The sequence below is a fragment of the Oenanthe melanoleuca genome, chromosome 1 (genome assembly GCF_029582105.1).
Source record: "Oenanthe melanoleuca isolate GR-GAL-2019-014 chromosome 1, OMel1.0, whole genome shotgun sequence".
In the NCBI taxonomy this organism is placed as follows: domain Eukaryota; kingdom Metazoa; phylum Chordata; class Aves; order Passeriformes; family Muscicapidae; genus Oenanthe; species Oenanthe melanoleuca.
In genome coordinates, this window is record NC_079333.1 from 95,268,206 (window position 1) to 95,412,384 (window position 144,179).

General features: G+C 41.2%; 4 protein-coding genes across 11 annotated transcripts; 1 reads left to right on the top strand and 3 right to left on the bottom strand.

The window, feature by feature from the left end:
• Positions 1-8,452: 8,452 nt before the first annotated feature.
• On the bottom strand, positions 8,453-33,412 carry ACE2 (angiotensin converting enzyme 2). The gene is made up of 18 exons (XM_056490584.1): positions 33,068-33,412; positions 29,992-30,150; positions 28,034-28,127; positions 27,292-27,435; positions 25,921-26,033; positions 25,319-25,427; positions 24,566-24,663; positions 22,926-23,095; positions 21,671-21,897; positions 20,724-20,868; positions 19,091-19,189; positions 18,318-18,440; positions 17,810-17,982; positions 16,865-16,923; positions 12,359-12,459; positions 11,307-11,423; positions 9,867-10,061; positions 8,453-9,251 (listed from the first exon to the last, which is right to left on the bottom strand). The coding sequence occupies exons 1-18, from the start codon at positions 33,254-33,256 to the stop codon at positions 9,134-9,136; spliced, it is 2,433 nt and encodes an 810-aa protein (XP_056346559.1). The 5' UTR covers positions 33,257-33,412; the 3' UTR covers positions 8,453-9,133.
• Positions 33,413-41,733: 8,321 nt separating this feature from the next.
• Positions 41,734-71,025, bottom strand: CLTRN (collectrin, amino acid transport regulator). Of its 2 annotated transcripts, none has more exons than XM_056506156.1 (6): positions 70,910-71,025; positions 63,821-63,879; positions 58,186-58,271; positions 51,010-51,126; positions 47,800-47,994; positions 41,734-43,790 (listed from the first exon to the last, which is right to left on the bottom strand). In XM_056506156.1, the coding sequence occupies exons 1-6, from the start codon at positions 71,019-71,021 to the stop codon at positions 43,640-43,642; spliced, it is 720 nt and encodes a 239-aa protein (XP_056362131.1). In that variant the 5' UTR covers positions 71,022-71,025; the 3' UTR covers positions 41,734-43,639. The 2 variants fall into 2 exon arrangements, with proteins under 2 accessions (XP_056362131.1, XP_056362219.1); XM_056506244.1 differs by lacking the exon at positions 70,910-71,025 and adding an exon at positions 64,233-64,901.
• A 75-nt stretch (positions 71,026-71,100) lies between these two features.
• ZRSR2 (zinc finger CCCH-type, RNA binding motif and serine/arginine rich 2) lies at positions 71,101-89,792 on the top strand. 2 transcript variants are annotated; one of them, XM_056506357.1, is made up of 11 exons: positions 71,101-71,183; positions 72,883-72,962; positions 73,092-73,188; positions 73,486-73,594; positions 73,901-73,987; positions 76,218-76,256; positions 78,381-78,496; positions 81,320-81,533; positions 83,841-83,896; positions 84,077-84,186; positions 84,833-89,792. In XM_056506357.1, the coding sequence occupies exons 1-11, from the start codon at positions 71,137-71,139 to the stop codon at positions 85,306-85,308; spliced, it is 1,431 nt and encodes a 476-aa protein (XP_056362332.1). In that variant the 5' UTR covers positions 71,101-71,136; the 3' UTR covers positions 85,309-89,792. The 2 variants fall into 2 exon arrangements, with proteins under 2 accessions (XP_056362332.1, XP_056362420.1); XM_056506445.1 differs by having other exon boundaries at positions 73,095-73,188.
• A 102-nt stretch (positions 89,793-89,894) lies between these two features.
• Positions 89,895-120,813, bottom strand: AP1S2 (adaptor related protein complex 1 subunit sigma 2). 6 transcript variants are annotated; one of them, XR_008841900.1, is made up of 7 exons: positions 120,616-120,813; positions 119,466-119,644; positions 112,213-112,321; positions 111,184-111,321; positions 103,291-103,384; positions 102,752-102,967; positions 94,088-95,538 (listed from the first exon to the last, which is right to left on the bottom strand). XR_008841900.1 is itself a non-coding variant. In XM_056506719.1 (6 exons), the coding sequence occupies exons 2-5, from the start codon at positions 119,642-119,644 to the stop codon at positions 103,340-103,342; spliced, it is 471 nt and encodes a 156-aa protein (XP_056362694.1). In that variant the 5' UTR covers positions 120,616-120,813; the 3' UTR covers positions 91,747-91,835; positions 103,291-103,339. The 6 variants fall into 6 exon arrangements, 5 of the variants coding, with proteins under 5 accessions (XP_056362547.1, XP_056362616.1, XP_056362694.1 ...); XM_056506719.1 differs by lacking the exons at positions 94,088-95,538; positions 102,752-102,967 and adding an exon at positions 91,747-91,835; XM_056506795.1 differs by lacking the exon at positions 102,752-102,967.
• Between the last annotated feature and the right edge of the window lie 23,366 nt (positions 120,814-144,179).

The following is a 144,179-nucleotide window of genomic DNA, read 5'->3' on the forward strand; positions in this document are numbered from 1 at the left end:
AGTGGAGCTGGCCATCTACAGCCCTGCACGCTGTGCTGCCTGCCCTTGTGGGCTCTAGGAATTAATCAGGAATTAATGCACCACTTCACACCACTGACATCCAACACACTTCCAGAAAGGTAAAGGGTGGGAAGGGCCCTTCCCAGGACTCCCTCTGTAGCTGACCAAACAGCCATTAAACAAGTATACAGTCAATAAATAGATGAAATATAATTCTGAGCAAACACTGTACAACACAAGACGTTTGGAATTATTAAGTTCACACCCTCCCCCCAAAAGAAAAAACAACCAAAAACCAAAGAATAAATAGAAATAATTGTACATCTCTCTAAGTTTTGTTCTTCAAATATCAATACAATTTACTGAAAGGAATTGTTGAAACTGGATACAGTCCCATCTCAGACTTCAAATACTCCATTTCAAAAAGGATTGAGTGCCCTTCTGCTCATTACTTTGAGACTTGGTATTGATAACAATCAAAAGAAGACTCAGTATTAAAGAAATTACACTCTTATAACCAAAACCTGAAACAGGATTTAGCAGCACAAAAGTGTGGCCTTAAAGGTGGGAACCCCCCACATTTACTGACCAGTTTGCAAGTAAATGTTTCAAGTTGCTTTTGATGAGGGGATCAGTCCTTTCAAGGATTTATACATAAAGTTTATGGAAAACTTTGCTTTTAAAAATGCTGTACTTCTTGGGGGAAATAAGCTGTTATTTTATTTACTTCATTATAGTGAATGCAACCAAATTTCTGGTGCATTACACCTCAGTCTGTAGCAGTATTTTGCCTTCTAACTTTAGACAAAAACATGCTGCAAGATTTTTGGCAATTTATGTTCCAGACTTGTTCATTTTTCAATAGGGGTGCAGTCCCTCCAGGTAGCATTTTAGTTGTGTTGTTGATGCTTTCAAAGAATTGTCTTTCTGTGTAAACAAAGTTGTTGAATCCTTACTTCACCAGTTTTCACAAACTGATTCAGAAATCAGGAATATCAGACAACTTAAGTAGCAGAATTCAAGATGTAAATATACAGTCAGTTTCCTAAAAACTGGCTGTGCACCATGGGAAAGCAGAAACAAAACTTGAGCTTGATTTCAGATTGGAAACTGTGGATGCAAACAGTATCCCATAAGTTAGTGAGCATGTACTCAGAATACAGCCCTAGATAAATGTTCTCAGGTGATTGTTTGCTTCTATTGAACTTTGCATAAATCAAGCTGTTTAAATTGCTTTTCACTCTGTTTGTAGTGTATTGCAAATAATCCAGTCAATGCTTTTCACTTTTTGGTGCCTTGGTAAATTCTGAGACTACTGAAAAGGTCCTGGAGTAGGAAACCTTTTAAGACAGGGTTTAGTTTCTTGCTCTGTTGCTGTTTTTCTAGATGAATATGGGTTTCTCACCTCTGTTTCTCATCCTTCAATTTCCATTTTTTTAAAGCTGGGAAAATGGTACAGAATGTTCATTCAACAGTCAAGAAGTGAAACAAGACAGCAACAGTTTCAAACTTAATTGCATCAAAGATGTCATTATTCACTGAAATGCTAGAGGACACTAATTATTAGCAAACACCTGATATTATTTGGTCCTCTGTGTCCTTTCCACTCAACTATTTTCGTTTCTCACCTAAAGGCTGCTAAGAACCATTTGATTGACATCAAACTTATCTGACCTTGGGATGACAAGTTAGGTGAAAGAATTGGGAGCCTAACAATTAGAAGCTCTGATGTTGGTGTATATGCAGTCTGCTGGCATTGATCAGCTGCAGCTGGCTGTCAGGGAACTTGAGATACAGGGTGTGATACAGCACTTTGTGTTTTCTTTCCATTAATGACCATAAGTCAAAATAAAAAATAGAGAATAGAGTCAACAGCTGTCTCAAAAAGTTAAGGCTTAAAGGCAAATCACAGCTAAGAGATTTCACTAGTCATGTTTCTAAAAAAATCCCCAAGTTTTCTTTGAGCACAAGGTTTGCACATGATTTGGGGACCAAGCATCTTAATCAGTGGCCTCAAAGAAGAGAAGTTGGAGAGGATGAGCAGCCTGTGGAGCATGTCCTCTGAGAAGGGGCTGAGAGCTGCTTAGCTTGGAGAAGTGGGCCATAAAAGGGATCTAAAAGCTGCCTATAGCCATTTACAGTTAGAAAGCTAATGGAGCCAAGGAAGTCTTATCTGTGCCAGGTCATTGGCCACAGGCTGCAACGTGGGGAGTTTAAGCTGGATAGTAAGAGAAGTTGTTTCTCCAGGAGGGTGGTGGAACTGTGAACCATGCTGTTCAGGGACAGGGCAGCCTTTAGGGGCCTTTAAGACTTAACAACACAGAGCCTGACCTGCTCTGATGTTGGGAGTAACCCCACTCAAGCAGAAAGCTGGGCTAGATGGGCCTGACAACAGCTGTTCCTGTGATTCTGCATTTTTTCCCTGGTCAGCTGATAGCAATGATCTGTTCTAGATTACAGGTAATGCCTCTCTCAGGTATCTTTGGAAATCTGAGATTCTGTCTAGGCTTTCCTTAGGAACCTTATGATGCTCAAGGAAGAAGCAGTGAATAGTATTTCACTGTAATTTGGTCACAACCAAGTCTGGTTTGTGCTTTTTAGGTGTGTTCTGGATAACCTGTGCATAAACTCTCTAGGAACCAAGTTTCCAGTGAAGTGCTCAGCACCAGGAGTTTTCCATCACACCAAACTTGGCAGCAAGTCAGATCCATGAGCCTTTGGTATGTATGGAATTGGACACATGAGTTTGCATGTATATATGCCATTACATTTGGATTTCATCAGCTTGTTGAGCAGAAATGTTAGGGAGTTAACAAACTGAAGGGCTATAAATAGCAGTTATAATTTGTGATCTTGATCAATATCTCTATGCAAACAAGATCTATCATAGTTGGATTTTTTAGCCCTAGGATTCTTCTTTTAGGCAAACAGAAACTCTGCCCACTCCACATTTGCTACATTTGTACTTAATATGGTAAACTTTGGCAGTGGAGATCAAGTTGACTCTTTAGTCTGTCTAGACCATAAATCAGTGTTGCCCAGCTGTGGAAGAGTCTCTGTGAGCTGGGACTGTATTCAGCAAAAAGTGTATTTGTTTGCAGATCACTTTCCACCAGGAATTTCAAACATTTGAACTTCTGCTTCAGTGGTTTCAAGCTGTGATTTCCAAATCCCTGGAGTCTGTTCAGTGTTTCTAAAAGTCTGCAAAAGGTGTCAAAGGAAAGGGAACCTTTTGTGAACAGGCTTGAATTCCACTTATCTGTGTCTGCTCCTCCAGCAGGAAAATTTTGGCAGCTGTCAAATTGATGAAAGATTGGCAACCCACTGTTCTTGGCATTGAATCACAGTGAATAAAGGAGATAAAAGTGTTTCTGAATGTTGGGCTGCTTCTTATCTTTAACCTCAGCTAGTCTCCCAGGGTTAGCCACTCTGGCACAAAAACAGCTCATTCATGCCCTTTACAAGTTGTTTATAATATATACAATTAAATCAGAAGTTGGATTTTGTGGTGATACTTTTCTTTTTGCTCCTATTGATTAAATCCTGGCCCCAGGCTTTACTGTCATTAACTTCAATATTGGCATTAACTTCAATGAGAAATTTTATTTTTCCTTAGAAGATGTTTTTCTCATTTTAACACTATCCATTGATGCAGTGGAAGCAAAGGGAGATGGGATCAGTCAGTTCTTGTTTGATTGCTTTTAACCAATGAGCCTTTAAAGAGCTAAAGAACAGAACTGATGTATTCATATCCCAAAAGCAGACATCAGAGAACAAAGAATCCTGGTTTTTTTAATGTTCTCATCAAGGAAATCTGGGATTTGGATGCCATTTTAGTGTCACTGTGACACTACAATGCTCCAGTCTTCAAGCTGGAGTGAAATCAAAGATCCCATAAATTTCTTTAAAAAAAAATTACAGCCAATATTATATATCATTGTGAAATAACTATTTCCCAATTATTTTTTTACTTTGGGGTAGGCAAATTTATCACATATATTCAGTTACAAGCAAAATTGTTTCTTGCAAGGCTATAATTATGAACTAGTGATTATGATGCTATTCAGTGTGTCTATTGCTCCTGTGTACTCCAGTTTTTAAAGGTATGTATACAGCTGACACTTTAAAATATTTGGGACTCTTTCTGATACCAAAGAAGTGTATCTTCCACTCACAAAAATCAGTAATCTTTTTCTTATTATTTTATAAATACATAGATACTTATAGTTGTCATTTTGTTTTTCCTTCCCTCTGTGTACACACATACATTAGAGGTTGTTTGCACGTATTCTGCAGAAAATTCAGCCCAACATTGTCCCCATTAAATATATTTTGTAACTAACTTTATCACCTAAATTAATCTTCTTATGCAGTAGGAGTTGTCTTACATTCAGGTACAGAATAGACTTGTCAGTCTGTTTTTTCAGACAATATTCTCATACTCTGATAATTTTTATGTTGCATGTGTACCTTGTTCCATGAAAAAGGACTTACCTTGTATTTCTTGAGTTTGGTTTCATGTCTTAATGTGGGATGTGTTCACTTTGGGAAAGCAGCCCTATGAGTTTCATGATGACTGAAGAAAGTTTCTCAAGGATACTTTACAGACCACAGCAGGTTTCAAGCATCACCTACCAGATAACAGACAACTGCTGGTATGAGCTATGTATGTACATCTCCACATGCAAACTGGAGAAAATAAAATAATAGGAGTCACTTAGAGTCCCTGCTGATAGCTAAACTAATGCTCATAATGAAAATATCCTTTAATAAAGCCATTGCTTGTGAGTAATGCATTTTATATTATCTAGTTCAGGACATGGTTAATACAGGAAATGAGGCACAAAGGCAGTTTGGCTCTTTTCAGAAGCATGTATTTAAGCATAACACCTTTCAACATCAACAAATACAGGATGACATTCCTCTCATCTGATTTTAACAGTTTATGCTGAGCTAAACTAACTGTCTAAATTTCTTCCAAGACTACAGGACCATCACTGGTATCTCCCCACGGTCATTTGCCCTTTCTTCTTAGAGCCACAGAATGAAAGATATTTGCCTTCCTGTACAGAGATTTTAAACAGCAGACATAGAGGAGACCTCCAGTTTTATAGACAGTTAAATCTGTGTGAAATAACCCTGCCCTTACAACAGAAAGATATGTTACCCCATCCATGAGTCTTGCTATAAGTCAGATGCTTCTCATGCTCATTTTCTTTTGAGATCTGCATCATCTGTGCAGAAAATTTTATCAAATTTACCAAAAAAAATCCTGATTTATTGTTCCTCTTCACCTAAATTTTGACCAGCTCTCTGTAGACCAGGACTTGTTTCTCACCAGCAACCAAGAACTGTTTTTGCATGTTATCCTTGACACCATGGAATGACTGTGATGTTCTTTTTAATATAATTGCCAGGAAAATGAGTATGAGTAAAGTAACTTATATTAGAGGACATATTAATGCAAAGAAAGAAGCTTAAACTATCAAATGTAAGATAGGTAGAAAAAAAAAGTTAAATTTTATTTACCTCCTGCAACTTTATTTTAGCATGCAGAAATTTGTAGCGACATCGCCGTCTATGAATTTCTGCATGCTAAAATCAAGAAAAACAAATGCAAATTACACTTGCTGCATTATTTTAAAACTAAATACCTATACCTATCATCTTTCCTTCATTTAGCTACCAGAACAGCCCCCTGCCTTTTATCAGCTGTTGCCATTCTTTTGAGGCATTGAGAGAAGGCAACAGAGCTTGAAAAATAAGATTCAGAAAGAGATGACTGTTCATGCTGGCTCCACATCACCTGTCTGCTATACAAGAGCCAAACCTGAAATCTGCCTGACATTAGCCACTCTTATTATTCTGTATTTTAGTGTTCTTCTCATTTAATCAGGGGGTTGACCAAGAAGCAAATGGAGAAAGTGTTTCTGACACACTGTGGGTGACAGGATTTGGAAGGATACTGTGGAAGAATATAATTAATTTTGTTAGCATTTTTTCAAGATTTTTCAGACACTGAGATATATATACCAATTATGTGCACTCCTTCAGTGCCTCCAAACTGTCATTATTTGGCCTTAACTGGAAATGTGAACAGGGAAATATATGCTTGGTAGTTTTTCTGATTACCATAACTCATCTGAATGTGTTTTTTCTTCATTATCATTTGAGGCTGACACCTAAAGTTGAATTTAAAACTACTGCAAGTGACAGCAATGTAAATAGATATAGTCTCACTTTCAATTACTTAGAAATTACTACAGGTAAAATATTATATCTGTTTTCTCACCAGTATTATTGACTCTAGTTTTGGCCCTCAGGGTGTATATTTGATTTGGAATTCATTCTAAGCTGCATATTTAGGATATTTTCAATTTAGCAACATATGAGCCATCTAGTAGAGTGTTATTGCTTCCTGCAATAACAGGTAGAAATAAAGAAAATAATGTTTTATGCAGAATTCTACAGTCATTGCAACAGTAAGTGGTAAATTTGCTGATCTCTATAAAACTTGAGAAGCAAAAATTTGAAGATAAATGAAAATGCTAGTAATATAATTGCTTGGCCAAATATTTTACTACTGAGGCACTGAAATTTGGCATCTTCTGTGCTTAAATAGGAGCACCCAACTTTCAAATGTGCACAGCACTATAAAAATTAGTGCTAACTAAAGCAAATCTTGAGATACAGATCTGAAGCTACATAACAGGCACTAAACCTAGACACTGACAGCTGTAAAATGCTGATCTAATATGTATAAAGAGGTTTTAAAATAATTTCTGAAATAAATCCTTTTCTCTCTCCTCATATCTGAGCTAGGTCAGCATGTGATGCCCATGGGAGTCCAAGTGATGTCTGCTTGCCCTTTCCCTGATGGAGCTGGCCCAGCCCTAACAGGGACCTCTCTGCAGCTCTAGCTGGAGCTCACCTGAACCCGAGGAATAAGAAATGCAGGGTGCAGACATGTGGGGAGAGAGGAGAAAGAAATGAAGGTCTCTGGGCAGACAGAGGCTCCTCACCTGTGCTGCCAGCATTGCTTGGTCCCAGCACGGGAAGCTGGCTTGGAGAGCACATCCTTGTCTGCCTGGGGAGCTGCAGGTGTGTTTGAGGGAAAGCTGAATTTGGGTCATGCAAATCACCTTGGGGATCTGGTCCTGGGGACCGTGGAGGCTGCACAGGAGAGAGGGGTAGGGCTGGGACCAACCTGTGCCAAGGAGTGCTGCCTCAGAGAAAGGGTGAGGAAGGAATGCAGACTCTGAGAAAGGAGGAGAGGGAGGACTCCCCCAGCACAGAAGCTGTGAGCTATTGGGGAGCCTAATGCACGTAGGTGATTTTTTTTCATATAAACATTGTCTTTTTATATGTTCTTCCAACACCCTGCTACATTCTTAGAGTTGCTTTATGTGTTAACAATTCTGAATGGCATTTTTTTATTCATAGCACAGCTTTTAAAATTAATTGTATTGAAGTTAAAGTGTTGTCATAATGAAAAAGTTACTCTTACAACAGGTCTGAAGATGGCTGGCACGACTAATTGCTTTATTTGGTTGTTTTCCAGAATTGCCATTCCTTTTTATGTGTTATTGCACATAAGTAGGAAGACCAAAAATAGTTGATTTATTTATCCTGAAGTACTAAAGTCTGGGGCTTATATGGCAATGGAATATGTGGTACAGATAACCAGCTTCAAAAAAGCATTTTCATTCTTTTGCATTATTGTCTAGTTTGCAGTTAATTAGTATCCTCTGCTTGCCATTTTGAACTGCTTCATTTAAGGGTCTTGTCTCTTAAACAGGAAATGAATGTGGAGCATTATAACAGTGTTGTGAACCTGTAGAGCCCAGATGTGCTTTTCAGAGATAAGTCTGGCTGCTCTTTACAGATTGTGATCATTTTGGAGGCCCTTGATTTTTAGAGTCCATGTATCTTCTGAGCATTTTTCCTGCAGGATCATTTTTGCTAGTGGCTCTTTGTCACAATCCAGGACTGAGTATCAGAGAACCTCATGGTTTCCAGTGACTGGTTGTTTTCAGGACAAAACCACACTGGCATGGTTGCAGCTATGGTGGGGGACCTGCAAGACTCAGAAAATCTGGCTGAAAAGGTCCTCTGGAGGTCATCTAGCCAAACTTCTCAGTCAGGATGGAATTATCCCCACTGCTCCATCATCCATAGCTTCATCTACCTCATCTCTGAACAATTCCAAAGGTGGAGATCCCACAGCCTCTCCCAGAGTACAGAACAGGCAGCCTGGTCCAGTGCTGATCTAGCCTCCATGTGAACAGATTTTGTTTTTCAGGTGCAACCAGAATTTCCCAAGCCTCAATCTACTGCCCTTTGTATGTAATAGCACAATAGTATTTGTTGTATGCATCATTTGTAATGCACTATTTGTAATGGTATAGGCAATGGTCAAAGTATAGGGGAAAAATAACCAAAACCACTGTGATCATTTAGTATTAAGGAAGTTTCCATTTTTAATGTCAACATAAAATATATATATATTTTTTTAGGGAGTATGGGCTGGTTCATCTCTACAGTACTTATCAAGCAAAGAGTTAGAAAAATAACTTATAATTTTCTAATAAACCTTCAGTTCTTGTTAGTCTTCATCCAGTATCCATTTTACATTGATACAGATTTCTTGAAGGTGCAAAAAATTGCAATTATATCAAATTGAGTTCTTTATCACCAAAGTTCTTCTGATAGTCAAGGGTTTTTCATCACTGTCTTTAGAAACACTTCTGAGGTTTCCATCTGGAAAGATCAAGAAGTTCTTTAGGAATATATGAGTTATTTTCATGTATTGTATATCTTGGGGTCTGTATACAACTGTAGACTTCCAAGCCTTTGTATCTCTTTACACAGGAAACAGAAGATGGATGCAGCACACATATGAAAGCAGCACAAGTGGTGTGTAATGTTATGCACATAATTCGTACAAAAGCCATGCATGTTTTCTAGTTACCACACTGACAGCAGATTTAGTTCCTTGGCCATGAACCAGTAGATTAATGGTCAACCAGAAGCCATTGTTTGATAACATCCACAGTGTTTTTCTCCTTTTTGAGGCACTATTGTTAAAAGTGAAATGAAAAAAATCCAGAAGCCCTTAGTGTACCCACACCTTTTAAAATGATGTTTGTGTCTCTTCAGCTGACTCAAAGCCCAGGTTGCTTCTTCCCTCTTCACCATAAGGGTTCACTTCATGATTTGATCCTGCTTCAGCTCTGCTTTCTCTTGCTCTCCTGTAACAAAAATTCATTTTATATTAGAAGGTCCCTGTTCTGTTCATGTCCTTCTGGGTCCCCAGAATCCCTGACTGTAAATAATACTGTGTTTAACTGGAAATATTTATATAAAAGAAATGGAGTTATTTTTAAGAAGTACTGTAGCAAATCTGCTATGTTCTTAGAAACCCTATTAGTGGAGGGACATGGAAAACCAACCAAGCTGTACTTGTTAATGCAGTAATATTTAAGGAAAACTGTACAGCCTACAATCAGATTACAGAGAACTGCAGGTAGGTGCTATGGGCAACTCTGCTGTTGGAGAAGGCACCATGTTCCCAGCAGGACATCCCTCCTCCTTGCAGCAGGGTTGGCACCCTGCAGCTCCCCATGGCCAAGGCATTGATTAAACTGGTGGTGATGGGGAAACTGCATTAAACTGCAAAAGCTGTCATGCACTGAGAGACAGTGAGATGAACCTTTAGCCATCAGTGCTGATGGGAAAGGGATAACAGCCTTTCATTCCTTAACTTGCTTTAGGTAAACTGAAGCCTAGTTTGTAAAAATCCTGATGATTCCATTATCAGGACATCTCCCAGTATCGTGATCATTGTATCAAGAATTATTACTCACTTTTTGCGATCTCTTTGCCCAGTGATGATCAAGGCAATAATTCCAACGACAACCAGACCAATGACCACCCCAAAGACAATTAACCAGATGGTTACTGGTGGTTCATAAGGTGCAGCCAGGGTTGGCAGTATTCCCACAAACTCCAGTGTATTATCATCCAGTCTGAAAGCCTCATTGATTCGTCCTCGAGACTCGCTGCCATCAAATATAAATTCAAAGAGTTTCACACGTTTATTGGAGGGAAAGGAACAGTTTTCAGCTGTTATATAAATCTCCAGCATGCCAAGCTTCCCCTGAACTGCTCAGTTGAAAAGGCTGCAGAGGAGGTACTGCTAAACCTATATTCCTTCTGGCATATAAATGACAACCACAGAAACTTAAACACTTAACTGTTGCAGCTTAAGTGACATGTTCAGACACTGTATGGACTCAAACTCAGTCTTAACATTTACCAAATGAACCTTCCAATCTCCTTCTCTCTTTGTATTTTGCCCTTCATTCTCTTTACCATTTCTTGTCTATTGAAATTTTCTTAGTTAATCCACATAAAACCTCAGCTTTGACTTCTTACCTGTTTCCCTCCTACAATCTTACACAATTTTGATCATTATGTTTCTCACTGCCCTGGAAACCCTCTCACTGGTGTATCATCTGTGCCTTGTTTTTCCTTAAACTTCCACATCTGCTATTGAGTGCTAACCCTTTCACAGCCATATTTTTCTCCTTTAGTTCACCAATTTCTCTCACTGCTTCTTCAATCCCATCTCATGTTGATGCTGCTTTTAGATTTGTGCCCTCATCAGTTCCCACTGCACATTACCCATGATCTTCTGCAGAGTTGCAGTTTTACTTATCATTTTTATAGCAGTGACTTACAGTGGTGTCACACCATGCTATAAAAGATCTGTTCATTGACCTGTAAGAGGGAACTAGCTCCTGCTCTGACCTCTTCTATATAATCAAATACATCTGGCTGTCTTTCTAGTACACCATTATTCTGGAGTCCTTGTTAACAATAATTCTTGCACTGACTGTTCAAAAATGAGAGGAAGAACACACGTGTGCATGCACACATTATTACTGTATGCCATATTTCAGGATCTAAAATAGTTCCTGTTAAGGTTTGAGCAATTAGATCTGCTGGCAAGGTATGATACAATGAGATGTGCTTTGGCAATTTTACAAGCACCCTGAAGCATTTTACTTTGGCTGTTGTCCAGGATACCATCTGATAGATGGACTGTTTTCTTTCTGTCATAATAGTTTTCATCCTAGTATCTCTCATCCCACTATTTCCATTTTAACTGCAGAACTTACTTTTTTGTCCCTGCTTCTGCCTCAGCTGGCTTAAGCACTGCTTTCCCTTCTAGCCTTCCATCTGGTTGGTTGGTTGGTTGGTTGGTTGTGATTTTGGTTTTTTCCCCAGAGAGAAATTCTCACCTGATAGCCTTTTCCACATCAGCTTTGGGCACAATATCAGTGACATTACCCGGCATGCTGACAGTAATGTAGAAGGAGATCCTGTCTGTCAGCTGTCCAACATGAATGTCTTTAATTCTGAAGGAGAAAGAGAAGAAAAAGGATATTTTCATTGTTGAGATGACATTAGCTTTGAATTTGGGCAAATGAACAGTTGTGTTTGATTGGCATTGCCAGAGATTTAATTTACTTTGGGGGAATGCTTTCTAGTGAAATCAGCTGGGAAGTGAAATCAATTTTCCAGCCAGAATTCCTTCTTCTATGTGCTAATTTTTAACTTAGCAGGAGCTGGAGAGAGTCTTTCTCATACCTAAGTCTTGGTGTAATTTTCCACAGCACTTGCAGAACAGAGAGTGTTTGGGGTTGGTCCTCATGAATGAGGTGATGTATGAAGTACAAAATGGAAAAAAATAATTTCTTCCTTATTAGCTTCTAGATATTACATAGCTGATGTTCTATAAAGTAGTATCTAATATCTTGAGTAGATAGTTTTGGAACATTATTGAAGATACCTAATCAAAAGGGTTGTTTTTCTTACCAAAATCACTTTCAGGTGAAAGATTTTATGCTTGTAACTGAACTTAGATAAGATTAGTAAGTGTGTACCAGATTCTAGTGCTTTATAGTCAACATGTTTGTCTTTCCTTGGCTCCAAACCTCAGTATGATACACATACATTGCTAGAAATGTTTATTTCTAATCAGTGTACCTTCCCTGATATACCTATATATGTGTTTGGCACAAATTGTCACGGTTCATCTCCATCACTGATAAAATGTGGAAGACAAAGCATTCTTACCTAACTTTAGCACATTATTCCTAAACTTCAGGCTCTTGAGGGGGAAGACACCATACACCCAAGCTGGCATCTTGCCTTTTACAAACAGCTGATCTTTGGCATTGTTTCTGTCACCTTACAATTGACAGGAGGCACAATTAATCCCACCACTTCATGCCATTAGCCAAACAGGAGCAATGCAGGCATAGCTGCCACAATTAGGCAATCCACTCACTCGAATTCAGCTTCCTGTTCCTTCCACTTTGCAAAGTATTTCCTCATGGCATAGGCAATGGATGACTTGAACAAGAAGAGCTCGCTGTCATCCCATTCATACTGCAGAAACAGCACAAGAGAAATTCCTCAGAGACAGCAAGAAATCAGACACATTAAGAAATCCTTCTCCAAAGAAATAGCAACCGTAATGCTTGGCATGCACTTCAGTATTATTTATCTGTGCCATGACAGCACATCAGAAAACAACCCAAACCCTTTAAATCTGTTAATCTGGGCACTGTGCAGGAGAATAACCAAGGAGGCAGCCCTGGTGCCAGACATCATGCTGTCCCTCTGCAACCTCTGGCACCTTTATATGGGACTGCTGAAGATGCTGCAGTCCCAGCACACCTCCCTGCCTTACAGAGAAAAAAGGCATCAGTAAGGCTACTTCTACTAAATATTGTGCATTCTCTTTGAAGTTTACAGATTTTGTGATTTAGATCTTGTTTTAATCACATAATTCTTTTTGCAGACTCTTGTATTTCTGGCAGCAGACCTGTTCTATTAAGGAGGAGAACCTTTGTGGTAGAGTTGCTGTGTGAAGGTGGCTAATTTATTTCCTTGATGAGCTAGGATTTTTGTTTGGTGTCTGTTTTGGTAAAAATCTCTTTGCATCAATACTTCTGCACCAAGAAGATTTTTTTTTTTTTCCCCTGAAGGATAGGTGATATAAAAAAAAATGCATTGCCTGTATGCAGGCTTCTCCTGGCCTGCCTTATGAGTCCAAAGTTATTTGCAGTGGAAGACAAAAACAGCTTCTCTGGGGCACGAACCAAGAACTGTACAGGGGGCAAAAAACACCACAGGAGGTGATAAAGCAGCCTGGTCTGTTGTGAAATAGCATGTGTGCACGAAGGGAAAATCTCCAGCTGAACTCTGTGGCAATATCTTTTTATTCCCCTCAGGCATAGATTTGATTGTGTTTATGGTACCTGGGCAGGAAGGCCTATAAATGCTGTCAGGGATAGAAAATCAGCTCCTCACTTTCTTGAGTATTATTCAGGAAGGTGTGGTAGAAGGCAGCTCTGTTTTAACAGGCTTTATAAAACCCAGCTTCATTTTTCAAATGTGTCCACCTCTTGACACTGATGTAAAATGAAAGAGATGTATTAATATCTATGTGGAAGACAGGGATAGCCAGGGATAAACTGTTTAGCTGGGTCTGTTGCAATGGGACAAGGAGTAATGGTTTTAGACCTAAAGAGAGTTGATTTAGATTAGTTATTAGGAAGAAATTCTTTACTTTGAAGGTGGTGAAGCATTGGAACAGGTTGCCCAGAGAGGTGGTGGATACTGAGTTTCTGGAAACATTCCAGACTAGGCTGGGTGAGGCTTACAGCAACTTGATCTAGCTGAAGATGTTCCTGCTCATTGCAGTGGGGTTGGGCTAGCGGATCTTTAAAGCTCCCTCACAGCCTAAAGAGCCCTGATTCTATTAATAAAGGGGAGGAAAGGGCAGAAAGGACACACTGCTGTCAGCCCATTCAGAACAGGTACCCAAAGCCACGGCAATCAGAGCAGTGCCCAGGGCATTTGGAGGGTAGGGGCTGTGGCAGCCCTGGCTGTTCCCACCAGGAAAGGCTGAGGCTGAGTTCCCTTGGCCAGGAAAATGCCCCTGGCTTTGTGCTGCTCGCACAGTCCTGCACTGAAGCACCTCCTCTTGTTACTGCTGCTACCTCCAGCAGCTGGCACTGTTCACCATCACAGCCGAGAGGCTGTTGTTGGAGTTTCTCAATTTTCTATTTATGCCCAACATCTTTAGGCTTGCCGTGCTGCTTTTTTATTATTATTATTTTTACCAGGATCCAATTGAGCTTGATTTCTCTACTGTACTTAGCATGTTAACTTTTTAATCAATTATTCGTTTGTCTTGCTTATATTTTGTCTTTTTCAGTCTAATGTATTTTAATTTCCACTGTGCCTCTCAATTGCCTTTATAAATACAATAGTATTTATTATCCACTGGCTGTGTGGATGGGAAGTACCTGGCTGGCTTCTGATATGTGTTTGAGTCATGACTACCCACAAGGCTTCCCCAGGCATCTCATGCACCCACCTTACAGAACTTTCAGAGAGAAATGAACTCTGCCAAGCAGCTCTGCTCTGTTACAGTGAGTTCACTCCAAGATCCCATATTGATTTGAAAGACAATGTAAGTGTGGCCTCTGATGCAAAAGGGATTTTTCACTGTAAAATACATCTAAATGCCTGCAGGCTGACAGCTCTCAGTTCCCTAACATTGTCTTGTGTGACAGTCCTTTACAATGTGATCACACATAAGGCATTGACCTGCTGGAGAATTTTGAATTAATATTTGGAGATGGGTCCAGTTTTCAGGTTGCAGTCAGAGGCTGGCTCTCCTGGAACCATTTATTTAACCCCAAGGATTCAGTGGGGATCTTGTAGCACTTTCCCTTGTGTGGGCACTTTTAATAAAGCCCCAGCTGAAGCAGAGCTGGGGATGTTTCAGCCTCATCAGCTGCACTGGCGATGCAGCGATGCTGCGGCTGCAGCTCTAATCTCATCAGCCTGAAAACAATTAGCAGGGTAATTGCGGCAGTGCACGCTCTGGTACAGCTGGCGTGGAGCCCATGCCAGAGTCTGGATGCTTAATTTGCCAGAGCTTGGGGCTATTGAACAGGCAGGGCTGAGTCAGGGCTGGGAGCTGCAGCTGCGCCTCCAGCACAGCTGTACCTGTACAGGAGCTGAGTCTGTCCCTGCCTGCTCTCTCCAGAGATAACAGCACCAGGGCAAAACTGTTCGCTGGCACACTCACAGTGCTTTGTGCTCTTAGGTCAGTGCAGAGCAACTCAGAATACACCTTAAACAAACAATTGCACGGGGCCCTCAGCTTCTGTGCACTTGAGTTGTGCAAAGCACCCAAGACACATTGCTCTGTGCAGCTGGGCTGAGATTCCTGCCTGAGATTCCCCCTGCCTTTCCTCTGTGCCAGCTCATGCATGTACCATTGCCTGCTGCTGCCATACCAGCATTCAGCCATGTCCCTGGGGGCTCAGCAAAAGGGAAATTTGTGGGGAGGCAGAAAGCAACCAAATAGAAAAGGTTTCTTGTAAGCTGGTGATGTGAACTGCTTTTGAGAGGAAAATGTATGGCCTGCTCTTCAGAGCTTAGGAACCTACTGTCCATACAATAATTCAAATTAAGTAATCCATATGAGATTGTTTTACAGCTGCTCAATTGCACAACAAAAGACTATGATGGCTAAAGGCAAGCATAAAAATGATATTAAGCTAAACATTAACCATAATGACTAATAAACGCCTTGTAATATGGAACCTTTTTATGCTGTTGATATCAGTTTTGAATTGTATCTAACTCGACTAGGCAGTCTAGGAAGCAATAAAATTCAGTGGGGCTTGCGTGTGAGAGAGTGATAGAAGCAAGAGCATCAATTCATATGAAAAATGAGCCCATGGTTTGTGTCCTTGCTAGTGCTATAGGCTCCAACATGCAGGTCTAAATGACCTGCCTGATGGCATACTTGGAAAATTACTAATGTCCTGCAAGGTGAAAATGGCTATTAACAGAAATGAAGTGTCTGCACTTAAACCTTCTACACTGGCTCCACGAGATTAGCATAAAGAGGAAGAGTTAGAATAAGGAGTGAATTTTCAGCCTGGGTTAAGCAGATGGGCTAAGCCAATGCTCTGTTTAAAATCGTAAAAGCCATCTTCAGCTTTGATGAGATTTTTTTCATTGCTGTAATACATTTTATTGGACCAGCTGGTATAATTGGGGAAAGCAGACTAGCTCTTGGGAATGAAAGCCCTTCTCCTCATCTGATACAGAAGCAGCTGCACTGCTCTGTCCCCTGCAATCTCAATAACAAAGCTGCCTCTGCATCAGGGTTGGAGGGCAGGGAGGCAGTTGAATATATGAGGGCATAGAAATACTACTGTAAACAGCCAAACAAAAATCTACAGAGAAATGCTAACAGATGTGTTTCAGATTGAAATCAAGAGCATTTAAGGACAGAGAGTGGGACCCACCAGCCTGCTTTTAAATGTGAAGTTAGCTGCTCTAATAACTTCTGAAAGCAGCCACCATAGCCATGATAATGGCAGTTAGAAGAAATCAGGTTTTAAGTGGACACATCAGCAAATCTGGGGAAAATACAGCCATTTTCAGGTACACAGGTTCCTCTATGTTAGCCCTCCTGTTCTGGAGGAGGGGAAAATTCATGATTGGTATCTCTGCAGAATAACTCATCTAGCTGAGATGCCTTTTCTAAAATGGGTGGGCTCACTCCCTGGAGAAGTTCTCCACTAATTCTAGAGGGAGCCTTGACCACAAACTTAGACAAGACATCTTGCATGTGATAACCCTTCACCTGAGCTGATGCACCCATTCAGACACAAAGATCAGCCATACCCTGACTCATTTTCTGAACCACCTCTGCTGCCCAAGCAATAAGAAGGGTGTCCCAGACAAACACACTCACCGCCTGGTCCCCCAGGGCTGACTTCAGGCTGATGCGCACTTTGATGGCATCACTAGAATCTGGGTTAAAAAGAAACAAGAGCAATGTTAGAGCTGCAGCAACTAAAACCTTGCTCCTGGGAAATGCTGAGGAGGCTAAAGTTTCCTTACAGGTTCCCTTGCTCCCCTTGGAGAGCTTGGTGGGACGGATTTGGTTTCCCTTCAGTCACCTCTACTGCAAACACACTCATCTGAGCTGGCAGTTCCCAAGTCTGGTTTTGCAGCAGATAGAAGGAAAATTCCTCTCTCCCACCACTGGCAATGAGCAGCTTAGATGAAGATGCTGGTGCCTCATTAGGTGAATCCCACTATCAGAGACTGGCACAGGGCTGTAAGGGTTACAGGGCTCTCCAGTACCAGCAACGATTACACAAATATAACCTGGCTGGTTCATCACTCAGTGTCACAATAAGCTGAAAAATGCATTTTTCCACAGCCTCCTCCTTTTCCTTCTCTTGAGCTCTTTGACTAACACATGTCAGCAGAAGGCATAGCAGTAATTTTTTGTACTGGTTTGCCCCTACACCTGGCTCCCAGGAGCAGTGGCTCCCAGCTCTGCAATACAGGTACACTGCTCTCAGGAAAGTGCCACACCAGACCAAGCTTCTGAATCTTTCTTCCTTCTGTAGAGCCATCCCACACTCTTGAGTGCTGCCATTATGAGAAAAATGACACCTCTGAGAATTGGGTGGGGCTCTGACAAATCCACTGCTGACTTCCCCAGCTCTGGCCATGAGGAAGCTAGTCTGTTTTCCTGTGAATAAAACTTACAGCTCAGTGTTTATTTCCCATAACCCTGCTCTTCTAGGGAAAACAGCCTCCAACAGCTACATGAGAGAGGGACTTTGCTAACCAAGGGCTGTGAAGAATAACTAGTATCCTTAAATCACCCTCAAGCCATACGTACATGGAGCCCAGTCTGTTTTCCAGCCAACGAATCTGCCAGAATTGTTTTTCTTCAGCCACTCATATAAAGGTTCAAAGTAGTGGAGCAAGGGAGTTGCATTCATGTATTTTTCTCCTGTTGCAGTTTCCAATGCTTGAGTCCAGGGATTCGATCTCCCTAATGCCAGCAATTTACTGTATATGTGGAGCAAGAAGGAATGTGTTATTGCCATGTTCCATCTAGACAACAAAAACACTCTGTGATCAATATAAAAGTGTTCTGCTTTGCTTCTGAATTCACTCCTTTCTCCCATTATTCCTATTAATAAAAATATTTTACTCCCACAAACAAATAATTAAACCTTTGATGCTTAGAATCTTAGTGTACATAAACTCAGTCAACTTGTCAAAATGAATTGAGCAGGTATAGGCTAAATTCCCAAGCTAGTTTTATTCTTGATGCAGCCTCATTTACTCTAAAAGCTTTGTTATACTCTGATTTATAGCAGGTGAGAAATTTGCTTCATTACCTGAGTTTCTCCCCAGCTGCAGTGGAGTTGGTAATGTCACATTTGTGAAGAGGGCCAGTATGGTTAGCTTCCTTGCAAAGTGCCTCCTGGAACTGGAACTGATAGATGGTACGGGTGTAATACCTAAAGGAAGGGCAAGGAAAAGGGAGGCACAGGTTTTATTATTATATTTATTATTGTCTGTCAAGGAAACCTGCAAGCCTTTGGTCTTTGGAAAGCTCTGCTGCATCAGCTGTCACTCCTGCTTGGGAGACTGCACTTCAGGGACAGAGGCCAGCTGATATTTATAGGCTACGCTAACTCAAATTTAGCAAAATGCCAAGATCAAATGGACTAGAAGAGCCCCAAATCTGTTTGTTGCCACATAAATCAGGAGAAGTGAAGTTTTTAAGGTCCAGCTCTCTGCTTTAAGCCCTCTAAAATGAGGTGGCTGGGACACAGTGGACATCCAGGACTGTATGTTCATGGCCCAAGTGACACAGGGCACAGTGATTCCCCAGGAAGCAAACACCTCACACAGAAGTGTTCCTGCTGGTTTGATGACAGCATGAAACTTTTCTGTTCAGCAAGAAGGTCAGCAGCCTCCTCAGTGCTCAGAGATTATTATGGAACACCCCCTGATGTGCAGAGAAACACTTCCATTGAAATCAGCAACCTTCTGTCCGGGCTTTAAACAAAATAAGATTTGGTCCTGAGACTTTCCAGCAAATATTTTAGGTAGTTGGGGTTGTTCTGTAGACAAAACCAAAGTAATGAATTAAACACTGCAGTACCTTATGAAGGAGTAATCATTGGCCACATGAAACAGTGAGGCAGGGTCACAATAGGTTTCATCATGAGGGATTGGTTCCACAACACCAACTATGGATCTCCTGGAGATGAAGGAAAAACACAGGGTTTCTGTTTATAGACAATAAGCAGAGGTAATCTGACTCAGCTTTTCTTCTGTTTTGTCTGGCACATATGGACACCTCTCACTTGCAAACAGAAGAACTCCTTACAGCTCCCAGTGACCCCTGTGAGTGCTGCTCCACAGCTGGAGACCACAGAGAGGAAGCTGTTTGGAAGCTCATAGTGCAAGGAAGGGATTTGTATGATAGTAGCTGTGCAGGGATCATCAGTTAGAAGACATGAGCTCCACACAAGCACCTCCTGCCCTGGGCCATCCCAAGTTTAGAGACCTGCATTTTGTTCTAGGCAAGGGCATGCAGAGACTGGGCAGCCCAAAAGGCAAATGCCTCCTGTGCCACTGGGCTGGAGATGAGCTTTCTCTTTATTTTCCTCTCCTGAAAAGTACTACAGAAACAAACCCATGCCTTGAGTTCTGAAAATGGTAATAAGCTTCCATGGAAATATTTTTCATAAACCTGCATTTCAAGCAGAGAGCTGTGCAGTGCCACTGCAACAGATGTGATAAGCCTCCCTGAACAATTTGTCATTCTCTATTTCTCTGACATCTCTGCTACTTTTGAATACATTGAAGCTGATTGATTTTTACAGTGGGTCAGGAGGCTTGCATATATCAAGTTTTATTATAGATTCTGTTTGCTGATGGAAGCTTACTGTTCATGTTCATGCTAGAGTTCAGGCTCCATTTTCAATGTGGGGCTTGTTTGGTTTCTTTGCATTTTTCTGCCCTCATATTAAAACCAACTTGGGAAATTACAAACTCCAGTCTGAATCATACTTATTTTTAATCCTGTGCACCAAGGTGCTGAAAATAAATTGATTGATGGGCATAATCTGAAAAGACACCTCTGGCTGTTACTTGCCAAGGGAACTGTATTTTCTTTACTGAGAAAAGTGATATCTTAGTGCACAAGAAAGGAAAGATTCAGTCTGAAATCTTTCAGTTTTCCTCCAAAATCACTATATGGTGGGGAGGAAACACAAAGCAGAGAAGTGTGCTCAGATACTTGGTGGATTGAGATCTGCATACTTCTCTGGTTGGCAAGTACAATGAACTTAATTTTCCACTTGTCTTTAAGGATGTGGGGAGCAAACCAGAGCACATGACAGATGAGACTTAGAGAAGGGCTGTACTTCAGCCATGAAGATGTCTTGGGGAATGTGTCAGGGGGACAGCAATGTGGATCTGGAACAAGCCATGCAAAGGCCATGGGCTGTCTTTATCAGGAAGCTGACATTAGAAACAGGGAGAAAATCTTTTGAGAGGGTGGGTAAACTGCTAGGAGCTGTACAAAGAGTTAATGGGGACACATGGCTTATAAGATACTGTCTGCACCACAGCTGGGCTTTTCTATCTGGCACTCTACTGGCATTTACAGAAACACCCAGAGACACAGATCCTGCCCTATGGGGGCACAAACACCTCAGTATGCTGAGTAACTAGAGTTGAGTTTGCAGGTTCATATAAAAAACATCCTCATTGTTTTTCAGACTTACTTCATCTCCCACCACCGTTTGGTCCATTCCTCCTTTGTAATCTCACCCCTAAACACCATCCATCTCCACTTCTCCAGCATGTAAGTAAAAGGCATTGTTCCAACTATCGTTAGTGCTTGTTTGAGCAGAAAGTTGATTTCAGTTTCTGGAGACAGAAGCATTAAGGTAATGGTTATGGTAGCAATTAGTATCTGATTAGATGGCTAAAGTTGCTTCCCTTTACATTTAAGCCAATGCTTACATCTTGTTTGAATTACAGATTTTCACTAAAGAAAAAGTGGAAGGAAGAATACTACTGAAAAAAACATGAGATAAGATCATTTAGGAATTGTAGAGTTTTGTTTTTTTCTTTCCCCCAAACTCCTAAATAACCTAGTCCTTTGGCATTCACATTTAGTTACCCATCACTGAGAACCAGTCTCCAAGGAATTTTGAGCTGAAGACATCTCAAAATGTATAAAATGTGCATCTTCACCCATCTAAGGCAGTGCTCAGAAGCCAGATTAACTGCATTATAATGAGGGCCTACCCATGTTGTCACTCAATATTCACTTAAGTGGGAGATGTAAATCTCAAGGTTCCAGTTTCATTTGTACTGCTAAATACATATCTTGATAGAGATATGTATGGATTCATGCAACAGAGACTGAAAAGAGTTTTGGAGACTCATCTAAATGAACTATGAAGATTTAAGGATGAGTTGTTCAGTACTGAAAGTAGTGAAGTGCTAGCTATTTCTTTTTAAATTATGTAACAGCATTGTAAAGCAGAGATCTTTGCTTCACAATGTGATTTGGGGAAAAAAAACAGTATTTCTGGTAAATTAGGGGAATAAGATTATCAGAAGCCTGTCAGTCGATTGCTGAGTTTGCAGGCCCAATCTTCTGCTACAAAAGAAGGCAGCAAGTGCTGCCACATGAACACATGGCATTCATGCACGGGTTTACCTTCATCATCCTGGAAAGTGGGCTCCAGGAGCCCGAGAGCTTTGAGGTGCCGCGGCGTGGCCGCAGACAGAGACATGATCTCGCCGACGGCCTCGTGGAAGCCCTCGTTGGCGCCGCCGCGCAGCAGGAAGGGCCGCGCCGCGTAGGCCATGTCGTACTCGATGTGCCCCATCTCGTGGTGCGCCGTCAGGAAGTCATCCATGCTCACCTTGGTGCACATCTTGATCCTGCACACCACAGAAAGGGTCTGTGGTGAGAGGGGCCCAGAGAAAGGCTGCCCGAGCCCTGTTTGGCACAGCCGTGGGGCTTGCAAACGCCTCCCTCGCAAAACCTGGCGGCCACATCCTGGTGTGCAGGGCAGATCCTCCTGCTGCAGCAAGGCTTCCTGGGGAACTCAGCAAAACGCCTTCAGCCACCTTGAAATTCTCCAGGGAGTAAGAGAAAACTGCTGTTTTGTCAGAACAGCTGCTCCATAAAACCTGTCAATGAACTCACTGCATGTGTGGGAGTGAGTAACCACCACCAATCTCGGGAAGATTGTAATGTATTAAACCCTGTGTGTTGGTGAATCCTGCTACTTCATCCTCGTGTAGGTACTATTTACTAAAGGAGTATTTCTCAAATAGGTTTCTTTTCCCCTTTCCCAGACTGCTGAGGTGGGACACTGATGTGTTTCACAAAGCTCTGCTGTGCACCAGCTTCTTTCCCTGGGCAACTGTGGGGACTGCAACACGGGTCAGAATTCCTGCAAGAAGTATTCATTGTGTGGGAACTTGCTGTCCCACTCCTTTCCCAAATACAGAAGAGACTGATGGATTTTCATGAAACTGGATAACTCTGCTAAAGATAGTGGATTATCAGGAGATTTTCCCTTGCTACCCAGGGACCCACTACCATTGTTGCAAAATGTGCAGCTGTCCACAAAGCTCGCCTGATTTTCTGCTTATTCCTTAAGCCCTAGAACAGAGTCATTTTTTCTCTAATTCATAAAAATATTAGTCAATTCTCAGCTAAAATTTGAGAGTAGACCTTGACTAGATCTACTAGTAAATTTGAATAGATCTTTACAGGAAAAGTTACATAGAAAGGTTTACAGTCTCACAAGATCCTTGCCCTCTTGTCTTCCTTCCCTCTCTTTTCAGCCAGAAAATAAAAAATAGGAGAAATTATAACTTAAGACAGCATGGTGCACCATTTGTGAAAATACAATTGTTCTAGGAGGTGGTGCAAAAAGTGGTCATAGCAATTTCAGTACCTGTAATCATTTTTGCCCATGTCCCATGCTGTAGGATGGCAGACAACCTTCCTGTCGTCAGTCGGCTCTATGAGCATGGAGTTGTTCCAGAAGCCCTCAGTCATGGCATAAAGGCCAATGGAAACAAAGAAGTCCTCAGCAGATTTGAATATTTTAATTGCATCCCAATTCTGAAAGAGACAATGCCTCCATCACCCTCTGCTTGTGCATGCAGCCTGTTCCCAATGCCCTCCTCAATGCAGGGCAGCTGGCTTCATATTTCATTCCCAGGAGTTTCACATCTGCACCTGGCCTGTTGAGAGCAAGTCAGTAGTGTCTGCCTTTGGCACTTCTGTGTGTTCTGCTGGGAACTGGAATTAAGTATTTTCCCTGCAAACAAAATAGGTCTCTGAGGTTCAGCAGATAGCACCTGACCCAGACCAGAGAAGCTCTCAATAAAAGATAAGTTAAGATAAAATATGCATTCCTGACAGTAGTATGTCAGATCTGTGATCCAACCCTTCAGTCAACTGGGGGGACAGCCCATTTGAGGAAGTGGAGCTGCATTCCCAGCAGATGAGCATGAGAGATTTCAACCATAACCATAAAACCTGGCAAATATATCTATTGGAGTTGCTTATCAGATTAGAACTGCATGGTTATGTTCAGGATAATTTTGCCATTCAGCAGTTTTATTATTCTACCCACCAGGAGCTCTGCATTTACTGGGCTGAGCTCTCAGAGAGACCTGGGTGGCAAACAGCTCATTTGGATGAAAATCCCAAATGGGGCAACCCACCAACAAGGATGAGCCCACCCAATGCTCAAAGGCTCTATAAATAATGCTTCCCTTCTTGCAGTGGTACTTCAACAGACACAAATTTATGACTAAAAGGGGGTCAGCAGTGTAAAAAGGAGGTGGGATTAATGCAGACTTGTGCAAACTGCTAATGAATCAAATTTAACTATTTCTTCGCTTACCAACATAACGTTTTCATGGAGTGCTGCCTATGAGAGAAGGGTAGTTTTCAGGTGAATAATTGCATTTCAGAAACCAAATTCCTATAACCCTTTAGTTTAAAAAAGGAGTCAGGCTTTGGCAGGACTAGAGGGAATTATCTTCAGCCATGTTCTTGGTCTGGTAAAGGTGCTGTCACAGCTGTTAGCTCTATAGATCTCAAGCACAGACCTTAGGGTGCTATGCAGTTATCAAAAGATAAGAGGCAGCACTGCAGTTTCTCTAGTCATATCCAAATAAACAAGACTGACAGAAATAAACTGTGATATACAAACTATTTGATTATGGTAATGGCTGGCAAAGGTCATATTTGATACCAGCCCACTCCAGGAGTCCTGAAATATTTATAAGTACAAAATATATTTCTTAATGGATAAGTGTCTCTGAGGAAAATAGATTTGGAGACAAGATTAAGGGGGTCAAAGAGGGTGGAGGAAAACAGAGAAGAGCTAAGGGGATAGTGAAAAATGCATAAGCACTTAAAGGTGAAAAGGAAAAAAGGATTCTAAAAGCAATAGTTTGTTGGCAGTGTGTATGCCTGAGGGCAGCCATGGATTTCTAGAGAGCAGCTGATATGTGGTGCATAATTTCTATGCCTTCTAGATTTGTTACATAATGCATATTGCATAAAGGCATGTCTTACCTGTTCAAGCATTGCAGAAGTTACATCAATGTTTGGTTTGTCTGGATAGGGAACAGTCAAGGCATACAGATTTGTCCAGAATCTACCCCACATATCACCTTCATAAAAAGAGAGAAACAAAAAAATACTTTAAATTATTTATTATGTATTGCTCAAAGGTGCCAGACAGGTCTATAAATTGTGCAGTGTCAAAAATAGGGACTCCTATTCATCTAACCAGGCCTGATCCAGATGTGGAGGGGAGCAGTTCTGGAAGGTCAAACTCGGGTCAAGGATCCTTTTATTACCCAATATCAGCAATTCTTGGATAATACAGTTTCAAGACTGATCACAAAAGGTGTATGAAAACTGAACATCCTTTTTGTTAGTCCACATGATTGTTGTGCCATGTTCAGGTACTCAGCAGTTATGGCAGCTTAATGTTGCATGATCTGAAAGCCAAGTCATGAAATGCGGGATCTTAGAGTAAAATTTGAAAGGAAAAACATGTCTCTCTGAAACTCTCATTTCTAAGGAAGACAAGTGCTAGAGTTTTGTGCTATGTGAGGTTTTGTGAAGATGAGAACACCTGCCTTCCTTTCCTGCCACTTGTGCCATCTCTGCTAGGAGTTCACCCATGTCTCCTCTGCCCTTCTCTTATCTGTATTATTTTGTTAATGCCCTGATTGAACAGCCAGATTAGTCTCCAGCCATGTGCCTTGAAGGTGCTGTCCTGTGTGTGAAGTCAGGCTGCACACATGGATGTTGCCATACCCAGGAGGTGAGCAGGGAGGCCTCCTGTGGGGCTGATGAGCTCAGGGCCATACACTTTCCCCAGCTGGTGTCTCACATACGCATGCAGCTGCTCGTACAGAGGTTTTATCTGGAGGCAGAGGAGGAGAAGGAAACAATTTTATTTAGTTTTTATTTTCACTTTGCTCTATTACACTCATTATTGCTGAACAGAGACCCTTGAAGCTCTCTCTGACAAAAAGCTCCTGGCAGGTAACTGCACCCCAAACCTGCAGCTGAGCTTTGCCCCCTGCCTCAGGGCTCAGGCACTGAGTCCAGATTCCAGTCCTGCTCAGCTGTGAGGCAGGGAGCATTGCTAGCTTTAGAGCTGGAGTATCAAGGATGCCATCTAGCCCATGGACCCTGCCTGGAGGAGGCACATGGACCTGCACAGCTCCCCCTTTCCCAGCCTTGGGGACCAAGGTGGTCCTTGAATGGCTTCAGAGGTAGAAATGTCATGTATGTCTCCTCACATCTGTGTCTGTTAAACCCACAATTTCATCTTCATTCATAACTCCAGCATGTGATCCCACCATTTCCAAACACAACCCTGCACCCCAGGGGAGAGATTTTCCTGCCTCTACCTGCTCAAATGTCTTCTCCACATCTTCAATCAGCTGGTCACGGCTGTATTTGTAATTTTCTGGAGACTGTGCTTCATAATTTGCTCTCCAGTAGTCTCCATAGTCAGAGTAACCTGTAAAGCATGGATGCATCACATGAGGACACCACATGTGGCACTGCTTAGGTCTGCAGCAGTGCAGCTCCCTGCAGATCCCATGCAGACCTGCAGCCTTCCCCCAAAGCAAAGCAGCAAAATGCAAGATAGTTTGGGTTTGGAAGAGAGGAAAAAGCCTCCCTGAGGGTCTGTCTCATGAACATGAAGGTATGGGAGATTTCTGAGAAATTCAGAAATTGATGTCATGGTTATCTGCTAGTTAGGGTCATTCTGTTTGGAGATGGAGGTCAAAGGAAATCAGGAATCCTGACTGGAGCTCCTGCTGCTATGAGGGACAGCAGCCTCTGCTCAGAGAAGGCATAAACTGGTGGACATTGAATACACACCCCCTCTTCCAGAAAGTAAACCACCAGGACACTGCAGACACCAGAATTGAAATTCAGCTCCCAGTTCCACTAATTCTTCCAGTGATGTACACTGAGCACTGTCAAGCCTGGAGTAAAAAAGCTCCCAGCTCAAGTCTCTTCCTTAGTGCTACAGAGGAAGGCCATAATGACCATTTCTTAGTGTTTGGCTTTTTTCCTTGTCTTACTGTTTGGGCCATAGTTTCTTATCCAGTTCCAGCTGCACAGTTTGTGCAAAACAAGGAAGATGGGAAAGCAGGTGATGCAGCTGCAGTCTGGCCAAGACACAGATGATGTAGCTACTTCAGAAGCTATCTTAGAAGATCCAAAAAAAAAAATTAGAAGGCAGATGCTACTGTTCCTTGAAAAGACAGTTCCATATGATTTGTGTGGAGATCTCAGACTGGAAGCACAGTTCCCTTAGTACAAAATCCTTTTTGAACACCCAGCTGTCCCAGGCCTACCAAATCTGATCATTCCAGCTAGAGAAAAATGCTTATAAATGTATCAGTGATTGTGGCTGCAAATTATAATGATGTGCAAATTATATATGTGTTTTGAATTCCTGGGGAAATTGTGTAAGACTGCAATATGTTTACTAGTTTCTGGAAGCCAGAAGGGAAAAGGAAAGAAGAGAGGAGAGGAGAGGAGAGGAGAGGAGAGGAGAGGAGAGGAGAGGAGAGGAGAGGAGAGGAGAGGAGAGGAGAGGAGAGGAGAGGAGAGGAGAGGAGAGGAGAGGAGAGGAGAGGAGAGGAGAGGAGAGGAGAGGAGAGGAGAGGAGAGGAGAGGAGAGGAGAGGAGAGGAGAGGAGAGGAGAGGAGAGGAGAGGAGAGGAGAGGAGAGGAGAGGAGAGGAGAGGAGAGGAGACTTACCATTAAGCCTTGCAACCTCATTTTCAAGGTCAACATACTCTTCATATAATGGTCTCATCATTTTGCCAACATCAGCTCTCCAGCCTTCCCAGGCCCACAGTCTCTCATAATAATCAGTGCTGTCAGCCATAATAGCATCCAGACCTGTCAGAACAAAAAGGCAGGTACTAGGCTTTGAAAAAGTAGAATTTTTCTTTCACAGCAGGCAAAAAAACCAAAGTGAAAGAAATGCATGAATAGAGAAGAAAACACTTTGTATTTGATATACTGAAAGATCCCATTATTTCATTGCATCCTTTCCTAATTTAAGGTTTTCTCCTTGTCTTTAGGAAGCATGGAGCACATCATGAGTCTTTTAAATGCTCTCTCCACATTAGCTTCCCTTAAATAGGTAGAATTCTCAGGACTGGCCTCAACACAACATTGAGTCCAACACTTGATGGCAGGGAATAAAAAATAGATTTTCTGTGAGACAGGCAAAGCCCAGGTGACAGGCAGGCTGCCACACAAGCTAGCAGCCCTCCTCAATTTCTTTTGCTACAAACAGGAGACAGTATGTCTCGTGGGCAGATGGAGGTCCCTGAACTGCAAGATGCAATTAAATTATGACTAAGCTTTAGATAGCAGGAAATATCTGTTGAAATTACAGCCTGTTCTTTTGCAGTCAGGAGCCACCCTTTGGCTTTCTCTTTTTGCACCCTCAGGGTGAAGAATACAGTAGGGGCAGTGGTTGGTGTCATACCTGGCTCCAGCACCAAACACTCAGATGGATTGTTGATTTTACAGACAGTCCCAGTGCTGTAGATGGTACTCATGGTATTTAGCACAGTTCCCAGCTGCAAGTTAGATGCAAGATAGCCTGTTAGAAACCCACTCTGTGCAAAATAACAGCCAATTATGCTAATTCCTTAAGAGCTAGAATCAACACTTCACCCACCAGCTTAATATTTAAGTGTATGTTTGAGCTCAAGAGATTAATGAAAGAATTTGCCTAAATGCATTACTGAACTAGACCTAGCTGGAAAAGACAGATAATCTCCCAAATATATGATACAACCTACAGGTTCTTAATATCCAGTCAGACAGAGCTCTGGATTCAGTGAGCACACGAGAGAGCTGTCAATAGACAGCAGCAATAAAAAAATAAAGTTTATCCATTTGCTTCCATAAGCATGAACCCACATAAACTTTGCAGGGAGGTTGTGGCTTTGAGTGGCAACAAAAAGGGCCCCTTTGGCAGGTGCTGCCAGCCTGACTGTTGCCTGTGGGTGTTAACATCACATCACACTGATTGCATGGATCTGCCTGGACTCCACCACAGAGAAGCTGTGACTCGTGTCTTGGGGCAGCTGAAGGCCAAAATGCACCAGAAATCATTCAGCTCTATCTCAGAACCTATGCTACATAGCTTTGTTCTAAATATTTTTTAATGTTTTCACATCTTCATGCCTCAAGGAAAACATGTACCACTTTTAGCTTTCCCTTTAGGTCTGTGCAATTTCTCACTTAGAACTTTAAATCAGAACTCTGAAGAGCTGTCAGTAGGAGGGTTAGTTTGTGAGTAGCTCTAACTTTACCTCTGTCAGCATTAAAATAAATCAGTGCCCAGGCAAATTTTTGTGTCAGTGAAGAATACTTAGATATTCCTATGGAACCCCATCAGACTGTATAAAAGTCACTTTTCAAATGATGACCCCAGAGGTCATTATCTAGGAAATTCTAAGTGTCTAAACAGGGAGGGTGCTGAAGAACATACCTCCACAACAGGAAAACATTACCATTGGTGCACTGTTGTGATCCAAAATCAATGTTTATATGAACTGCCAGCATTCCCACCAACACAATCTGTTTTTCAGAAATGTATCTTACTTGGATCAGACAAGAGATCCAGCCAGTCTGCTGCTTCCTTGCTGACCTTAGCAGAAAAATCTCAGGATTCTTCTGTAGTTAGGACTGTAGGAACCTGGTCTGCAGGTTTCCATGACTCAATGCTATGTTTCAACTTGATCTTCAGCAAAGGGAAACTAATTTAAATCTCAAGTATTCGGTTATAAATCCCTTTTGAGTCTGCATAGCTGCTCACTCCAATTTCATGTATAGTCATTATCCATATACCTGCCTCTTAGGTGAACTTGTCAGTGCAAACGTCAAGTCTCATTATGATTCCTGCCAAATCTTGCTGGCCCTCAGCAGCTTTCTGTGGAACCTTCCCCATTTTCAGGCATCCCAGGGTGCCCAGTGCAATGAAACCTTCCTTCTTTTTCACAGTGTGATAATGTACCGTATCCAGAAAAGAAAGACTTCCTCCATCTCCACCTTTTTGACTCATTGAATGGCCTTTTACCCATCTCTTTCTGCTCATTGCCCTACATCTGGACTTCATCAAGCACTTATCATGTGTCCTTTCTCAGTTTTATGGCTAATCTAGCTGTAAGTGCAAGGACTGCTCTGAGGTGTGTTTGAAATTTATTCCATGGCAAAACTGCTGACAGAAATAGCAACCAGTTTCCTAGGCCAGACTCCCCCACAGTTCTGTATTGCTGTGAACACCCAGAACAGGTGTTCAGAACACTTCCATACCAACACTGCATCGTCCCAAAACAAGCAGGGAGGTGACAGCACCACGCCCTGCCTTGAGGGTGTTGTGGGAGGCAGCTGAACTCACCCACCAAAAATGATGAGCTACTTTCAACAACTTACTCTGTTGTACTTTTCTGGTGACAGCACAGATGATCCTCTTTCCTGGAGAATCTGGATCTGGAGCTTGGTGAGGTCGTCTGTGATGCTGTCTGCTGGGAATCTGCTGGCGTTCCCAGACGCCTCCTCGTAGAACGCCGACCACCGGGTGCCAGCCTCGCTCTGCAAGGGTTCACACAGCCTGGATGAATCCCCCAGAGCACTGGGGTGGCCTGAGGCACTCACTGGGCAAAAACATCGCTCCTAGGAAGAGCTCCACTTGTGAAGAACACCCATGGATTGCGGGCTGAGCACTTGCACCGCAGTGAAATGCTAGAGAGCTTTTTGGCTTTGTTTTACTCACACATCCAGATGCCCATCTTTCTTTGGGAACAGCAAAAAGCATGGCTGTCTATTCACACCTAGCTTGTTATAATTGATCCAGCATCACTTTGCTGTGTCTCCTGCTACTCTAAATTATGTTTCTTCCCTCAGTGCTTTTCTTCACCCACCTGTGAAGAAATAAGGGCACAAAGAGATCTGTGACCCAGATGTCAATCCTCATTTCTGCTGCAATAGCAGGAACACTCACCAGGCAAGCTAGTGATAGTGAGTCTGTTTTAAAGGCAAATATCACTTTATTCTGAAATGCTGGCAAATAAAAGATTATACTTGGGAAAAGAAGGCTCTAAACAGGTCCCCAAATTGGGTGTGCAAAATCTCAACATTTTTCATGAGATTGCGTTTAACACTTCTGCAATTACAGACCATGATATGTGAAACTCCCAAATTTCAGTGCACAAAGTAGCAGCATTAGAACACAATTTGGACTTGGGACTGTCTTATTCACCTTTTTCTAATGTGTTTTTACACAGTTTGACACATCAGCACCAAATGGCAATAAAAGCAGTACTAATTAACCTGGGTCCTTGGGAGAGTTTATTTAATTGTGCTTATGCCAGAGATTCCCAACTTGTGCACAGGGCACCTGTAACACCCATCTCACCCTGCTGAGGTATCATATTTGCCTGGAGAGCTCTTTCAGGCACCTTCACCCCTGTGCAGACACTCCAGTAAGACCAGCACTTTGTGCAGGGCTGTGCCAGTTCAGCCCCATGTGTGACAGGGGTGCAGCACCCACTCCAGCAGAGAGGGGTGGGGGGCAGATATCAACCCAGATGTAATCCCATCCCCACACCTCCTCCATCCTAGCTGCAGGAGGGCAGCCATCACATTTGGGAGGCTTCCCAAACTCTCCCCTTCCTGGGAGCAAACAGTCCTGGCACTCCTCAGCAGCTGGCAGAGCTCAGTGGGCAGGAAAACCCCAGAGAAGAGCATCGCTGTGCCTGTGCTCCTGAGCAGAACAGGGAGGTGGCTCTGGAGTGGCAGGGCTGAAGAGGGGGCTCGTTGGCTACAAAAGCCAGGGAAAGCAGTTATCTTGCTGTCTGATATTTCCACAATTAGAGGAATTGGTTGACAAGTCAGAGGAACAGTTGTAGAGTTTGTGACACAATTTACAAGGAAAATGGATGTGAAGGAGCCAGAAGGGACAGCACTCATTAACTCTTCTCCAGCAGAACAGGAGGAGGGGAATCAGTGGGTTTATTACCAGCACTGCTAAAGAGATCAAGAAAGGGAAAAGTTCTCTCTGAACACTAGACTAATTGTTTTTTATTGCTGATATCTCCTCATGTATTTTATTATCACCTCATTAATGCTGAAAATACTATATAGGGCTTTCATTTTATGTGTTTGGAAACATTACAGTGTTAGTATCTGGTGCCTCGGAAAAAATTCCAGATTGACAACGATTAGTCATTAGGATTTCTTCCAGCAACCATTCTCCTTGCTTTAATTAAGAAATATGATAATTAAAACATGTTTTAATTAAGTTATATGACCACAAAGTGAAAGACCAGCCATTAGGCAAAAATAGATGTAGGATATTCAGCTTCATTTTTATGCTCTGAATTGTTTTCTCTAAGGCTGGAGTTAACTTTTAAAAGGATGCCACTTCAAAACAAAGCAAAATTCAAGGTGGTTTTGTTCATTTTGAAAGGCTTTGAGCTGACAAGATACTGAGCTGAGGCATGGCAATATCAGTAACCAGCCAGACCATGGCTGCCTGCTCTTGACAAGTTCTTGCCTAGAGATCCCCAGGGCTGGGGCAGACAGGGGCTGGTGTGGAGAGGCAGGAACTGTGCTGGAAGACAGAACAAGTAAAAATGCTTTGGTTCTTCCTGCAGATAGACATGGACTTTCAAACCAACAAACAAGACCACTGTAATAGCAACTCCACTGCTGGCATTTGCTAGTCTATGATCTCACTTCATTTTTCTTGGTCTAATTCCTCCAGGCAGTCTACCAACAGCCCTGACTGTGAGAAGAGTGATGGGGCAGGGGGAAAGGTCCACCACTGGCTGACTGCTGTGGGCCACTATAGAAATCCATCAGCAAACATTTAACAGAATGCCTGCATCCAGAAAATATTTGCATATTCACTGAGAAGTAAAACAACTGCCTGTGTCAGTAAAAAGCCCAGTGTTTGTCTGGTCTTAGGGAAAGTGGGAGACCTGAGTCATGCAGGTGCAAGATTCAAATCTTGTTTCCTTGCACCACAGACAGCACCTACCCCAGGCCCTTGGAGAGGATCTTCACCCTCAGGATGTGCCCTCTCCAAGAGGAAAGGGAAATGCTTTGCTCAGAGAAGCACTGCACCAGGAGGCACTGGAGGTGTTGGACCCAGCAGAAGGAAGCATCTCTCTCCATCCAACACAGATTTTGAGGATGAGCATGCAGTGCTGCCTTGCCTTTTCCCTCCACTCACTGCAGTGACCTGAAGTGATGGCTTGGGACAGTCCAGCTTCTGGACACCCCTGTGCAGTGCAGGCAGTGCAGGCACTAACCCAAGGCTGTAGAGGCTGCTAGTGGCCCAGCACATCCAGTGAGCATTGCTACACCAAAGCAACCTCCTCTGTCCTCCCCAGAATGAACCACAGCTACCAGAGAACTTACACTCCAATTTCAGCCAAGCCTGGGGGAACCAAAACAAACCAGGAGGTGTCAGAATCCTAAGACAACAACAGGATGGAGCACTTACCATTTTTTTGGCATTCTCCTCAGTGATGTTGGTGTTGTAGTTCCATGAGGCAATGGAGTTCTCATAGCTGATATTTTCTGCCCTCCTGTTAAACTCTTCTAAAAATATTTGGGCTTCTTGTGTGACATCCTGAGGGGTCACAACAATGCTCAGGTGGCAGAGAAGCCAGAAGTGGACCAACTTATTCATGTTCAGGATGAGAACCTCTCAACTAAGCAGGTTTCCTCAGGTAAGCTTCTCTGTTGGCCTCTGCCTCATCGGCCTTCAAGCATGGCCACTGTGAAGAAGAAAGGCTGAATCCAATTTGCTGGACCTTTTATAGGCTTTATTCATTATAGGAGAGAAAGGAAAAAGTTTTTTATAAAAAGCCAAATAAACAAAAGTCAATGATTAACTTTGGAAAAACATAATTACTCCTGCCATTTTATGGCCTTCTTATAAAAGGCTTTTACTTTTGGTTAATGTTTCCCAAATGTGCTGTCAATGATACAGCTGGACACTTTATCTATAGCCTACCCATGTCTCTGGTAGCTCAGAATCTGTCAATCCTTTAACAGGTTGGTGATAAGCTGTAAAAATATTTAGAAACTTCACTGAAACACCAAGCCAAGAGCCTTAACTCTCAGGCAGGAAGAAACCCCAGTTAGACTGAGAGAGGGTACCTGGTTGGTGTTTAGGGCCATGTTTTTAAAGACTTTGCAAAGCCCAGGTGATCTGGGGAACAGACCTCATTTTCAAAGCAATCAGGGCATATAAAACCTGAATTTTAAATGTGTTCACTGAGCCTTCAAAAAGCAGCAAGAGACTTTGTGGGATCACAGCATCTTGTGCAGAGACCTAATCTGAACTATAAATCAACTGGATTTAAGTACTAAGGTGAATAAGGCTACTAAAATGACTCCATCTTAATATTTAAATACCTTTGCTAATCTAGCTATGAACCCAGCAGTTACTGCAAATCAATGGGAAAATCAATGCATGAATTAGCTCTGGAAATGTAGCTTGGGTTGTTATAGATCAGACAATGCCTTAGTATTTTTTTAAATTAGCCCATTTTTGCTCAGGGTCACTTGGTTGGTTTTGTTTTGTTTCTTGTGGGGGTTGAGATGCAACTCTGAAGCCACATCCACAGAGCTGGTTTACATTCCTAGCAGAGTTTCTCTGAAAACACCATGAGTCTGCCTCCATGGGAGCACAGGAATTCATTGCCAAGCCCTGGGGAGGAGGTCCAGCCCCCAGGAGTCCCTGGGAACCCAGCACAGAGGGCCACCAGCACTGAGCATCTGGCAAGCACAGCCAGGAGCCAGGGACCTTGAGGAAACAAGGCTGCAGCATCCTGTGGCACCCACGTCCTGTGGACCAGGGGTGACTGATCTCTCTCACCCACATGCAATCCTTTGGAGTGAAAGTTAACAACATTCACTCAACCCCCCCCAGAGGGCATGTTCCCTAAATTTCTTGTTGCTCTTCTTGATGCCATCCAGACTTGCCATGTTTTGTGCTCCCTTGGTGATGGTGTCCATATCTGCAAACAACTGAAGCAGTGACAAGGAATCCAATCACTGGAACATTTTACATGGGGTGCCTCACTGATACACACCTTCTTTCTGGCAACATTAGCCAACATCAACTCTTATTCCAGTTGAGACCTTTCTGGTACTGCTACTTGCTCAGCTGCTCCCTTTTTTGTCTCTGTACATCTGCTTCTAGGGTGGCACCAATTACTGCATTGTAAATTTGTCTGCACTGAAGCACATAGCACTGATTTCAGTCCATTTTTCAAAATATTATGATCATTTGGAATTGTAATCCTTTGAAGGACTCCCTTGGCAGTGCTTGGCAATGCTCAAAAACCTGTTAATAGATAGATATTCTCTTCCCACATCCAGATGATATGGGATACAGTAAAGCCCAGGAGAGGTATTAAAATGACCCCTCTTCTTGACTGAGAACCACAAAGCCTGTTTTCTAAGTAATTATGTGCCTTTTGTGATTCTTGTCTTGCTCATCACTTCTCAGTTTGCCAGTGAGGCTGTCACATGGTGAAATGATGAAAGGTTTTTGTGCTGTTGTTTCAGCTGCTGTCTGTCAGAGCAGAGAATTATGCCTATTATTACCTTGATTACTTCTTCTTCAGTAGAGAGCTGGCACTAGGCTGACCCTTCACTTCAACTCTCCTATTTTCTCTTCTGTGCTGGCAAGTTAATTGCACAATCACTGAACTGGGTACTTGTTAGGGTACTGAAACAGGGCTGGCTGATTCACAACTCCCTGTTTTATAGTCAGGTGTTATTTTTCTCCCTTTACAGTGCTCTGCTTGTCCAGAGGCAGCCCTGGCAGCTGTCACCTCCCTGCTCTGGTGCAGGGGTCACTTCTGCTCCTCACTCCCAGCTGCTGCTGCTCTGTGCACAGCCTGAAACCCAAGGGCTGCATGCACGACCAGGAGCCCCCAGAGAGCTGGATACTTCTAGGGAATGCCCTAGAAATATGGCAGAGAAGGGTGTCACCTCCTTTCATACAGGGCTTGCCTCTGCACCTGCATTTAAATGTGTGTGCAAGCACTGCAGTGAGCTGGAAATGGAGCAGGTAGAGTCATGCTGAATTATTCAGCAAATTCTCAGCCCTGTTTCCAAGTTCTTTTCTATTGCATACCTAAATGCAAACCTTGATATCATATCTGAGGAATAATACAATAATCACACTCCACCTTTCCAGCCATTGCCTTTACACAAGAGAAGAAATAAGCTGTGAGATGAATTAGCATAAAACTATATTTTGGAAAACTGTGCTGGAACAGTGAAGAGTCACTGAGCCTCAAGCACATCAAACCTTCATGGATGGATTTGCTCCTATTAAGAAGACATATGGCAGACATTGGATTTGTGGAATCACAGAATCCTAGAATATCCCGAGTTGGAAGGGATTCACAAGGATCATCAAAGTCCAACTCCTGGCCCTGCACAGGACAGCTCCAAGGCCCACATCATGTGCCTGAGAGTGTTATCCAAGTATTTTTGAACTCTAAAGGGTTGGTACTGTGATAATTTCCCTGGAAAGCCTGTTCCAGTGCCCAACCACCCTCTGGGCTGATAAGGACTTGATTGTGTCAGCCTTACTAGCACAGCAGGCTTTCTGCAGGCTGGCCAGGCTCTTAGCTGGCAGTGATTTATATAGCCAGAGATGGTGATGGCCATCCATGCTTGGGTGAGGAGCGTTTCTTGTGCTGGACCTTCATGCTGGTCTGGAGAGCTGATGAGACCATGAAGTCAGTTAGACCACAGCAAAAAGGAAATAGTAAACATCTGAGAAAGGGAAGCACCTCGAGCCTTTTCAGGAAATTCAGACCAGCAGGGCAGCAAGGCAGCAGCCATGGGTTTGGGTTAGAGGAGCAGCTGGGGGTTAAACTGTGTGTCAGTGAAATCCACTGCTGTGTGCCATGGCAGCCAGCCTGCTTGGCAGGAGCAAAGGGCTGTGTCAGTTTGCCACTGCCACAGCACAAAGGCTGCCTGTAACCTGACATGCTGACACAGGCTCCTTCTCCTCCGGGTGCCAGTTCTCCCTCCACCCTCCCAGCTCCTACCTGATAGTCCCAGTCCTGTCCCCAGGGTACGAGTGCTCTGACATCTGCTGAAAGAGCTGCCCACCGATGTTCATCTGTACTCTGGCTCTGTCAGAGCAGTTTTCTGCCTCACCACTCATGTTGTTGGCTGAACTGTGCTATGAAAGTAGGACTGCAATAACAGAGAATTGCAGTTAGGACATGCCTCAATAAAAACCCTCTGTGTTGTGCATTGGACACCACACACTCTTAAAATGGCTTAAAATACCATTATCAGGACAAATTTCCACACAGGAACACTGTTTAAGCTCTCTGTTGCACTTTGTCATTCTGCCTAGTGCATAAAGGACGGACAGAAGTGTTCCTCAGTGGCCACTATGTGAAGAAGGGCTCTGAAAGGCTGTGGCTGCAGGGATGCCTGTCCTGGAGCATCCCCAGGGAGAAGGAGCCTGCACAAGGCTGTGGCTGCCCCACTGTGCCACTGCTCTGCCCTCTGCCGAAGAGCAGCTCTCTTCAGTTAAATACCTGGCAAATCCTTGCTCTGAGGGCTCCTGTAAAGTGTGGAGGCTCTGTGGAGGCAGTGAACAGCCCAGGGGTGGCTTCAGCCCCTCCACATCTCCCTGCAGTGGTACCTGCAGAGGGGCCGGGCTGCCCCTGGGCATCACTGAGGAGCATCCCCCATCCTCTCCTCTTCCTCGTGCATCAAACTGGGTGCTGGGCAAATAGTCCTTTTAATCCCCTGAGCAGCCTTTTTCCCACATGACTAACTCTTCTGCATGCGTGACATCCGCCCTTTCTCAGATGAAAGCCCTCCTGCCAAGGCTGGCACGGGGATGCTGGAAAACTGACTCCCTGATTCCCTGCCTCCCTGCCTCCCTGCCTCCCTGATTCCCTGACTACCTGACTCCCTGATTCCCTGACTCCCTGATTCCCTGCCTCCCTGATTCCCTGGCTCCCTGATTCCTTGGCTCCCTGATTCCTTGGCTCCCTGATTCCCTGGCTCCCTGGCTCCCTGAATCCCTGAATCCCCGACTCCCTGGCTCCCTGACTCCCTGGCTCCCCAGCTTCAAGCTTCATCCCATGCTATAGGTCTGGGACACATCCCTGTGACAGGAGGAGGCTTTCATGAGATCCTCGTGTCCTCTCTCTCAGGGAGACCAGAGCTGTGTGACAGAGAGGAGGGTGGGCAGCTCTCCTCCTTGTGCCTGCCCAGCTCAACATCTGAGCCACCTCAGGCACGGACCAGCACTAAATCTCAGCTCAGCATCAGCAGTTTGGGCTTAGCTTAGTTTGGGCTCTTCCTCTGCAGGAAAGAGAAAGGGCAGCTGAATGGATTAATGGGAATTAATGGATTAATTCCCTGTTGCCCAGCAGGAATGGAGGTAAAGGCAGCAAGTGCAGAGGACTCTCACCTGCTCTGCCACACTCAGGACCTCTGTCTCTGCGAGGAAGAGCCCAGGGAAGGTGCTGCCTGGACAGCACCCACCTCCTGCAGCTGGTTCTACTGCCCAGCCACTGCCCAGTGACCTCCCAGAGCACAGAGGGGTTTGTGCCCCACTGCTCCGAGCCTGGCACCAATGCCTTGGACAACTAATCCACACCTCTCCATACCCTCCTGTCCCAAGACAGGCTGATTCACTCCCTGTTTTTCTTTTTGATATCCAAACAAAGCTGTCACCTCCACAGAGCTCCATTGCACTCCAAAGTTGCCACAGGCTGTTTCCCAAGTGCTCAGCATTGCCAAGGGGACAGTGCCCCATGCACAGGGCAGCCTCAGAACTGGGGACATCAGGAGCTGTGTAAAGATGCTGTCAGTTTCCTGAAGAATCAGGAGACTAAAGTGGTTTTGCAAACTTTAGGAGAAAGCTTAGAAGCTGAATGATTTTTAGGAAGATGAGTGTACATACTGGCAGGTTAAATTAGAGTATAATAAAGTGTTACCTTGAAGGCTACAGTAAAAATCAAAACCATACACTATGAAAGCAGAGGAGAGGCAACCACTCAGGGGCACGATATTCTGCATCCCTTTCACCTTGCCCTTTACAAAAAACCATCTTGCCCTAATTATGAATGGAAAGGTACTGATCCTCCGAAACATGGCTTTGCATCCAGGCAACATGTGTTTCTCACTTAGTTTTACTAAGCGAGTTGTCCCAGCTCTTTTTACAGTGGCCACGTGCTCACACATCCACACCTGCAAAGTTGTTCAGATACTATGTCATCAAGAATGTTAGTCCAAAGTCTAAAATTCCTGTTGCTCCACAACTGATAAAAGCTACATACTGTAATTTGTAGTAATTAAAATTCAAATTATAGGAGAAAAGCACAGGTGATAGAGAAATAATGCAAGAACATTTGCAGTTTCTCCAAAATTAAATGCTTTCCATTTAACCATTGCTGTAGCTTGCAAGATGCTTTGACAGATTCAAATTGCCACTTCTAAGAGAAAGGGAAACATGGCAGGAAGGAAGAGGACAGGCTAACAAAATCAAGCTTTACTTTTTGGGTTTAGGTTAAATTCAGTTCCTACTGAACCTGCTTACTTTACTCGGAACAAAGATTAATCTGGACTATAAGGGCAAAATTGCTTTGGACTGATGCAAACATCAATGCAGACACAAAATATCCAGTTAGAACACAAGTCTTTTATGCAAAGTGCATCCACAGTGCTTAATGTTTTCACAAAACTGAACATACTGACACATTTGTGCTGGTGAGAGTGAACCACTCATCACTGTCGATGTACTTTAGCTTTATGTGGTTTGAAAAATAGCAAGTTCAGTCTATCATATTAGGCATATCTAACTGTGCAAATTTTTCATTAGCAATTGTCTGTTTGCGTAGGAAGCTGTGGTGTCACTCCATTGCACACATCCCTTCCTGCATGCCACAATAAAAGGAAACAAAAACCATGAGAGGCCAAAAGGAGCTGCTCATAGAAAGCCAAGCAAAGCTTTCTCATTGCTAATGGATTGTGGACAGCTGGGCAATGCATTTTCTATGAAAACTTGGCATATTTAAAGCAGCTCATTTCATGAGTCATGGGTTACTGCACTGATGAACTGACCACATTTCTGAGGACATCATCTGAGCCATGTTTTAAGAGTATCTAGCATCACAGACTCCCACTTTTCACTGAGTTGTTTCACATCTTTGTTGCACTTCTTCCCTGAGCTTGAAAATAATTTCTTTTGTTTTCCCATATGTGGGGGTGTACACATGAAAAACTCTTTCTATCAAGTTGTGATAACTCTCCTTGCTTGGTCAAAACTGGTATAAAGTTCTTGAAAGAAATTATCAAACCAAAAGCTCTTGTGCTAATATTGTGATTTGTATTAATTTGGGAATTATTTCATACTTACAGTGATGAAGGAACAGGACTTGAATGCTGCCCTGAGACTTCTTGAGCCCACTTCACCTATCTCTTTTGTGAACAACAGCAGAATCAATGGACTGACTTCCCTCAAAATGCAGAATAAAGTTGCTACTTTATGAAGGCTCAGCCAGGAAAGAGTTCTCCATGAAGATCAGTATGACAGGAGCAAATGTTGCACCTGGACAAACAGGAGCATATAGTGTGTATGAGGCTTGTGAGCTCATCCCTGCAGGCTCTTCAGCACTGGCAGAGCCCCAGGGGAATACCAGGTCCAGTTGTGAGTACCAGGCTGCAGGACGGGCTGATAGAGATGTTTAGGGTGAGTACCACAGACTCTTATACCGAAGTTCTTCAGCACTCCCAGTGCGTAGCTAATGACTGACAGTGTAAACAACTTACTTGTGCATGATTTGTGCTCATTCTAGTGTGGACATCAATGCTCTCTCTCAAGTACGCTGAACAGAACTGTAAATGTCCTTTCTGAAATGTTGACTTGCCAGGGATGTGGAGCTAGTGATAAACGTTGCAGATTTTCTTCAAACAGAACTTCTCTGGGTTTATTTCTTCATTTAATTGAATTTTATTTTTTCCTCTCTTTTTGTCAAATGCAGCTCTTGAGAATGAAATAGTTCAGTCTTGGGCACATCATGTACCTTTTTCAAAATTCATTGGCATAGTACAAATGTAACTGAAAGCAGAACTAACTCATTGTCTTAGGAAGCAGTTCACCATATAGTCTATATTGCTTGTTACTCACTTTCCTCTTTATTATCACCGGTTGGATGAGGGTGGTGTAGAGAAAAAAGAAGTGGAAGTTACATAAAACATCTGGGCCAGATCCTCAAGGGATATAAATTGTTGTTGTACCATTTGCAGGCTCTGGAGGACAGGGTGTACCAAATCAAAGTGTTTGTTTTCTAATATGATCCTACTGCACAGACTAGAAAAAAACGTTATTTCTTCTGCAGCACTGTGACCTTGATTAACCTCATTTGTGGTATCTATTTCAGTGAAAGAGCTAATACCTACACTGACTTCAAAGTGTTGCTAAATGTGGTATATGGCTGCTCATGTATCATTTGCTTCTCTCAAGCCATTTTCTGTCAGCAGAGAGGCAAGCTAGATGTATGCTCTGGGTGATTCCCATCATCATTAGCAGAAAATTAAGCCAAACTGCTGTAAAGTAATTATGCAGCTAAAAGGTGAGCTGTAAGGAAGACACTGATTAAATACTTACCACCAGAGAGAGCCCACATTACATAATGTCTTGTTTAGAGGATTTCAACCTGCTTTCAAATCGGTGGCCAGTGCCATGGGCTGAACTGAACCTTCACTCAGGCCTTGAGAAGTATGCTCAGATAAGCTTGGCCCTTTTTCATCTCAAGAGAATTTTATTTCAGTATCATATAGTATAATACAGGTGCTCTTGCACCACTAAGCTGTTCTCACCAGAATCTTTCACAGGTTCTTGCAAGGATGCTGCAGTCACAGCAATCCATTGTGGTCACTCTGAGGTGCAGCTATCTGTCATGCAAAGAATGGGAAAAGTGTGAATATTTAGAAATGATGGGATCTGAATTACCTCCATAAAACTTTGCCTGCATGAGAGACCTTGGAGCAACAACTGAGGCAGTAATAACACTTCCCCTCCAACACTGGTAAGCTTCATCCTCGACATTCTTGTGAGAAATACATTCACATGTTGTAAATGGTAATTTTGAAACACTGAGATATTATCACTGATAACCAATTTTATTAATCCTTTTCAGAATGGAGCAGCCCACACTGCGACACAGACATGATGCAGTCCTTGTCCGGAGGGACCCACAAGCAGGACATCAAACACAACTGTGACAAAGGAGACCACATGATGCAAATGATTAGTAGGTTCCAGAATTTTATTTTGTATTTAGCCTTCCTTTCCCCTGCCTCCCCTGCCCAGCTTTCTCCTTTCATCCTGCAGCTTTCCCTTCCCCTTCCCCTTCCCCTTCCCCTTCCCCTTCCCCTTCCCCTTCCCCTTCCCCTTCCCATTCCTCCCTTTCTGCTGACACTGGTCCTAATAGCCAGTACTAAGACAAGTCAAAGGTGCTCAATACAGCCAAAAGGCTGAAGGATTTCCACCCTGGGAACTCCTTTGTATCCTTCAGGACACTGGATGGTCCTTTACAGCAGATTTTACTCTGTTTAAGCCTGTTCCTGTTGGTGAGGAGCCTGATGAAATAACCCTAAAAAGCAAAGAGCTTTGCTAATATTGCCTCTAAACATGACACTGGAAACAGGATGGATAATGGTCAAATCCTGCCTCCAGTGATGTGGGCAGATGCTTGATGACTGCAGATATCATATTTTGCTTCAACACATTTCCATTCTGTTTTTACAGTTACCCACACACTGAACTCCCCTTTTCTGTGGACCAGTTCTTCTAAAGATAGGCTGAATTTTATCCCTTATCCAAGTTAGGTGCACCAAACCCAGAAGCTGGTGTTTCACACCTTAAATCCTTTCAAAAGTTATCCACCTATCACATGAACATGAAGGTTCATCTGACCCTAGGCTGCCTATGCTGGAAATCTACTCTAGCTTTATTATTAAAAACTGTAAGCAAGACTTTTCCAGAGAGCTGTGAAAGAGTATTTACAAGGGCATGTAGTGACCAGATAAAGGGGAACGGCTTCAAATTGAAAGAGGGCAGGTTTAGATATTTGGAAAAAATCCTTTACTGTGCAGTTGTTGAGGCACTGAAACAGAGTGCCCAGAGAAGCTGTGGGTGCCCCATCCCTGAAACTGTTCAAGGCTGGACTGGATGGGGCTCTGAGTAACTTGGTCTAGTGGAAGGTGTCCCTGCCCTTGACAGGGGGTTGAGAACTAGATGATCTTAAGACCCCTTCCAACCCAGGCTGGCCTGTGATTCTATGATTTAATGAGAGCTGGGCCACTAAACACTGACTGCACCTGTGGAAAATCTGCCCTTTGTTGCAACTTTTAATTTCAACAAATTTCAGAGTTTTGCAACTTTTAATTTCCAGCTCAAAACCTGTAACTTTGACAGTTAAATGAAAAATGCTTCTAGTACCAGATTTTTACTAACCCCAGAGCTATAGATGATCCAGGTATTTTGACCTGGTCTTACAGAGGCTGTGGATGTTTTTTTGTTTCTCAATAAATGAGAACTTTCATGCACTTATGACTGTTCCATTCAAAGGTATACTACATAGCAGCAAACAGAAGTAAGTTTACAGAGAATTTTTGCATATGGCTTGAAAGAAAACCCATCAAGAATTGACAATTATAGATTATCTCCCCAGTGACATTCAGGAATAATACAGTTTCACATTTATGTCAGAGAAAAACAAGCAATGGATGTATTAAAAATGAGATGCCTGGCACAAGGCAGGTTCCAACTGCCACACTTCTGGAAATCTTTTCTGGATATTATCTGAGGCCTTCTTCTTTGGGTTGCTCGTGAAAAAGAACTGTAGTGGAAGTTCAAGTGTATGCGTTATCAGCAAAAGGTTCTCTCAAGGGAAATTACGTGAAAGGACGTTTTTCTTGTCTTCATGTCTGACATTCAGGAGTAGTGACGAGGGAAGGCAGGCACAGGAGTCTTTCAGAAAACCACCAGAGCAGTGGCAGCATTTCATAGGGATGTGAACCGTTCATCATCTGCTGCATAGACTCCATTAACGTGGCCTGCTTTTATATCCAGTGCTTCACAAGGAATCCCATTTTCTAGTGTCACTTCCACTTTCTCTTCGAAATTTTCTCTCTCTGTTGATCCTTTATTCTTTCTAAAAACAAGAAAGAAAAGATCATCTTACTCTGTTGACCTGCAGCACCCCACCATGATTCCCCAGGAAGAAAACTGCATATTTAGTCAGAAGTTTGTCCTAGATTATGCTCCTAAAGGCACTTCCTTGCTGTAGTAAATACACCAGATGGGTGTATCTAAATACAATAGATGGGGGACCCACAGATTGGAAGACCTAGTTGAGCAGTTTGAGCTCAGAATTGGAGACCAGAAAACCTGAAGTAGACATGTTGTAAGTATGTTTTAAATATTATTTCACCTTCTTATTCTGCAACATGACTAGAAGGTGCAAAAGAAAAGCTGGCACAAAACAAAATTTGAAAAACTCTCTAAATCTAATTGGGTTTTTTAATATCAGGAAGGTCTACACTAAGCATGCAGTTTGACCCTGCAATGTATGTCATAGATCTCACCCCATGATCTCTACAAAATAAAACATATTTTTTAGAAACAAATCAGTCTATCAGACTAACCATAGCCTCCAAATGTGGAGACTCGGGTGCCCTCACATCCATGATGAAATTCTTCAGAACATTCATGATTACTTTCTTCAGTAATTTCAGTGCTGCAAATCTGCATTTTTTTTCTTCAAATTTCATTAGCAGCCAGCTTCCTACCCAGTATTTTATAGTTTTGTTTTCTAGATCAAACAATTACATCACTTTCACTTTTCCAGACTCTAGTTGTCCCAAAAACATATTTTAATATGTTGAATGAAGCAGTTGAGTGAAATTATCTACTTTTAAAAAAAACCAAACAAACTAAAAAATATTATCTAAAATACAATCACGAGAAGATGTAATAAACTAGTATCAGTCAACAGGTCAACATGATGTTCCTTTAATTCCAGATTTATTCTGACCTTGAGAACAATTAGTTCATAGTTGAAAAACCTGCTGTACTTTATGGCCTGCAGCATCAGCGGTTTCAGAGGACAAGAAACTCAAAGGTCAGCTGCACTGCTTCTTCCTATCTCACAAAATGCACTGTAACAATCTGACTCAGGACAACTGTAAAAATCTGACTCAGGGTAACTGCTAATGACAGAGATATTAACAATAATAAAATTTTATTTGCCTTTGGGAGATTCTTGACATTACAAACTTGTTAAAATAAACTTGGGGTGTAGTAGTGGAAACCTCTGACCTCTGGCTGCTCCTACACTGATAAAAAGGTGTGTTCTTTAATACAAAACTGTGGGGGCAAAACATAAAAGTTACTATGAAGGAGGTTCAAAAGAAATGAGAGGAGTAGATGTGTGAAACTCATTACCAGAGGAATTCAGTGAAGCTAAAAATTCCCATGAATCCAAGGGGTGGCTCAACAAGTTAAGGGAATAGAAAAATGTGAGTTACCCAATACAAGAAGACCAAATCCAGCTTAGGAAGGTCCACAGCTGCAAATTAATTCCTGGGAGAACTAATACCGGGAAAGACTGGTTACTCTGTTTTCACTCTTCCCAAGACAAATGTTTATGGCCCCTGCTGCAGATGGGGTTTTGGGGGATAAGGGGAGACTTTGGGCTAGTTCAGGATAGACTGTAGAGGATGATCTTGCCCTGGGCATGTGGCAAATCTATTGCTGTAGGGAGAGGTGTCCTCTTGCTGCAAGGATAGGAGAACAAACACAAGGCTGGGAGACAGTGAGTCTGACCCAGCTCACTGCAGGCACTGTATTCAGCAAATCTCTCAGTTCAATAAATGATGCATGAGTCTAACTCGATACTGACACTCCTCTGTAGGCCAGCTCCCTTTCCCTGACACCCTGAGCACATGCTTTTGGTCTTATCTGAACTGAGATATTTAAATGGTATTTTAAAGGCCTTTAAAGACAAAATGCCAGATTTATGAGAAGCCAACACCATCCTAGGGGCCAAATTTCCAACACAGCTTACTAGGCAACAGGGCTCCCATTACACAAGCTCTGGACAGACTTCTAAGAAAATTAATTATTGGACATGCTGAAGTCTTTGAAAACCTGGTCACTTACTTCACTGTCTGACAGAGATCAGTGCTTCTGAATTTTTTTTCTCTGATTTCTGGCTTTTTCTTTCCCCAAGAAGCCAAATAACCCAGACCATCCCTTTTACCTCTCCAGTCCTTGCAACAGTAGATAGAAGAAATATATGCTTGGTTTACCCTTTCTCTTACTTCCCTGCCCCTGCCTACAGATGTTATTGATGTGAAAGGAGGGTTAGAGTGCAGCCACAGATGAAACTGCTCTGAGGAAAGGTCATATGTAATGCTAGAGTAGGGAAACAGAGGGAGCAGTGAAAAAAGCATAGCAACTGAAAGGACAAGAGCACGAGACAGAGAGGGTGCCAAGTGAGCACAGGCAGGCAGCAACAACCCATATTAATGGCACTGTGATGATAAGAGCATGCAGTTTACACCATGTTCAGGGGAACTGCTCAAGCTCAGCTGAGTTATTTTGAAAATACAGGGAGAAATCCTGTCTTTCAGCATGATATGAAGCACAACTGATTATTTTAGCTAAAAGAAAATCACAGCTATTTATCATAGTTTATTTATATTACACTTACGTGAAATGTTCAAAGACCCCTTTAAAGTTAGGCACTATAAAGAAACATAGAACCATGATACCACAGAGGGCAGGTATGGGCTTCAGGTAGCAACATCATTCAGTTTTACAGAAGAGGCTGCCTATGTTTAGGGCATGAAATAATTCAGTCCAAACAACATGGTTGTGATAGGGCTTTAACTATCCACAGATTCCAAATACTTTCCCAGATTCTTTCCCCAACAGCATCTTTCATCTATTGTTTGCTGAATTTTGTGGGCTTTTTTTCTGAAAACAGAAAGGGGTTTTAGAAATTCATGTTACTCCTCTGATTGCAAAATATGACTACAGGTTCTCTATGAGAAGTCCTTAACCTTCACAAGTGTTTTTCTTCTGAGGTCTTTTAACATTCTTCAAGGTAATAAAAAGGCAGAAAGGAGAAGTCTCTGCAACATACCACTTTTTATATATTAATTCCTGATATATTTGGGGATACAATCCATTATACAGTCAATAATTTTATATTACTGGTTATCAGCAGGAATTTATGCTTTTTCAATTCTTCTGCTGTTGCTGTATGAATCTACTGCCGAAGTAATAATTTTGTGTAAACCTAAACTCTGTGGCAGCCAAAAGCAGGGTAGAAACTGAACTTCTACAGCAGAATCTCAACTCAGCTGAGAAATTTCTATTCCTTAACCTCAACTCAGAGCCAGCAGAGGTGGCAGGATCAAAACTCCACCTGCTGTCTGTGTTGCTCCCACACGCTCACACTAGGGAAGCATGAATACCCTTCTCTTTTTCACCAGCGCCACCAGGCCAGAAATTGAGAGGAAAAGAGAGTATCTCTCTCTTATCCTACCACCAGAAAAACTCCTAAGCTCATGGGGAGATCTGCCCATGACCCTGTGAAGGGCTGGGTATTTGGGCTCATCAGGTCATGAATGGCAAGTGAAACCTTGCTCTGTTCCAGTGAGCAGGCCCTCTTCAGCCCTATATTAATCATTACTGTGTGTTCTACTGAGTCTTCTCAAGCTGCAGCAGCACAGCTTTTTTAGCCCTACCAGGTCTTCACACCACTGCCCTGGAAGGGACAGCACTGCCAGCCTTCCTCCTCTTGGTAGCTATGCAGGTGGTCTGTGAGAGGAGACTCACCTGTGGCACAATAAACCTTCACAAGAATGACATCAGTCATCTTTTTAAAGCTCATCTCTAGTTAGGTGGCCTCCAGGATCATATTCTTACACTCTCCATTTCCTCATTACACCCCAAAATTACTAAGGCATCTATACTTTATAGTTAAAAATCTGAAGTGTTTTCCTCAGAAAAAGAGCCATGGGTTATCCTAACCTAGCTAGGAAAGGATGCACAGCATTAATCTGTCTAAGGCTGCTCTGAAACACAAACCAGCTCAGCTGACCTAGCTAATCAGTATTCCATTAAAACAGAAGAAAGGCTAGGCTGCTTACTTCTTGTGTTTCCGAATCCCTGAAATAATGAGGAAAACAATCCCAGCCACAATGAGACAAAGAACAACACCAAATACAATAAGCCAGACAGGCGTAGAGGGTTCAACAGGAGGTGATAAGGTTGAGGTTATCTTCAGGAACTGCAGTGTTTTGTCACTCAGTAGGAAGGCATTGTTGATTCTGTTCCGGTTCATCCTTCAGGAAAAAAAATAGAAAAACCAGAAAAAACATAATAACTATTTATAAAGGTATTTTACAAGTTAAAATATAGTAGAAAATAAAAGAACTTTTTATGAATGTGCTGCAAATTAGGCAGAGCTTAATGTCATCCAGCATGGTGAAGAAAAGGATGTTGTCTAGCTTTAGTGGGAATCATCCTCTTTTCTCAGGTAACAGGACAAGAGGACATAGCCTCAAACTGCACCAGGGGAGGACAGGTTGGTCAACAGGAAGAATATTCTTTACTGCAAGGGTGTTTAAGCATTGGAAAAGGCTGCCCAGGGAGTGGTGCAGTCACCATCCCTGGAGGTGCTCAAGACACAACTGTATGTGGCATTTAGTGCCATGGTCTGCTTGACACAGTGGTAGTGATTCAGTAATCCATACACACCCACACACTTAGAACACCATTTTGAACACCAACTTTCATATGCATTTATCTGAAAAACTGGGAAATACAGTTGAGACCTGAGTACAGTATTGTTATTTATTTATGGTTTGAACCATGTGCTGAAGACATAGCAGGTTGTAAGCTGTAAGGCTGGCTCTGTTGCTGTCCTCATGCATTCAAGATTAGCACAGGAGTGGCAGATCTACCCTTCAATGCTTGCAGGATTTACTTGCAGTTGCTTCCTAGTCCCTCAAACTGAACCATCCTGCATGTTATAGGCTGGTACATCTGCCCCTGCTGCTGTAGATTTTCTTGAACCTGTCAGGCACAGGATACAATTTGGTCTGGAAGAATCCATGCCTATTGCCAATATGTCCTGCTTCCCTGCAGGATGCAGCTGAAAGGATTTGCACTTTCCACATTTTTTCCATTTCCATACAAGAAACTGTAAGTCTGAGAAATGTGCTTCTTCACAAAAGTAGTACAACTGCTATCCTTTAGTGATTATCTTCACCCATTTCCACTGCCTGTAAGCGTTTCACTGTCTGTAATGTATTTCTGGATCTAAATCTAAGCAGGCTTAAGAGGCTTTAGAAGTATTTTCATTAGCTTTTTCAAAATATTAAAACTTTTTAAGCAAATGAATTACATATATTGGTCTTGAGAGATAATTTTTGATAGCAGTTTTAGGAATTAATGCAGCTCTTTTTTGTATACAATTCAATTTATTTACCACAGAGCAAGTATTTCCTAAGAAAAGATGCATGGGAAATACAGGTAAGATTTAACAAATTTCTCTTCTTGGAAATCATAATGTTTGGCTGTCCCATAAACAGGAAGTTCTTAGCCTTAATGGAAAGTCAGCATTCCTGGACAGGACTGAAAGCCATGGCATGTTTTAAGACTCATAATTCCATAAGCTGTCTGCCATTTAGAAAAGATTTCCTTACTGATGTGAAAGGATCATTGTGAACAGCTGAAATAAGCATTGTTTACCCTCATCTAATGGCTTGAGGTTCAGAATTATGTGCTGAAACACATGCAGGCAGCTACAAGTGCATTTCATGTTTGCATATGCATAACTGTATCTTGTGTATATTTATGCAAAATTTTGAGTATCATACAGAGCTCTGACATGGTTTACCTTCCTCTTTATTCTTACTTTGTAAGAATCTCATACAACAAAATTCTAGTCCATGACTAGTGTTATGTGCTACCCTAGCATGAAGAATTATAATAAAGGTTTTGCATGGAAGCCTGCAATCAGAAGCAATTGAACAAAAAAGCATTGCAGTTTTATAGACTATTTTGTTTCTTGTTTTTAATTTAGGTAGGAATTAAAACTTTTCATAAATAGCACAATTCTTTATCAGGTGACAGACAACAGTTAAAAACCAAACAATAACAGCATCCAATTTCTGTGCCAAACAGGGCACATTAAAGACTTAAATAAATCAGCTTATGCTACTGAATGTATCAAAGAATAACAGAAATGCAAAACCCCCACATTCCAGCAATCTTACAGAGAGGTTCAGTGAATAAATAATCTGCTTCCTCCACTAATGCTAGGAAGCTATTGTTTGATGTCTCTGTAGGAAATAGTTTAATCTGCTCATAAGCTTAAATTAATCTTTCCAAAAGAACGCACACTCATTCATCAGGAATTAGGCATTATACCTCCACAGAGATAACGCAAATTTTCAAGACAAGCACAGAATTCCTGAAAACAAAGAGATCAATTTTCCACTCCATGCCTGAGAAATACATATGCTTTGCTATATATGCATTATACTGCTTGAGAGACTCATCCCTATAAACCCCTGGTGCAGGTTTTTATGTACCACTGAAGTCAGATTATCCAATTTTTTATTTTTTCCTTGTCAGCTCCACATTATTCCTCTTACTTGCTACAGAATGTGATAGTTGAAGGCAAAGTGATTTCTAGTGCACTGTACTTTGTACAAGCAATGCTCAGCTGTGATACTGACTGGCATTGTAGAGCCAGTATGAAAAGAATGTGAGCATAAGATTGCTTAAACCAAGCTGGGACACAGCCAGCTGTGCTCATGAGGAGCTCACACGAGCTCTTCTCGTGTGAAAGCTGACTCTAAATTAAGTCAGATGAACTGTTGGTGAGAAGCACTGAAAGGGAGCCTATGGTCATTAGCTCAGGTGTAGATGTGCATGTAGCATGCAGTGAAAGCTAAATTATATTAGTCCCACCCAGAAAGTGTGCCCCTCCATCACCTGAGGAAGAAGGCTGTTTCACTGGGAAATGTAGCAACTGGATGAGAGCAGTGTGCCACACACTGGGCAGCACATCACAGGTAGGGCTCTGGAAAGGAACTAGATTTCTTCTGAGTCTACAGCATCAACAGAGACTCTTTCCAAACTTATAATTCCAAGGTTCACATGCTTTGCATTCTGTGGGACTGTTAAAATCCTCTAATCTTACATTCATTAAAGGGTCACCCTCAGTGTTTTAGCAACTTGGATTAGTTCATCCTTAAAGAGGCAGAGTGCTCATTCACACAAGGCCCAAAGAGAGAAAACATCCTCAGTAAACAAGGATGAAAACATTGCAAAAGCAGTGACTGTACCTGATGGCTGCTTCTACCTCACTTCCAGGAACAGTTGTCACATTTTTGGAAGAATCTGTGACCACAAACCAAAAGGACACCCGGTCTGTCACATTGCAGAGCAGCACATTGGAAATTCTGCAGACAGTTAAAACAAAAATAATCACTAAAGAAGTATGGAAGGAATTATTGAAATATTTTAGATCTTCTTAAAACGTTGCTCTCAACTAAGGGATAAAAATTTCTTATTTTTAAAAAAAGTTAACAGTTAATAGCCAAGAAAGAAATACCAGCATTTCCCATTTCCCATATGATTTTAAAGAAATCAAGCTTATTAAGACCAAATGAACCTTCAAACAAATTTTTACATCTATTACAGACTTGCATGGTCTTGGACATACATTTAGTGTAATCAAGCAGAAAAATACATATTTGAATAACAATCATCATTGGCTGTGACAAACGCCATGCAATGGAGCAAGTGCATTGTTGAACTAAGAATTCTGGTTTTGACAGCAAATACCACAGGAACCAGTCATGAAGAATTGCCCACATGACTGTCAAGTGAGAGAAGTTCTACATTTGTTGGAGGGAAGATCAGTGGAAGTGATGTTATTCTTTTTGACATCTTCGTTCACAGACCCAAGCACAGAGTGGAGGGAACAAGCTAAATTTAGTCATTCCACTGGCACTGGCCTCTTCCTTTTAGCTTATGCTGTATCAAATATTTATATCATCTATTTTAAAGGAAGATTTTTCAGTTTTTTGTGAAGTTAAATGTGGAGGGGCACAGGCAGGTGGTTTCTCATGGCATAGTATGTAAATAGTGCACTAAATGCCTTTTAAATGCCATTTCTTTTCAGACTCCTATTAGTAAATGGTGGGAACATCAGAAAGCCCTTCTGGAATGACACAATCACGAGCATTTAGGCGATGGAAAATGAAACCCCATCCTATCCAGGACCCTGACTCTGCTGGGCAGCGCCACCTGCCGGCCGCCGGCAGCACCGCCCCGGCCCCGGCACCGCGACGGGAACTGGGGGGACTGGGGGAATTGGGGAATTGGGGGAACTGGGGGGACTGGAGGGATTGAGGGGATTGGGGGGATTGTGGAGACTGGTGGGACTGGGGGAACTGGAGGGATTGTAGAGACTGGTGGGACTGGGGGGATTAGTGGGACGAGGGGGACGAATAGGACAGGGAGAATTTGGGGGACGGGTGGGATTAGTGGGATTTCAAGGACTAGTGGGATTGGGGGTGAGAGGGTTGGAAGGGAGCAAGAATGTCCTGGCCTGGGCATTCCCATCCAGCCAGAGATCTGCTTGTAAGGTAGATCACAGTGCCTCATTATGGATATATTATAGAAATGCTTTATTTCCCAATGAAAACTTGTTTGAGTGATGTTTTGGGTGCCTTGGGTAGTGCAATGTATCATTTTACAGGGGTATGTCTATCTATCTATCTATCTATCTATCTATCTATCTATCATCTATCTGTCTATCTATCTATCTATCTATCTATCTATCTATCTATCTATCTCATGAATCACAGAATGGCTTCGGCTGAAAAGGACCTTAGAGATTTGTTCCAACCCTCATGCCATGGGCAGTGAACCTTGCACTAGACCAGGCTGCTCAGAGCTCCATCCAGTCTGGCTTTGCACACTGCCATCCACAGCTTCTCTGGGCAACCTGTGCCAGTGAGTCACCACCAGTAAAGAATTTCTTACTAATATCTGATCTAAACCTACTCTTTCAGCTTGAAGACGTTCCCATTTGTCCCATCACTTGCCCTTATCAAAGTCTCTTTCCATCTTTCTTGAAGGCTCCCTTTAGGTGCTGGAAGGTGCTATGAGGTCATGTCAGAACTCTCTTTTCCGGGCTAAGCAAACCAAATTGTCTCATCTTTTCCTGGAAGGAGAAGTGCTCTAATCACAGAATATTCTGAGTTGGAAGGGACCCACGAGAATCATTAAGTCCAGCTCTTATGGGAGTGATCAAATCAGGGATCAAATTCACAGCCTTGGCATTATTAGCACCATGCTCCAACCAGCTGAGCTGATTTCATTTTAGTTCTTTGGAGCTTGCTCCAACAGGTTCATGTCCTTCCTGTGCTGGGCACCCCAGAGCTGTTTGCAGCACTCCAGATGGGGTCTCACCAGAGCAGAGCAGAGCAGAGCAGAGCAGAGCAGAGCAGAGCAGAGCAGAGTGCCCTCTTTTGCCCTGCTGGCCACACTGCTTTGGATGCAGCCCAGGCTACAGTTGGGTTTCTGGGCTATAAGCATCCATTCCAGAGAGATATGCAATAAAATGGAAAGCAATGATTTTGCAGAGCCAAAATTACCACTTTTACCTCTCTAGAACAGTATCCATTTTTACAGAGAAATCTCTTTTTAAAGAGAATTTTTATGGATAAAAGAGAAAAGCCATCCTCTAGAATTTGAAAAGATGTTCACATCAGTTTGCTGGCAACAGTCAGAAGATGAAAGCAGATTTATTCTTTGCTAAACAAAAAGAAAGCACAAAATTTACAGGAGAGGGGGGAAAATGCCTACTTTTGGCTGGTGGCTGACAAACTCTGCTGACTTCACAGAATATCTAAAATTATAACTGCAGAGGAAGTTTTCTGTCTGAATGTTTATAACAGTAGGACCCAAAACTTCATGTTGCCAAAGTTCCTAAAGCTGCAGTTTCAGTGGTTCAATCAAAACCAGGGCCAGGTGGAAAATCTGAGTTGGTGTTACCCTACAGATGTTCTTGCAATGGGGTAAGAAAGATTGATCCCCAAGGAGAATGATAAAGGCAGACAAGGACTGCCAGAAAACCCTGACTTTCATACCCTCATTCAAAGACTCTTCAAGCTAGGGTCTTCCCTAAAGTGTCAATTTTTTAGCAGATAAAGCTGTCAGTCACCACAGGGCTAGTATCTCTCTGTAGAACAACCAGCACTGAAACAAGGGGCAGCAAGGATTGCATTAGGATATGTAAATTTGGCTTCTTTTATTTTCACTGTTGTTTCTAAAATCCCTCTCAGTTACAAGCATCCAAACTCTGGTTTCACCGTTGCCACTTTTTCATCAGTGGATTACAAATGCTATAAACCCTTCCAGGCCCCAAAGAGAATAATCCCACTCATGACAAGTTCAAAGGGGATGAATAAATACAGACTGATTCAACAAGCACCAATGTGGCAACTTCTGTGCAGTGGTGCACATTTTTTTTCTCCCATGCCATTTGCTTGCAGGTTTGATTCACAACACAGAGAACCATTGCAATTATGCTGTCACACTGTATGAATCTGAGAAACCTGGCTTCTCCAGGCACTGACAAAGTGTATGTGTAAATATATATGTGGACATTTTTTCCTTTCCTTAGCAGTTGATAGACTTTTGACACGGGATTATAGGAGACTGTTATCATCAAAATGACAAGATCCTGGTTTGGCCTTATGGCACCATGGCAAAAGTCCAAAATTGCATTTCCTTTAATATACCTGTGAGTAGAGTGGAGGAAACCCTGGAAATGCCTTGGCCTGAAACACCATCATTGCTCCTTATAGAGATTTAAATGATTGTTTAGGGGTAAGAAAGAGCTGTCAGAGAGGAGCTGAGTGCCCACAATGGCTGTTAGCTCATGAAAGAACCACAGTTCCAAGTCCCAGGTGCCTATCTCCAGCTCTCCCAAAAGCATCATGCCTCTTTCAACACTGGACTCTGCAGCTGCTCCTGCAAAGGAACATTATTTTCTTCCCAGGAGCCATGGGATCACCTTGATTTAACAACTTTACTCCAGACTCTTATTTTGTTGTTCTAAATGGTCACAATATATTTAGCATCAAAATAGCCTGTCTTAAGATGGATAATGTTGATGAATTTTTTAATGGTCACTTCATAAGGAAAATTTCAGCTTTTTTTATCTATAAACGGGGGGAAGATGTACCAAAAGTAGATCCTGTTATTTGAATGAAAACAAATGTGTTGACATTCTTTCTGCTCTAAAGATTAACTAGTCTCAGGCCCAAAAGAGATGCATATTATTTCAAATGAGTCACAGATTAGAGAAACCAGGATTACTAACACAGGCCTCAATAACAATTTTTTAACACTGAGAGATCAAAGGTTGGCTTACGTAGTTCATGATCATATGTATTGAGAATCAATTGAAAGCCCATATATAAAGCAGGAAATAATGGGGTATTAATTCTCCACTGAAAAAGAAGTATTTATTTGTATCTATATTAATAGTTACTGAGTAATTTGATTGATTGTACCTTTCTTCTGTTTTGTGCAAACTTGAAAATTTGACAAGCCTTTCAAACATTAAACACTGCTCCATGATTTATTAAATTTCAGTTTGGAAATTAACTTTAGAGAACTTGAGATGTGAGGTGCAACCCTCCCCATTCTATGCTGGGTCACTCAGTGGTTACACAAGGGCAACAACAGCATCAACTGCTAATTGCAGCAGCACATTGAAACGCTTGTCATCACAGGCTGGCTTTTATCCAGCTTCAGAAACCTAACAAGAGGTGACTTTAAATATCAAAAATGATGGTGTAGACTGCAACAATGGTTATCTTGATCCACCAGACAAATTATTTTGGTGCCTGATACAGCTTGCTGAAGTTAATGGCATTTGTGTCTCATGTGGAAGTTAGTCGTGGCTGGGAGTTACTTCAAGGTTGTGGGTGTGCTTGAAATTAATGGGATTTTAAGGGGGAGGTCTGTCACATCCTGGCTATGGCCATGTGCATAATTTATACCCTGGTGAACCAGTACTTAGTTATGTAAAATGATAGTGATTTTTTTCATATGTTTTATTTTGACAAAAAACTGCAATTAATCAGATGCAAAATTTCCATAAGTTTAGACGCTACCAGAACGCAGTCACAGGCAATTTGTTTGTTCTTATATGACAGAATAATTGGTCATTGGTCTTTCATATCTCCTGAAGAAAATCTGTTGATATTTTCCTGCAAAAGCTCATGTAGTGAAAAGTAATTTATTTGCCAGCAGTGCAATGTAATTTATTTGCTACAAGCTCCTGCTTGTGCCTCCTTGTTCACCACAGTGAAGTCTCTTGACCAGCTCTGCCAGGGTGCTGTTCCTGTGTACAGCATGCTGCTGTTCCCTTTGGGATGCTGGCTCCTCCATGCCTGCTGCAGAGGGGATGGAGCAGGACTGCACTTCTTCCTTCCAGCTGCCAGCCATAAAGGTGGGGTGTTATTTTCAGGACATCTAACAGGATGGAGGCTTTCACAGCCTTCCTGCTCCCCTGTAACAGGCAGATTATTTGAGGTGTACTGGGAGGTTCATCTAGTCTCTCCATCACTCAGCGGGGACTGTGAGGTCCCTTGGGATTTGAGAGATCTGTGCATAGTAAATTCCTCAGCCTGTTGCCTAGGAAGTTGTGCCATATCTCAGAACTGCACAGCTCTCCTTCAGATGACATGCTGTCTATAATGACCCCAAAGGTGTCTCTAAGTCCTACATGAGTTATCAGTTATATCTCCAACATATACCCCATGAGGGGTGTACCCAAGTTATACCCCATGAGAATGTCTGATACCATCTTAAAAAGAGGTAAAGATACCCACAGCTGTCTGATTCCAAATATTATACTGACTTTTCTGACCAACTTAGTAGCAGGGAATTATTGATATGTGTAACACCACCTCCAAACTGGAGTAACACTGGCATCATCATATTTGTCCATAGGGTAAACTCTCTAGATAGGAAACTGAATTGAGTATAAATTCTATGATTGCCCATAGTGGGAACAGATAAATACCATTAAAACTTATACTCCTTCCATACTGGCTTGATTTTTTTCCCATTCCTGCAGCAATCTTATTTAATATGCAGAAAAACAAAGAGCTTGAACAGGAAAAAGATCACTTGCTTCTGACACAGGATTTTTGCTGTGTGAAAGTAGCATGACTTTGAAGGAAGAGAATAATAATTTTAAAAAAGGACCCAGAACTACAATAAGTATACAAAACTGAATCTTTATGGATCAGATGCTGAATGAAAATTCTGCTGTCTTGAAAATCTGAGAAAATGTCCTACATAATCATCTGTAATTAGCATGTATCTTGAACTCATTTTTTAAAGTGCCATTTTAATTGGGTTGAGTAGCACACTTGACTGTTTTTGTTAAGCTTGATGTAACAGCTCTTTTGCTCAAAGGAGACCACTTCTGAGGAATAAAAATGAAACAGCAGGAATCAAACACTCCTGTCACATAGAGGGGGAAATCCCTTTTGACTTAAAGAAGTACTGTAGCCACAATAATCATCATGTGACTAAAGTTAACTAATATATTTTCAAATGTGAAATATGCTTCACCTGATGCAATGACAGCCTGAAGCAGTTTTATTTTTAAGTCAATTGAAAACCCTATCTTTGTTAGCCTACCAGAACCATCAATCTTTCATTTCAGATTGAAAAACAATGAAAAAAATAACAGGCCTATGGAAATGCACTTACAAGGTTTTTCATTTAAGAAAGACAAGAACATCGTGGAAATACAGCTTGCTAAGTGCTCTGTCTAATCTGGTATCTGATTTCATAGAGTAGCAAGGATCAGCAGCCTGAAAAGAATATTCAATACCTCAGGGTAGATTTAATCCCAAAACCAATTAAAGGCTGATTTCTATCTGCACTGCAACATCTGAAACTTCTTGATGGTAGGTAACTCAACTGCTGTGATATCAGGGATAGGAACACCCAGCAGAGCACAGCACTGGCACAGCTATCCACCTCCCAGGGCTCTGAGTCAGCTCATCTTCAGCACACTGCTGAAGCTGAGCTCTATGGAAGCATGCACCAGAGCTGCTTACTCAAAGATCTGTGCTGCCTTTCCTGACCTCCCAGTGTGTCCCTTCACCTCCTCCCAGTATGGTCTCTAGGAGGTGTCAAATCTTCCTGCTGCATTCTGCTGAATGTGAACCGGCACCATCCCCTGAGATCCACAGCTGTGTCACTTCACATCCACAGGGATACTGGTTCAAAGACTGAACATTGCTTAAGATGGAGACAGTGTGATGTTGAATAAGTATCTGGGTGTCAGAAGTACACTGGAACAGCCTGCTTTCAGAATCTCTACATAATGATTTCTACAGCTCAGCACAGCAGAGGACAGGTCACTACATGCAGCACTGTTAATATGTATAAGGCAAATCCAAGCAGATGCTTACTGAGTTGTGCTCTTGCTGGAATATCTTCTCATTGCAAAAGCCACCATTGCTTTGAAGAGGTATTCTTCATTAGCATCCCAGACATACTGTAAAGGAAGATGGAAAATAATTAGTTTCAGCACCAGTGTTGGCAGTACAGAGAGGGAAAAGAGTTGCTGAACTTGAAATGCTGTTCTTGATCAAGAAAATGAATAAATTCTCTGGTTGTGCTAAGAAAACAAATTCCCATTGTTTGGTATGAACAAAGGACTTTGTCTAATGGGGGGGAAAAGTGCAATATAAACTGCAAAGAACGTTTCCAAAAATTGAATTAACTGAATATTTCTGAAAGCTGACTAAACTGGAGATGTAAAGTTTATTATACCAAAGACTAGGCATATTACTAGAATTCTCCCCACACAGCTGCACTCGTGGCCTTGCCTCTTTTGCTGGAGAAACTCAGTTAAAGTAGAAGGTTTAATCCACCTTAAAAGACTATTTGGCTCTGGCCAAAAATAATAGTAAAAAACCCTAATGTTTAAGGTGGTCTCTGGGAGTTGGACATTAGGACACCAGGAAATAAACTGAGATTGCAGCCTCATTGCTGCACACTGTCCTGATTACAAGAAGACTCAACTATACTACAAATTATTATACTGCATGTGAGACAAAAGAAAGAAAATAGCATCCTTACTATTTCAATAAGAAGAAGAATGTAGGCTCCAAAAACTGTTCTCTGTTGTCTTGATGGAAAATCATGCTTTCGTAATTTAAGTTTTCTGAGACAGCTTCACTAGGTTCCCCTGGGCTTTCATTCACATATGCAATTCTAATGACCTGTAAGAACTGCACCTATTACATTTTTATAACAGGAGCTGTGACTGAGGCATACTGATTAAATTTCTTCCCCTTTCAGCAGATTACAAAGATTATTAGTTTCTTGGAATTATATTCAGGGAGGTTAGAAACAGCTTTCTTCAGTCAGTCAGAACACAAATCTAATCTTTAACTTTCCACATTAAAAAAATCTGCCTAATCATCCAAACCAGAAACCCAGTGGTCTGGACACTTCACTTAGCTGTCAACTTGGACCTACTTTTTCAAGGTCCATTCAAAAAACAGCAATGTACCTCAAAAAAAAAAAAAAAAAAAAAGAAAAAGAGAATCCAACTTCTAGGTATCTGCAGCCCTTATGTTGTACTAGCATCCTGGGAAATCGAACAGGGAAGGGTGCAGTCATTTAAAGGACAGAAAGTGATCTTGTTTATCATCCCTAGATGAATGTTGAGTGAGATGGGCTCTCTGAGATGAGGTAGGACAGGGACAAGAAAGCTGAAGCAGCAGACAACTTGAGCAGCATTAAAGTGCAGCTGCACTGCTGAGAACCTGGGTTCTGACTCACCACTCCTGCCTCGTGAATGAAGGGGATTGTGAGCATAATATGATAATGTTTTCCAACCTGGGAACTTAAACTGAAAAAACATAAATTGAGAAACTCTGGAAAAAAAAATTGTCAAAGTTTGTGTTTATCCCGCTGCACTGATGAAAATGTGACAGTAATGAGAGCAACTAGTACTGAAAGAAAAAGAGATCGTGTAGTGAAGGTATTAATACAAATCAAAGCCATAGAACTATTTTTCATCATTTTAAAGATATCTGTATTTAAACCATGAAGCACAATTTGCAGTACTAAAAGGGAAGATCTTTTTTCTGTGTGTGGCACTATTGACTGAATCCCTTCATGACATGTGTAGTCTTTAAGAACAGGTCCAAAAGGACAGAAAAAATGTAATTTGTCAGCCAGTGGATTAAACCAGCTGTATAGATAATTTAATCAGTTGTGTTGAAAATGGATAATGGTGAAGCACAATCCATTTCATGCTCACATGGACACAAATACAATGCAGCACTACCAAGTACATGTACTCAGTATGTTTATGTTTAGTGCAATGCATCTATATATGCAGGATTTGTCACAGCTCTCATAAATAATGCAGTAGCCTAGCACATCTTTAAGTCAGCGTAACAAAAGGGTATCTCAAATCAGGGAAGATAACTTGTTCTGAGGAATTCCAGGCCCAGTTGAAAGAGTAGACACTTGAAAAGAGACAGAATAAACAGAAAACTGTGAGGAAGAGAGGGAGGAGACTGGCGGAGAAAGCTCAGCAGAAATCAGGTGTCTGCCTGAGTCAGGAGAAGATATTGCAGACAACATTCTGGGCAGAAGGGCAAGAAGCCCCAAGGAAATGGAGAGAAACAGGAAGTAAAGGAGATGGAGATGGCTGTGGGCTCCAGGTGAACATGACTGCATACAGGAATATACAAGGGGGAAGCAACATAATGAGGATGAAAAGTAAGGCAAGAACAAGTTTTAGCTAACAAACTGTATGAACTCAGGACAGGTGGGCATGAATTTCCAGAAAACAGTTTCTAATGAGCAGCTTTCTCTAATTAGAGGTGCAAAGAAATCTTGAATGATTTGGATTGGAAGGGACTCTAAAGATCATCTAATTCAAACTCTCCTGCCATAGGCACCCTCCACTAGACCTGATTCGTTCTAGTATGGGGTTTTATCATCATCTTTATCCTCCAAATGCATCAGAGGGAGTGCAGCTGATGACTGAGGATGTCATTGCAGTGCAGTTATCGATGCACACTTTCTGCTACTCTATGGGAATCTTTAAGTATCATTTGCAACCACATTTAAATATCATTTTCAACCACATGCTGTAAACATAACTGTTATCAATTAAACACTACATGATGGTATCAGTACTGTTAAATTTACCATCTTCATCTTCAGGTTGCTGATGGGGTGAAAAAGACAAATTTTAAGATATGAGAATATATTATCAGAAGGTTGCTCTGACCAACCTGACCTGATTTCAGTGTTGAGCTGGCTTTGAGCAGGAGAGGACTAGGGACCATCCAAAAGCTCTCCCCTCCTGAATGGTTCGGTGCTTAACTACACAGCCATTCAGACTGCAGAGTGGCTACAGACACAAAAACACACTTCTGGATCCTGTTTGGTGACAAAACACGAGGTGCTTTGTCTCCTCTTCATCCTCTACCCTGGAAGCAGCCTGAATACATGAGCCAGAAGGGAAGTGCACTGTCTACTTCAGCTAGCTGCGGTCCCTGAGGTGCCAACTCTGTGACTCTTATGGCTAAAATGAGTGGTGACACCAAGTTACACAGACTTGTCAGTGCCCATCACTTCTTCTCACTCTCTAGTTGCCTCTGTCCCTTCTGAATTAACTCTCTATCCCTCTACTGGCCCCATGAACAGAAAGAAACTAGTGACTAGCAGCTATTCCAGAAGCCACTCATAAAGTCAAAATCATCCTCAGGGAGACTCATAAATCACCTTCCATTTCAGCCTACAGGCACTGTGTTTCCTCCCATGGATTAGCAAACATTATCTCTATCAAGTACACCCATTATTTGCAAATCAAATGGTAATGGCTAAACACCTACTGCATCAGAGCTGCTCTTTTCAGCTCCATTGTGATAAGAACTAAATAAATACACTAAATGGAACTTCTTGCCTCAGAGTACAGCTTACCCAGTAAACAAGTTAAAAAATGATGCCCTGTTTGCATCACCTCACATATAGGGGATGACATGCACCATGTGAAAAGCTGCACCAACCTATTTCCCCTGAATGTGCACTGGAATTATCCTGCCATTCCTAGAGAAGGGCTTTCTGTTATCATGGAGCTTGAAGTGACATGGAAATGAACTAAGTTGAGTGTGTCCTACTGTGACAATGACAATATTACACTTTTCTTTGCTAAAATAAATAAATAACCCAAAGAAGTAAAGTGCCCCAAATTCAGTAATGAAAATGAATTTCAGTTTCATACTAGTTTCAGTTTTCATTTTCCGTCATTCACAGAGAAAACTGCAATGGCTGTGAATAGGAACTACTACTACCTGTGTACTTAATAAATTGTTTATAATTTGTGGATGATTTTCTGAAATTGGCATCATACCAATTTCAGCAAGCTGTTGTTCTAAAATGCTGTTCTTGATTGTCCCATTCTTTGAGCTTTCACACACTTTGTTATATGACATAAACTACTACAAAAAAACAATAGAATCCTCAGTTTTTGCTTTTCTTCTAGCAATACAAAGTGCCTTAGAGGGTAATGATTTGTCTCATACCTTTTTGAATAAAAAACAAACAGAAAAAAAAAAGATCAAACAACCTCTCCTTATTTTACTACAGCTGGAAAAGGAAAGGTAGTAAAAAACAGCATTACTGGGAAGTGCAATTTTTGTTCTTTGCTACTATGTTGAACCAAGATTATATCTAAATATTAGCAGTTATCATCAAGAGGAGTTTTAATAATTATATTGACATATGTTCAGCAATAATATTACACTATTTTTAATAATAATTAAAAAGAAAAAAAACCCAGGCTTACTGTTTAATTAAAGTCTTTCACCCAAGAGAATTGACTACACTATGAATTTTGAGACATTTACTTTAGCAGGTATCTTGAATACTTCTTCGTACTTTGTCTGGTTTATGAAATTACCAGTGAAAGGTAGGTCCCTGCTAATGTTAAATTACCTGATCTTTCAGGGTAATTTTAGAACAGCTTCTACAGTCACAGAGAGTTTCTTGTACCACTAGTCTTTTAAAACAAGTAACCTACTGCTTTTTCTTTCCCAGGGCTCATAACGTCATCAGACACCAGACTTACAGTGGATGTGACTGTCCAGGATGTTTCATACCTAATTATCTGCTGAGCCCTGTTAGCAAGCTGCAGATTTCCTCTAAGTATTCAAAAGTACTAACAAAATACTGGGCTCTTGACATATTATATAGTGCCTTAGATCAGACAGTACCTGATCTAGTGTCCCATTTTTTTATGTAATGTCCCATTCTTTGAGCTTTCATACACTTTGTTGTATGACATAAACAATTACAAAAAAACCAACTGACTACTCAGTCATTGCTTTTTTCTAGCAATACAAAGTGCCTTCTAATCTAATGTCATCTAATGTCCCAATCTCTTATGTATCTCTCATTGTTCACACCAGTATTTCTACATTAAGCCCAAAGATCTGAATTAAGCCAAAGCCTTTCAGTCCTCATGAGACAGCCTGTGCATCACAGGCAGAGAAGAATGGCCACTATCTGATGCCCTCCATTAGCAGGGAATTGATGAGACATGGTTGAATGATCTCTACAGTTAATGCTTGTCTGAGAGCCTAATATAAAGTCCCATTTCATAAAGACCTAAAAATCTTTTCCTGCTTCCCTTCCTAGACACGCTTGACTTTACAATTAGGACTCTTGAGCAGAAGTGCTTTTCCCAAAATACAAACTTACATTTATGCAGCACTTCTCATGCATAAAGTGTAACATCCTTACCACTTTTCCAAGTGGAAAAAAAATAAAACTTCGACAGAAAATTTTCTTTATGAACAAGAAAGCTTTATATTTCTCTTAAAGGATGCCATTTTAAGGAGTGGGCCAGCCAAATGTCAAGAAATGGATGCCTGGATCAGGACTTCAGCAAACTGTTACAATTAACACTGCAGAACAAATCGCTTGTGTGGCATGCAGAAATTTTATAGTATATATTACTTCTATTTTGGCAGATATTGAATTAGGAAGAATATGTGAAAACATTTTACTTACTGCATTATCTCCCAAAGCTGTTTTGATACTAATCCGTACTTTGAAAGCATTCTGTGCATCTGACACAAAGAGAAAAAAGCAAACATACATTGATAGTCACTCAAAATTGGATTTTAAATCATTTATTTCACAAATGTTTCTAAATCGGACTTAAGAAATCACCCACTTAGGAGAACAGAAGCTACTTGCATGAAAAAAATGCCCTACAGAGTCTCAATGAGGTCTACCTCTTTAAGTGAGACCAACTTCCATACTTAATTTGCAAACTCATAAAAGAACTGAATGCTCAGCATTTCAATCTTCAAACTGAAGACAACCAGTTAAAATAAAAATCTTAGAATCTGGCAGCTTTGTAGTCTAAACTAATAGCTACTTTACCTTAAGAGGGATGGGAATCAGCTCCAAATCTTACCTGGCTTGCAGAGCTCAGCATGAGCAATGGCAACTACAGAGAATATAAGCAGCAAAGCCCGTAACATCCCGTCAGCATGGAAAGGTTGAGGCAAAAAGAAGTGAGTCTCCCTTGTAAAGCACTCTTAAACTTTGTGTGACCCAGGATTAAAGCATCAGCAGCACAAGTGAGCGACCAAGTAAAAGGTTTAATAATTAACCCCCGTTATTTTAGCTAAAAACAGGCACTAGAAACAACTGTCTTCTGTTAGTTATTTACTACCTTTCTCTGTAGTAAAAAAAAAAAAAAAAAAAAAAAAAAGCTGCAACAAGTATTTAATTTTCCTTCTTCCTTTTTAGAAAAACATAACATTTTACAGAGTGCTCCAGGCCAACCTTTTTTTCTCACAGGTGAGGTGTCAGACACACGAAGTGTCTGTGGGATGTCACACCAGAGCAGCTGCCAACTGTTATGCTCAGCAGGCAAATCAGAAGCTTGGCTGCAACTAGATCCCAAAGGAAGCTGCCACCTGTCTTCCATGGGAAACTGTCTGGCCCCTCTGAGAGTCCTTAAGGATAAAGTAAGACTGGGCACGCTTTTCACCCCACCAAAAGAAATGTGTGATGAATACAGAGTACCTGAACCCAAAAAACAGGGCTCAGGCATTGCCTCTGACTTGCCTTTGAACTCACAGCACTTGGGAAGGGCTACCCTGATGGGCACAGCGCCGTGTTCCCCCAGCCCCACCCCAGCCCCACTCCTGAGTCTTGCCTCACACCCAGCAGAGCAAATCCCATATCTGAGGCATTGCTTTGTATGAAAAGAACTGTTACATGTAGGGAGAAATACTTTTTTCCTGTCAGAGGTTGCTTGTTATGGAAGCAACTAGGATAAGCAGAGGTGCAATGAAGAACTGAGTAGGAAGCATGTTGAAAAGGAACATATTCTTGTTTGGTAGACATAGCCCACTGTGTATTTGTGTACACACACATATGGAAATATTTTAATGTACTCTGCACTATTAATAAAATGTTCACCAAGACAAATAAATAAATGTGGAGGAAAAACAATTCAGAAACTGAAATGTCATGCAGGTATTTGAACAGTCTCTGCAATCTAGGCAGCAAGACAGGATTAATTTATTTCATTCTGTTGCTGTACTCATCCTGTAGCCATTCTGATTAATGGTTAGTTCCTAGCTTGAAGATCGCTCCAGAATTACTTTCAGTTGTTCCTTTAGCACCAAGAAGTGCATCTTGAGATTGCAAACCTAAAGAGCTTCACACAAATGACAAACAGTGAGAAAATCTGACTTAACTGTGGGGCTGAACTTATGAAGAACAATAACCAATATTTACTGCATTAGATACTTGGACTCTGTGGTAACAGAGAACTTCCTGTTTCAGAACGTTAAACTATTTTCAGAAGCCACTGTTAAAGGACTTATTATCCCATCTTTAAAAGGCATTCACCAAGCTGATTCCCAGGCACCTCTTTACTCTCACTAGGCAACCCAGTCTGGGTACAAAACTACTGGATACATTATCTGCTTAGATGTTCAATCTGTGCCTATGAAAACAAAAAAGTGATGCATTCATTTCTAATGACAGCTTAAATTAACAGGCTATATATGCACATCAAAAGAAGCACACTGAAAATGTACAGATGTATGAAGGACTATCAGGTTTCTGTAGGATTTGTAACTTTAAAAAAATCTTAAAAGAATGTGAATGCAGTCAGTTTCATGGTAAATTCATGTGCATTGCTTCAATAGCAAACGCATGAACCTTTCTGCACCTTTGTGGGAAACACTGAAGAACTTGGGAAGAGAGAAGAAACGTGAAGCACTCTTTCCCTGCTGCCAGAAGGCAGATGGAACTGAGTGTGATACACAGCATAACCACTTCTCCCTGCTGCAGAACACCACAAATCAGTTCCTCCCCTCAGAATTGCACACAGCTGGTGTCAAAGTACTGCGAAGGCACACGACACCCAGCAGGAACACACTCAGAGGACATGACTGGATTCCCTGATCAGAGCTGCTGAATTCCAGCCAGGATGGCTGATTTTCCCCTATTTGTTTTGCTGGCAAGATGCAAGATAAATGACTTTTTTCCAGCAGAGAGGGGAGGAGGCCAGGAGAAACAGCAGTGTGATAAGCACCCCAGCTCAGAGCTCACAGGGAGAGCATCGTGCAGTTGCTATATCTGTGCACAGCAACGTGGATGTGTGCCAAATGTATCCAGCTGAAGGCCCATGTGAGTATCCAGTTGTACATGCAGAGTGCTGCATGCAAGCAACCAATTGCTACACATCTATAAATCTTCTCCCAAAGCCAGGATGTTTTTTAAATAAGCCAGGTGGGCATGCAAGACTACACCAGGCATTACTAGGAAGAGAACTGCTTCAAATTACTGGTGTTTTTAAATACTGCCTTAAAAAACACTGCAACTTTTCAGTTCACAAATTGAGTATATCTGTATAACCTAAAAAGACAGACAGACAGACATTCTGCCACTTTGTATCTTTGTAATAAATCTACATGCATGGATAACTTTCTGCCCAGCCTCTCTGCTCCCACTGTGGTCAGGTACACAGCACTGTTTAAGTATATCTGCATTTGTTTGCCAATGATCAATCAGTCAGGCATCAGTTTGCTCGAATAAATTACAATCATGCAAGGTATGTCATGCAAGGTATGTTCTTAACTGACTACTTTTTGAGGTGTTAGATTTCTAAGGAGTTCCTCTTTTATATTATCTTTATTTTTCTTAACTACTGTGGAGCTACAGGTCATAGCCATGAAGAATTTCATGCAAAATCTGCATTCCAGAAATATCACTCAACTAGTGCAAAGCATTATTTCTCTTCTTGTACCAAATTAATTTGTCTGCCTGGTTGAAATAAGAGTATCTTTTTTCAATGCTTTTGATCTACAGAAGTTCATGCATAATCTGTATGTACATATTTAAAAACACATTAAAATTTGGACTACCAAACAAATCAGGAGTGCAATTTCAAGAAAGCATATGACTTGATAAAACAAACGAACCCCCTCCATATTCTCCATGTGATTAGCAATGTACCTTTTCTGCTCTTTTCAATGCCTTTGAAATGGAAAATCCCAGGGAAGTAAAATATTGATAGCTATTGTAGAAGTTAATTAACAGCTATGACTAAACTTAAACTCAGTTTTCAAATCTGACAAATTAACAGTTTTAAACTCTGAGGAAGTTAATCTTTAGTCTCAAATAGTTGTGTCCAACTCTTAGGAGGAAAGAGTCAATGTGTGACTGTCAGCATTAGCCATTCATGGAAATGTACCTGGTGAACTACAGACCCAAACTGCAGTTGTGCACAGTGCTGTGCAGTTCCCTGGGTGCAGTGGAAATGGCAAACACTGCATGTCTCTTCCAGAAGACTTGGGGGAACAGAGTGTTGAATGAGAACTGCCACCACTGTCATCACTGTAAAGTGCAGAAGTGACTTGGCTGTCACCAAGTTTTTATCAGTGCTCACAGAAGCAGTGTGTGAGAAATCATTCAGCTCTCGAGACAGTCGTGCAGGTGTGGGAAAGATGCACTCCCCAGCATTCCCATATATCACCTTGGAATGGGTGGGAAGCACCAAGGACAACCCACAGCAGGGCAGGCACTGAGAGCGAGCAGTGACTTCCAGCACGGAGGGAGTGGGAGAATGATGCTGCTGCCACCACTTCAGCATCACATTTATTATACAAACAACATGCCAAGAAGTGTCAATGAAAACTGACCCATCCTAAACCCACACTTCCTGGATGTCTCCTACTTAGAACGCATTTTCTGGGTCCAACAAATCTAAGCTAGTGATCTGAGTCCCATTTCCCTTGTGTTCTCTTATTTCCATTTGCATCATCCGGTGGGAAAAAGAAGAGCTGTACGATTCCATGAGGAAAGGTACCACTCTTCTCCTGGAGCATGTAGCAAATATTATGGTAAGGAAAACTTTTACATAATCTGTATGCTTATTAAATGTATCTTTCTTTTTTCCACATAGGGCTTGGGCATACAAGCAGCATATCTGCTTATGTTAGTCTACAATGGCAGAAAATACAAGAAATGGAAACCAGAAGAGCCACAGGGAAAGGAAGTTCTAATGTGTGCCAAAGTCATTGCACAAAGTCAATGCAGAGCTGCTCTACAGTGCGTGCACAATTCTGTGCATACATTTTGAAAGACACACAGAGATTTACAGTGCAATGTGGAACATGCATGGTAGTTACTGCATGGTACATAACTACATGTTATAAGATAAAAGTTTCTCTGTCCTGGGCTATTCCATATAGTACAATCTGTGCATCCAATATTGACCTCATAATGGGGTTCACATGGTACTGGACCATGAAGGAGTATTTTTATTTTTCTTTAGAAAATATAGAAGAGTGAGTTCCACAACCTGAAGGCTGCCACAAAAATAAACTATGCTTGTGAAGGCCTGTGGTCTATAATTCCAGTGTACAGAATAGCAGCTACTGACTGGAATGCAGTATTACCTTGAGTATGTGAATGGCTCTTGCTTGGAATTGCTGTATCTTTTTCTTTCTGACACTGTATCAATTAAATGGTATGGAAGTCTGCACCTGGACTTGAAGATCAAGCTGCTATATTTGTATAAATTAATAAAAACAAACAAAATGGAGAAAATGTAACTATTGTACTCCCGTTTTGAAGAGAATGACAGATTTTTCCAGAATCATTATGAATATCTGTAATAGCTGTTATGTTTTTTATGAGATCCTACTTTAAATTGCTGAAATATACAAGCTTAAGATGGTGCCTTTCCCAAGAACATTGGAAAAATGCCATGTTGAAATGTAGCATACCAAAGAAAGAAATTATAGAATTTCTCAATTTAGACTCATAAATTGTTCAAAGGAAGGTAATTATGGCACTTCCTCTGTTGATGGGAGGGTTAAAGTTACAGTTATAATTTCCTAATGAAGTAAGATTATGAAACACATTTGGTTGTTTTTTTCAAAACTTTCATGGGTGTCAATAGTTCATCAGTTGTTAAATGCACAATACTGCCATCTTCTGTATACAAGAAACAGTAAATTATGTGTCATTTTACATGTATGTTCTGCACAAGGAACAGTGAAAGTACTACTGATGACAACTCCTTCATTTTAAGAGAGTCTAGGATCTGCCACACGGTTAAGCAGAGAGCTCATGGGCTGAATATTCATTGGTCAAATGGCAAATGTAACTGCTGACTATAGCAGTCACATGCTTGCTTTGAATAACTTCACTGAGCTTCAGAGTAAGAAAGAGGATACTCATTATGCTGCTAATGAACAGCACAGTCAATTAGTCAGATTTTGAGAGCCTGCTGTGGTGTGCTTCACCATCAGCAGCCCTGGCTGTTTCTGCAGTGTACTACCTCCAGGATACAGGAAATAAGCTCTACATTGTGGTTTAGGAGGATAATTTAGACCTTAATCAACAACGTACATTATTAATAGCTATGCAAAACATGCCCAAATGAAAGCTACAAACACACTGCCTCTGAAGGCTGCAATCTATCATTCCTGTCACAGAGGAATTGATTACTGGCAACTTGCACATTTCCACCCATCATACCCATGAGGGTTTGTGAGGAGTAGTTTCCTGCCATGAAATGCGTTTATAATCAGATCAGGTACTATGCCTCAGAGACGATGATGGGAGTACACCAGCAGTGTGAGCTAAATTGATCAATGTACTACACTGGTGTGGTGCTGCTGCTGGAACTGTGACTGGAACTGTGATTCCCCTCAGCTCCGAGAGGCTGTGGGGCAGGGCAGCCACACTCCCAGCAGCCAAGGAACACAATGGAAGTTCACCTCATGCAGGCACCGAACACCCCGCTCCCACACACAATTCCTGACACAACCAGGGCAGCTCATACAGAGCACAGGCTGTGGGCAGCAGTCACTGCCCGGAGCGTCACTCGGTACTGACATGTCCCCAGGCAAGCTCAGACACCACTGCACGGGCACCCAGCAGGGCTGAGGACTTCACAGTCAGGAAAGGCTGAGGGAATTTGGCCTGTCCAGCCTCGAGGAGACAGCTCAGAGGAGACCTCAACACATACTAACATCAAAAGGGAGTGTCCGAGGATGGATCCAGCGATGGATCGTATTCTTGGTGGTGCCGAGCAATAGAACAAGAGGCAACGGGCAGAAACTAATGCACAGGAAATTCCACCTAAACATGAGCAAGAACTTCTTTACTGTGTGTGACCAAGCAGCGGAAGAGATTGCCCAGAAAGGGTGTGCAGTCTCCTCACTGGAGATACTCAGGAAGCGTCGGGACACAGCCCTGCGCCCTGCGGTGGGCCTGTTTGAGCAGGGAGGTCGGAGCACTGATCCACTGCGGTCCCTTCCAACCTGACCCGCTGTGAATCTGTGACAAGGGAAGGTTCTGTGCACCCAACCTGACCCGCTGTGAATCTGTGGCAAGGGAAGGTTCTGTGCACCCAACCCGACCCATTCTGTGAATCTGTGGCAAGGGAAGGCTCTGTGCACTCCAACCTGACCCATTCTGTGAATCTGCGGCAAGGGAAGGTTCTGTGCACCCAACCTGACCCATTCTGTGAATCTGTGGCAAGGGAAGGTTCTGTGCACTCCAACCTGACCCATTCTGTGAATCTGTGGCAAGGGAAGGCTCTGTGCACCCAACCTGACCCATTCTGTGAATCTGTGGCTAAGGAAGGTTCTGTGCAGTCCCTCGCTCGCGGTCTTTGGGAGAGTTTGGTGAGTCGGGCCTGCCGGTGCCGCCGGTGCCGCGCCATCCCCGCCGCCCCTCAGCCCCGCACAGGGCGCGCTCCCCGCCCCGCGCGCGCCCGCCGGAACCGATTGCGCGCCCTTCCGCCGCGGGGTCACGTGACGTCCCGTCGGTACCGCAAGATGGCGGCGCCCATATTGGTGCCCGAGCCCCCCCTGGGGAAGCCGAGGTGAGGCTGCGGCCGGGCCGGGGCGGGGACCCCCCGGGGCAAGGGGAAGGGCCCGCGGGTCCCTGCGGAGAGTCGCGGCCCCGTCCCGGCCGGGACCGCCCGAGCGCACGGCGGCCGTGGCTGAGGCCGCCCCGTGGCCGGGCCCGGCAGTGGCGCAGCTCCGCGCGGCCGTGCCCCGGCGGGACGGGGGGAGTGGGCTCGGCGGGTCGCGGGGCGGGAGCGCGGCCGCGCTGGGGGCGGCGAGCGGGCCCGGGGGCAGCGAGGCCGCCGTGCCCGCCCGCCCGAGCTGTGGCGGGGCGGGACAGCGGCCGCTCGGGTGCTGTGAGGAGCGGCGGAGGCCGCGGCGCGGGCAGGCGGCGGTGTGGGGGTGTGCGTGCCCGGGCTGAGCCCGTCCAGCCCCCGCGGAGGCTGCGGCCGGGCAGCCGTGCTCGCAGCGGGATTCCCGGTCGGGGTCTCCAGGTACTGCCGAGGCATTGCTCCGGTGCCGGCGGCTGGAGGGAGAGGCGAGCCCGCTGCTCCTCGCTGTGCGCCCACCTCCTCGTGTACTACCGTCCTGAGAGTAAGCGGAGCGCCTCCGTTCCTTCCTTGGGTTCCAAGAAACAGAAGTTCCCAGGGAACTGGGAAGGAGCTGCTCGCCTGTCAGCCGCAGGCACCCGCTGAGGGATGCGGCCCGTTTCGGGCAGGGCTGGAGGTGGGGAGCGGCCAGGCTGGCGGCTCAGAGGCACAGGGCCCGGGTGGGACACGGGTCTGTGCGGGCACGCACCGTGGGGTCACCTCGGCACACGCGGGTGGGCAGGTGCTGAGGATGTGAGCAGTGCTGGACAGGACTGGAAATGTGGGTGAAGTTCTGGCTGGCTGAGTTACACTTGTGGAATCTTTTAAAATTACACACTCCAAAAGGGGAAGGTTTTAATGTCCCATCAGCATTTGGTCTGGCACAATGACAAGAGCTGAAGATTGTCCCTCCTTCCTACTTCTCCATTATGACCTGGCTAGGAAGAAGAAAGATAGAATGAAACTTGACAGAAAAGAGCTTGATGTGAAAAGGCTTTTAGACATTAGAGGCATTTTAACCATAGAGAAAATATGATGCTGCTTGTAGGCAGCTGTTCAAAGCTGTCAGACAAGCAAGGAAGAGTCTGGCCGAGCTTGTGTAGCAGAAGAGCAGTGCTGAGCATTGTCTGTGGGGGCTGTGAGTGTGTTTTGTTAGCTGTACATTGAGACTGCTGCCTGTGGAGAATATCAAAGGACAAAAGAAAGGACCTGAAATTTCATGTCCTGTAAAAGAAAGACTGGAATGTGCTGAAAGGTGTACCAAAATTGTAGGGTAGGAGATCCCAAATTTGTTCTCTCATATCTTATTTCGTGACCAAGTTTCAGGAGCTGATTTCATGGTGATGATGTTGAATACTGCAGAGCTCAGAAAAGACAAGACCCCCGTGTGTGGTGTCTTCTTGCTGCTGCCCAGCAAGTCTGAATAGCACAGCCACAGATTTACAGATTTCATTGTCACGTCAGATGCTGCTGTGGAGTTACTGTTTCATATAATTGCCTGTTAATTTTGCAGTTCGTGGAATTTTGCACTGCTGAAGGAAATTTAGTGCATGTATAATTTACATTACAGTAAATTATTATTTGTTTGATAATAAAAATTATTTGTTTGGTGGTTTTAACATAAGTAATGTTCTCTAATCTTCAGCCATCAAAAGTACAGAGCTATTCTGAAAAAGGAGAAGAGGAAAAAAAAGCGACAGGCACTTGCCAAGCTAAGGGATTCAGGTAACTGAAGTATTTGATTCTGTCAGTGGAACTAGAAGTGATTTGGTTTGGGTTTTTATTTATTTTTAAAGATAGCATTTTGTGTATCTGTGTTGGCTGTAGCATGCAGTTATTGTGTTTTTTTCCCAGAAGCTGCAGAAAAAGATGAATCTGTGTCTGAGGAGGAAGAGGAGGAAGTGGAAGAAGAGGAGGAAGAAGAGGAAGAAAAAAAACTTGAGGCAGAAAGGTGAGAAATCTAGAAAATGGCATATATGCAATAAACACTTTTGTAATCAATTTAATGTTAATACTTTGAAAAGTTTGAATATATTCTGTGAAATACAATTCTTGTTGAAGATGTCAGGCTACACAGTCCTTTCCTTTAAAGCTTAAGTGATTCCTGTGGAATTTTCTCTTTTAAATAAGGTTAGATAAGTTGCAGTTATTACTGTAGTAATAAATTTTAATTGTATTTATGACAGTTGTATCAGTCATGGGTAGTCCTTAAGCTGGTGGCCTAAGTGGTGTCTGGTTTCTTTGGTAGACAAAAACTACATGAGCAGTGGTTGCTGAGAGAAGAAAAGGCCCAAGAAGAGTTCAAGCTAAAGAAAGAAAAAGAAGAGGCTGCAAGAAAGCGTCAGGAAGAAGAAGAGGTATAAAGATGTAAAACCTTACAGTTGTGTTTGGCAACAAGGTAGACTTAGTGTAATAACTGTTATTGTTTTGTGGTGGACCCATTGTTCTTGATACTGGTGTGTTTGAAAGGATAGATTCTCCACTCTTGTATAGGAAAGCAAATTGAAAAGAGAAGAAAACAACTCTTAAAAGGGTTTTTATCAGAGATTTAGTTGCTTCTGACTGGATGAAAATTTAATGGTCAAGGAGTTGTAATGCAACATGGTAGTGTTGACTTTGATTGTAAAGCATTGTTGTTGTTTTTGTTTTTTTTTATTATAAAGAGGAAGATCAAAGAAGAATGGGAAGAGCAGCAAAGAAAAGAGAGAGAAGTGGCACAGCAGAAGCAACAAGAGAAGAGAGAGAGAGAGGTGATTCTTGGTGGTGGGAGTATATGCATGTTCTATATCCTGTGACATGATCAGATGCAACAGTTATGCACGTTGAAGAGGGATTTTGTTATAGTTAGCAAATGCATTAGTTAACCCATTCTAAGTTCCTAAACCATTATTCAGTGTTAAAGAGCATCCAGGGGATTTATGTACTGAAGTGTAATTCTTGTTAATGCATCTGGTTGTTCACAGTATGTAATTGTTTACATCTGGTAAATAAGAAGGTACTGTGCTAATATAGGTTCTGATAAGTGCACTTTTTGCATCATGTGTTAATGTCCTAGTTGAACACAGTCAGTGCTGAAGAAAATGCCCAAAGAGGATATGGAATATGGAAGTGCATTGCTGCTGTTCCTTAACACAGTTCTTAAGCAAAAGATGTGTCACTGCTTTTCTTTACTTGACTCATCCAACAGGACGTATCTTTTTTCAGAGCTCCTTGGGTGGAATAAAAAATGATATTGAAGATACAAGTCATTGATAACATTTCTGTTAATTATACATTCTTCTTAAGTTTTAGAAGTTCAGTGACCTGAATGTAAAATGTCCTATACAGTAATCCAGTGTGAGGACTGGCCTCTTACTGCCACTGAAGAGTGACTGCAGCTTTCTAGGGTCTGATCATTTTAGATTCTCCACAACCACAAAGTTGCCAGTCATTTCACTGGGAGGTGTCTTGCAGCTGTGTCTGATAACCACAGCAGAGAAGAGTCATGAGCACACAGTTCTGGCTCTGCAGTTAACAGTTGGTTGTGCCACTGGTTATGTAACACTTAAATGAGGGATGCCAAAGAACAGCAGTTATTGTATTTCCTGTCTTACTTCCTCTGGTGTTCAAGTGTCCATTTGTTTCTTGTAGAATAGGGAGAGAAAACAATGCTCATCCCGTTTATTTAGGGTTGAGATACAGTTTGGAGAGAGTTGAACCATGATAACAGCAGGATTTTATTCCTCCCCTCTGTCCTTGAGTCTGGGTTTGCCTAAGCCCTCAGTGAGATAACTGGTGTCCCTGAACTGGTGTCCCTGGAAGCAGCTTTCTTTTTTGTTTGGTTATTGGATTCCTTGCTTTGTGTTTTTCTGGGTTATTATTTATGGGGATAGTGAGTTAAATTGGCTCATAGAGGGCAATGACTGGCACCCAGAGGGAAACTGATTACCAGCTAGGAGCAGAGCCACCCATTTCAGCAGCAGAAAGTTGTTTAATTGGTTCTGGCTGTGACTTGAAAGAGCAGTTTATTCAAACAGTGATACAAAAACCCCCTAATTTCCCTTTCTAAAATGAAGAAATAGATTTTTCTAGTTTGATGGGTGATGGTGGTTTGAGGCTTTTTTGGAAGGTGTAGTTTTGACTTCGGGTTTTTTGTTGTTTCTCTTTGTGTGGTTCAGGGAGTTTTGTTTGTTTTTTTCTGTTTTGTTTTTGTATATTTTCTTTTTATATGATATCCTTGCAGATCAGTACCAGATGCTGTCTAGATCTTCATCTTGAATTGCATTTTTAAATTTTTGTTTGTTCTTTTTTAATTTAATTAATTATTTTCCAAATTAAACCAATCCTAGCATATTTTCTTGTATTGATTATGTTTAAATGTCTTTTTTCTGGGAACTTTATAGAACAATTTATTAGAAGTAGTGTCCAGCCAGTTTTGGAGAATGGTATTGTTTTCCTCAGCCCACTTAGAAAAAGGAAGAGAAAGAATATCCTCATAGCTTTCCTGTATTTGGAAGGCTAGATGTGGTTAACTTACGACATTTAAGTTTCTTACCAATTACATCTCTTGCTGTAACAGAGGCTCACTAAGCATTCCATTTTTCTGTGTGTTCCATAAAATGTGTAAGTTAAAGTATTTCATGCAACTAAACAATTTTATGGACTTACCTGTAACCAGGCTGTGTACTAGAGCAGGAGATAGAATTTAAGCATCAATAGTTAAATGATAGTTTTAAAAAAGAAAATTAAACTTTTATGTTGTCTGTTATTTAGTTTAGAAAATCATCTATAGTTTGGTCTTGTCTGATGTATCCTTTAACAGCTTTGTAGTACATGAATTGCAACAGAGCCAAAGTAAATCTCCTGTTTTTAAAGCAAACCTCATCGCACTTTCATTATGCATAATCACTAAGCATTGTAAATTAGATTCTTAACTAAAGAAACCAGATGTTTTGTGTGTCCTCAGGGTTTTCACTAGTCCTGTGTTTACACCATTTATAGGCAGCTGTGCAGAGGATGCTGGATCAAGCTGAAAGCCAGGTATGCTCAGAGACTTTCTGAAAAAAGAACTGGAAAGTAATTTAATTTCCATCCGGTGTTTGCCTTCTAGCATGCTGTCCATCTGCTCTTGAGAACCTAATGGCCTGAATAAATTTAATATATAGTGGCTTGCATGAGCTGTAAACAATTATTTACTGGGTGGAACATAATTAAGCATATTTCTGGCTGGTTGGTGGCAGTGCAGTTGTGCATGCTGATGACTGTTCAGGAGGTCTGAGTCAAAATGAACCTGGAAATACTGCTGTGTGCTGTTAAAAAACGCTGTGCATGATGGTTTGTTTGTGAATTGTAATTCTAAATAAATCTGTCAGTCCTGGGTGGCAAGACAAACCTGTCTTTTTAAGCAGATGTCAGGCTCTAAATAAGAGGATTCAGTGGTGGAGGAGGGCACAGATCCTTAAGGAAAAGAAAAAAAGGTGGGAGAGGGAGAAGCTTGACTGCTTGGATGCCTCGAAGAGCATGGATCTTGAGCTGGTAGTGTGTAGAAAACTGCAGTTTTCATTTGAATCTTAGAGATTGCCTTAAAGAATAATTTGGCTTTTTATCTCTGTCACACGGTTAAACTTTTAAGATTCTTGCTTTGAAGATTCTTGCTTTGTTTACACCATTGCATGAATTTGAAAAATAAGTTTTAACCTAGTTATCCACTGTTTATTGATTGCCATAGCTATACTGGAGTTATATTTGATTCCAAATCATGTTTAAACAGTTTTTAGGTAGGAAATCTGTTTCATAAAATGGGTAGGAAACTGCTTTGAACTGCTGCCTGCTCAGAGCTCAAGATGCATTAGCACTCATGTTTGCAAAGGAATAGTCAGAAATGTGGTATGTTAGAGGCTGAATTAGAGCATCAGTTCAGGGTTCAGTTACTGCTGACATAACAGGGCTGTTCTGGTGATAGAAAATTATGGCTGCAAGTCATGAACAGAATTAGTAGCTGGGTCAAATGTTGCTGGTGAATAAAAAGAATTTTCAGTTGATTTAAAATGAGAACTTAGGCATTCAGCTTTACAGATTGTTTGGTTAGAATGAAAACTGCTTTTTAAATATGTGTCTTGGTTGTAGTCATTCAAGACTTACAACTTGGTCAGGCCATTTTGAAGTATAAAAATCTTAATGACCCAAGATGATCAGTATGGGCACTTTTACTTCCATTGCTAACTATAATTTTTTTAAATTCTGGCCTTTGGCAGGTTACTTTTTATTTTAGCCTTTTCTAGATGCACATAACAGTGATAATAATGAGCTTGCTGAGCTTTAGGCTGTTGCAGAGAAAAATAAATAAATAGTCCTAGCTTTCTCTGCCAGGTTGTAGTGGTTTTGACTGGGATAGTTATTTTTTTCATGGTGGCTGGTATGGGGCTTCATTTTGCATTTACACTTAAAGTAGGGTTGAAAATGTGGAGACGCTTTTGTTATTGCTGAGCAGGGCCTACACAGACCCAAGGCCTTTTCTGCTTCTCATACTGCCACCCTGCTGAAGAGGCAGAGGGTGCATGGTTTGTCAGGAGGAGACACAGCGGGGACAGGTGACCCCAGCTGACCAAAGGAATATGCCAGACCATCTGACATCATGCTCAGTATATAAAGTGCAGGGGAAGAAGGAAAGGGGAGATATTTGGAGTGATGGAGTTTGTCTTCCCTAGTCACCATGATACGTGGTGGGGCCTTGCTGGAGATGGCTGAACACCTGCCCGCCCCTGGGAAACAGTGAATCAATTCCTGGTTTTGCTTTGCTTGTGTGCCTGGCTTTTGCTTTCCTTCTTAAACTGTCTTTATATCAACACATTAATTTTGTATCTTTTACCCTTTCTTTCTCTCCCTGATCTTGCTTGGTGGGACTGTGAGCAAGTGGCTCTGTGGGGCTTGGCTGCTGGCTGGGGTTAAACCATGGCACAGGTCTATAAAGTGAGACCCAAGGCACAGGGCAACTTTGAAAAACAGTGCTTTCAATAGGTTCAGCTTGCCTTGTAGAAACACAGTGCTCATAACTGCATGTGAATTCAGTTGTTATTTTTTTGCATGTTATTCAGTTGTTAAGTTTTAACACTTCGTTTTTTTACTGTTTTCTAACTTTTGTCTATTTTACTGTTTCTTTTACAGCTGGAGAATGGTGTGAGTTGGCATAACCCAGAGCCCCCAGAGAACCTGGGAACAGAGAAGGATAGAGCGAATTGCCCATTTTATATTAAAACAGGTTCCTGCCGATTTGGAGACAGGTAATCCATTGAGTATTTACCAGGATAGAAATGTGCTGGGGAGGTAAAATGGAGGCAACTTAATTAGGTCATAAGCTAACTGAGTAAGAATTGCTGCATAAAATACTTCTGTGTATTTGGATGTGGATTGAGAGCAGAGCATTGCCTTGCTGGAATTGAGCTATTTATTGATGGTGCATTCTGTTTACATTGATCAGACTTGAGGTTTCCTTAGCTTAGACTCATGCATAGATATATTCTGACAGAATGTGTATGATCTGCTGTTAATACAGGTCTGGTATGTCAGATGCTAGTTTTTTATATTTTCTAATTTGCATATGTTCAAATTCCAAATGGACTAAAGTAAATTAAGGTAAATCTGCACATTTGGGAAAATTGTCAGATAGCTTCCAGAGTTCTCACTATTTAAATGTGTGATACATTCAGTTGTGATTCTGGTATGCTGACAGGGTGCCCCTGTCTCAGGAGGGAAGTGTTTTAAAAGGCAAAAACAGAAAAGCTCAACACCTCTGTAGAAGTGGCTGGCAAGTCCAGACTCTGCTTTCAAAGAGGAGCATGGAAGATGCCGTGGTAGATGAGCAGCATCTTAGGAGTAGGGTTGGAATGATTATTTGTAGTTTAATCAGGTGTCTCAGAATGTTTACCAGCTTTGAAAAAGAAAATATTTTATCATATGAAACAAATGGCAAACTTGTTCCCAGAGGATGTAGAGGAAGCCAGAAGTATAAATGAGTTTATGTTCACTGGTGACCATGAACAATGATGACCCAAATGCAGCTTCTGGCTTGAAAATTCTGGATTTTTTTTTTTTTTTTTTTTTTTTGTGCTAAGGAGAAACAACAGTTTAGCAGGGAAGGACTCTGATATTTATTATATGAATCTTCAGCAAAAACTTATGATATTATTTTACTAACTTGTCACTGAAACATGTGGTCTAACTATTGTAGTTTTCTTTGTCCTGGGAGTAATTTGTTCCAGTGTGATGTATACCGTGGATAATTATAAGATAACTCAACTATATGAAAGCTTCAAGTTCACATCTTTTTTTTTTTCTATTCTGAAATACGTGTTGAATTCCATAGTAAAAATTTCACCAGTTATGCCACTTCACACAGCATTTTTTTCAAATGCCTGTGTCTTTGTAATCTTTGCAGTATTTTTGTCTCAGTGGTCTTTAATGGAGATAACCTCTATGGATTGCATAAAATCCACTTTTGCTTTGAACTTTGCATTTGAACTATTAATAACCCTTGGAAAATAAATACTGAGAAACATCATATTCTGCCCTTCCTCTTTTTCACCCTTGTTGATCTCAGCTACCTCTCTTTCATCTTCCTTCTTTTTCCTCACATACCTGCTTCCTTCATAATCTGGTCATTTCTATGTCTGGTCCTGTCTGTAAGTAGGACTGGTACAGCTAGGGTAGGACTGGAAGGATGGGTTGGAAGGAGCTGTGCAAAACTAAGAGCCAGTGTTATAAACAAATAACTGTTGAATCTTGTCAAAGATCACTATGTCTTGAAGAGGCTAAAACTGACGGAGTTTGCTACTACCAATTTCCCTGGTAATTCAAACCCTAACATTTTGCAGTAATCTGGGATTCCTGGGTCATGCATTTTCCTTGGGGTTCCTTTTTTTCTGTCTGTGACTATATAATTTTGTGTACAGATGATATTAGGTGAATATTACTGAAATTGAACAGCAAAAGGAGGAAGTTTCTAAAATGTAAAAAAATATAATCATCAAATTAATTGTTTCATGGTTTAATTTTGGGTTTGGAAATTGGATTTTTTTTGTTGTTGTTTGCTTTTTGAAGTCTAAGGGGTCAGCCAGAAGGTGAGAGTCCATTTCTGACTGACTGGGTACAGAAAAACTTCCTAGCTGAAGTCTGGGTTATAATTGTCCATTTTGAGACCTGACCTCCCTGCAGTTTGTCTGTGCTGTCCAGTGACATAGAGACTAGACTAGTCTGGATGTTTTTTTCATCATTTCATTTGAAAAGGAGAAATGTGTTGAAGAGTGCATGACCCAGTTGCTTGGGGATGTATTGAATGGGAATCATAAAGCACATGAAATAAAGATGGGGAACATCTGTGTTCTTACTAAATCTGAAGATGTCTAGGGGAGAACTGTATTTCAGCATGTTAGTAAGGTAGCCTGAATATGATGGATGGTGAGAGACATCTAAACACTTTTATGGCTGCCAAGAAGATGCAGATTACAGTTCAACTGATTTAGAAGAATCTTTTTTGGGTTTTTTTTTTAGTTTTTTGGGGTTTTTTTTTGTTTGTCTTGGTTTGGGATTTTTTTGTTAGAAATGGAAAAATATCAGTCTCATACTCATCCAGGTGCAGGTCTAAATGTGCTGTTCTTTCCTCATTCCTGCTTTCCACCCCCATATGATGAGACCAACTTCAGTAAAAGTTGTTCAGTTTGTTAAAAGAGTGGGTACATACTTTAAAATGTCTTTATAGAAAGACTCCTGACAATCTATTAAGCCCTTCAGAAAATGGGAATGCATTAACCCCAGTAGCCTAAAAGAAATGACTTGCTCTCATTGTGACACTTGTATCTATACCTTTTGTAGTTCTGCTTTCTTCAGCAAGAATGTGTTTGTTAATGGCATTAAGGAAGCATTAAGGTTATGTACAAACTCACTCAGAACGATTTGGTTTAGTAATTGAAATATCTTGATCTTCCACTAATGGATTTTCTTTTATAATAACTGTAACTGAAAATGACAAATGTTTGAAGTTTCAACAAGTGTATTTTCTGCTGAAAGTGCCAATCTTTCCACTTTCCTTTCTTCACTGCACTGCCCAGGTGTTCTCGCAAGCACAACTACCCCACATCCAGCAAGACGCTGCTCGTGCGAGGGATGTTCATCACTTTCGGCATGGAGCAGTGCCGGAGGGACGACTACGACACAGATGCCAGTCTGGAGTACAGTGATGAGGAGACCTACCAGCAGTTCCTGGAGTTCTATGAGGATGTGCTCCCTGAATTTCAGAATGTGGGGAAGGTGGTTCAATTCAAGGTATGCATCTAAGTGCGGTTTATGAGCCTTAGGAGAAATTCTATGTGCACTAGGGAATGATGCAGTGTCCTTTCAGCAAACTGTGCGTCTCTCATGTCACCTGTAAACTTGTCACAGCTCTTACAGAGCACCATCTTACTCTGGGTGAATCTTCTCTCCCATTCCCCTGAAGTGTTACAAAAGGTTGTGCTTCTATATTGCAAGTTACTCACACTGCTCAACAGTCCACTTATCTCATAGTCCTTTCTTTTCTTATCCTGTGCTAACCCCCAGAGGGTCCATTAAGACTGTTAGACAATATAAATACATCTGAGCTACTGTATTTGGGCCTAAGGAGTGAAATAGTGGGGGTATGAAATGTATTTGGAGTGTACACCCAAACAATGTCATTTTAGGACTGCCTGAATAATAAAATCAGATTACAATGAACTGAAAATATAGCAGGTATTTCAGTAGAAAGAATTATAGAAAGGTAAGTTATATAAATGGTCTTGAGATTCGTCATCCATCCCTAGTTTGTGCATTTGGTTTGCTCAGTGTTTTGTACTGACTTTTTCCCATTTATATTGTTATTCCTTACGGGGATAAAGAGGGATCTGTAAATGGAGACCTGAGATCAATGATGTGTGTTAGCAGTCCCGTGTTGCCCCAAAACATGCAGCTTGGATGGTGCAATCTCCTTGCATCAGAATCTATTGCAGCATCCCTTTCTGCTTGCCATTCCTAAGTGTTTTCCTGCAGTCACCAGGAAGCACATAGTGCCTTTTCTTTTGTGTTCATCTACTGACAGCTGCCTCAGGACTGAGATGGCATTAGCATTTCAAGCAAGAGGAGAGTAGAAAGAGTGAGTTTTCTATAGTTGTATAATGAACTTTATAGATAAGAAACCTTCACTTGTTTGAAGGAGTTGGAGCATCCCCTCCATATTTTGACTCATAGAATAATAGCTGGCTGTCCTCTACTAGAAGACAGGATGCAGAATCTCTATGAAGCATGGCCTGAAAAGCCTTACCAGCAAAGTCAGGTCCTTGGCTTTGTACCATTGTTTTGTGCAGGTGTGCTAAGCTGCACCTGCTTGGGTCCCTGTTACTGTGGCATTCCTTGGCTTCTGAGGCAGTTGTGCAACAGTAAGATGATTCTCATGCATGTTTTTGCTACATTAGAGATGCTTTGGGATGACATGTTGGCTGCAGGGATCTTAACTGGGAGTGAGCTGAGACTCTGTGACCATTTCCAATCAGATTATACACACCCCTCGTTCATCTGAGTTCCTTTTCCAGTGTAGCCCAAGGTTTTATTCTGGCTGTTTTTCTGGGAAGCTGCTCCAGAATCTGGAAGGTCCTGATAAAACACTACCCTAGAACACTAGGGTTCTTTCCTCCCCAAAAATGTCTATGGCAAAATCATTCTCACTTTTTCTTGTATTGACACTGTTTATCTCAAATAGTTTGACTCCTGTTCCTGTAATAATTATAGTGCTTGTTATTGTGGCTGAAGCCCTTTGCTGACCCAGCATACAAAGAGTTATTTCCTGAGGGTCAGTCATGATTCAGGGATGAAAGCAGCCACTAACCCTGTCTGCTGCAGATATTGAAGAGGTCTGTGGGCAACAGAGGCTGGAATCACAGTTTGCCTTGGAGAACTGGGTTCCACCTGCTTGGACCTGCCTGTCTCAGAATATTTTGTAACTAGCAGCAAGCTTTTTTGAAGGTAATTTGTATATTTTTGAGAGCTTTACATATTTTTTGAATGCTAAATCATTACAAAAAAAGATTTTTCAGAATTGTACAGTGAAAGATGGTGTCTTCAGATTTTTGAACCCATTTCACAGGGATGCTGTGAAGATACATTGCTCTAGAGCCTCTTACTGTAATGAATCCCTCATTTCCACTTGAGGATAATACTAATGATTGTCAGAGCAGGATTTGGCTGTTGCACAGTAGGGTTGGCCCAGACAAGTGCAAGACAATGGAGTATAAGCTTTCTTGTGGACTAAGTGAAGCTTAGATCCCAGAGTTAATCAAAGCATAATGCTGGAAACAGTTAAACATTAGCCAGAAAGGGTTTTTTGGAGGGTTTTTTTTTTGGGGGGGGGGTTGTTTTGTTTTGTTTTTTGTTTTTATTTGGTTTGGTTGGTTTTTTTTGTTTTTGTTTTTTTTTTTGTTAACCCTAAGTGTTCAGAAAAACATAATCTCTAATTTGATATGGATGAACTGTCAGAAATAAGACTTGCCCATTTCAGATTGTGTGAGCTGCTGTACAGCATAAACCTTCCACTGCCCTAACTTCATGTTTCCATCCCCTCAGGTCAGTTGCAACTATGAGCCTCACCTGCGAGGAAATGTGTATGTCCAGTACCAGTCGTAAGTACTCACAGCCTTAACAAGTGTTAGAACTAAATTCCAGAGCTGAGTCATGAATAAGAAATGTTTGTACCATCCATGCAGTTCATTCTCATACTGTAGTGGGAGCCCAAAATTGGTAAGGGGTGTCTGAAATGATTGTGTGATGGTAATGCCATCTGTTATTTTTACTTTTTAAAGGGAGAAGGACTGTCAGGCAGCTCTGGCTCTGTTCAGTGGACGATGGTATGCAGGCAGACAGCTTCATTGTGAATTCTGTCCTGTGACAAGGTGGAAAACTGCCATATGTGGTGAGTCTTGGAAAAGAGAATATATGTTACTGAAGAGTACTCACTCACAGAAATGAAAAAGAGGATTTAGGGTGTAGCTTTCAGATCTTCCCAATGTTGTACTCATTTCTGTTTGGAAGATAAATGTTCTAACTTTCTTGTGTAGATCCAGAAAAGAAAGGGAGTATTTCACCATGTCATGGAAGTGTCTGAATTGTTCCATGGATTTACCGTGGTCTAGAAAAAAAGGTTTGGATTCTAGTGTTGGAAATAATAATCTTAAAGTGAAACTCCAGGAAGTACTAATTTATCTCTTGAGAAGCAACAGAAGTTTCTGACTGTCAACAGTTCTGAGCAGTAAATATAACATGTGACTTATCTAGATAACTTCTTACATTAGGGTAAATAAAATTCAGTGAAAGTAAATGAAAAGTTAAGTTTGTTCTAAGCTAAAACCAAATCTTTGTAGCTGTTGAAAAGATAATTCCCAGAAAAGTACACAGTGAAAATAAATCTTGTGCGAGTTAAATTGATAGATGGTCAGATGCATGTTCTTCTGTTTGGAGAAGCAAAATTCAGTTTATTACATTTCTTCCAGTTGGTACATAATGAGGAGAGAGGTTTAACAGGTCTGCTTCATAAAAAAGCAAACCCTAATCTGTTGCAGGCTTATTTGAAAGGCAGAAGTGTCCAAGAGGGAAACACTGCAACTTTCTTCACGTATTCAAAAATCCAAACAACGAGTTTTGGGAGGCCAATAGAGACATACGTATTTCTCCTGAACGGACTCATCAGTTGTCTAAAAACTCTGAGAGGAGAAACAGATCGAGCCACCGTGACGACTATTACAGCCGGTCCCGGAGGAGGGGCAGCCCGAGCCCCGAGCACTCCTACCGCAGGAACGGGGAGTCCGAGAGGAAAAAGAGCCGCCGCAAAAACAAGAGGCGGCGCCGCTCGGGGCGGTCCCGGAGCCGGGAGAGGAGGAGATCCCACAGCAGGGGCAGGAAGAGGAGAGGCCGCAGCCGCAGCCACAGTCGGACACGCAGCCGCAGCAGGAGCAGGAGTTCCTCTCGATCCAGGAGCAGGGGTAAAAAGAGATCAAGCAGCAGAGGGAAAAATAGTGAAACTCCCAAAACAAAGTGAGAATTACTTTCAGAAATCACTAATTGATAAAAATAGAGCTGACAAAGAAATCTTCCCAATAGGGCACCAGATATATTTGAATTTCAAATAAAGTGTTCTTGCACATTAAAATGTTTCTTCCTAATAAAGGAATGTAGTTTACTGTGTGCGAAGCTTGAGAAAATTAAAAGTTTTAAGTCCTATAGAAGGTGTGAATGTCAAGTACTCTAGCTACTTTGTCCCTCTGAACTGCTGCAACACTTGGATGCACACTGAGTACAAATAGAGAAGTGAAGCCTCTTTGGTATATGCTTATTTCTGTTATGTGAATGTTAAGTGTTTACTGTTCCTGTAAGGAGTTAGTGCAGAACAGCCGGTGTGCAGTAGATTCACAGCCCAGCACACTGCAGATCCAGGTCTGTGTACATGACTGCCATTTGTATTTTTCATCTGTTTATTGGAAATTGCTTTCTAGACAAAGAAAATATAATCATTTTATGAGTTGGAGAAAAGGGATCATTGTTTGATTGTACAATACTTGCCCAGTAGGAGCTTTTTGGTCATGAGTGTTGGATTTTTCTCTGCCCTGATTGAGCTGTTGAGCTGATTGCTTGTAGGGATTGCAGTAGACTAAAAACCAAGTAGCAAATACACAGAGAAACAATCCGTTTATTCAGTACCTTAGTCCCCAAGTAAGAGTGGAGACCATGCAACTGTAATCCTCGAGTGAGGCTAGAAATACTTTGCATACCTCTTGGTTGCACACCCTTTTGTAGGTGAAAACAACCTGCCTAACTTGTGCTGGAGGGGTGGAAAGTGTCCGTTTGGGAACCAAAGACAATTGGGAAGGCTCAGTCAAGATGGCTGCAGAGTGGCTGAAGAAACTGAAGGGTTATACATGAAAGAATACTTTATGGCTTTGGGAGAGGAGGACTTGACTTGGAGCCTTTTTAGGTTTATTTTACAAATAGTTTAAGGCACCCTACTGCCTTGCTTTCCTACAGCCAAGGTGAAGAGTAGGGTACATAAAAATTAAATTATTGGGACAAAACCTTCTTGAAATGACAGCTACATTAGCAAAGTACTTGCAGTTAGAGAAACCCTTACCAATATTTTTTCACTTTTATTTAAAATATTTATGCTGTTAGATGTACTGTATTTCACATGGCTTATCTTCAGATTTTAACTTGGGCACCTCAGTGTCCTCAGACACTTGGAGAGAGCTTGTGGCACCAAAGATTCAAGGTGCCCTAATGGTCTGTAGAGATACCTCCCTGGCCTTAGCCTCTCCAAAAAACTGGGCTCCTGCCTTCAGAGAGCCCGTCAGACCCCACAAGTTGGAAGCTTAAAGCAGGCATAAAATGTTCCAAAATAGGGATTCATTACGACTCCCAGCAATGTAGCATAAAACTCCCTTGGAAAATCTGGGTATCTGAACTTTACCAACAGTATTCCTCACAGCACGAACATTTTTGTCCAGGTTAGTTAAGATTGAGTGAACATTGCTTCTGGAAATGATATATATATATATATATTTTTGCTTTTCTAAATGCATAGTGCACCTAGCATGCTGATTATACATTTTTCCTTCTTTCTTCATGCGTAACTTGTCCCATATGGAGTTATACAACAAAAGTGGTGTTCAGTTCAAACCCGACTTTAACTATATATTGTCAATAACTGTAGGCAGAGCTGTAGCTTAGTTAATTTGATTAAATGTTTTAGTTAATAACAGATGTAGGAATTGTAATTAATTAGCATAACTTTTGAAATAGTAAATTTTTTAAAGGCATATTTCAAAGGATAGACAGCACTAAGTTTTTAATTCCATTTGAGAAATTTATTACTGCCAGTTTCTTATAATGTACCTTTTTCTCACCACACCTTAGAGACAAATTTTCCCTGAGGTTTCTACTTTTTTATAGCTGCTCAATTGTCTCTCTGGGTCGCTTGCACCACATGTGACAAGCTCTGATTAAGCTGGCCACCAGCAGGCCAGTTCCATCCTCCATTCCCTGGCTGCCCTGCTTCCCACAGCTCTGGTGGGAGAGCTGGCTTGTCCCTGTGCAGACACTCTGCCCTCTGTGTCACACGGCCAGATGTCACAGAGCATTATCCCAGCACAATCAGCTGTCCAGCTCAAGTAAAAGTGGTGGAGTGGGTGGTGGGAACCTGTGACCAGTCAGGTGAAATGAGCAAATCAGGCCACCATGGGATTAGAAACTAAATGCCCACTAACAACCACGTGAAAATTCCATGGGTGATTAGTCTCCTTGTCCCCACAGTTTTGTAAAAGGATTTGGGAAGCTGAGTGGTTATATTTAAAAAAAAAAAAAAAATGCACAGAAATGCATGTAAAAATTTAAATATACTTTATTTCTGCTACTACAACAGCTGAAGCTTCAGCTTGTTTTTCTGGAGGTCTGGACCCAGATGTGCTGGCTGTACATGTGCAGTGTAGGACTGGTAACTGATTGCCCTTCACTTTCACACACCATCTGTTTATTACACAGAGTCTGAGTGCTGTAGATCTGACATTTAGCTTGCATTTGTTAGCATGAAACATGGGATTCCACCAGTTTTCTAACTTTGGAGTTCGTATTTTCAGTATTGTTTCTCTGCTTCATAACCTTAAGTAGTGTTATATGCATGGTTTTGTGTTTCCTTATTATTGTCTGAGTGAGCTATTTTATTCTGGAGAGACAAACAGACTAGAAGTTTTTTTTAATGTCAAGCTTAATTATTTTCTTTCCCAAAGGGAGAAAGGCCCAGAAGAATACAGAAGGGATTTAAATTTGTAAAGAACAGCCTATTCCCATTGGTGTTTTTCTGCATATTCCACAGAAAAGGACTTTATAAAGTGACTTAATACGGGCCAAGTTTTGTTTTGTCTTTAATGACTACTTAAAAGCAGCATCTTTCAAAATACATTTTTCAGTTGTGAATTCAGCAGGGATCACGGAGGTGCTTTGGAGTAATTCTGGCTTTTACACAGAGGTTCAGGGTGGCAGTGCCAGGGCCTGCCAGACGAGCTGCTGCAGTCAGGATGGGGAGCAGGTGCTGCTCCTGCCCTTCAGAGGCGGAGCAGCCAGGCAGGCAGCAGTGCTGCCTTGTTCAGCAGCACAAAGGGACAGTGGCAGCACACCCCTGTAGGCACAGGCACTGCTGCTGCCCAGCAGAATTAAGGCATCAGGGAACTGGACTTGCCCCCTTGCAGCAGAGTGCCTTCCCTCCAGCTGTGGCTGGTGGCCACTTTTGTGGGATTTCATTCCCTGTCTGCCTGTCCAGAATAGCAAACCCCCATCGGGTTGAGGAGGGTGGCACATGTCTCTGTGTTCAATGCAAGGCATTTCTTATGGACACCCACCAAGGCCTTCCCTCTCTGGCCCCAGCCCTTGTGTACAGGGCACATTGTCCAAAATGCATCCCAAGTGATTCCTCTCCCACTTTTATCCCCTGTGATGGCAGCATGGCTGTTTTGCATCCAGTTTGGCATTAGCACGTTCAGTGTATCGGAAACTGCCCTCTGGTTTACAGTGACATTCCTGTGTGTTAAATAACTTGTTTTTTTCTAAAGACATGCAAGAGCCTGCTAAAAAATGCTATTGCTTCCTGTCCTGGATCAGCACTTCTTACAAAACATGAAAGATGGAAGTTTATGATAGTTAATAATGTAAAAGCTTAATTGACTTTCTTACATCATCCAAAGAGTGCAGCTCATTTTGCTTCCACTGAAAGCTTAAAATAAACCCCAGTTATTCCACATACACTCCTGCTCAGCACTGATGTATCAGGTGGATTGAGGATCTGTGGCTGAAAACCAGAACTGATGTGACATGGACAGGTAACACTTTGCTGAGCCATGGGACAGACTGCAAAGCAAGCTGGACAAGCCCAACCCATGGTGCTGGGGAACCATCACTGTGGCCTTACCCCAACAGGAACAGCCAATGTTTAGGAAGGCCTCTTCGAGTTACAGACTTAAGCCGGTGAAGTTGAAGACACTCAAGACAACAATCAACTTGCCTGAACAATCCAGAAATTCCTACTTCTTCTTTAGCTCCCCCCGGCCCTTCTCCACAAGACAGGAAATCCAAAAACCAGAATTTCATTTCAAATTAATTTCAGAAATGCTCGAATAGGTTAATTTCTCCTCATGCTTTTGCTGATAGCATCAAGAAGTTCAGTTCTTTCAGAAAGGTGGAGAACAGATTCATCTGACATAGTTTTGGTTGAGACTAGGATTGTAAACATTGCATTGACTTGCTCAGAATTCTGTGAAAAGAACTGAATATTCAGTCTGTATTATCCAAGAATCTCTCAACATGTGGATTAATTTTCAAATGAAGTGGTACTACCCCATCATTTTAACATCCACTTAAACTTCATGTTTAATGTGGCAAGCTTTCCAAAAACTTGCTAATTTATTGCTTTACAATTTAAATGGATGTAAATAACTAAACTCGGACACAGTATCCTCAACATTTTTTAATGAAGTGCTCAAGAACAGGTTAAGCACTGTAATAAAATTTTCCCTTTTTTTAAACCAGCACTGAGTGGCCTCTTCTTTTCTCTGAGAATACAGACACTACATATAAACACAGCAATGGTGTAAAAATGGACATTTATTACAACTAAACCAATGTGACAGGGGTCAAACAGTTTGTCACAATCACAACAAAGCTTAATCCAGCCAAGCACATACAAGTGACAGTGTAAAACTTTAAAAATATGTTTAATACATAGAAAATTGCTTCTGGTTTTACTTAAATGCATTTTACCACTTCAATCTCACTCACAGGGTTCTTTTGCTACCCCTCTACCCTCATCTATCCCTGCCTGCTGTGCTCTGGGGAAAAGCCCTGGGACAAAAACAGTCTCTATGGTCATTTGGAATCTGTATGTAAATCCTAGAAGGAGCATCCATGGACAAGTTCTAATGCCTTGAATTCACAGGCACCACCCTGGTACTGCCACAGGAGTGGCACACACAGCCCAGCCCTGGCTGGCCACTGCATCGAGTATTGATGCTGGGGTCTGGATCAGGGCCTCAGAAGTGGCAACACCACACTTCTCCTTTGGCTGGGTACTACTCAACCCACTCTCCAGCTGGCCACAGAAGTGCTGCTGCCAGCAGCACTGCCTGAGCTAAGCTTTGTGAAAACATGGCACCACTCAGGTGAACAAGCCAAAACTCCTAGGGAAAGATGTCTGGGTGGAGAGGGAGGGGACAACCCACTGCCTGGGGACAGGCAACAGGACTCGGCTACTCCCAGGTGTGGACTCCCACTGCCTCCTCAAAACCACATTGGATCACATTTCCACAAGTGAAACAGGCTCAGTTCATAATTACTGAGAGTCTGCTCAAAGTGTCAAAATGTTACTGGATAGCAGTTTGCATGATGTGTAGTGAATATACTATACAAATCTAATGTTTAAGAGCTCTCACTGCAAATTAGTTGGTTCAACAACAACACACAGGAGTATTGTAAGGGATGTGTCATATGTTCAACATGTTGATCAAGAAAAGCAGTTAAATGACTTTGATACTTCGTGTGTCCTAAAGGTAACTATACACCCAATAAAGCATAACTATAAAACACCAATAAATACAAATTAATTGGCAGACTTTGAAAGAAAATAATAAAAGGTCCCTTCTGTAAAGCTTCTTTCCCATCTTTCAAAGTATTCAGTTTTCATTAAGCATCTCTCTGTTCATTTAGAAAGCTGACCTCCTTTCTTGTCTTCATGGTCAAAGCAAGCTAGTATCAGACCTAAAACCAGTTTCCTTATTCAGTCTGGGTTGGTTTTCCTTTTCTCCTACATGCATTCCCTTTGGAGTATAGTAACTTGCACAGTTTTTCTCAAGGTAGCTACACTAAAATACATCATATCTAGTGAGTTGATCAGTATTCTTTAAAAAAGAAGTTATCACCTTAACAGTTTTTTACCAGTTTGATATGCAGATCCTGGCAGGATTCTTTGGTATAATGACAAATTCAGTAGTAAACAGATATTTCCAATCTTTATGCAACAACTGAAATAAGCAGAATAATCACAAGTGGTGACTAAAATGTAGATGAACAAATTCTTTGGTTGCATAAACACAATTTCTACACCATAAGATTTAATATTTGGAGTTGTCCAAGTAGTTTCTTTTCATTTAGGTAGGCTATGCTTATGTCATAATAATATATTTATTTCCTGAAGTCAAGTTTGCTTATAAAAAACAGTACTTATCGAAGTCAAATGCAATTTTCCTATAAATGCTGTGAAGGGAAATACTGACCCAATTCAATTCCCTTTCATTTATAAATTTTGAACTTAGGTTTCTTGTTCCCTTTAAAAAAAAAGTATTTTTCTTGTAGGCCTGAATGAAGCAGCTTAGCAAAACAGTAATACTGACAAACAGCATCTTACACCATTAGCTAAACATTACAATGAAGGCAGTGAACATTTACAGTATGGAACACTGAGATGGCATCAGCTGAAGAGAAGATTTATGTCAATCCAATTTCTTCAAGTACACTACGTGGGGTCTCTGCTTCCTACGGAGGGAAAATGTGAGACAGTAGTAAATGAACACTTTCTACTGAGGGGCACTGTACATGAGTTAGTATGGAAGATGCTGAATTAAAAAAGAAAGCTGAAAAGACATGAAAACATGGAAGCACTGCAGTTTGCAAACACGGGATTAGCTGCACTTTTCACAGAGCTGTTAATTAGATTGCTGTGATTCACAGGAATAACTAGTAGATTTTATTGCCCTTAAGAATAATAAAAATAAAACAATTCAGATGTACCAGCAGGGAACAAATCACAACTAAGTAACAGATAGGAACTGGGGAGGGATGGGAAGGATCTTGCAATGGAGTCAGTGAATTGTGTGGTGAATTGTTTCAAGGGCCTCAAAAATCTGTTCAGGAATAACAAATAAATGGACTACTGATGCAACTAAGATACAGTATCCCTTAAGATCTTTATAAAAGAGTTTTGGTTTGTTTTTTTATACAGTGATCCCATGCTTAATTCATAAAACCAGGTCAAGGTACCTTGGTATGCCTGGTGTCAAACTGATCCCTTTCAAAGAGGGAGGAGTTTTTAGCACAGGAATTTTATTATTCCACACCAGGCATAAAGTTTTAGGTTAATTCTAATCTTAGAAAGCTTTCTTTAGATTCAGAAAAAGTTGTTTAATACCAAATTCCAAAGAATTATCATCGTTTTATATTCATTACTTCCAAAACATCTGAAAAGAAATGGTTTAAACTAGAAACATTAGGCTGAGCTTTTCCATAACTATTAACAATCATAAATAAAAGGGGATACTGTGTCCATATCAAACAAAAGCTTTAACATCAAGAGTATAAATAAACTTACTTTAGCATCCTAAAACAAGACATGTCATGCAGCAGAAAAAAAAGGCAGATAACAGTTAAGGCAGCCAACAAATTACTTTTCAACTGCTTTTCAAATATTTATTAGAAAAATAATGTCAGTAAAATACAAAATGAAACACCTCAAACCTTGCAAATAACATCAGAACATTGTCTCTATCAACCTTGACTTTACTATCATCATTCAGCTCATGTATAAGGTGATTCAGCAGTGAAGGAACAAGCTATGATACTTTAAGGCAACTTCATTCAAAAATCAGCCAGAGCTTGGAACAGGCTGTCTCTCAGCACTTAGAGATGGCTTCTAAAATCCAGCAGCAAATAAAAAATTGCAATAAAAAAGCAAGTTAAATCTGAAAACAAGATACTCAGGGTATTAAAGATGTAGTGTTGGCTTGTATTTTCCCCTCAGCGATGCAATTTTAAATATTCTTAGAACTGCAATGACCTTGGCAAAGCCAGACAGAATGGCAGAATTAAAGATTTACGTGTGTATTTTAACAAATCCCCAAAAGGAGGCTGAAGAAATGGCTATGTAGCATTCTTAATAACATTTTTTGTATTATATTCCCAGATTATTTTGTTGCATTCATTTTAGAAGACACACACCTCCCCTATCCACCAAGGTAAGGCATTTTATTCAAGAAATCCTATACTGTTAACTAACTATGGCACCAGAATTCAAGAGAATTCTACAAGAATCCAACTTCTCAAGCATTTCAAGGTCTTCAGAATATTTGAAATAAATTTACTTTTCATTTTTAAATCGATTAGACAGCAGTGGGCACTTAAGAGTTACTCAGGATTGCAGCAGAACATTTACAAAGTTACCTGAAAACAAAGTTCTTTATAGCTATGAAGAAACACAGAGCAGTGATGCCACTGTTTTCAGAGCAGTTTAGTATTGTTGTTTTCCCTGCCAATTCAAAGTCTGAGATGATTTTCAGCAGGCATATACTTAAACACTAAATTTCTTCAGGTAGGGCATTGACTAACCATTAAAAGCAACTTATTTCAAGGACATTAGCTACTTGTCTACATATATATCACCCACAGAACTCAGACATATTTTTATTTCTTCTATTACTAAAGCAGTAACCTTGAGACAGATGTGCCTTCTTCTGTGCTCATCAACAATATAATCTCAAGGAACACCTAAAGGCTAATGTCTTTTGCTAGAGAATAAATTCATTAATTATTACTTTTAAGAAACAAATAGAATTATATTATGTTTTGCTCACATTATTTGTTTTACTAAGTGTCAAACATTTTATCCAATTCTTATGTAAAACATTCTGCAGTGTTACATACTATCTGCAGCTCAGAATCACCCAAGGCAAACAAAACAAATTTGAAATATCAGAACACAGATGAGGAAAAAAGTCATTCACATGAGACAAAAGTGCATGCAATACTTTATTTCAAACATGCCAGAAAAGCTAATTCATTACCTAGTCATTTAGAAGCAAGCAGCTGTATACAGATAACAAGAAAAACAGCATCTCATTACAGCTCAATGCACAGCATTTTAAGCCAACAGGCATGAAATAATGCAGGCTAAAGCAGCATTACCCAGACATCCAAACACATTGTTAATGGCTTACAGAAAAAAAAGGCAAACTTGGAAATGGAAAACCACTCCTATGATCTTGTTTTCTAAGATTTCAGAATGCTGCAAATCCAATCCAAATCTTTTGTCTAATCCCCTAAATCTCCCATTTCTATGTCAATTTAACACTTGGGAAGTAGTGCATTACCACATATAGAACATGGAACTAGTTTGTTTGTGGTTAATTTTAATAACTGCCTCCTTGATAATTCATGGAAACAATTTTCAGAATCAGCACTGGTTTTAGGTTACAAACAGGATGCATTACATGCCCTCTCACTCTGCCCACTTTCCAACTGAAATCACTTCTATTCACCCTCATGGCAGCTCTCCAATACACAAGGCAGCCTGCATTTAGAAATGGAAATGCCAATTTAAGAACGCATATTGCAAGTATACTGTTAATGGACTTGGATCTTTCCAACCCTAACCATTTATGGTTGTACTCAATAAGCTTAGAAGTCTTTTCCAACCTTAAGGATTCTATGATTCCATTATTCATTTGTAAAGCAATGATTTTATTCTCAGTGACAGTAACTGTTAAATTACTCACAAGAGCGTTCTGCACATTTAAATACAAGTGTTTTAATTTCAGATTTACCCATCATTCTCTTTGACCTAATCAATTCTGGGTCCCTCTTTTTTGTAAGATCAGTCACACCATTGTGCCAGTCTTCAGAAAGGGATAGTGTTATTTGCACCTTTAATTAAGATGCATGGTCTACATATAATTTCATTCAGCATCATTTAATACTTGTGTGTACACACATTTTACATGATATTTCTCCTTCACTACTTTCTCTGTAAGTCTTAACTTCAGCTACAGACTTTAAGCATATGTTTAAATACCACCACAACATATTTAAAAGATAAAAGTGGCTTGAGTAATGTTACAGAATAGGTGTTGCAGTATATAGACGTTTAGCTCAGAAAATGCTACAGAACTTTTAAGCATAAGACTTCAAGGTTACACACAATAAAAAAGTTAAACCATATGCCAACAAGCACAAGTTTTGTTGAAACGAGACATGTGAAGAGACAACACTGTAAAACAGAGGGGGAAGAGGAAAGTACAACAGCAGAGAATGGTTGTGGTATTCTATTAGATTCAGGATGACTGGATTCAGCAAGCTGATGATAATGTTCTGTCATGAGTAAGTCACAGGTCTATCTCCTCTGAAATTCTGCATGCATGATGAATGAAGCCATTTAGTACACTGGCACATTAAAGTATTCATGGCGTGGCTACAAAAGAAATGTACATATTCTTATACATATTAGAAAGGTGGACAGATATGCAAGAAAACAATATTATCTTGCTATTGTATCTCTGACAAGATGTATCTCAATGGCATTAAAAGGATGTTTGTTACAGAAATACAATGTTGTATTTTTGACTATTCTAGATTTCCACGGGGTGAAGGTAGTGGGGAGAATCATAATTTTACCCCTCCATACTTGCATGCTGTGTCCAACAACCAACAACTTCATATCATAAATACTTTATTACATAAGCTCAGAGTTTCTTCTTAGCCAAAAGAGAGATGGACCACTCTATTACTTGTCTCTGCATCAGGCATTGATGGTAGGCTTCTGTCAGAGACAGGCACTGGGCTAAGTGGCATCTGCCATCACCCACCACATCTGCACTAATAAAACACATATTTAGAGGTACCAGGCCTCCAGAACATGGCTGTGAGCACACCATGCCAGAGCAGTACAATGGTGGCATTACTGGTGACAAAAATTACATTTTGCAGAAAGAGGGTCTGTTTAGAAAAATGAGGCTCTGATACACCTCTCAAAGCAGGCAAAGTTTGCTTTGCTTTTGGATTATGCTGCTGAACTCAATACATTCTTGTATGATTGGCATAAACATTAGCATTCAATTTGCTGAAAGATGAGCTAGAAAGAAAGCAACACTCAATTTTACTAATGGAGTTACAGCAATTTAGGAGCATCAGCCCCATATATGCCGATTAAACTTTTTCTGGGGTGAAAACACACAAAGCTCAACTCTCTGCATGTCAGATCACTTTGATCCTGTACCAGTTACAAACTTCAATCTATTTTAGTATCCCACTTCCCAGAATGACAGAAGTTTTAATGCAGAACTGAGAGAGTTTGCATGGACTTCTAAAACTGTCTTCTCTGTGCCATCTCATTTATTCGTATGTCCAAGCTTGCATGTTTTTAAATTCTATTCTCAAATTACAAAAAAAGGCACAACAAAAATATTCTAGAAGCTTTACAGTTCTTATATTGTTTTTCAGTATCAGCAATTTGAAGATCATGTCACAGTAGTTTGAATTATTCTGACCAACCTAACTACAAATCCAGTAGTTCACAAAATAATAGCACCTATGTAATTCTGTGACAGTTATAAATCAATTATATGATGCATGCTATAATTTTCAGATTGAAAAGAATCTGGTATATAATGAAGAATTACAAATGTGAATTTCAACACTTAACACCTCTCACATGGCCTAAGTAAAAAGCATCAGTCTACATTAAAAACAAAATGCTGAGGCATATTCCTGACTGGAAAAGGCATTGCATGGTAACAGCATTTGTTATTAGGGAGTAGAAGTTTTGACTAAAAAGGAGAAAATACTAACTTTAGAATTCAGAATATTTAGACAAATATTCTCAGAAAGGTCCCTAGGGAAAACTTCTGCTCTACTTACAGTGGTGACTGTCCATGAAGACAACTGAAGAACAAGCATACTGTAATAATCCAAAATGCCCAATTTTTATCTGGGAAAATATATGCATACACATGATTCCTCTCTTCCTTGAAAAAAACTCACGTGTTCCAGTGTTCACCATTGAAAATGTGATGTGAACCATCAAAGCTGGTGTCTTCACTGAAATGCCTGTCAAATCTCCTAACAGCTTTCTCCTTAATTTTACATTAGCCCTCTGGACAGAAAGAATGAGAGAGGCTCATTTTCTGGCAGTCTTCTTATGAAGCTGATTGCAATCCACTGTTGTTGTATTCAAGGATTCTGTGTGTACACATTCTTAAGCACTCTCTTTGGCCTGGAAACACTGACCATGTCCCCTTTTACATAACTGTAAGCATCAACAAATAAGGACATGAAAGTGCTCGTTTCATGTACTTTCCCAGCTTGCACAGTCCCACACAATCCTGGGGTATTCCCCACCCTGTTTGTATTTTCAGTGGTTTATACCTTGAGGAATTTGCTGTCTTTGATGTTAAAATCATGGTACACAAAATTAGATGATTGACTCACATTACTGGTGTGGGATTAGTGCCTCATGCACAGAAACTTACAGTTTACTGATAAAGCAAAATAGATTGTCAGATAACAATAGGAAGAAAGTGTTTTTTTTCACTCCTGGTGGCTTTTTAGTTTACAGAACATGTAACCACCACCTACAACTAGACTAGCAATGAACTGACCTTGTAGAGGTGAAACTAAAGGATTAAATGGAAGACAACAGTAATGGAGATACAAAGTGATAACACTGCAATATTAAGAAGGAAAACTGGTGTTCCAGGGAGGCCTCTGTACCTCACCAAGGACATCCAGGACTGTCCCACACAGAGGGCCTGGCACTGTGGGCAGCCTGATAAACAACTGAAAGCAAAACGAAGTTCTGACAAATTGTTTGCCATCACAGAACTACAGCATCTCACAAGTTTGAGCTATGAATGACATTTTTTTGTTCCCCACTACACTGTCTCCTCCTGTTGGTCTGAATACCAGAAAAGACAGTATGGGGAAGGGACAGCTGTCAAATTCCACTATCAATATCTACACTACCTTGCTTTCCTTTGGTGGGAGTCTGCAGACCTCAAGGACATGCTTCACAGGCTCAGTTGTTGTCTAAGATAACAATCTACATCTAGTGAGTTTATAAATTAGTTCATCTAGAAGCTAGGGAAGAGGCAATGGTATCCTTACCAGGTGTGCTTTCAGAGCACTCCTCTGAAAAATCACCACTTAAAACTTTGGATGTAAACCATTTATCTGACTTTAACACACAGGTCTTAGATCCTAGTACTGCCAGAAAAGTAATAGTTCTACAAAACAAGTTGCACATTGTGGAATTGCAATATTTTAAAGTTAGTAGAATTAAACTTTTTCAAAACTACATCTGTGTTTACAACTCATTTTAAAAAGCTAATAATACTCTCTGAAATTGTCAGCCTGAGACATTGGAGACTTTTTAAATTAGAAAAATGATAGAGTTGATCTGAGTAAACAGAACTATTTAGTCCAACCCAACTGACATTTTCTCAGCCAACTCTGTCATGACCCAAACTAATTAAAATTCGTAACCAAAATAAAATTAGAAGGGACTTAATTTAATCCAATCCCCCAAACAGCACACCTATAACTTCCCTGAGAGATATTTCATCTATTAAAGGCATCCAGTGATGCCTTTTTATTGTGCCCCAGGCAATCTACTTAAATGCTACATTATCATCTCCACTGGAAAATTTGCCTAACATCTACCTTAAATTATTTTCTTGCTGCAATTTAAGGTATTTTACGTCTGTAGCAGACAAGAAAACTGTGTTATTTCCTCAGGCAAGAAAGAGAAAAGAATTATTTATGTCTATGCCAAATTGTCTCAAGTTCAGCCTGTTTCAGGGCTGCCATTTTACTGATGACATCTTAGGGCAGTGACATAGACTTCATCAATACCTGGCGCAACTTATTTTTCAGGGAAAGTTTGCTTAGGTTATTATTTTAACAACTTCTCCATCAAAACCAGCACAAAGCCTGTGAAGGCAAGCCATGTTAAACTGCACACAAAAATTACAACTGCTACCTTTTGATAAAAACTTGACTTTTTTCCTCATTTAGAATCTAACAGAATCCTAGCTTGAACAAACAAGATGTGGGTTCATGGAGTGTATGGAAGTTTGGGAAGAATTCTACAGAAGCAAGCTATGGGGAAATTGAGAGCAGAGGATGAGGGTTTCTGTTTAGAAAGGAAGTTTTTGCAGTAGGAAGAAATTCACATTTAACAAGCACTTCCTTTATAATGCTTTAAAAGTAATTGCTTTTACACTCTACTTCTGAACTGTTATTAGGAAATATTTTTAACGAACGGCTGCTTTAGGAAATTGCTGCTGTTCACTTGCCTTTTCAAGGATTTCAAAACAGGAGAGTAACTGTTTCCCAATCTTGGGTTAGCTAACTGTTCAGAAACATCCATTAGATAGATGGGTTTTACTTCCAACCCTTGTGCCATGGGCAGAGATACCTTCCAAAAGGCCAGGCTGCTCAGGGCCCATCTAGCCTGGCCTTGATATTTCCCACCAGGGCATATACATTATGAAATTCTATTTGTAGTTTCAAAGATGAGACAAATGTTCTCAGAGAACCTAGGAACACTTATAAGGTCTTCAACATCTTCAAAGAAAAGTATTAACTATAATGCTCTTACAGAAAACCCAAAAACATAAGCAAACAAATAAAAAGAAGAATGTGCCATCAATGCCAGCTCCTAGTCAAGATCTTGTCTGCAGCTTTCTAAATAGAGGGAAAAAAAAAATCTTCAAGATCGATGCAAACCAGTCAACGGAATTCTCAACTAGAGTATGAAACAGCAAGCTGTCCTGCAAATGTTATTCAGCAAAACATCAGAGCATCTGAGCAGAGCAGAAGGGCAGGACAGCAGCAGCTGCCTGCCTGGCTCCCAAAAGCAGCACAAAGATCAGCAGAGCTTTGTGTACTATAACCAGATAATAGTAGGTGCTTCCTGCCTCTTAGCTGCTGCTCTGATCTGCCAGCTCAGAGGTGATAATCGCTCTGGGAGGCTCTGCTTCACATGTGCCAATCAGTTGCTATGCAGCGAGCCAGGAACAATCCAGAGGCCAGCCTTTAGCAGTAAGGATGGCTCTAAGAATCCATCAGGGGCTCCTCCTTGCCACCACAAAAACGCTTTAAGCACACATTACAGCTGAATATTTTGTACTGTGAAGTTAGAGCCAAAATTATTAAAAATCAGTGAGTTCTCCATCAGACAATCTGACAGTGTTTGTAGTCTGGCAAACTGCCCAACCATGCAGGTAAGGATTCAGTAATGTTTTCTTCCAGCACTGCAGATACGAGTTTGCATCGCTTATTCTCCTTTGCTTAAGGAAGCACTTCTTAAACTGCAGGGCTGTTATCTTTGGAGGGCTGACCAGAATATACTGCTGCAACAAGCCATGTCACGTCCAATACTGTTCAGCTTCCATGGCAATGGCATTTAAGCATCCCCCTTCTTTCCCGGTCCTGCAGCACTTTGCGTTCTTACAATTGTTTGGACAAATGTTTGCAAGTACAAGTTATAAACACAGAAAAGCTGCTGACTATATGTTTTTAAAATGAGCAATTTGCATTGGATCAGTTTAAATGGATCTGAAATCCAGTTCTAGAATGGTTGTATAAATAGTTTTTCTGGCATAAAGGAAAGAGAGTGAACAAGGACAGCTGAAAACTCCAAAAGTCAATACTGCTGCTGAAGCTCTTTGCTACACTCCTATGACTCAGGCCAACAGCAGGGGTGCAGCATATGACAAGTAAATTAGACCCTACCCATGCAAGTGACTTGGGGGTTCACAGCAGAGAGTGAATCAGGACAAAAACGTGTGGAACACTGGCTTTTTAAAGCACTTAGATACTGTGATTTTTTTTTTTAAAAATAGGATGTTATTTAAGCTGTACTATCAACTTCAGTAAAGTCCTAGCTTGCTAAAAGCAGCTGCTTTTTATTTCCCTTTTCAATGCCACTGCTTTCTTCCTCCTGGCACTTCCCTCCTGCTCCCTCTGCATGAGTTCAAGTTTTGGCTAACAAGCTAGGAGCCCCAGAACCGCAGGGCAGGCAGATCAACACAAAGGTGGCAGGAGGAATGGATCTGGCTTTTTCAATAAGATCTGTCAGCATGAGTTTGGGTGATGAGCAAACCACATCCTGACTCAAGACCATGACTTTACCACTGTAAAATGCTCTCAGTAGAAAGCAGAATTTCCACACAGAACAAAATGTGAATGTATATCAAGATTTCACCTGTTTTTTCAATATTATGTAACGCTTATCATAAATTTCACCACACTCTCTATGGAGCCAGCTTCTTCTGAATATGTGCCACATGGAACACAGTACTCAACACCCTCATTTACAAGAAAATCTCTGAAACAGCCAACAATAAAACCAAGTTCTACTCATTCTGGGCTTGGTTATGCCTCAAAGAGTAACAAGGATTAACGTAATTTTAAATTGTATAAGCAATTAGTTAAACATCAGGTTAATCTGAACACCAAAGCTATGAATCAAACTCCTCCCCTTGCTCGAAGGCAACCTCCTTAACCTCAGGAGATCTCTTTAACCCAGATGATCTTCATTCCTATTTACAAGCTGCAGCTCCTTACTGCAGGCAAACTATTCCCCATCTCTTATTATGAGCAGCCATCTATCTGCCTCTCTCCAGTCAGCCCAGCAGATGCCATTTCTATTTCTCCATATTCTGAGGAACCATGACAACCTTGTAAATTAGGGTCTGAACACAGCAACTATTCCTTCACTCCTTCCCAGGAACAGTACAGGCCAAGAAGTAGCATTCCATGTGCATCAGACAATGCCACTGTGTTTAATTTAATGGGGACAAAGCACATTTCCTCAACTAAAACTATGCCCATACATAGAATTCATCCAGGGACATACTGTAGTAAAGTAAATTGGAATCACATAGAATTATCTAAGCCTGAGCTTATATGTGCCAGAATTGGTCTTGGTAGCCATCTGAGACACAAACAAAAAAGATTAGGACCCCTAAGCTCTCTTCATAGCACAGGTGCCGAACAATATAGGTAACTTTTTAAAGTTCTAATAGCAAGGAAAGTTTTACAGGCACAGTTCAATTCTAACTTCACCATGAGAATCACATTCTTTGTACATTAACTTATCATGAGGAGCACACAAAAGCAATAAAATTGAGGGGGAAATGTAAAAAGTATCAAGCTGGAGCACTTAAGTTTTTCTTACAGCTGTTTTAGAATATGTCCAAGCTCATAAAGAAATTGCTTTCAACAAATGTCTTGTTGGCTGCCCCAATTCCTCAGGTCCATTATGCAAGCAGATTATTGGCTGCTCCCCTCTTCCAAACACAAATCACTGGCTCTATCATATACAAGGAAACTCTTAAATGGTAAAAATACCCATACACCAACTGTAAATTTGGTTTTGAACATGTTACAAATACTTTTGTCTACTATAATTATTTTCTTTTATCTGGAAACTAAATCCTGGTATTTATAAAGCTGCATATGAAATTAGATCTATTACCACAGTTCCACATTACAAAAGCCAATTTGTTTACTGAACTACTTGTTTATCATTATATCAAGTAAGCAGCAGACTAATTAGGTTTTCTCCAGCAAATCATTTTCATGTGTGTTTTAAACTTGCTTTATGCAAATGAAAATCTTACCTTTATTAGCAGGACTGCCACAACGTATTCCACTTATGCTTTGGACAAAAATATGTTGCAATGCACTATATATGCAAATAAGCTTTGTTCTGTCATGCAGCATCCGGCATTTTGATACACAGTCAATTGCAGCAGCACCCAGTCTTTTTAGGGCCCATTTTCTTTGCATAGCAGACGTAAACAGCTCATTTTCCAATAAATACATGTTTATATGGGCTGATTGTAAGTAAACAAAGCCAAACATCTGTTTAGTTATTAGCTTTGGTATCCATTTCTCTAACTTGCATTATCCCACTCAATTATCAACACCAAAGAAAGCCAGTAGGAGTCAGATCTCAAGGTGATGCGGTTAGTACATAAAAGGAAAATAAAAGGAAACACTCAAAGCACTCTTCAAAGACCATCATGCAAGTGTTGCAGAAAGTTAAGCCCATCACCCATTTTCTGTTTACCCTTGCAAGGATTTAATTACACGTGCAGCACTCTTTGCATAGCACCCATTTAATCCATGCCACCAAAATGGTAAACTTGGTAGTTACCAATCATTTAGATGGGGTCAAAAGGGCTAATGCCTTAGATTGCTCTTAATCATAAGATATCCTCAGACAAACCTCCCCAGTCTTCATTCTGGCTCTACAAACAAAATCAAGCAGCAGTGAAAATATAGTAACTACTAAATTAAAAAAAGCAAATAAAAACCCAACATCCACCCAATCATATACAGCTTATTCACATTTAAAATAAGACTTAAAAATATTCTAAATTATATACAAAAGTAAATTCAGTTATTTCATTTAAATATGTTTCAACTATTGTTATTCTTTAGGTTAATACCATTTTAATAGGTTTTCCTAAAAGTCCAATGTTAAGAAAGCAAATAAAAATACATCAGAAGAAAACATCTGTTCAAAGACTTCAAGAAGGTGCATTAAAAAAAAAAACTCTAAAGTTTATTTTTCATTTCTTAACCACGTAAAGGACATTGGAACCTTAAAAGAGTAAGTTGTGAAGAGTTCTTTAGAAAACTTCAGTTGTGCATGAAGGCATTTTAATTCAAAGATTTTATTTTTTTTCAAGAGACTTAAAAGCAGTTGTTCATTACTGGAACAGATTGAGAGTGTAATAGAATAGGATGATACCAAATTTACATATATTTCATTCAGTGATTAACTGTCACATAGTATTATTACTAACATTAATATTAAAATAAGGCTTGCTTCATGAAGAAAAGTAAGTTTCATTCAGCCTATCATCCTTGAAGTAACTTAAACAATTTAATTCATAATTCATATTTATTAAGTCACCATTGTTACTTGCTGAGTAATCACTTTCATGTTGTATTGCATAGTGCAAGAAGTCCAACATTTTCATTTTAATCAAGCCATCTCTTAATCAAACTGACTTAGAATTCTCAGAGTTGTGAACAGCAGGTCTTCTCAGACTTTTTTTTTTTTTGCCTTTTAATATCAAATTTTTTGGCCTTTATAAAATTTAATATACACACTTTTATTGTATCTTGATATCCATCACCAGAATTAACACTGTTGCTAGAAAGCTTGGCAACAAAAAATTCAGTTTCTCCCTCACAAATAAATAACAGACCTAAAACACATACCAGCAATGTGCCCCAACATCTGTACAACACACAGGGAAGACCACAAAGAAATGAGAATATAAAACAAAACACAACAGGATGCCTCCTGGGGACATTCATATTCTTTTCACCTACTATTATCTGGCACTCTAAGACCATCTCACAGGCAGTGAAAATTCAAGGAAAGGGTAGCAGCACTGCAACATGACACATCATCCCAGACAGCAGAGTAAAAATGGAATTTTCTCCTCACAATCTCAAGATCCAAATACTAACACTGCTCTTTTCAACATTCTGCCACATCCAATGAACTTGCTCTATTAAAATGCACATTAATGTGAGTGTTCAGAAAGAGCACCTGATTTTGAAGATAAGATACTCCTTACTCTCAAGCAGCCTTCTGCAATTGTTTATTGAATTTACTATGTTAATTGACAAGCAGCACACGACTAAACTCCTGAAAACAGCTATGGCACATGCAGCAGTGCTAAAATTTTCAATGCATCACCCTGACACAGTGCTTCTATTGCTGAGGACAGGAGAAAAGAATCTATCAGTTCAATGTTCAGAATAAATACACCCTTATTAGACCTAAAATCTACAAAGAACTCAGTGTATTGTTAAAATACCCTCAACAGTTCTACAAGAATTGCTTATATCAATAACTGACAAAGTTCACAGTTTGCAAACTGATCAGTATTGGAATTCACAGTATCAGAGAGGGTACTGAAAAGTTATGAGAACGTAAGGACTGCTTATGCTAATTTATCTTATTTTTAATTTAAACTTTCTGATGCTTCAATTTGCAAAGCTTGATGAATGCATATTTAAAACTTTTATGAGAAACTCCTCTGTCAACTTGTTGAGTCTTAAGATCTTCTAATTTTGATTTCTTTTATGTAATAGAATTAGTCACATCTTACATGCATACACACTTAACAAACAAAGAAACAACGACCCAAAAAACCAAAAAAAAATCCAACTGGGCATGGGAAGAGGTCAAAGCATGATATGCTAACTTCCTGGATACTCAATGCCACTTTTTCAAGAAGATATTTACATCTTGAAGTGTTAACCTCCTCTTCCCCGTTACTATTTTGGAAAAAGAGATGCAGGTTCTACTATTCACTTTGTGGAACACTTCCTATTGCTTTAAATATGAGAGTGTGACTTGGTAAGTATTTGCAAGAAAGCCTACTCCACAGCACAAGAAGGACAGTTTAAAATTATCTATTAAACATAGAGAAATATCAAGGTTTACAGAGCTGTCTGCTACAATTAAATTCACAGTTTTTAGGGGTTCATTTTTGAGAGCTGCATGAAGCACTCCAGGTGAGGTCTCACTAGAGCAGGGCAGAATCCCCTCCTGTGACCTGCAGGGACAGTTACTGATGCAGCCCAGGCAGAAGTGGCTTTCTGGGCTGCAAACACACACTGCCAGGTCTCATCCACCAGCACCCCCAAGCCCTTGAAAGTGCTCTTGACCTGCTCATCCCTCCAGCCTGTAGAGATAGCAGGGATTGCCTTGAGCCAGGTGCAGCTTCTTGTACTCAATTTTGTGGAACTCTGTGAGACTGCTATGGGCCCCCTTCTCCGGCTGTGTCCGGGTCCCACTGGACGCCGTTCCATCCTTCACGTGTGTCAACTGCACCATTCAGCTTGGTGTCACCTTCAGATTTACTGAGGGTGCACTCAATCCCTCTATGCCATGAAACAACACATTAAACAGCACTGGTCCCATTGCTGATCCTTGAGGAACACCACTGAAATTCATTGGGACACCTAGCCATTGACCACTATCCTTTGGATGCAACTGTTCACCCATCAAATCTACCGCTCTTGAATTTAGAGAGAACAGTTATGGGGAACTGTGTCCCTATAAATGACATCTGTAGCCCTCCCTTGGCCCACTGATGTAGTTACTCCATTATAGAAGACCAACCCACAGAAAGGGTTGGCAGGACTCGCCCTTGGTGGAGCCATCATGGCTGTCCCAAATCACTCCGTCTTCCCTAACACTCCCTGTGCCCTAGCACAGCTCCTAGGAGGACCTGTTCCATCATCTTTCCAGGTACTGACAGCAGTCAGGATGATAGGTTGGTAGTTTCCAGAGTCCTCCTTTCTACCCCTTTAAAAATGGGCACAAAGCTTCCTTCTTCCCAGTCACCTGGGACTGCATGACTGCCATGACTTTTTGAGTATCATGGAGAGTGGCAAACACTCTAACAGCACTATAACCCCTTTCTCCTATAAATACGTCTCCAGAGACTGTGTTCTGAAACCCATTTTAGAAAAGCATCAGCTACCAAAACACTACTACTTCTTCTTCTGTAAGCTGGGAGAGATTCCAAATCCATAAAAGTCATAGCTATTTCCTAATCCCTAAATAATGAACTATCATTTCTCATTCACAGTAACTCTCACAGGTCTCCATACATATTTCTTCTAAATTATAATTGTAGATCATTATCTGTGCCTAAAATCAAGAAGATACACGTCTTAAAATTGCCAGCAGTGACCAACAGACCAATGAAGCTGACCACCTGAAACTGATATGGAAGTTACAGATGAAGAGCAGATGGCAGTCAAGGCAGTTGGATCTCCATGATAATACGTTAATTCCATTATTCATTCTTGTTTGGGATTCAGGGGAACACAGGTACAGCAACGCAAATAATGCCAGTGCCAACTCAGGAAGGCAGTCTATTTCAGTAGCCCATATTTAAGAAAGAACATTAAGTGAAGACTGAATTAACTACATTCATTGTGGTAAGTTTCTCAGGCAAATGGTAATAAACAAGTGCTTACAAAGGCTGTTTCCTAAACCAGACAAAATCACTTATATTTCTACCCACTGGAGGCTTAATTTTCTTTTGCCAGTGCTAATGACAAAATAAAGGAGTTTTGGTGTATCTCAAGAGTAACCTAATACCTGCTATTATGCATACCTTCAAACCTATGGTTCCCATTAAGCACATTTCTCTCCAAGAATAAAATTCTCATGGTACATGCAGGAAATTCACCAGAGTCTCATTTCCAAAGAGGCTCACTCTAAAATCAAAAGCTTAAATCTATGCAGAACCCTAAGCATTTAAGGTAAGTCAGTCAACATGAACACTGCCGGTACCCTTCTGAAAAAACGATGAGGCAAGGGTTTGAAACAGCAAAGAAAATAAGGTTAATTGATAGCTTATCTCTTATTCTTCATGTGGAAGGACTAGTAAATACTGCCTGAGGCCAAACTGCAAGAGCCTAAGAAAAAACACACATTCACATAGCTTTTAGGTTTTTGATCATTACTGAAGTAGTGACACAAACAAGTGCTATTTGTGGACAGACTCGCTGGCCTTTTTATTTAGATACCACTTAAAAAAAATATATATATATATTTAAGTATTCAGATGTTCTGCAACAAAATACTAAAAAACTACACAAAAATCCTACAAAAGAGTAGTAATGGACAAAATGGAAATTATTTTCATAATACTTTTCTAAAATTCACATAGGATAATCAAAAAAACCATTTTCACTCATAACCAATGTTTAGGAAATGTTTCCTTCTTCAAATGAAGATGAGCAAGTCTGTACAGATTTGCTTTCAAATACATACAGGACTGCTCAGTTTAAATATCTGAATTATCTCCTTGATTTTATCATTTTAGCACAGTAAATGACCACAAACTTCCAAGCACCATACTTAATTACTCAAACCATCAAATAAAACCAGAGCAATTAGACTTCTGAGAGAATCAAATCCTCTCTTTTATATAGAACATCTATCATTGTGAGTTTCATGCCTTAAAAAACTCAAGTGTTGCAACTCACCAAGGCTTATCTTTCGGCTGTTCCACACGTCACACGTACATATTTAATTCATGCAACACACTGCATCTACCAACTTCTTTGAGTATAACTAAGTTGTTCACACAAGCAAAAACCACCTTTTCAGCAGTGCATGCCTTTGTAATCACTAGTTAAGTATTAAAATCTCTCTAGCAAACAAGATATAAAATGATCAGCAACATATAACAGCATTCTTTTGAACAGAAGCATTTCTACAATAGAGTGGCAAGGAAGAATGCAAGCACTGGAGTTAATGACCTTTTACTACCCTTCATCTGGGTACCACTGCCAGTATTGATGACTGACTGTTGATAAGTTATCAGGTGGTAATAAATATGGGGGAGGGGGTAGGGAATGAATGCTTGAACTAAGTACACTCCTGAAGAACTAACAAGAATGTGAAGGTGAGAGGGATTTAACAAGTTAGTGTGTTTCAATCACACAAACTGTACAGTTAGTAAAGGGACCTCACAGCAGCAAAAACTTTTAGACAAACCCTCAGACATAGAAGTACATCCTGGAAAACTTCCACAGAAAATACAAATAGGCAAGGCTTTTAAGAACTAATTTACTACTCAGCAATTTGTGCCTTAGTGTTATTTCCTCTTAACATTACACAGTCACTTAATGTATCCATAATGATTTTCTTTTGTGTAAGTATTCTGTACAGCTCTTCATCTTTAAGGTACTTCATACACCAATGCATATAGCATTATTAATTAATGTTGTGTATTCAATTAATAATATTGTGTATTCAACTATATGTATGTATGTATGTATATATGTATATATATGTATATATATTTGGCTATATGAATATTCAGGGCCAAATAAAAATCACTTTGTTGCACATAATTAAAATCTGACATGGTCAAAAACAAACACATGACGACCCTGCTAGAAATAGGTTTTGCATTTGGAATCACATTATATTTCAGTCTGGTAGTTCTGAAGTATTCTCGGAAGCAGATATTAACTCAAAGTATCAAAAATTGTCCATATGTAAGAAACTGTTATTTTAACAACCCTCTTCATCAAACCCAGCATTTACATAGCAGCAGCTGATACAAAACCAAGCTTCTACAGAAAAGATTCCAAATTTATTGGAAGCTCAATTTAAATACGAACCCAGACTTTTAGAGAGTTTCTAAACTAAAATGCAGATATAGGTATTAGTTTTATAATTTATCAATAGTCAATATAACTAAGAATGAAAAACATAAAAGCCCAACATAGGACTCCAGTGGTGCTGTGATAAACTGCTACATCTCAAGTTAATCAGAATTATTTCATAAACACTGACAATTGAAAATCTCCTAAAGATGAGGAAAGAAAGGGGGATCAGAGGAAAGCTACCAGGGCTAGAGAAAAGTCTCACATTTCAAATGTAGTATTTCCCTTCGCATAAGGTTTTTAACTTAAGTTATATTAATATGAAATTATATTCGCTGTAAAAAGAGATTGTTTGTTGCTTGGAAAGAAAAATAGTAATTAATTCCTAGAATACATTTTTTCTTTAGAACAAAAAATAGTAAAAAGAAAGGTCAAAAATAGTAACAATGAGAAAGAATACAGTTATTCCACTTTATGTACGATTAACAGCATTTGCAGGAGACAAACTAGAATATATAACTAATCTGTTATATCTTTTTTCATATAGAGAGCAAATGATTTTAAGAGAATAAACAGATTATTTTTCTCCCCTCTTTGTAAAACGCAATAGTACTTCTGGTTAGGATAATTCCTACAACGAGTAAAGAAGGACTTAAATTGAATCAGAACACAAGTATTAAGTAAGTGCATATATTTCCTTCCTAGAAAACTAGGGTAGCAAATCTGTGTGTAATGGCTGACCTTGCTCATGACAAGAACGTTAAACGTGCAATGGATCTGCCTATGCTCTGAAGGGATTACTAACACAGCTACCAGGGTAAAGAACACCATGTGTTTTCCCCATCCTACTGATATTATGTCCAACAAAAGACTACCGAGTGGAACAGAAGGCTTGTAAGAGAATTAAACAATTAATTAATAGCAGAAAATAACAAGCTGATGGTTTGCATAGGGGGAAAAACAAAGCAGCTTGGCTCTATAAGAATCTAGGCAGTAAACCTCAGCCCACTCTAAAATATAAAGGTGAACCATCCCTGTTAAACCATATGTTCCTCTGACATGCAGACAAGACTGATGATTCCCCCAGCACACCAGAACTTTTGATTCCCATTTAGACATTCAAGGACCTTAATGGTGTACATTTCAGTAAGAAAGAAAACCAAACAAAAATCAAATAAATTCAAAGTAACCAGCATAGGATGGAAAAATACGGAGAAATTATATTAACTTTTTCTATACCATTGAATCCCTCCACATGAAATGTTTTTTTTAAAAATGGTAGACATGCAGTCATTCTTCAATGATAACAGTAAATAACAAAAGCATTCAAAGTAAAAAAACAATGTTCTTATACTTTATTCTGTGTGTTTCTATGGCACTACTAGTACTGCTTTGTCAGCTCAGAAATGTTCCACAATAAGCAGCCTACAGCAGGAAAAGCAGGTCTAAGAACTAATTAGAACTATACCTGAATGAGTCTCAAAGAGTGTCTAGCTTCTGGATTTCAGCAATGAAATAGTAAAGAAGTGAACATGCATCAGGTATGACAAAAAAAACTAATGGTTAATAAATAAAAAGAAGGCATGGAAGACATATGAACAACACTAAGTTCAATTAGCATGATCTACAATTATCTAGGTATAAACACAAAATAGTCACTTGCATTTACTAGCAGAACACAAAGTCACAGGTTACAATGCACACATGCCAAACCAAACAAAAAGAGCAGCTAACATCATCCTATTGCACACTTAGGACAACGAGATAAAACTACATGCTAAGCATGCTAAAAAATGCCTTTTAGAGGCTTAGAGGAACAGGAGGTTTTTGAGTCACAGCCTACCATGCTGACACTTTGGCCAAAGAAGTTGGATTTGCTTACCTCCTGTAGAAGATCTGCTTGTTCGATGGCTTTAAGGACATTTTTCTTGGATGTCTCCTGAACTTCCCCTCCTAAAAGGAACTCATCCAGAATGAAATAGGCTTTTTCAAAATTGAAGATGATATCAAGTTCACAGACCTAAAAAGAACATCAAGCATTATTGCAACGTGGGAGGATACTCTCACTTAAGGTATATCCTCTCACAAAATTTAACTTGTTCACAGCTTCACCAAATTTTACCAAATCGTTAGCCTAAGGCTGTAGCTTTGTAAGGACTGGGGCAACAATAAAAATCACATATAGGAGGAAAAAAAAAAGATCATCATATTTTTTGCTTGAGTTAAAAACAGCTACAGCAACCTCTGAAAAAATCTTTCACTGTTAAAAAGGATTCAATTCACAGCAGTCTGTAAGACACAGCTCTTCAAGACACGAGAATATTCCCTATAAAAGTTCTCTTGTTGCCGGCAGTATGCAAAGGCAGCTCATGCAATCTTACAGAAAGATATGAAAACAATCTCATATTTCTTGTTCAGTCTGTGCACTTCCTAGCCAGGAGGACAATGAAGGAAGGTAAAATGAGCACCAGTTTTTCTAGGAGTGTTCATGTACATTACTACAGCTGTTTGCATTTGCAGTCTGGGTAAGCAGATGTCTCCCTCATCTTTCCTTTCCATTCCTGCCACTTCACAACTGTCTCCTTTGGAAGCAGATGTAAGAAGTGCTCACATGAGAGCAGTGCCAGGGAGAAGAAAAACTTCCTGCTAAGAGTAACATTTTATCGCACCCCAAGTGAGACTACTATGAAATGAAACAAATACAGGCAATTGACACCAGATTAATAACAGTTCTTCTCCAAACCAATAATTTAATTTTGTATTTTAATAGAGGCAACCAGGAGTTTTGTTTTGCCAAGCAAGCCACACAAAATTTATTAAATGCACTAGTTTCAATTACTAATTGGTTATGTTCTTGCAAAAGTGCAGTGGGCATAAAACAAAACGACAAAATTTAAAGAAACTAACTCACACTGCCAAAATACTTGTCAAGAAGTTCTACATAGCGATGAATTATTTCCAGAGTTATTAGTTCATTGTCCTGATCTTCAATAGCACAGCAGAAATAGAGACTTGCATATCTGTAATAACAAAATAATCCTGTTGTTAGCATACAAGCATAAACAAAATGAATGCACTTGAGGAGCACCACATTCTCAGCAGTCTTTCTTACTCAAGTTCAGCATATTGGTACTCCAAATTACAACCAAGCAAGTCCTACTAAAGAATGTCTGAAAGAACAGAAGACACACACATGTACACTCCTTGCCATGCTTTAGCTGACAGAACTAAAACAGCCAAAGAGGTGGCTGGAAAACTAAATACATTTGATTTTGTGGCATCATGAGAGAGTTCTGAGATGCCATACTTTCTTTTCCCTCTGTAACACTCATACACCAGTATATTAATCAATTAATTCAATGTTAAACTTTCATCATGTAAGCTATAGATAATAAAAACCATAGTAAATGCCTCAAGATGGATAAACTGAATTGGCAATTAAGTTTGGTGTTTATAGAGAACTACAAAAATTAAAAAAAACTCTAAAACAAACACCAGTGTCATCCACCCCAATTATTACTAAGTCAACAACTCAATCCCTACTAACTGTCCTGACATCAGACTGAAGAGAGAATATCAAATAGTTTCTAGCAATCCACTTCCATCTTGGAAGATAGGGAAGTCGTAATGTCAGATATGATCAAGTTCCACCTTAACAAAAAGACCATACAATTCTACTGTGCTCTACCATACAATTGTGCAGGTCATGTTTAAAGAAAGCTGATTTTTACAAAAAAAAAAAAAAAAAAGCAGGAATGAAAGCTGAAAACACCATTTAGTCTTTTCTAACATGCCAAAACCATATGCCTTTCAGTCACACATGGCACAAACTAGATTTCAAGTACCACCTGTTGTAACTGCTAATTTACATTAACCAGAAACAGCTTTTATCTGCCTCTTTAGAGGGAACAACTGGCAACATTAAGCACTCCTGAGCAGCCAGCCCTACTGAAAAAGAAGTTATTAGAATGTGAATGCCCAGTTTAAGGTGCAGTTGTTTCCCATACAGAGAAATCCATGCATCTTTTAATCATGACACGTATTTTATCAGCTGGGACTTCTCAGACTTTCTGGCCAGAAGTCTGAGAAAAACCCTGCTTTATTTTCAGCTATGTTGAAATTTGTCTCCTAGACACTATCCAGTACCATTTATGATCTGAAAATGTTCTCCTTTCTCCCACTCTGCTCCAAATCATACTGCTACAACATCAATGTGAAAGATTAATCAGAATAGCTTTTATACAAAATCTTTAAACTACTATAAAATATTATTGCCTATCCTACCACAAAACATGATGGTGGAAGAGAAGGATACCTTCATTGAAAGACACCTTCATTCCCTTTCTCTTTCATCTCTTCACCACAGGGATTCATAAGCTCATCAGAAGTCCTATCTGAGCACAGTTCTTTTGATTTTACATTGTTATGTTTATGCCTCACTAATTTCTCAAGGACATTTATAGTCATTGTAGTAGCTTGCAATATTCAGTCTGTATAAGGAACCTAAACTATTTTTTAAAGTATTGCAAAGAAATATTATGAAGAAAAAGCATGCTTTCAAACCTATTGAGGAATTTGTAAGCCAAGCTCCATGTTATCATATTTCATTGTAGCAAAAAAGAACATTGACACATTATTTGACATTTACACTAATCACCAACACTCAGGCCAAATCCATCTAAACAAAGCTTTTCATCACCTTCAGATGAGCAGCAGTGATTATGATGAAGTGCAGTTAAACTGTTTCCTTGCAGTGCTTAAACACAAGTTGAACTACATAGCAGCAGACCTTATGAAATCAAATTTGATTCAAATATTTTAAGTTTATTGACATGGGACAGTCCCTTTCTGCTCCCCCAGTACTTAAGAGTCTCTCTTGATGCACAGAACTATTTTATGGAAAAAGAAGAGGGGAGGGGAGAAAGAGAGACCAACATAAAACACTTTCTCAGAAAATGGTCTACTCTCAGCATCCTCATTTAAAAGAGGAAAGTAACATACTTTCAAAAGACCGTACAGGCAGCTAGCGAGTAGACTGCACATTCAAGCTCTGCCAACTGCAGTTCTCGAGAAATAAGACCAAGAAACAAAAACTACTCAGTGGGTATCAACACAAAATGGAGGCCTGGGTATCTATTATCATATGCAGAGAATATTTTGGTATTTTTTAAGTAAGAACCATGACTAATGGATCACTACTCAACAAAAGAAAACAAATGCAGATTTAATAAGTCTGAATGGCAAATGGCAGAAGAGAATAAACAAGTCATACTGAAGGGCATGAGCATACTACAAAGGAATGCTTCAGATCCAAATTCTCAGAGGCATTATTTCAACATTTTCCCCTGCAGGAAGGACTTCAGAAAAATTGTTCACTTATAATCCACAGCAGACACTTGGAAGTTTTGCCAAGTGTAGAAGTTTACAGGAACAGTATCCACACAAAGACAAGTAGATTACTAGGGCTCAAAAAGATTTCTCCTCTGCAGATACAGCTTCTTCCTAATGAGCCTGACAGAAACCTGTCATATGCACCCAATGAAAAGACAAACCCTGATAGAAAAGTACATACCCAAAAGTAAATAAAGTGCAGCCTGTAAGAAACATTCTGCCTTTTTTATTCCTACTGTAGTTCTGGCCTTTTTTTATTTCACTAAATATTATTAAAATAATCGGACTCAACTCAGCTGCTTACCCTCATATAGGAAAATATTTTATGATAAATATCCTCCACTTATCAGAAAGCGGACTAAAACCAGAGAGACCAAAAAGTGTTTGGACAAAATCACCTGAAAATATAATACAGGATTAAAGAACCAAAAGGTAACACAGCGAGTATAATACTTATGCAAATTCCTGCCTTCAGATAGATGGCCTCAGAATTTTTTTTACAGGCAACAAATCAATGCATCTTGCCCTCAAGAGTTACAATGATTCAGTAGTGGGAAGCCTCAAAACAGCCAGGCAGTGTTTCAGCAAAATTCTCCTCTTCTGCTCTCACAGCCAGGTTCAGCAACTGCTGAGACATCAGGTCACTCTGGGCAGAGCACAACTTGCTAATCCTACCAACTCAGAGGTGTTCTCCTTCTAGAGAAGAGAACACCTGCTTGAAGTCATCCCTGAAAGTCTGTCACCAGGTAAGCCTGCAAACAAGCTGACAGTCTGTCAGCATCTAAGTCACTTTGCACGTAGATCCTAATTGCAGAAGTTTAAAGCTTACAAAGTTCGGTACAAACAGAACTGAACTCTAAATGATAACCAGGAGGCAGACAAGTGCTTAATGAGCCCAAGAATCTGTGGTTTGCTGATAGCTGACCCAATGAAAATTGGGACCACTAATAAGCTGTGCTTGACAAAAGTTTTTTTCTTGTCCCACAACTTCACACATTTCTTTAATAAAACATGAACTTCAGAGGCTCCAGGACAGATAAAGCACTTTTCCAGTTTCTTCTTTCAGCAAGGCTATAGCCCCCAGCAGTTTCAAAATGAACAATTTGATATTGCTAATTCTCTAAGAAAAAGCCTTTGCTTCTTGATACTGAGGTCCTCCTAGTGCCACACAAACTAGAACCCTGTACAAAGAAGACCTGATCTAATTAAAATTATCAATCCCAAGTATCTAATTCACTATAGTCATTGCCTTCAGTTTTACAAAGCTACCTAATCAACACCACAGCAATACTCCTAAGAGTAAGTCATACATAAGGAAAAAGAGGGATCATGCCAACTGGCACATCCCACTGGCCACATGGCTGTACCTTCAGTTCACAATACTTTAAGAGGCACAATACCTGCACAATGGGCTCTTTCATTGCTTCTTTCAACAGAGGGAGGGTAGAAAGTAAATTTTAAAACTTACTCTTTAACATAACCTCTGATTCTGGTTATGTTGTGCAAAAGTAAAAGACAACTGCCACATCAAGAGCAGCAAATGCTATGGTAGTTTCATAATATCATATTCCAAATACAGTTCCAAACTGACACACAAAAGCAAAGCCACAATCCTTAATCACATAACTAATGAACAATAACTAAGTCCCATAAATGCAGTTAACCAAATGCCAACAAAATAAAATTTGTATGTTTTTCTCCAAGTTCTGATTTTGACTGCACTATACTGCACAATGAAAATAACTAATATTGCCAGAAGCTAAAATAGGGAACAGAAGTCTTCAAATAAAAAAATAATAAAAAAAAAATCACATCTGAAGTTCCTTCTTTAGCAAAATTAGAAATTTTAACATTTAAAGCATGGGAGAAAGCTGCATGAACTCCTACCCTATATGCTCCAAAACCACTGCTACTTTTTGAATAACAAAAGTGTGAAGAGCAAACATATCAGTTGTGTTTAAGTTCCTAATCAGCTGTCTGCAGATGACTCCCCCTCTATTTTCGTAAAGCGTAATTGTTGTTGGCTTCCCATATTTAATTTTTTATTTTCTCAGCAAGTCACTTCAAATCTCTATGCTTCTTGAAGTTAGAAGCTCACATCCTCTTTTTAATCTGTTGGTGTCTATCAGCCTGAAAAACTATCTTCCAAACCAGCTACAGAATACATATAAGCCAATTCACACACCACAACAAAAGCTGGGCACCTTTCTGTCCGTGTTTTGTAGTGCTGAAGGAAAAAAACAAGGAGGCAGTGACTGAGCCTATGTTGCAACCATTATAAATGCTACATGTATGAAACCAGAGGGAAATAAAAGCTACAGCATGTACATTTAGATGAATTTTAAGATCTATTTCCTCAAAGATTCAGGAAAAAAATCCTATAAAGATGAAATGCTACAGAGCTAAGGAAGCTAATCAAAAAAGTCCAGCAGTCTTAATAAATGTTGGGTATCATAAGGAAGCTAAAGTTACTGTCTTGCCAACTTCTGCATTTGAGTTCATTTTGTTCCTGCAAAAAGGTATGATGAGATCCTTGAACGTAATTCTGATACTGCCAATCATTCTTTGAGCTGTAATATCTAGGTTCAATTCTCCTACATGTGAACAATAAACAAACTCCAAAAACAAAAACAGCACTGAAATCTCAATAATTTAAGACTCAAAATAGCAATAGGCTCATACTTTCATAACTTATATTGAAAAACATTTGCACCAGTAGGTTCAGATCCTTCCCAGCAATAGATCAGACAAGAACAAATCTGAGCAGAGATGCTCTAGAGGTGCTCAAGAGGAACTGGGAGCACCTTTTGCAATTTCACATGCCACAGAGTTCTTTCTGGTGTGTCTCTTTTAGCCACCACATTTTCAGCTATGAAAAGTCACCCTTTAGAAAGAAATCACTCTAGCTGGTGCTCACCATCTTTAATTACGGTGCAATGTTGGGAACAAGTTCCACAAACCTAAGAGCTGTTATTGTTACCACATACAGACATTAAACCTATCACCTCTTAGACCTAGTCCTTCTGGTGATGTTTCAGTCAAAAAAAAAAAAAGAAATTGAGATGTTCATTAGCCTGGTACAAGCTCATCTTTAGCAGTTTCATAGGCTCTCTGTGCCAGACTGGTCTGCAGAGAGTGAAATAAGCTACTGCAGTCAGCTGTGCACACCAGCAGTCCAGCAGACAGACTGCAGTTTAGATCATTTTTAGCCAGACGTAGATCTCCCAGAAAATTTCTTCATTCTCCTTGACCACAGGACCCACAACACACCACATTTTGTGATGCAAAAACACCACAACATTCAGCAACTCAAACAGTCCTACCCAAATTTCCACCAGTTCTCTAGACACAAAAGGACATGGCAAGTAGTAGTTGACAGCAACAAACATGGGGGGAAAAGCAGCTCTATGGCATCATCCCCAAAACAGCTATTGCTGTTCAAGACTTTGTAAGGAAGGAAACAGACTAGCCTACTAATGCTTCATTCTTCTGATTTAGTCCCATGAATGCCCAGCTGAAAAGGCATTTGCAGGCATTAATACAGAAGAAAGCACAGCAAGTGTTTGAGCATGCTTGTCTACAGACATGTTCAAGGAGTTTTGTGAGTAAATCAAGAGGCAGAAGAAACTGTGGATGCTATTAGCACAGCCTCATGCATTGTTTCTCTTCTTTGCTCCTCATGTTGAAGAACTACATGCATTAGGCAGACCAGCAATATTCATATGCATGTCTTCACACAAACCAAGGTATATATGAGAGCAGCACTTAAAACATCTAAACATATTTGATACTACCCATTTGTTATCCTGGAAAAGAGTTACAAACTCCTCACTTCTGGTCCAGTCCTTCCTGTTCTATCTACAGGGAATACAACAATGTTTACTGTGGGGCACAAACTACCTAATAGCTCCACGAGAAAACAGGAATGTATAAACCTTCTCAGGTTTACAACTAGCTAGGGAAGAGAAACAACTCAAAGCTATGTAGCACCACCTTTAGCTGGAAGAGATGCAGACTACCACATCAGAAGGAGGATTACTGTTGTGTCTGGAGAAGAATTATGGTCACACCACTATACTGTGATACACTCTGAAGATCAGCACAAAGCTAAAAAATGCTCCCCAAACACTCCTAGAAAGGTTAGGGAACAACAGAAAAATGAAATTATTGTGAAGAAAATCACACAGTACTTCCACCAAAAGAAAGCCAGCCCATGACTTTTTCAATTCTGAAAAATCCCTTTTTGTACTTAAGAGGAACAACAAAACAAAACAAAAATGAAACAAACAGGAAACAAACAAACAAAATAAAGCAAACAAAAACAACCAACCAAACCAAGTACTTTGAAAAATTATTTCTATGAGCCTTTAAAAGCAAGTTACATTTTCAGGTGATTTATGAAGCCATTGCATGAGCTAAATATTTATAAAATTTTTTATCACTTATTAAATCTGAAATGCATACAAATAAGAAGCATGTATGTACTGTGTGAACCTAAACAGAGTACCAACAACTGCCACTCCTTATGAAAGTAGGAAGAAAGCTCATCTCTTCAGTACATTTCTAAATGCATGAGTGATTTTCCACACATGAATGGCTCCTGCTTGGTTATCAAATTAGATTCAAGAGAAAAGTCAGTCTTCTCTGTAACCAGCAGAGGGAAGGGAAGGGAAAAAAACCCCAACAAAATAAAAACAACCTTCATTATCTTCTTGCTACTTAATACACGGTTTGTAATGCATGGCAATTACGAGGTTAGTGAGACAGAACCACCTTTTGTAGACAATCTTCAGGTCTCTCCATTCCAGGAAGCTGCACATTTTCGGTTTGCGGGCTAATACTGTTTGAACAAGTTCCCTTGTGATTTTCTTCTTTTCTTTGTCAGATAATGGGACATACCACTTCTGGAGTCTCAGTTTCCCCTGGCGACTAAAAAGCAACATAAACTGCATCTGTTGAATTGGAAGGAGGGGAAAAAAGAAAAGCATTAATCTCAGTCTTTGACTTTCGAGAATATCTCTCTGAGAAAAACCAAACAGGAAGCAAGACGGACATCCAAAACCCTAACTACATTATGCATTTCTGTAGCACTGGCAGATGTTACACAAGATTTGGAAGTAGCAGCGATACAAAGGATTCTGCTGAGCAAGGTCAGTCAAGCCAAAGGCAGAAGAAAGCGCACACAAGTTTCAGAAAGGGGGGTCAGAACCATCGGCTGGCGAGTGAATACATCCCAATTTCAGACCAGCCACGTCCAGCATCAGTATGGTTTCATTCGCGTTTTCTATCCAAAATGACAGAAAAACAGCACAGCAGACTCTTCCAATACCCAACCTCATTTCCAATTCACCGGATTAGAGCCCTACAGGAGCAATTTGCACTTAAAATCTTTCGGAAAAACCTCGGAACACTTTAAAAGACATCAAACCTCCCAGCGGACAGTCCGACGGCACAGAAAAGCCCAATCTTTTCCCACGTTACACAAAAGGAGAGATTAAGTGCTTTCCCTGCGGACCTATGTTCCAGGTCTCGCTTCCTCTAAAGGAGTGATGTTGCAATTATATTTTAAGAGGAACTTGCCGGGCTCTGTTTTCCAGCAGCTGTAACATTAAATGAAATGACTCGGGCTTCTTTCTTTTGCCTTTTTGCTCGAAGTTGTACCGGGCTGGGGAAGTTTCCCAGGCAATACGACAGACATGAAATACGATGCTAAAGCCCAGCCTGGTCCCGGGTGACAAGCGTGACCAGCGCCAGGCGCGACGAGCGGCGGCCGCGTCCGCAGCGGCTCGGCGGTGCCAGGGCGGGGGCAGAGCCCCGCAGCCTCCCAACATCCCAACACCGCGCCTCGCCTCCCCGCCGGCCCCCGCGCCGCCCCGGCTCCCCCGCTCGGGAGGAGAGCCCGGCTCCGCGCGGCTGTGCTCACCGTGCCCGGGAATAGCGGAGCCGAGGCGGAGAAGGAGACAGCTCTGCCCAGAGCGGCACCCCCGGTGCTGCCGCCGCGGCCGCCGAGCGGGACTGAGGGAGGGGACGGGAGGGGACGGGAGGTGCCGCCGCCGCGAGCGCGCGCGCGCCTCAACGGCCGCCCCCCTCGGGCAGGTCAGGGGCGGGGCCGGGACCGCGGGGGGCGGGGCCGGGACCGGGGGCGGGGCCCGAGCTCCTTCCAACAAAACTTTATCAGGCGCCGCCGAGGGGGGAGCGGAGCGAGCGCGGCCGTCACCCAATCGGAGAGCTCAGCGCGCGGGCGGGAGGGAGGAGCCACGCCGCTCTGGACCAATGGGAGGCAGGAAAAGGCGGGGAAGGAGGAGCTGCTGTTGGCGGCAGGAGGGGCTGGAGCAAGAGGCGGGGTTTAGATGCCCTAATCCGCGTGGCCCGAATTGCGATAGGGCAACGGCCGGCGCGGCAACAGCCAACCAGGCGGCGCGGTGCAGGTAGCGGTCCGTGAGCAGCCAATGAGCGGGCGCAGCACGGCGCCGGGGAAATGACATCAGTCAATCAGGCGCCCGGAGACTGAGGCTCCTCCCCGGCCCCGTCGGCCCCGAGCGGGGGGGTAAGGGAGGGGCGACCGGGCCGCGCATGCGCCGCGCGGTGTTTGCTTCCAGCACGTGCGCGCCCGGGAGGCGGGGAGGGAGGGGGGCGGGGGCTGAGGGGGCGCGCGCCGGGAGGGCGGGGCGGGGATGTCTGTGAGGGGACTGGGACAGTGAGGGGACTGTCCCTCTGAGGGGACCGAGCCTGTGAGGGGATTGTCCTTCTGATGGGACTGAGTCTGTGAGGGGACTGTCCTCCTGAGGGGACCGAGCCTGTGAGGGGATTGGCCTCCTTAGGGGACCGAGCCTGTGAAGGGGCTGCCCCTGAGGGGACCGAGCCTGTGAGGGGATTGTCCTTTTGAGGGGACTGAGTCTGTGAAGGGACTGCCCCTGAGGGGACCGAGCCTGTGAGGGGATTGTCCTTTTGAGGGGACTGAGTCTGTGAAGGGACTGCCCCTGAGGGGACCGAGCCTGTGAGGGGATTGTCCTTCTGATGGGACTGAGTCTGTGAGGGGATTTTCCCTGCAAGGGGAAGTTTTTAAAGTCACCTTGATTGCGAGCTGCAGTTAGATTGGCAGGACCAGCCGCCGACATGGACTTAGCGGTGTTGTGTTTCATTAATGCTTGGTTTTAAAATTATCATTCATGTGTTTCTGCAGGGGCGTTGCGCGCTGAAACAGCGCAGTTTGAGGGTTTGGTTGGTCTGCTTTGTTGTGGATTGGTTTGGTGTTAAAATTCTAGTGGAGGTGGGCTGAAAACACATTAGTTAATTGAAAGAAACAGAGCGGTGTCTCCGCAAGCCGAAGCCGGAACACCTCATTGTAAAAAAAAATGTTTCAAACACCTAAAGCTCTCAGCATCGTCGCTTCTCGCCACCACCCCCGGCACTAAATGAACAGCGGAGCTGCCCTGACCGGGCTGATCCGATAATGGTGTGACAGTGACCGACAGAGCCCGGGGAAGGGTCGTGCTCCCAAAGCAGCTCCGTCAGGAGCAGCTCACCGCGCCTCGGGATGTGTCACGCTTGTGTTACTTTCTATTATTGACACTTTAAATAAGCGCCCATTCTTCTGGCTACAAAACGGCTGTGGCAGCAGAAACTGGGGCTGGAAATGCTTTTGTGTAAAAATGTGCCTGGTCTGAAAGGAAAGCCAATTTGCTGGCGTTTCAAGGAATGCTAATAGTCAATTGTACTTGAGGAAAACTGCAGATATATTCCTGATTTTATAGAAGAGGTTATAATTATAAAATTGAAGTGGCATGAAGACAAGGAAGTGTATGTGAAACAAAGCTGAATGGATCAGGCAATTGCAGTATTAGAGGTCGTGTTGAAAATGAGAGCTGCTGATGTAGGGGCTTGTTCCTGTCACATTTAATGTTCGTTGAGCAGCTGTCCTGTTCTCATGTTAACCTGGCTTTCATCAAGCACAGAACAGTTGAGCGTTCAGGATCTGCTACCTCAGAGTCTGCCCTTACACCAGGATGTTACTTTGTCCTCCCCAGTTGCCAGGCTTTGCAGTTCTTCTTTCCTGTGAGATTATTCCATGGTCTAAAATACCCTGTTTTTCAGGAAACTTCATAAACAATCTCTTTCCTAATCAGCACTTTGCTCATCTTTGAATTCAGCATCATATGTTTGGTGATTCTCTGAGTTCCTTCTAAACCATAATTTAAGCTAGCAACTAACTTTTATTTCTCTTCATCTGTGCAACTTCCAGTTTATTAGCATCGTTATGGTAGAGAGCTCCAAAATGAATTTCTGAAGGAATTACACCAGACCTGTGTTATGATTTGTCACTTCCCAGCTCAGTGAAATATTTCTGCATATGGATCAAACCACACATTTTGCAAACACACAGTTGATTGAAATCAAACTACCCAGATGGTTCAAGAAAAGTCTGTGTTTTGGTGGCATGATGTCTCAAAGCTTCAGCTTCAGATGCTTTTTTTCTTTTTTCAATCCTGTATATTTTTTCTTTTTTCTTTTTTTTTTTTTTGTTTTTTTGTTGTTGTTTTTGTTTTTGTTTTTGTTTTTTTTTTTGGTTTGGTTTGTTTTTTTTGTTTTGGTTTGGTTTGGTTTGGTTTTGTTTTTGTTTTTGTTTTTGTTTTTGTTTGTTTTTTTCCAGATTTTACTGCTCATTTACAGTGTAAAATTTCATACAGTGATACAAGGGCAATTGTTCCACGAGTTTTCTCTCTTTTCTTTTACTTGGCTGGATTTCTTCAGACTGTAACCTGGAGTTTCTTCATTACATCTCCTGGGCAGAATCACTCTGCTATATGCAGTTTCAGATGCTGTGATAAGGCATGTGAGACCAGTGCTATATGGTGGAAGCACTAGTGGAAACTGTAGCCAGGTGCAACTTGGCAGAAACTTTCTGTCTTCCACAGCCTGTCCTGCCTTCTCATCCCTATTTCAGACAGAGGCTGCAATGTTCTCAAATCTGCTGGGATTGCCACTCATATGATCATTCCTTTACTCATTTCTCTCAAAATGACTGTGCTTATTTTAAGCAGTTTAGGGCGTGATTCCATGTCATTTTTGAGATCATCTGAAACACCAGCTTCTCCCACCCTCTCATTCCATCCCCACCACTGTGTTCCCATCTCTTTCCCTGTGCTGGCACTTTGCTGCATCTTATATTGCCAACAAGGCTGGTTTTGGCTGTACAGGTGACTGAGGGAATTGGCTTTAGGTCTGAGCATTTGTATCAGGGGACAGTGACAGAGGTAATGCTGTCCCTTCTGTTCATGCTGTTTCTTTCAGGAACTTCAGAGGACTTGCTGTTCACTTTTTTTTTTTCAGTGTTACAATTTGCACTAATTGTCCATCTTAATAATGACTCCATCATTTGTTCCTCTATGAAATTATCACAGCACCCATTGAACTAGCAATGTACTGAGCTAGCTCTAGTGATCAAATTGTTAAAGATATATATGAAGCTTACAACAATAATAGGTCTTTGAGTATTCCACAAACTCGTGACAGTGCAAATGTCAATGCAGTCTAATCTTAGACATGACACAGTGAGTCTTCTGTTCATTAGCTTTTGTTCATTGTCTTATATCCAGCTTGATGATAATCCCTTGATTTATTTTGGATGGATTTTTTTTAGCTGCTATTGTTGTAGAATCCATTGTATTCTATTTTGGATGTAAGGCAAGTCTTTGGGGGATATGTTCATTGACCATAAGACATTTGGGGTCTTCAGCCAAGAGTTTTCTTTGTAAGTTATTTCCAGCATGACTTGAGACACAGAAGAAAACTGCCTGGAGCTGGGGAGAGAGGCAGGAAGGAAGCTTACATCAAGCAAGATTAAATTTGCTTGGGTTTAACTGCTATGGTTTATGCCAATTTTGATGGGTTTGTTTGTTTGTTTGCTTTTAGTTAATTAGACTATAGTTGTTTTGTCTGAAATAGTGGGTCTTATACAAAAATTAATAAGGCCAGCTTCCTGGAATTTGGCACTTCATGCATGTTGTTATTGCCAAATCAAGCTCATAAAATAATTTTGTTGTGTTTTCACTCTCAGCCAAAATGATGGGTAACACGAACTTTATAACATGAACTATTCATTAATTCCAGTGGAAAATTTGCTTACTAAATTTTAATATCTATTTTTTTTATCTTCACACAGTATTTAGTAAAGAAAGTTTTGCTCCTGCCTCTTTTTCAGCCATCTCAGCGCCCTACAGAGGAGGGCAACATACTTTAAGAGTACATGCTGTGTTTTTGCAGTCCTCTACTGAAGTAGGGCATGGATGTGTAAGTACAACTCATTTTACTGTTAATTTATCTTCTTGATGCTCAATATCAGGCTACATTTGCATTGACTGAATAACTGTGAAGTCATTATGAAGGTAATAAGAACTGAGTTACTACCTTTGGAAGTGATTACTGCTGGGTTTTGCCTCTTAAGCCTCCAATCAGGACGTGACGTTACTATATGCAGTTCCCTTCCCTGATGTGCTGTCTGAGCACTGGCCAAGCTATCAGTGTCCCATTATGATTCATACAGAACACTAATCCCAGTGGAACCAATGGAAGTATAAATGAGACCAGATTTTTTTTTTTTTTTTTTTTGCATGGAGCAATCCCTCTTGATTAAATACTATTAAGTGCAATCTAGTAGCCTGATTGCTAGGTGCTATTAAATCATCAGATCATGGCTGGTGTCCTTACTCCTCTGTCTTTTCTTTGTAGGGGTCACAGGTTTGCCTGTCTTCTCTTAAACACAGTTGATTTTCAACAGACACAAATGGCTGTCAGGAACACAGATGTCAGGTCACATGTGAGATAGGCACAGCTCCAAAATGATCCTCATGGAGGTTTATCCCTGAAGATGAATTTTCAGAGCAGAAGGAATGGTTTGAAGCTGAAGTATGCAGCCTGGTTATGAGAATTGCAGTCTAAACCATGCCTTACATGTTGTGCTTTGGAAAATAAAAGCATGCTTTTGAAAGTATCTGGATATGGAGAAATGAGGCAACGTGAGAGTATATTAGGTGCCAGTGAGTGAGAGGGCTTCCTCCTAGCTACCATATTTATTAGCCTCAGCCTGGTGCAAGACAGGGCAGCCATTTGAATAGAGCACACATGAACCAGCTGGCAGCATTGGCTGTGTTGGGCTAGTCAGCAGCAGATTTCTCCCTTACTTAGGTCACGTTCTTATCTTTTGCTTGTCCATGTTTATATTGGAGTAGTGCTCAGAGGCACTGAGAAGTGAAGAAAAAAACTGCACTGCAGACATTTATGGAGAAGTTGTTATGACTGCTAATGCTTCTTCCTGCTCCACTGCTACAAACTTTGCCATAGTGCAGCAAAGAACTGAACAGTTTCTGAAGGCAGCATGTGAGGAAACCTGAATTTTGAGTCTCACAAGGAAGTGGCTGGGAGAAATGGAGAGAGGAAAGGAGAGGAGGCTGGGATTTCTGAGACTGCGTGAATACTTTAAAGAGTTGTTAAATACCGCATCTCACGTATATCTTGCTCATCCTTTGGCAATCTTAAGAAAGCAGTTGCTGCCACTGCTGTTTCTGAAGTGGCTGATACTGCAGGTTAATGTGCTTGCTGTATCCATCCCCTCATATGAAGGAGTATCTGGACAGGTTTGTGCAGAACTACTCAAAATTTCACAGGATGAAGAAGTTTTTTTAATATATCGGGGCATGGCTTTGGATAGGACACCTGGGAAATCAGACACATTCAGAGGAAGATACTGCAGTAAGTTTTCTGGTACACAGTTTGGTCATCCTAAATGCACTGAAGTCCTCATTTAGGCATCTGTGTCCACTTCTGTCCTTGCTTTGAGACAGGCCAAACTGGTGATCCTGTAAGGCCTCTTGATCTGTGTGTGGAGACTGATCTAGCATACCTTAGGAGGTACTGCCTTTTGCACCAAGGAGATAATCCACTTTCCATCCACTTCCACTTTCCTGGATTGGTACATTGCTTTGTGTAGCAGGAGGTACAGACTTCCACAGCAAGTGTCTTAATTTTCAGCAGGTAGGAACTTTTCTTGAAAACTTGGAAACTGCTCTGACTCTGAGGTGGCAACCTGAAACCAGAATTTTTCATCTTATAATCAAACTCATAAATCTCCCAAACTTCCACAGTGATTCTACAGTATTACACTAAGCTTTCTTTTCAAATCATTCTGGAAGACTCAGTACAACTTCCTCTGTTTTAAGGAAAATATATGCATGTTCTGCCACTACCATAAACGGATCACACGATCTGTAAGGTCTTCATTTCCTGCTATTTTTTTCTTTGGCTGCAGTGTTTTAAGATTATGAAACTGGGGCAGTCAAGGCCTGTATTCCGTTTACTGTCTAGTTTTAAAGGCTCAAGAAGAATTTAAATAATGCATAGATATTGTGCTGGCTGTGTCCACTTGTGACAGTTTTATCCATGTGAATTCTCGTTCAAGCTGCCTAGACCACCTTATTGCCGTGATTTTGTGAAGCCAATCTTTGCCTCGACCTTCCACAAAGCTGCAGAACAGCAATGACAGCAAACACCTCTGCCAGGGGGATATGTGCATCATCTACCTGGGAACTTGAGGTTTTGACAGATTTTGAAGAACTAGAGTGCATATGGAATGAGTGTGATAAAACTCAGTATTGTGTCTCATGGAATGGGAATGTGATTTTATAAACAAAATCTCTGTAAACTGTTGACTGTTTCTTTTTATGCCTTCAAAGCCACATACTGGGAAATACCAGAAGTGTATATGTTTAATTGGTCTGGCCAAGATCATATGTATGATCATGCAGAGAGTAGGGGTGCTGTCTGTAATTCCTCATTATGTCTCTGGGTTTCTTGGTTGGGGAGTGAACTGATTTTGAACTTGCTTTTTATATTCTTTGGGAGGGAGTGGTGTTTGGGATACTTCACCTCACTATTTTGTTTCACTCTTCACAAATCAGTGAATTTCATTAATGTTTGTTGCCTTTGTGTATTTTTTGGCCCTGGACTTGTTCTTTGTCTTGTTTGATACCTTATCTTTAGGTCAGTATGTTCTTCTTCTCAGTCTACATAACTTTTTAGCACATCCAGCTGCTTCTTCTGACAGAGGCACTTTCACTCTATTAATGGCAATCTTAATATTTTTTTTTCAAATCACTGTAAAAGAAACAAGTAGCTCCTCCTACCTCCCTGAACACTTTGTTCAAGTGCAAGCCTCACTTTTTATTTAATCAGGGTTTGTTTAATGCAGCAGGATATCAAATACACTTAGAAGACTGCCCCAGTAAGAAGCGACCCCATTTACTCTCTGACTTCAGGATTCTGTGCTATTCCAGAGGGTCATTAGTGGAACAGAGCCAAAAGGACATTCAATTATTTGCTCAAGTCTGAAAGGCCAGTGTTCCACAGCTACAGAGCATGCTATTAACAAGGATGAATCCTTTGGCAATGTATCCTTTCTACTGCAAAATACTTGCCGTGTGGAACCCAAGACCCTTATTACAAATTCATGAATGATTTTAATGCATCCTGGCAGCTTTCAGAAGCATTGCAATCATGATAAGCAAGAAAAGAAATAAAAAGATCACTGGTTTGTGCAAAATAATACAGCTATGCTCAAATTTTATCTAATTTTCTAGTGGAAAAGGAATAATTGAATTTTTTTTTTTTTTAACTAAAAGACATTTCTGCTACATTACATCTCACCAGTCAATTTCAAAGTCTTGTTCACATAAGAGATAACTCAATGTAGATCATCAATAAAAGAGAAAAAATGTCTAAAATGAGCACAGTCTTTGGTGTGTTGGAGGAGTTGTAAAATCATGTTGTAAACCTTAACTACCCCTTGCCAGAAAGTAACACTCTAACAGGAAAATCTAGCTTTCAGGATGTTCTTTCTTCATAATATTTAAACACTCTCCCCAAGCTGTGTGTTTTGCTTAGAGCACTCTTAGCTTGGAGGCAGTTTTTGTTGCAGAGACAAAGGTGTCAGAAAGGAAAGTGGATCTGAGAGTGAGCAGCATTTGTTTCCTTGGAGCAGTCTGGTGCGAAATGATAGTGGCAGTCAACAAGTAACATTTATTGTGGTAGATACTTGAAGAAGTATCCAATAGCTGATTTCTAATACTGTTTTAATAATAATATTTTTCCCATTAAGCATCTGCTATGGAAACAAAAGAGATATTATATGATCACAAGCCAGAGAGGAAGCATTGAATAGGATGCATTGAATTGAGAAGTGCTGTGTATAACACAGTCAACCCTGATGTAACGCCAAAACTAAAGATTTAGACTTCAAAATTCCATTTCTTATTTCTATAGAGCCAAACACAGCTGAGCTTCAGATAGGGCTCCTAAATACTTTAAAATCTCTTCCTTCTGTGAGGAGATCAAGTTTGTCCCACTTGCTCAGATTTGCAGAATAAATTGATGTAAAAAAAGCTTAGAATTAATCTCTCTAAACAGTCTTCCCTGAAGAATTCAAAGTTTACCAGTTTGGTTTGACACTGATAAATAATATCAATAATAATCATTGTCTTCAGAATTACACATCTTCCCTCTCCATTCAGTCATGAGTAATTTGCATGGAGGGAGTATGAAAGAACAGTGCAGTGAAATCACCCTCAGGTAGTGAGGGTGATTTTTTCACTTTGAAAAAATTTAGCCTGTGCATAAGCTACGGTAAATTTAAAAAAATTCTTTAGACAACAGACCCATGCCTGAAACAGAGCAACAAACCAGGAAATATTTAGGTTGGTGTATATTTATTTACAAATGCTTGTAGCAGATGGTTACCAACATTTCATCAGTGTGGCTGTTTAAGCAACTTAAAAGCTGTAACAAACAGCCCAATTTATGTAGCAGCTTGCCTGCTTTAGCCCACTCTCACTTGTGTTTCCCAGAATGGCTCCCATTACAATTCATCACAGCTAAGTAGCTGAAAAAGGAAATAGTGCAAAACCAGGAAAGCAGGATGGTTGTCCAAAGCTAGAGGTTAGTGGTTTCCCCATCACAGATGCCTGCTTTCAGAGATACTTCTGTGCACAACAGTTTTCAGGTTTCTCACTCTTCTATGTACACATTGTTACCTCAGTTATTACTCAGTTTAGTTGGTAGAGACTACAGATGCAGACATTACCTTAGGTGCTGGTTAGGTATAATTTACCTCACCTTTCTTTTTAAGAGAGCACATTTAGCAGATGATCTAAGTTAGTCTGCTCTTTCTCCACATTACCCTCATTTTCATACAGCAGCCAACGTTGGATGAGGTGGTGGCTGACAGGTGAAGGTGGCTCCTCAAATGGGTGTCTATGGTATGTATTGGTTTAAAAATACTGTCTGAATAAAAGAAATAGAAATGAGGGTCTCAGCTTAATTTCCCCCAAGGAAGGCCTCACATCTAAAAATACTGCATTTAGAATTATCATATAGCGTATACAGTTTTCTATACCTCCTAATGAAACAGAGAGCTGGGATGCTCTCTCTTAGGTATCTAATTTATAAGAGATTAACTTTTCATAGGCAGCTGGACGAAACAAACTCCTTGTGATACCAGTGTAGATAGAAGAAAACATCAATTTTATCACTATCAAAAGGATGGGCAGTATGAGTAAACAGTGATTTAAAAAAGGAAACAGGAATGCTTATTTTGTAGACATTTATTGTGAAGCTGACTTTCCCGTTTCTTTTCTGGAAAGTGGTAAGGAAAAGGGTAGTCACTGGTTCAGGAGAATGTCACTGCAGATGGCTCAGAGTAGAGTGCACCACCATCATTTTACTGTCTGGCTTGGCCTCAGGGGCTGCCTGGTGTCAGAAACCCATGCTCAGCAAGAGCTCAAAGTGTGTGCACACATCGTTGTCTGAGAAAAGTGTTATTGACCCTACATTTGCACTCATTTGCTCCTTCCTGGGAAGATTCTATATACAGTGGCAATGTGCAACCTCATACAAACCACGTGGAATCTAGAAGGAGTTGTAGTTTATGCTGATTTAATTGATTAGATTAAAATGCTGAGAATAAAAGTTTTGGTTTTTTTCCTTTTCTATCTTTCATTTATATGTGTGCTCAAAACAACTTTTATGAGAAAATCTCCTAAATTAGGAGTGATGTGCTTTAAAAAGTCGTTTCTGTGTGACTTGACATATTCCACAGCAAATTTCATTTAAGACCAAAGTGTATATGTTTAAATCCAATGGTTGCCCACTGTGCCCTTTGCTGAGGCCCCCCTCAGAGCTGAGGAACTCTGAGCTTACACATTAGCCCAACGTGGGAACATTTCCATGTCACAGCTTGACTGATGCTCCCATTGACTCATTATTGCTGCACCCATTTGTGTGTACTGGAGCATTGAGCCAGTAGCTCTGTGTGCCAGGACCTGCCATTGTGCCACCCATGGGAGCCCTGGCGTGCCTGGGAATGACAGGGCTGTGGGTCAGGGATGCAGGACTGCCGACACTGGTTTGCCTGAACCCTCACTGCAGATCCACCCAGTCCTAGAAACAGATAGGCACCATGTTAGTTTTGGGTCTTAAAGCAGCTCCAGACCGAAATTGCCAGACTGAGGATGATGGATGTGTGCAGGATGAAAACTGGCTGGGAGCCCTGAATAACTCTCCAGTGTAGACATCAACGCATTGGAGATTTTGGCAGCATCTCCGCTTACCTTCTGAAGTGGAGTGCTGAATCATCCTGCTCAGCTGGGATGAGCAGCACCTGGCCAGGGGAGGGATGCCAGGGATGCCACTGTGCTAAGGGGCTGTCTCTGACTGGGGCTCAGAGTGAGCTCTGAGGTTCAGGGTGAATTTTGGGTTTTGGACACTCTTGGTTCCTGGATGGGAGCACAGACACTCTCCCACCCACACAGGGCAGAATCCTCCAGAACCAGGCAGAGCCAGACATGCTGTGTCCATATCAGAAAAAGGCAGATTCGCCAGACACCAGACTTATGTGGCTGCCCTTTTCTCCCTTTGCTGCAGAGCAGAGCCAGTGCCTTGGCATCTCTTGGGAAGAAGAAGCTGTGGGCATTGCTGCTGGTGGCTGCAGCCAGTGCGGTTAGGCTTGTCTTAGGAGTTCCTGGTAATGACATATTTAAAATACATCAGATTACATTTTCACTAGTGTTGCCACTTCCAGTGAGAGAGGAATGCCAAGTGGTGATCATTATTATTGCTTTAATAGATTGAGTCTGTTCATAGCTGCCACCTCCCACTCTTAGTACTGCGCTGTAAAGAGAGCTCTGGATTTAAATCCTAGTGGTGACCTGGTTATCAGTTTCATGTTTTAAAAGCTCATAGAAATTATGGACCCAAATTATGGAATTTAGAAATAAATACAAAAGAGGTTTGCCATATGGTTTGGCTTCTGGGTCTTTATAATCCACACAGGCAATTTTTCATTTTTTTTCGACATTAGGCTAAGATTGTAGTTACTCCAAACTTTGATCCTCAAAACTGGGAATCATTATGTAAATGCAAACTGTGGGTTGGCTGTGGTCAGAGGTTTGTGATATGCATTACTTCCATTTTAAACCTATGTAGAAAGAATGGATTTTGTAGTTGAAAGCCTGATAATTCTGTTATCCTTGTTCAGTTTTTCAGCACCATCTGTTCTTCTGAATTGGAAATTCCTGACAAATCATATGAGCTAAAGCTTACTTTATTTCATCATGCAGTAGGCAAACTATTAGAATTACCAAAATCTGGTTGGGCAAAGAAATATGTTTATAAAATGATTGCTTTAAGTCTTTGTTTTCTGAGAAAATGACTTTTTAATGTACTGACAGCTGTCTCCCTCTGGCATGTTTTCAGTTTAACAGTCTATGTTATAGCCAGATCATTTGTTTTGTAACTGTCTGTAGCGTAACAAACAGCACTTTTAAATCTCCCATCAGCCCACATACCACATAAATATTATCTGTTCCGGCTGGGATACTTTTCCAATCACTGTTTTCTTAATTGTGCCTGAAAAATGCTTAAATAATACAGTCACATGATAATCCTCTTTTAAGGCCCACAGAGTCATCTGAAACATTTGGATGTTTCTATTAGGTCATTTTAATTTAGTCAAGGGAGCTACCCAGCATATTAATGCCAAGTAAATAAACAAATAAATAAATTTATTTGCTAAAGGATTTATTTAAATCCTACTTAGGAAAAAAGCAGTGTTACTTTCTGGTCCCTAGACCTTCCAAAACCTAGTGTGCTAGCCACTGTGCAAATACAATCTGGAAGTTTACAGGCCAAATAAGAGTTTCAATGAAATGTCTTCATGCTTTGCTTTCAGATATGAGAGCACTGGGCTTTATGGTCTCCTTCCTTTTGTATCCAGTGGTGTTCCGTGGACCCAGGCTGGTTTGTAAGTGCAGAAGCAGTTAGCTGTCCCTGCTTCCATCCCTTGGGCATCATACAGGACATCCTCATCACCACATTGGTGCAACACCTGCACCTTGGATTGAAAACTGCTTTTGAACACTAAAATGAAGACATAGAAGCAGCAGCTGGAAGTGAAACAGAGAGAAGCTCTCTTCTATCTAAAATGGTCTTTTGACATCATTTTCTCTCCTTAACTGTATGTTGTAGACATGGCAAAGCAGTCTCAGCATTGGATTAATATTTCTATAATTGGTAGTGTGGTGGTCCCTTTCCTGTTCTATAGGGAAGAGAGAAGATTATAGGCAAATTGATGTATAGTACCACCAATACTCCTTTGATAAGGGCTCCTTACATCCTTTTGAAGAGATGTTAGTGATTTTACTAATTGGTTAGATCCACTCATTGTGGAGCCAGAGCAGTCCTCAAGCACTTTAAGGCTTAAAGATGTTCCTTGATCATAACAATAGCATTTGTACCATCTCCTAAATCCTATTCTTCTAATAAATTTTGCAGCCAAGTTAGGAAGGATCTACTGTAAGTAGAAAATTTTCTTGCTAACCACACAGTAAATGTTGCCAGTCTAGTGTATTTCTGAGATGCATCTGTGTCCGTGATCTTTCCTCAGGCTGTACACATTTGGAACTGAAACACTTACTCTGTGTCACAGTAATGTGTTTATGGACCATGTAAAAACAGAACAAATATTAAAACCTTTGCAAGTCTTGTACCACAAATGAATAGATGCATAAGGAAGGGAAAAATACAAGTTCTGTCTAGGAAGAAGTGTCTGGACAAAAAATATATAAGGGAAAATGTGTCTGGAGGTTGGCTTTTTAGGTGAGAAGCTGAAGCCCCATTAAATAAGTATATGTTGACAGGCTACTGCCATAAGCAGGAAAGGTGATCTTCTGGTCTGTTGCTTCTGAGATTTTCACTATAATCTGTAACAGTACTGATGTGATACCAATATGAAATGGGGAGTTACAAAGGCAGAAGCACCAAGGGTGCACTATGCATTGTATGGCTTCCCTTCCCTTCCCTTCCCTTCCCTTCCCTTCCCTTCCCTTCCCTTCCCTTCCCTTCCCTTCCCTTCCCTTCCCTTCCCTTCCCTTCCCTTCCCTTCCCTTCCCTTCCCTTCCCTTCCCTTCCCTTCCCTTCCCTTCCCTTCCCTTCCCTTCCCTTCCCTTCCCTTCCCTTCCCTTCCCTTCCCTTCCCTTCCCTTCCCTTCCCTTCCCTTCCCTTCCCTTCCCTTCCCTTCCCTTCCCTTCCCTTCCCTTCCCTTCCCTTCCCTTCCCTTCCCTTCCCTTCCCTTCCCTTCCCTTCCCTTCCCTTCCCTTCCCTTCCCTTCCCTTCCCTTCCCTTCCCTTCCCTTCCCTTCCCTTCCCTTCCCTTCCCTTCCCTTCCCTTCCCTTCCCTTCCCTTCCCTTCCCTTCCCTTCCCTTCCCTTCCCTTCCCTTCCCTTCCCTTCCCTTCCCTTCCCTTCCCTTCCCTTCCCTTCCCTTCCCTTCCCTTCCCTTCCCTTCCCTTCCCTTCCCTTCCCTTCCCTTCCCTTCCCTTCCCTTCCCTTCCCTTCCCTTCCCTTCCACAACTGCCAGATCAGACCTTACTCTGGCTCAAGGCAGAGGCTGGATGTCATGACTGCACTGGGCCCTGGGAGATCTCATTGTGCATACTCTTGGTTGTGTGTTTGTCACAGCTCTATAGGAGATTGGGGCATGTGGAGCCACGTGAGGAGTTTGGGGATAAAGGGAGAATCAAGAGGGCTCTTTTGGCCAGAGTTGTGATGAATGGGAAGATCTTTTAACCAACAAACTCACCATGTCAGGAAGGCTGATGTTCAATGGCAAAAGAAGCATAATGGTTAGAAAGGGAGCTATGGGACTTGTATATCTTTGAATATCTTGGATGATCCAGTTTAAATTTGAAAACATACTAAGTCAGGGAAGATGTTGCATTTGTTATTTAATCTATCTCTTTGAATTATTTGGATAACTATAGTGAAGATCCACTCATTTTGGAATCTGCACGTGTGTGTGACATCTTTTAGAGCATGGGTTCATATTACTGAACCTTTGGGAAAACATTCCATGTAAGCTATTTAAGCTGAAGTGGCACCTGTATTTATCTGCAGATACATTGCAGCTCTCATTAGAACATTCTGTCTGTGGGAGTGGAGGAGAGACACCAATTAATCATTGGTGCTTGCTCTGGTTCAGGCACCAGGACTCCAGTGTGCTCCCAGATTTGGTAACAGAGGTGGAAGCAGGAGTAATCTTCAGGGCTAAACAGTTTTATTGTGAAATCCCAGCTCTCAAGTGCTAGTAAATGGAGCAACTGTTGGCAAGACCATGGGCAAAAATCTTGAATATGGCTCATTTTTGCTTCCTCTCTGGCTTGGGAAGGAAGCTCAGACTCATGGCATAGCATCCATGTCTACCTGAGCAAGATTTAGTTCTGGGAGCTCTTGCCAGCATAGTGGCATTCCGTGTGGGCTTTTCTCCAAGTGTCAGGGGCTTGGTGCATAGCTCTCTTGGGTGAAAGCAGTGCTGAGGAGAAAGCTGAAATTAAGCCACAGTACTAGAAACAAAAATATGAATAGTTCTGAGTACAATTTTCATAATTAATTTGAAAAAACCCTTTGATTCAGTGCTTTAAATTGTGGAAGCTCTTGCAAGATGCTCTCAGCTCTAAAGTGTGTCCTCTAAAATATTTTTTCCTCTATTCAGATGGCAGTGGAGTGTCAGGAATGTCACATTCTGTGTGTGCAGATGTGTAATAGCATTCATAAGGTTCTGTGATGACACAGGTTTTGTTGGAGCTCTCTGACTATAACAGATCTCAAATAAGTGATTGTTCTGAGTAAATTGTCTACGCTATTGTTTTCCCACTGCAAACAGAACAGATCCATTTTTAAACAGGCTGGATAAAAATGACACAGAATTCAATGTGGGGAAAAAAAGGACAATTTCCATTATATTTTCCCTGATATTTCCTGAACTCTTGTCATAATTGTTTTGTTCGGGGTTTTTTTTGTTGCATGGTTCTTTCTATTCAAGAGCAGGCAAAGCTTTGGAAAGTGTTTCCTCACATTAATAAACATGGAAATAATACACAATCACTCACTTGATGTTTTGTATCTTACCCAGCTACAAAAGAGGCAGAACTTGGAAGAACTTTGATAAGGCATTTCTCCAAGCCACAGCTGAAGAGAGCTGCACTTTTGCTTCTGATGCTAATTGCAGCAGGGTACTTGTCTAATGCATTAGTGAAAGCCTTCAGTAGGACAAAGGTGCTTCAGCAGTCAATATTCACGGTTGAGCAGATGAGCTGAAGCCTCAGTATTTTACTGGGGAACATGGTTCTGTCTGCCTAATGAGCCATTGTGGGGGTTCATGACCTCTCATGGTCATTAGAGGGCCCCTCTAAAATTTTGTGAAGAAGTACTGTCAATCCAATACAGATGACAGCAGCCTGACTCTTGAAACTCTCAGTGTAATTTCAGCCAGATGCAGTATTGTCTTAGATTATGATTTACAGGACATTTACAAGATATTTCACTTCAGAGCAAGCAGAACTGCAAGTAGGCAGTGTGCCTCAGCAAGGTCTTGTATACGTGCAGCCTTACAGGAACAGCCTTTGGAAGGACCATGGTTTACAAGACACTCTCTTGCCCAAATAGGCTGCTGGTTTTGGGGATATCACAGGCCACTCCATCCCCCTTTCAGCTCGTCTGCTTTCTGCCTGCTTGGCTCCACTCCCCTGCTCTTGGGGCTGCCTGTAATCTCATCCACCACCACCACACCGAGGCATGACCCAGGCCAAGAGGAAGAATTCAGGAAGCTTCTGGCTAAGCAGGCAACTGCTTCTTCCCTACCATGCCCCTAATCCCATGGCTCCTGTTTAACCCTAGCTGAAACCAGATGGTGGTGAATGTGCTGCTGCTGCTGCTGCCATGAAGCAGAGGGCAGTCTGGAGGGAACCTTGCACTGGGGTCCCTGGGCTACTGCTTCTGGTGTAGATACATTTGGTGTTGCTCATGGAAAAACCAATGTCTGAGGCCAGAGAGGACCCACACTCATGTTCTTAATTAATACAGTGCTTGGAGACTGTAAAGGTTCGACTTTATTAGGACACATAAAAAACAAAAAATAAAAGACATTTATATTCTAGAGCCTTCTGTTTTAAACTGCAGTGTCGGATAAAATATTTTTAAATTTAGCTTTCATACTGTGTCAATTCCAGAGCAAGTCACATTTTCCCTGTGTTAATATTACTAAAGTGATTCTCAGCTGAGCCCATAGCTTTATTTTGTATTTCATCACTCTTTGATAACTGGAAACATATTACAGATATTATGTACGTACTGGAAATGAAGAATTACAGCAAAGGGTTGTCTCAGCCGTGAGAGTGACAAAGTATTTTCTTGTTAAGAACATCAGCCACAGGCTGTCTTTTGGAGTAATTCACACTCAAAAGGTTCTCAAGCCAGTGTTAGTGATCCACCTTCCCTTTAATAGCTCCAAAGTGCCTGCATTATGTTCATGGTGGATTCAGACTTTTTTTCTATTTCAATTGTAGCAATTAAAAACATTAGATCACAACCACAGTTTGGGTGGGGTGAGAGGAAGATATGCTCATTGCTCCACATTTTACTTCATTCTCATGCCCTATTCTGGGCAGCACTATGAGCAAATGTCCTGTCTAAAATGGTTTGGTTTTACTGAAATGCCTGTCACTGCTTCATTTTGTTTTCAGCATTACTCCTGCCCATTGCCAGGTGTTCCTGTGAGAACGAGATGCCATCTTGTGGTTGGATTTTCATCTCCCAAACCTGAGCTTGCTTTTCCAAGAAACTAGCTCAACTGTCTTGACACCTTGAGAATGCAAAATAAGCAAACCTGCATTTTTTTATTTTATTATGAGCTCAAGTCCTACACTAAGACCTACAGACTTTTACAATAAAAATTTGACAGTTTCAAGGTAAAATTGCCTGCTATTAATCATCATGTAGAATTGGACATTTGGAGATAATAATTTTTAAGTTACTGAAACAAAATGCTGATATGGGCAAATTCTTTTTTTTCCAAAGTCAAGCAAACATATTAATTTTGGAAAGTGTAATGATTTTGTGCAGTTGCTTGGAAAAAGGTGGTGCAAGCATTATTCAACAGAAAACTTATGTTTTCCATAATTTAGAAAGATATAAATAGCAGTTAGGACTACCTCATATTTTCCACCTAGCTTCTCAACATCAGGTACAAAGCTAAGTAATAAGAATACCAAAAAGCAAAATCTGCCTGGAGTACGAATTTTATAGACTTTGGGAATGCTTACTTAAATACCAATTTTTGTCCAGTTGGTTATTCAAATATTGCCCATAAAGTTAAAATCTTTTTAGCTTTTTGCTACTCCCAGTGCTCTGACACATTTTGTGCAATATAAAGATCCACTTTCTTATTCCATCCTCTTCAGTAAATGAAGGAAAAGCCAAGGGTATGATTGCAGAAATCCTCTAGCAATTGAGGATAACTGCTATCAGGGTTTCTTCACAAGGACTGTACCACGAGCTCTGTAGGCAGAGCAGTAGAGCCCTAATAATGTCACAAACAGCTCCAGTCTCTGGAACAGCTGTGGAATGAAAGCAATAACATGGATATAATACTGCTCTACCTCCCACTCCTTTTGGGCTATGGGTTCAGTCCAGCTCAGTTCTAAAAAACAGTTTACATCTTTTGGACCTGCTCTTAGGGTGCGGCTGCACACAGTCTGCAGACAGACACTGCCTGTGTTGGGGCTAAATGGACTGAGGGACATACTGACCGTGGACACGTGTCTCTACTCAGAACTGAAGCATGCCCAGAAACTTCCCTGGGAGTCAGGAGTGCCTGCTGTGGGACAGCCCATGTCTGTGCCAGTTCACCATCTGGCTGGCAGATGGAGGTGGCTGTAGGCACACTGCTGCCAGCCAGGGCCACCCTGCTGCCTGCACTGCCAGACTGTGCCTGGAAGCAGCTCTGGGGAGCCACAATGGGCTCTGGGGCAGGCTGGGGTAGACATCTGTGGTCCTGTGCTCAGGAACCTGCTTGGATTGACTAGGTGCACAAACATCCACAAGTAGAGGAGCTGTGTGTGCAGCCAGGGGAGCAATAGAGAAACATGGATTGTTATAGACTGTTTATTTGTTATTTGGTGCAATTCTGTGCATTGCACAGGAAAAGACCCCCAGACCTGAGAAGCTTGCAGGATGAGGGGAGGAAGGCAAAGGCTTAGGGATGGAAATGCCTGGCCAAAGCTGCTGAGACAGCCTTTGGCAGTGCTGTGACCAAAACCCACCTGTGTAAAGTGGAACCTGCAGCCAGCTCCTGCTTGTGCCCCTGACCCAATCAGCACTTGGCTTCATGCCCTAGCTGAGCAGAGGATGCAGGAAAGTCTTGCCACTTGCATGTCATATCCACCTCCATGCTGGAAGGTGGGCGATCAAGGCAAGTTAGGAGAGTGGAGGAGTGGGATGTTCTCCCAGGCCAGCCATGTAATAGCGCCAGACAACACGTGCTGCCACATCTTAACTGGTGTCAATTTGTGGAGGAACATAGCAAGTAAAAGTGTGAGTGTAAGCTGAGGATACAGTGAAGAAAGAGCCTCTATACTGCTGCAAATTGATTTTTTTTTTTGGCAGCAACGAGGCTTTTATTCTCACTGCATCGCAATGAGGGCTTCAAAGCCCATTTAAGTGCCTGTTTGCCTTTCCTTTTACTCTGCATTGCAGCTGGCATGACCAAGGAAAACAGCTTGCTCTGAATGCACATAAAGGCTTGGCCAGTGTATGTGTAAAACAGAAGAGCTACAGCACCATTTCATAGCCAGCAGGCATCAAGATCAGAGAAGAAAGTGGAGGACACGATGGCAGTTCCATTTCTCCTGGGTGCATTCTCATCAGTGTCAGCCAAGGCACAGCCACTGGCACTCTGGGCTTTGCTGAGACATGTCACATGGAAGGGGATGGAACCACAGCAAATACAAAAGCCAGAGCTGGGTTATTGAGATCTGACTGACCTCTTTCTTCTGTAGAATTTCTCTACATCCACACATTTATTTTGAAATTTTTACCAAACAGGCATAAAATTTTGTACTGGATGTTGTTTTTTCCTCTCTGCTCTTTTTTTTTTTTTTTTTTTTTTTTTACCTGCTACACTGATTGGTATTAGAAAATAGAAGTGAAGAAAATGCATTTTTAGGTTTTTGCAAGTAATCCATTCCCCTCCTCCCTATAACTGTCAAATTTGACAAGCAGCAAATAGAGAGCACCACATCCTGCCTCGAGTCAGCTTGGGAACACGCACTACTGCAAAGTCAGCATGATCAGGAACTGAAGTGTCTATAAAGATCAGGTGTATTTTTCATAGACTGTAGAGGTGAAAGGAACCCCTGCATTTTTTCACTCTGTTTTGCATAAACAGAGCACAAACCTCTTCTCTCCAACTGGATTACAGCCTGTTTTGAAGGACACTTAATTTCATTTTAGGAGCCTGTGCATTTCCTCTGACAAATCATTTCAGCTGTTAATTACTTTATTTCAGGGAAATTCTGTCCTATTTCATGTCTGAGTTTCTCTGACAGAGTTCAGCTTTTAGCTACTGAGTCCTGGTAACCTGCTGTCTGCAGAACGGAGGAGCCAGGATGGAGGAGCTGCACCACTTTCCCAGGGGAGAAGGGGAAATGTGTGGGTGTTGCTCCTGTATCACTAAAAAAGCAAATGGTAGCCCCAGACCATGCTGATAGCACACTGCAACCCTGTTAAAGTTTTCCTTGTCCCTTTTCATTAATTCATACCTGTAAAAGTAACCCTCAAACCAGCACTTTTTCACATGTAGGTATCTATCTAAAAAGATTGTAAGACCTCTTACCCTTTCTCAAACAAGCTGAATAACTCAGTTCTAAGAATCCTTTCCTCATTCTGGATCCCTTTTTGTGTCCTTTCTTTGAATCTCCCCTCTCCAACATCCTCTTTGGCAGCACACTATTCTAGTAGTAGTCTTTCAATTGCCACATACAGAACCAATATTACCTTCCAGCCCTAGCCTGACATTTCTCTCTGTGCTGATTTTTCTGTGTTACAGCCACCACCAAGCCCTTTCCCAACTCCCTGCTTTTCATGAGAAGCAGTCTGTTCCCTCGGCTGACATAGATACGTGGCCATATCACCAGCAGGGTGGGTGCAAAGTGTCTCCAAAGACAGACTCTCCTGCCTTGGAGCAGGGTGGCTGTGCCCAGGCCAGGCCTGGAGTTCTTCTCATGCTGTGACACCTTCAGTCTTTCCTTGGCCAGCCTTGCAGAGCTGTGAGTGCAGGCTTTGATCCCTGGTGGTCTCTAACAGGTTAAGCCCCTCAGATGTTTCTGCATTTCTGCTTCTCTCTGAATCCCAGTGTCCTGTCACTGATTATGAGTTCACACTTACACATTTATATTAGGAAGAAATTGCTAACTGTGAAGGTGGTAAAGCGCTAGAGCAATCTGCCCAATGGATGCCCCATCCCTGAAGTGTTCAAGGCCATGCTGGATGGAGCTTGGAGCAACCTGATCTGAAAGTTGTCCCTACCAAGGGCAGGAGGGTTGCATTAGATGATCTCTAAAGGTCCCTTCCAGCTCAAACCATTCTGTGATTCTATGATGTGGGAAAACTCGCACGAGCCCTATTAAGTGACTTAAGAAGTTTTTAGCAGTCCAAAAATGGAGAGAAATACTTAATCTGGGTGCCACCAGCACACAGCAGCCTGGAGAAACCACAGCCTCTTGCACCCAGACACACCTCTCATGGGAGATTCCTGTGGCCAAATAACCTGTGTGAGTACAGTCACAGAATCTGCACCAGCCCCAGCCCCACTTCCCTGCTTACAGTTTAGTTTGTAGAAGCCAGTCAGGATTATTTTGCAGCTCTAACAGCATGGATGATATTAACAAGACACCACTATACATCTCAGTAATTCTGAAGTGACACTCCTAGAAAGATCAAAACAGACAACGATTAATTGAAAACTCATGAAGCTATTACCATCCTCCCACAAGCTAGAACAGACTTCTTGTTCCCACTGGTTAGATTTCTTGGGCAAAAAAGCCATCACAAATTAGTTTTCAGCTTTTTATTAAGTAATTTTTTTTAAAGTGTATTTTGAAAGAATTATTCAATAATGTTTATCTACAGTGTTAAAACTGCCAAATGTGGGATACTTCTTGCAAACTGGAAAATCTCCTGTTATTCCTACTTCTTTTATGTTCTGACAAAAAGTCTGACCATTTCAAATATCAAATAGGCATCCACTTCTCTGCTTTCATCTCAGAAGAATAACAAACCCTGTCAGTTCTACTCAGACCCAGCATGAAGGTTTGTCTCTCACTGTACCTGCTCACAGTCCGAGCTAATCCTTTTGCAGCACTTGTCTATTAATATTTAACAGGCTCCAACACTCTGGATTCAGTGACCAAAACTGGCTCTTGTAAAGTCATCCTGTAGCTGGATTTTTTTAAATTCCTAATGCTTAATCATTGCCATTGTGAAATATCTTTGATTACTTAGAAATTCTGACATGAACTTAATACATCTTTTGTAAAGAATTACTGCAGAAGTGGCTAGTTAATTTTGCAATGCAAAATATGAAGACAGTAGTAATATATTATTGGCAGAATTTAGTCACAAATAGGAGATAATTCTTCTACTAATATTAACATAATTTTATCCTTCAGTTATTATTAATTTATTTATTTTACTTTTATTTGGATATTTTGTGTTTATTTAATTATTGCTTTCTACCACTCCTGAACAAACATAAGATATTTTTATCTATAAATAAAATATTATCTGTTTTCAGCAATTAATGGCAAGTAACACCATTAGGACTTTAAATAATTAAACATCACAATTTATTTCTTGCAATAAGACATGAACTGAAACAGAGATAAAGAAAGTCTCAGGCCACTTTTCCAATTTTAAATATACTTAAATACTGTATTCATGTCAGGCTCATCATTTAAATGCATTCTTGGTTTATCCATTATAAAAATGATAATCTCAGTAAATTTGCTTGGTAATGCTGCAGAAGCTCCCAAGTAGCTATATGATAGGAATTGCACAGCATCCAAAATGTGAGAGTGAGAAGAGAATCCCTCTATTCTTCTGTGCATTTTCACAAAAGCAAAAGACAATTATGTTTATCTGGTTGTCATTTATGTGTCCTATGAAACAAACAAACAAACAAACAAAAAACCTGCTAATTAACTATGCCATACATCTGTCTTTAGGCTTTTTATGGAACCTGAACCTGCAGCTGTGACATCCAGTCCCTGAATATGTTCTTTCTTTCTTTTTCTGTGTCCTTTCTCTTTCTCTGGTCTTGGAAGGGAATGATGTGAATGGGTTATTACCTAAAAGTTAGAGGATAAACAAAGGTGCATTTCTCCCCTGCTGTTAGTAGGGAGGGTGAGTTTTGACTCTAGCCCTTGAGGTGGAGGACAAAGAGTAGTGATGTATCCTTGTTTCCACCTACAGTGGAGAAACAGGGTTATGGACCCTGCCTGATGATGGGAGAAGTGGAGTACCCACCGCAGGATGTTTGGGCAAGAGAAAAAGGTGCCTTGGATGCATCATTTGTGGAGCCTTCCTGGCCCACCCCTCACCTCTGCTGCCAGATGCTGCCATAGGCAGCACTGTCTCACTCAGAGATCTGGTTGGAGAGCTGACTACTTTTCACCAAGGAAGATGGGCAAGGTGTGAGGAGCCCTCTGCAAGGTGTGGGATAAAATCAAGAAGAGGAAAACAGTAGTGAAAAGTATAAATTGGTCAATATCTACCTTGCTCTGCTGCTGGTGCAGCTGAGGGATAGGGTTAGAGGCCACTGGTGGCCCTGGACCCATGCCCAGGAGGCTGCTGGTGTGAATCAGGAGTGTTACAGCTGTGCTGAGACATTCTCCATCAGCAAGGACGTTCACTCTGCTGGCAGCAGCTGAGGCTGGACAGGGCTGTGGCTGCACTGCACCCTGTTCCTGCACTAGTTCAGCTCGGGGGGGAGGTGTTACAGCAAATATCCCAACCCAGACACCCCTTCAGCCCAGCACTTCAGGGGTCAGAAAGCA

Bases quoted from the DNA above. Each gene is read 5' to 3' on its own strand.
- ACE2 (XM_056490584.1), bottom strand. From the start codon at position 33,256: ATGAATAAGTTGGTCCACTTCTGGCTTCTCTGCCACCTGAGCATTGTT. The intron at 30,151-33,067 runs GTAAGTGCTCCA...GAACCCTTGCAG, and splicing joins AGGAGAATGCCAAAAAAATG to AGCGAGGCTGGCACCCGGTG. The intron at 12,460-16,864 runs GTGAGTGTGTTT...CTGTTTCTGCAG, and splicing joins CAGCCCTGGGGGACCAGGCG to TATGAATGGGATGACAGCGA.
- CLTRN (XM_056506156.1), bottom strand. From the start codon at position 71,021: ATGGCGCGGCACCGGCGGCACCGGCAGGCCCGACTCACCAAACTCTCC. The intron at 51,127-58,185 runs GTAAGCATCTGC...AACTGTCTGCAG, and splicing joins TCCAGCAAGAGCACAACTCA to AATTTCCAATGTGCTGCTCT. The intron at 43,791-47,799 runs GTAAGCAGCCTA...TCTTGTTTTTAG, and splicing joins GGGATTCGGAAACACAAGAA to AAAGAATAAAGGATCAACAG.
- ZRSR2 (XM_056506357.1), top strand. From the start codon at position 71,137: ATGGCGGCGCCCATATTGGTGCCCGAGCCCCCCCTGGGGAAGCCGAG. The intron at 72,963-73,091 runs GTAACTGAAGTA...TTTTTTTCCCAG, and splicing joins TGCCAAGCTAAGGGATTCAG to AAGCTGCAGAAAAAGATGAA. The intron at 76,257-78,380 runs GTATGCTCAGAG...TTTCTTTTACAG, and splicing joins TGGATCAAGCTGAAAGCCAG to CTGGAGAATGGTGTGAGTTG.
- AP1S2 (XM_056506572.1), bottom strand. From the start codon at position 119,644: ATGCAGTTTATGTTGCTTTTTAGTCGCCAGGGGAAACTGAGACTCCAG. The intron at 112,322-119,465 runs GTGGTTCTGTCT...TTGTTATTACAG, and splicing joins CTGAAGATTGTCTACAAAAG to ATATGCAAGTCTCTATTTCT. The intron at 111,322-112,212 runs GTGAGTTAGTTT...TGTTCTTTTTAG, and splicing joins TTGACAAGTATTTTGGCAGT to GTCTGTGAACTTGATATCAT.